This window comes from Schistocerca cancellata, chromosome 10, assembly GCF_023864275.1.
Source record: "Schistocerca cancellata isolate TAMUIC-IGC-003103 chromosome 10, iqSchCanc2.1, whole genome shotgun sequence".
In the NCBI taxonomy this organism is placed as follows: Eukaryota; Metazoa; Arthropoda; class Insecta; order Orthoptera; family Acrididae; genus Schistocerca; species Schistocerca cancellata.
Genome location: NC_064635.1, coordinates 65,572,324 through 65,716,502, shown reverse-complemented (window position 1 = coordinate 65,716,502; position 144,179 = coordinate 65,572,324). Strand labels below are relative to the sequence as shown.

The 144,179-nt window shown below is 43.2% G+C and overlaps 1 protein-coding gene across 1 annotated transcript; it reads left to right on the top strand.

Annotated features, from left to right (window-relative positions):
• Positions 1–31,432: 31,432 nt before the first annotated feature.
• On the top strand, positions 31,433–138,569 carry LOC126106114 (homeobox protein H2.0-like). The gene is made up of 4 exons (XM_049912360.1): positions 31,433–31,628; positions 128,397–128,467; positions 128,516–128,677; positions 138,378–138,569. The coding sequence occupies exons 1-4, from the start codon at positions 31,433–31,435 to the stop codon at positions 138,567–138,569; spliced, it is 621 nt and encodes a 206-aa protein (XP_049768317.1).
• The last annotated feature ends 5,610 nt before the right edge of the window (positions 138,570–144,179 follow it).

The window sequence follows — 144,179 nt, the reverse complement described above, 5'->3', positions numbered from 1 at the left end:
AACCGCAATAGCGATAGGCTACAATCCGACCTTCATCAAAGTCGGAAACGTGATGGTACGCATTTCTCCTCCTTACATGAGGCATCACAACAACGTTTCACCAGGCAACGTCGGTCAACTTCTGTTTGTGTATGAGAAATCGGTTGGAAACGTTCCTCGTGTCAGTACGTTGTAGGTGTCGCCACCGGCGCCAACCTTGTGTGAATGCTCTGAAAAGCTAATCATCTGCATATCACAGCATCTTCTTCCTGTCGGTTAAATTTCGCGTCTGTAGCACGTCATCTTCGTGGTGTAGCAATTTTAATGGCCAGTAGTGTATCTCTTTATGTTCGAATACAGAATTAGTTTCGTGCTGCTTGACACAGTCAGGTCCATTAAATGTGTTCCCGCAATGTTGCAAAGCGATGTGATATGGAACAAGTATGTAAGGCATGTTGTAGGGAAGGCGAATGGTCCAGAATTTCAGGAAAGTGTAGCTCATCTACGAAGGACTCAACATTTACAGCACCACAGTGACCCATTCTTGAGTACTGCTAAAGTGTTTTGGACACCCACCAGGTCGGATTATATGGAGATACCGACGCAATTCAGAGGCGGGCTGTTAGAAAAATGTAAGTTAAATAGGATCAGCATAGTAGTATTGCGGAGATGCTTCGTAAACTCGAATTGGAAGTCATGGGGACAGGACGATATTCTTTTCGCGAAAAACTTTTAAGAAAATTTAGAGAACCCCCATTTTAGGCTGACTTCGGAACGATTCTACTGCCACCAACATGTACCTCGTGTAAGGACCACATATGTGAGAGACAGCAGGGTTCGTGGGGAGGCATATAGACAGCCATTTTGACTCGCTCCGCTTGGAATATTTTACAATTTAAAGAGACATTGTAAGGTTTCTAGCCTTACTTTTGGCTTTCAATAAAAATTCTGTGAGCTCTATTTGAACCGTAAAATTACTACTGGTTCACCAAAGGTTATTAATCTCAATCAGTACACAAAATGTAAAGTGGAAGTAGGTGCCAAGGAATAACTGGTGAAATTACACACAATTTTCAGTAACACTTTTTGTTCAATTTTGGTGCAAGACTTTACGATATTTAAAAAAAAAACAATTATTTAACAAATAAGTCACAATTTACGAAAGGAAAGGACTTTTAAATTATGAAATTATTATAAGAAAAATTCACGCCAATAAAAAGCAAGTACAGGCAAGCAATTTAATGTATACAACGCGACGCTGCATAATATTTCAAGATCAGCTAAATTACTGGTGAATTTCACTCCATTCATTAAATGGCGCAGAATCTAACTTGTCTGCAGCATATAAAGACAATCTTGTTTACAAAAGTTCTCAAAAAGGAAAAGCCAAAACGCGTGAGTCATGCACTCCGGGTGACACTGAAAGGTGGCTACACTGAGCCACAGCGCCAGAGATCGCGCCAGAGAGTTTTGTTCCGCCGCCTCCACTGGCAGTGCTTATTGAGAGTTAGCGGCAGGCAGTTCTTACCGAGAAGTTGTGGTGGACACTGCTTGTCGTGAAGTCAGGGTGAATATGTGGTAGTAGGGAGTGTTTGTTCCATGTTTTATGCAGTTATTTGATGGGAGAGATAGCAGATGTTATTCTAATGGAGATATTGTAATGATCAGAGTGCATTTCGTCAATATATATGGAGGTATTTTCTTTTATTCTTTTATTCTTTCAGTGACCTGAATAATGTGTCATTACAGGTTCAGTCAACAAAGCATCTAGCGTGTGTTCTTGTATTAGAGTGTAATTCTGATTTTCTTGCGCAATCATAGTATTTCTAATTTTCTTTTATCACGTCAGGATAATTGGTATTTAAAAATTCTTGTCTTGTTGAAGAAGAACCGTGCCAGATGTGCGTTGAGTCATACTACCACATACAGAACAGCGACACTTGTGCTATGTTGGCTTCGTAGGTTTATAGTTGCTGGGGACTTAATTAATTAATTGTGCTAACAGAAATTTTCTTACATTCTTTGTTGTCATTCTAAGCAGTCAGATTGCGTACTAATACTAGTCAGGGCCAGCCGTTTACGAGAGACTGCGTAACCGGACAGACAGAAAAAAAATTATTTGCATAATTATAAAAAATTATTTAATAAAAGCCCCCATGCACGTGGCGACCGCTGCTTCGGATCGTCCCTTGGAATCTTCTGATTGTAAAAATAGTAGACCGTAGCATTGTTGTAGTAATTTGTAGTTTAGTAATTGTAGTCTATTTTGCATGTGTAGATTTGGTAATTGTCATTCTTCTAATGGTATTTTCTTTTTTTAGAATTTGATTTGTTGTCTTGTATACGCGTTTGACGATTTAGTGCAATTATTTCAATAGTTCGTCAATCGCGTTTGAGGGAAACATTTCGAGTGAATGGTATTGTTGGACATAAGGAGGCATTGTGTGTAATTTTCGTACAGTGACGAGTTTTGTATGTTTTGTAAATGATTACGCGTTCAATGAAAAAGGCAAAAATGATGAATAGTGAGAATGACGAAATTGTTAACATGGCGAACTCGCTAACACAGGAGAACAGTGTGATGAAAAATGAAGTGGAAAACAATGTAATAAGTCGGGAAAATAGTCCGGAACCATTTCAAAATTTTTCTCAATCAGAAAATTCACAGAATACGAGATTAACGATAGAAGATTCTGAAATAGTATCGAACACAGATAGCTTTATGGCTATGCAGAAGGAAGTTAGTTTTGCGGTAAATGTTAGGGGCGAAAAGAATTTCGAACCGGCTAACATGGAGCAGTTGATGGATGCTATATTACATTTGGGATCACAGATGGGAACTTTGCGATCTGAATTAAAAACAGAGATTGGAACTTTGGAAACACGGTTAGACTCACGAATAGGGACATGTTTCAAAAACATGAAAGATGAATTAAAGAAAGAAATTCGAGAAGTACAACCGATTTTGAATGCTCACAATAATAGATTAGTTGCAGTAGAGATTAGACAAAGGGAACAGGATAGAGAACAGGAAGAAAGAGATCGCGTGATAGTACAGAAATTTTCAGAGTTAAATTTACAACGTTCAAAAGATAAGGAAGAAATATTTTAGAGAATCGAGGAATCCGTACCAAATGACAGATTAAATAACCTAACACAACAGTATGAACAGTTAACTACTAAATGCGTTAATACTGAAACCCGAGTCGTGACACTTACGGAAGACGTAAATAAACAGAAAGAGCAAATAGGTGATTTATCGGAAAGAGTTGAGGAAATTTCAGACAAATTGACAAATCTTAGTTTAAATGGGGACAGAGATTCAGATGATACAGCACCATTGCCATTTGCAGAAACCGAAGAGTACCAGAACATAAATAAGCATGTTGAAAATCAGGGAAAATTTAATGAACGCGTTAAAAGGGAAGTTGAGGCATTACGAAAGCAAGTCAAGCGAATTGAAGGCGAAATCGTAGGAAAAGATAGCAGAAGAAATTTAGAATCACAGGTAGCAGAGGGGTTTGAAGAAAGTAATTTATTTCATGTACGGGATGCAACAAGAGAGCGCCAGGCGCGCGAACTTTACAATAATCGACATTCGGACTGGGACAGACAGGGTAGGTCTTTGTCGCCACGAGGCGAAAACTTTGACTATAACCACTTTTTGACTGTTCGGAAATTTAAGATCTTCCGCAATTCTAAGAATGACATACATCCACGTGCATGGTTAGATCAATTTATGTACGCACTCCCACCAAATTGCCCACTAAGTCACAAACTGGAATTTATGTGTGGATATTTAGAAAACGAACCGGCGACGCGGATGCGCGCACTCATCAGAGATTGTAATAATCTGAATGATTTTTATCATGCATTTCTATCGGCATATTGGTCCGAAAACACGCAAGATAGAGTCAAACATAGTCTGATTATGCAGCGTAATTTCAAACAGTCTGAGTTCCGGACGCCGGCAGAATATTTTGAAGACATGATTCGGAAGAATCAGTTCCTTTCCAACCCTTATAGCCCGACTGAATTAATTCGCATTTGTTTAACTAAGCTGCCACAATCCATAAGACAAATTGCTTTAGCCGGAAGATGTAAAGACGACATTGAGACTTTTAAGACTTTGTTGCAAGAACTTGAGTATGACAACGACGACGGGACTTCTTGTAACTTTTTCAGTAACAGTAATTACAATAGATTTTCAGAGAAAATTTGAACAACTTCGTGATGCTTTAGTTGCTACTCCACTTCTTACACATCCAGATTTATCTAAAGATTTTTGCTTGGCGACGGATTCATCATACAAAGGCCTAGGTGCACATTTATTTCAAGAGATAGAAGAAAACAGCATTGTAGTACAAAAGACTATTGCATTTGGAAGTCGTGTTCTTTCTAAATCAGAAAAGAATTATTCGATTACGGAACTTGAAGCTTTGGCTGTTGTTTGGGCTTTTACAAAATTTCGGACATTTTTGTTTGGCAGACATACTAAGGTTTACACCGATCATCGAGCTCTGGAATTTCTTATGTCGACAAAATTAACTCATGGCAGATTGTCACGATGGGCGTTGTACCTACAGGAATTTGATTTTAGTATTGTTTACATACAGGGTTCTTCAAATATTGTTGCTGATGCTTTATCACGTGCGCCTATGGGTTTGAAACAAAGTGCGGAAGAGGACTGCAAGGAAAACAATTATTGTTTGATGTATATTCAAGGTGTTGCGTTTGAGAACTTTATTTCGTCTTCGCTCCAGGACATCGCTAAGGAGCAAAATAAGGATCCAATCTGGAAGGACATTAAGGAGAAGTGGAGGAGAAAGGAAAGCGTAGCGATTAGACAGCATTATTTAGTTCACAACGGCATTCTTTTTAAACGAAAATCGGTCGACAACTCTGTTTGGTTAGTTTGTATTCCTGATGAGTGGGTTAATAAGCTGATTTGGTATACGCATTTCAGTTATGCACACTTTGGTCCCAGAAAATTCTTTCATAAATTACGAGAAAATTGCTACTTCAATAATATGGAAAAACGTATTCGATTTGTTCTTGCCAAATGCAAATTATGTCAAAAGGCTAAGCCGCCAACAATTTCTCATAGAGCACCGTTGTTTCCTATCATTCCAGCAAAATTAAAGGACATGGCTGCAGTTGATTTGTTCGGTCCAGTGGTTCGTTCTACTAATGGTTTTGCGTACATTTTCGTAGCAGTGGAGTTGACATCAAAATATGTGTGTTTTACACCTTTACGCAAAGCAACAGCTCGTTCAGTATCTAACGCTTTCATCAAACATTTTCTTAAAGAAGTGGGTCATGTAGATAAGGTTATATCAGATAATGGATCACAGTTTCGTTCTAAAATTTAGCCTCGTACTCTACGGCGTCGTAAAATTAAACCAATTTTCATTTCACTTTTTCACCCCCAATCTAACGCTTCAGAGAGATGGATGAAGGAAATCAATAAATTGTGTCGTCTTTATTGTCATCAGAATCACAGAACGTGGGATCAGTATCTTCATATTTTTCAAAACATTCTGAATGAACTCCCTAATGATTCAACTTCTTTACCGCCTTTACTGATATTAAAAAACAAAGCACCGACAAATCGCATTTCTGAAATCGTTCCTTTTCCGCCTACACGGAAACTGCGGCAATCTGAAATTGTCAACCTGGCTCTACGAAATATTACATCTGCGGCTGCTAGAAGAGAGAAATCAGCTAAGCGTCCTGGTCGTTTAAAAATCTTGTCAGTTGGTCAGAAAGTGTTAATTAAGTCCCATCGTTTGTCTCACAAAGGAAAAGGCTTGTGTCGCAAATTTTTTCTGCTTTATAACGGTCCATATAGAATTCGCAAAATTATTCATGATAACACTGTTGAAGTAGAAACTCTTAAATCACGACGCTCTAAGGGAATACATCACATATCAAACGTTAAAATTTTTGTGGAATGACATACTTTCGAGAAACCAACAGTTTACGTAAACATGCAGAGAGTACAAGGATACCGCGCTGTGTTTTGGCGGCGGCACATACTCAAAGCAACAGTCAAGTCTGCGCGCCGCACAAGGCAGTCGTTGACCGCAAACAATCACTTCCTACGTCACGCGCCTACAGCTGATCGAGCGCTCAGTGCGAATGCACTGACAGCCGTAAACAAATACACAGTCTTTCTCCGAATAAAATCAGTATAAAGCTATAATGACTTGATGAATTATGTATTAACATTCAGTATTTTTCAGGATACGGTTCTATAAGATATTTAAGAACTTCAGGTAAATTCTGTGTGTCTCCGACGTTAAGACGACTTGCTATCGAGAAATTTTCAGGAAGAATGTAATTTCCAAGAAGAAACTAATAAACTAAAAAAAGGTAACTATTAATTGAGTTTATTTTTCAGGTAACATATTTCCACTTAGGTACGAACTTTAGACATAATTGCTGCTCGTGATTACGTGATTCATACTTTGTACTAATTTCATGTTCTATGAATTTACTTGTGAAGCGACGTGCTTGCATACGTTAACTGATTTTGACAATGATTATTAATGAACTGGGTTGTAACTTGTGTATATTATGCATCGCTTGACTGCACTGCTTTTTCACTGATGTCATTTTTTTTTCATTATGTGCCTGCTGTGCTTATTTATTTAAATTATAATTGTCACCTGATTAATTGTGCTGATGTGGTTAGGTATGTAAGTTATACTTTGTGATTTATCTGCTTGCGCCTTCATGTTTATTTATTAAGATTACGTATGAACATTTATTTGCTTACGCTGATACGATGCTAATTACCTGTTTGCTGCTATGTGCATGGATTGTATACTTATACATCTCTGTTTGTCGTCACAACTACTCTTTAATTTGGTATATAGAAATGCTGATATACTGTGTACAAACATAGAGTTTAGGTCACACTATTGTATTAATTATAGATTGTTTGTTGGCAGAGCCTCGTTGTAAGAATTGTGCTGCATCCACTTGTTGACATTCTGTTCACTACTGGCATATTTACTCGCTATTGCTAGCTTTGCTTACGCTCAGTGCCTTATATTTTTAAGATAAGAAAATGAACTGCTATAATTCGATGAACGACATTAGTACAAGAAACTTCATAGAAGTCACATGAGCTGGAGGTTTTATGAAAGCTGTATAAATGTATGCCAATAGGAAGGAAGCTAACGACATGACATACCAACACAGTTATTACACTGCATTTTTCGTGAGCAATTGAAATAGGAAGTGACACTTGACACAAGAAATACTCCACATGTTTGCTTCTGTTTGCCATAATTCTTGAAGTGGTGTACACACTGTGAAATATTAGGATCATTCACACTCCGTAATCGTACTTAATTACTGAGAGTTATTCGAACTAAGTCTGTTAGAGGTCATGTATGCATTCTTTGTTTATAATTCATAATGAGTAGAAGATTTTGGTCAGATGGATTACACAGAGGTTGTGTGTTGACAGTGTGTCTTCGGATTGTATGGGATGAGGAGGTTTGCATTAGGATTTTATCTGTACTTGTTCGAGGAGACTGACTAGAGGAAAGAGTTGTTATGAAAGTGAAATGATACTGGCAATAAGGTTTATATGTATCGACGTATTGAAGAGGTATTATTGAGGTATTGAGATTATATGAAGTTGATTGGAGTTTTGGTGGATAAGAGGTAAAGTAAATGAGGTGCATATTTTTTTTTGTTGGTCTATATGGAACAAGGAGGATGAAGATAGTAGACTAGAACACTAAAGTGGAAGGAAGATTATCTACACACACTTTGTTAAATCACTAAGCAGTATGTTTTTTTTTTTTTTGGGAGAGAGGAAGTATTTGCATATCTTGGCTCACTGACAATTGTTCAGCAACCGTACATTTTGATTTAGCTTGGCAAACATTGGTCTTGACATGATGACTATGACGTTGACTTAACTATTATTGACTGTTATACATTGCTGACACTACCACTTGATACACAAGATGAACATCAAATTTTGACAGAATTGCATTTACACAGTAACACTATTCAATTACACAGTAGTACTTAATGTGGATGAAAGATGAGTGAGTGTGTTTTGTGTGTTTTCCTTTCCTAATCCTACCCACCTATCTCCTAAATATTATTTTATTTGTTTGTAGTGGCTTGCACTGACACCCATAAATATTATAGGTTTACTGACGTTTGTGTATTTGTAATAGCAATATGACAATTATCTGATATCATTTGTTTGTTTGTTATGATTTGTATGTTTAGTGTAAGAGCATTGTAAAAGCATTTGTATGTGCATTCAAACTATTGTTCATGCTTGAACTGTCTGATTAGTGATGGTGAATATTATGAACTGTTACCTGCACTTTTCAACATGATGTGTGACACTTAGAAATGTTTAATTTCTGCTGATGAACTGTGTGAGCAGTGATAGTAAATATTATGGACTGTTACTTGTACTTTTTCTACATGATTGGTGCCAATAGGACATGTTTACTTTCTGCTTATAAACTGATGAACAGTGTGATTAGTGATAGTGAATATTATGGACTGCTGTCTGCACCTACTCAACATTGCTGGGTGCCACTGATGAACTGCTTCTACTGAAATGATGTCACCTGTTGGAGTCTGCACCTGTTCCACATTCCTGGGTGCCACTGATGGACTGCTTCTACTGAAATGATGTCACCTGATGGTGTCTGCACCTACTCAACATTGCTGGGTGCCACTGATGAACTGCTTCTACTGAAATGATGTCACCTGTTGTAGTCTGCACCTGTTCCACAATGCTGGGTGCTACTGCTGGAACTGTCAACTACTTGTTATGAAAGCATTTTATGTGAATATTTGTATAAACTGATTTTTTGTGTATTACTGTTTGTGAAAAGTTATAAGACTCTTACCTGCTCATATTCGTTATTGCTGATGCTATAGATTGAATTGTTTAACCACATGATATTTGTGTAAACTATTATGTAAAGTCATATGTATGAAAGAATTTGTATTCCTTACTGTATTTTATATATTAGGCTATTGTAAGGTCAGTGCAAAGCCAAAATTTTATCTAGTTATATGATATTTACGTATTAATATTATCTTTTATTTTTGTCTGTATTTTTTTACGAATTTGGTGGTATTTTCACCACCAATGCTGGCAAAAATACCATCAAATTCTAGCCCGTGGAGGAAGGGCATATGAAAGGTGGTTACACTGAGCCACAGCGCCAGAGATCGCGCCAGAGAGTTTTGTTCCGCCGCCTCCACTGGCAGTGATTATTGAGAGTTAGTGGCAGGCAGTTCTTACCGAGAAGTTGTGGTGGACACTGCTTGTCGTGAAGTCAGAGTGAATATGTGGTAGTAGGGAGTGTTTGTTCCATGTTTTATGCAGTTATTTGATGGGAGAGATAGCAGATGTTATTCTAATGGAGATATTGTAATGATCAGAGTGCATTTCGTCAATATATATGGAGGTATTTTCTTTTATTCTTTCAGTGACCTGAATAATGTGTCATTACAGGTTCAGTCAACAAAGCATCTGGCGTGTGTTCTTGTATTAGAGTGTAATTCTGATTTTCTTGCGCAATCATAGTATTTCTAATTTTCTTTTATCACGTCAGTATAATTGGTATTTAAAAATTCTTGTCTTGTTGAAGAAGAACCGTGCCAGATGTGCGTTGAGTCATACTACCACATACAGAACAGCGACACTTGTGCTATGTTGGCTTCGTAGGTTTATAGTTGCTGGGGACTTAATTAATTAATTGTGCTAACAGAAATTTTCTTACATTCTTTGTTGTCATTCTATGCAGTCAGATTGCGTACTAATACTAGTCAGGGCCAGCCGTTTACGAGAGACTGCGTAACCGGACAGACAGTAAAAAAATTATTTGCATAATTATAAAATTTATTTAATAAAGCCCCCATGCAACACTCACAGTGAATAACATTAACATTTCCAAAATATATAAAAAAACAAATTTTACAAATTTCTGCCAGTTAACTTACGGCAAACAGACACGCTCGCCAGGTAGGACTTGCGAACTTTTACAACATTCTCCTTTCAAGGCAACAATTTCTACCCGTAATGAAACGGCGAACTTTTGCGTGGCAAGTAAACACACTAATAGCCAACTATCTGTATAAAACACATAAGAATGTTGAGTTGAGTAAAGACCTTCAAAGGTATTGAATTGGAAAAACACGCAACAGTTTTCGCTGACCAGAAACAATATAAAAATTCCACTGCGGCGTGCATTAACTACCTTGCTTGATTATAGCCAAATATACATAAACACAAATTTACGTAAGTTACAGCTTCCAGATGAGCAGGAATTCGTTAGGCAATTGACTAGTTCTTATCACGAGACGAAAGGAATTTTTCTTCTTTCTTAGAGAACCTTTTACACATGAGTCTAGTAATACTAGATATGGCAGGCGAGAGAATGGATCAGGTCTTAGTGCCTTGCATTTTAAACAGTACAGTCACTGGTGCCTTAGACTTTCACAGACATGGCAGAGGCTAACAGTCGAATAAACCCCTTAGGTAAGCTGGGAGGGGAAAGAAGCAATCCGAACCACAGATTTACTCTGACTCCCCCTCTTTCGTCCTCAAAAGGGGACAAACGGACCATGCTTTCTAATATTACCACCTTCCCGCGGGTGGGCAGAGGAGAATGAATGGCGGGAAACCCACAAAAAATACGACTGGTATAATTAAAAAGAAAAAGTAAATTGAATTCAATTAAACTCCATAAAATCTGTTAACAAACAATACTCAACTTCTGGTGCATTACGATTCCCAGCACTGAACCAACACAGCACCTCCAAATGCTCTGCCGAGCCGCCCGCTGCCAGCCGTTTCAACGGACGCAGGAAGGCGCGCCGACATTCAGAACCTCCAGCATACGGCCCAACTGCAGATTAGGCCCCTCGCGGAACCACGCTCAGGAAGATTCGTTTCGCGACGAGCAGTTAACGCCCCATACCACGGAGCCGCAGCTCGCGTCGCTTTAGGCTGGTGCCGCGGTCTGCGCTCTGTCCCTGCAGCACCGGCAGAGAAGTCGCTTCTTGATGCCCCGACTGCCAACTCTCCACGAGAGCTTTTTTTTTCCTTTATTGTGATTTCATTCCCCTGCCCCATATGGGCAGGGGAGGGCTGTCAGCAGCACAATCCGCCGCTCTTCAGCCGAGTGACATGACAACTAAAACAAGAATAAAATAATACATACATAAGGAGATAAAAAAGGGGAACATAAAACAGAGTAAGGGGAGAAAATGGAGGTAAAAATACACTGACATGTAGACGTTCATTGGGGACAGTTAAAAAAGTCACCAGAAAGTTAAAAAACACAGTTGGCGCTTCTTAAAACACAGAGAAGACACTGGATGCGCATGCACAGGTTAAAAGTTGGCCACAGTATTAAAAACACTCCGAAACAACACACTTAAAACCCACTTGGAGCACACACGACGAAGAATAAAACTACCAGGTGGGACCTGCCGACGGAAGGGTCAGAGAGGATGGAAAAGGAGGGGAGAGCATGGGGCGGCTGGGGAAGCGGCGGGATGTAGAGAGGAGGGGCAACCGTGGGATCACGAAGAGGCAGGATACACATGGGGCGGGAGAGGAAAAGGGAAGACAGGGCAGGAGGGAGCTCCATGAGAGCCCGTACAGCCACTTCTTAAACCCACGCGAACAGCCCACTGTTCCCCTTCCCCGCTAGAGGCAGACACCGAAGCCTTCAATTGCGACAGCGGCGCCACTACCAGAAAACGGAGGGCGACTGCTTCACGCTAAGCGCTGCGGCGCGCTTTTCGAAGCTAACTTTACTACGGCTCACAATTTTCATTCGATATGTCATACTTCATATGCGGACACTGGACATTTATTCAAAGTCCTCAATGATCGATATGTTACGCCACAGAGCTTCTTAGTACAAGCAATGTGATCTTCGATTGTCAGTAACACTATTGTTGCGGTCAACATTCAGAACTAGAGAAGTCAGAAAATCGTGTGTTGGTGACGTTCCTGAAGGGGTCTGGAAATAACTAGCGGAACACGGAGATACCAATGCAGAGGATGTTGAATTCTGGAATTATGATTTGGTAAGGATTGTTTTAAGAATTGTGCAGATTTTCAGGTAATGTTGTCACCGCATAGCTTGCTGGTGCGCAATTTTTAATGAGTTTATGAAATATTAATTTTCGGTGACTTTTTCTTTATTGGTTTGCCGATGGCTGTCGAGACGTGAGTTCTCTGACCACATAGTGTTAAAAATTTACCACTGCTTTACCATTTCAGCAACTAGTTTTTGGCAAAGTCATATTTTTATTCAGAAGTTATATACACTACTGGCCATTAAAATTGCTACACTACGAAGATGACGTGCTACAGACGCGAAATTTAACCGACGGGAAGACGATGCTGTGATATGCAAATGATTAGCTTTTCAGAGCATTCACACAAGGCTGGCGCCGGTGGCGACACCTACAACGTGCTGATATGAGGAAAGTTTCCAAACGATTTCTCATACACAAACAGTAGTTGACCGGCGTTGCCTGGTGAAATGTTGTTGTGATGCCTCGTGTAAGACGGAGAAATGCGTACCATCACGTTTCACACTTTGATAAAGGTCAGATTGTAGCCTATCGCGATTGCGGTTTATCGTAACGCGACATTGCTGCTCGCGTTGGTCGAGATCCAGTGACTGTTAGCAGAATATGGAATCGGTGGGTTCAGGAGAGTAATACGGAACTAGCAATCTAAATGACAGGCATCTTATTCGCATGGCTGTAACGGATCGTGCAGCCACGTCTCGATCCCTGAGTCAACAGATGGGTCCGTTTGCAAGACAACTACCATCTGCATGAACGGTTCGACGACGTTTGCAGCAGCACGGACTATCAGCTCTGAGACCGTGACTGCGGTTACCCTTGACGCTGCATCACAGACAGGAGCTCCTGCGATTGTGTGCTCAACGACGAACTTGGGTGCACGAATGGCAAAACGTCATTTTTACGGATGAATCCAGGTTCTGTTTACAGCATTATGATGGTCGCATCCGTGTTTGGCGACATCGCAGAGAACGCACATAGGAAACGTGTATTCGTCATCGCCATACTGGCGTATCACCCGGTGTGATTGTATGGGGTGCCATTGGTTACACGTCTCGGTCACCTCTTGTTCACACTGACGGTACTTTGAACAGTGGACGTTACATTTCAGATGTGTTACGTCCCGTGGCTCTACCCTTCATTCGATCCCTGCGAAACCTTACATTTCAGCAGGATAATGCGCGACCGCATGTTGCAGGTCCTGTACGGGCCTTTCTGAATATAGAAAATGTCGACTGCTGCCCTGGCCAGCACATTCTCCAGATCTCTCACCAATTGAAAACGTCTGGTCAATGGTGGCCGAGCAACTGGCTCGTCACAATACGCCAGTCACTACTCTTGATGAACTGTGGTATCGTGTTGAAGCTGCATGGGCAGCTGTACCTGTACACGCCATCCAAGCTCTGTTTGACTCAATGCCCAGGAGTATCATGGCCGTTATTACGGTCTGAGGTGGTTGTTCTGGGTACTGATTTCTCAGGAATCTATGCACCCTAATTGCATTGAAATGTAATCACATGTCAGTTCTAGTATAATATATTTGCCCAATGAATACCCGTTTATCATCTGCAATTCTCTTTGGTGTAGCAATTTTAATGGCCAGTAGTGTACGTAAAGATAGTTATGGTTTTCAAGGAATAACTTTCAGTGTTCACAATATAGTTCTTGAATACTAGTGTCTTTTGAGTCGCTCAGTAAATACATCACCTTCGACTGTCTCTTCACGAAAGTTTTGTTTTTACAATCGTGCCGTCGCACTTCGCTGAGCGGGACACAGCAACTGAAAATAAAGCGTGATCTGCTTAGATAGCATCGCTGACGCCCTTGCATTGCACCGCGCAAGTCTTTTGTTTCTTTAGCTGATTTACTGCTGTTCCGTACGCTTTATCTTCTATACTTTCGCGGAGTACAGTGTTTCCGTTGCCACAGATAAGTCACAAAATTCGTTATGACCAGTTCAATCACAGTCAGAAAATAGTAAGATCACTCACAGTTAAGCTTTGCATTTCAGAATTATTGCCGTTGTGGTCTTCAGTGCGAAGACTGGTTTGATGCAGCTCTCCATGCTACTCTATCCTATGCAGGCCCCTTCATCTCCGAATAACTACTGAACCTACAGCCTTCTGAATCTGCTTACTGTATTCATCTCTTGGTCTCCCTCTACGAGTTTTACCTCCCACACTTTCCTCCATTTCTAAATTGGTGACCCCTTGATGTCGCAGAACGTGTCCTATCAACTGATCGCTTCTTCTAATCATGTTGTGCAACAGATTTGTTTTCTACCCATTCCTTTCAGTACCTCCTCATAAGTTATATGATTTACCCATCTAATCTTTATCAGTCTTCTGTAACACTACACTTCGAAAGCTTCTCTTGTTGTGTAAACTGTTGTATGGGTTCGTGGGAAAAGGATTTTGAAATTATAAGAAAAATACAATTTAAAGGGCTAAATGATTATTTAAGATTATTCTGGAATATATTATCGGATAACGGATAGATTTCGGCTATCCGAACAATCACCGTAGCTTATGAAGGAAAAAACTGAAAAATAAGATTTGGTTGTGAATACACACATATAAAAATTAAAAATCTTTTAATATCCCTTCTTGAAATAATTTCGTATACCTCTTCAACGCTGCGGTGACGCATTGGTGTTTCCGTCCATTATTACTGATATCCATACAGGTTCTCTCGATCGTCCAACATTTGTTACGATATACTTTCATTGACTAATAAATAAGCCGGCCGCAGTGGCCGAGTGGTTCTAGGCGCTACAGTCTGGAACCGCGCGACCGCTACGGTCGCAGGTTCGAATCCTGCCTCGGGCATGAATGTATGTGATGTCCTTAGGTTAGTTAGGTTTAATTAGTTCTACGTTCTAGGCGACTGATGACCTCAGAAGTTAAGTCGCATAGCACTCAGAGCCAATATTGTGACGTTTACTTCCTCGTTATAATATTTGTGCGTAGTCCACACAAGCTAGACACGATTTCAATTTGCCGTCAGTTTGAAGTCTTGATAAAACCTTTCCAGTAGTCTCGTCAGTCTTAATTGCTGACTTCTTTCTTCATTTCCCATCGGAATTTAAAATTAATCATTCAAACTGGTGGCCGTGGTACTGTGCGTCTTCTCAAAGAACTTTTGCTAATGATAAATATGAACTTCTGATATTGATGTATTTATCGTTCGCTCCCGTCTTTCCGAGACGTTGTTAGTGTAATGGTGCTTTCTGTGGTGTCACAGCCAGACACCACACTTGCTAAGTGGTAGCTTTAAATCGGCCGCGGTCCATTAGTACATGCCGGACCCGCGTGTCGCCACTGTCAGTACTTGCAGACCTAGCGCCACCACATGGCAGGTCTAGAAAGACGGACTAGCACTCGCCCCAGTTGTACGACGACTTTGCTAGCGACTACACGTACGAAGCCTTTCTCTCATTTGCCGAGAGACAGTTAGAATAGCCTTCAGCTAAGTCCATGACTACGACCTAGCAAGGCGCCATTTGCCTTACAGTGATTGTAATTAACCGTATCTGGAGATAGTCTCACTTGTATCGTCAATAGCGATGTACCACAATGATGGAATAAAGTTAAGTATCCGAGGAGCTGCATACTTTTCTTTAGTGTATTCATAACTATTCCTGTTGCAGACTTCACGCCAGTCGGCGTGTGTGTACGCGTGCCTTTCGGCTACTTTCCGAGTGGCGTGGCTGTCTTGCTACGCCACAACACTTTCCACTGCAACTTCACTTATCTCTCGGCTGGTGCCCGTTATCTCGCCACTGGTCGACAAAATAGTCGTAGAAATCCTGAAGCTTTCCTTTTCAGGCGTGCTTTCCTGAATACACAGCCAAGCACCATCCAGCATTTCCAGGAGAAGATCTGCAACAGCTGAACAAGTTTTCTTGCGAAAGTGTATTTCTTCCTTTTCCTTATAGGGAAGAACAAGGTAGCAACAAAAAAATGGCTCTGAGCACTATGGGACTTAACATCTATGGTCATGTCCCCTAGAACTTGGAACTACTTAAACCTAACTAACCTAAGGACAGCACGCAACACCCAGCCATCACGAGGCAGAGAAAATCCCTGACCCCGCCGGGAATCGAATCCGGGCGTGGGAAGCGAGAACGCTACCGCACGACCACGAGATGCGGGCTGGTAGCAACACTGAACTTGTTTCCACAAAGGTAGATTAAAATGATAATTGCACCTCATAACCTCTGTTTCACGAACAAACTTCTACATGATTGGACGATAACAGTTTCGAAGTCTATCGAGACACAGGGTTTCTTCCAGACGCATTAGTTTTAATAGCTCAGAAAGAAACCGATCATACGTTTCTCGCTTGTTGTTTTCTAGCAAAGCGTAGACAGCTGGAGTAGTGTTTGTTTCCTCCGAAGCACTTGTAAGATCAGCGTGGAGTATAAACAATTCTCCAAACTGCTTGGTGGAACTCTGAACGTTCCCTCCACAAAGAATGATTCACAGCTTGACAAACACGATTGTTCCCTATTCATTGGCAAACACCAGTGTTCTCTCATCCTGTCCCTGTCGCCATTAGCAAGTAAAAAACTGCTGCCATCCTTCACCAGAAAATATTTTCTTGAAAGAATATGCCTCCAGAACCGGTCAGTTCTTGTCTTAATTCGTTTGTGCGTATGTTTCGCACTTCTATGTGGCGGTAACAATGTTTCTAGGGCGTAGCCTCTATGGAAGAGCTGCCGTACATCAACATAAACTGATGAAATTGTGCTGCCTTTTACACGGTTTTTTGCGCTTACAAAGTATTTTCGCACTTCATTTGCTGCTTCACGTGAACTACAAACATGGCTACTTTCACTTAAAACTGTACTGTTTTAATTGGATGGTCTTCCTCTTGCTTTGTTCTCTACTAGCTCCGCTCCTACACCAGCAAAACGAAGTGAAATATGTGTATGGCTTTATTGGCTTGAGCAAGTGTTTTTATTTGACACCACTTCGACCACCTGCACGAGCGGAAAAAATTCGACCGAACCAGGAGTCGAACCCGGGACCCCACGGACGATGGTCAAAAACGCTAATCACAAGACCACCAACAATGGATGCGACTGCCAAGAAATAAGAGACATGTGACGCTCAGTGGCTAAAATCCAGTTGGTTTGTAACTGATACTGTTATGGATGTAGAATTAAACATATAGATAATTGTATAAGCATTGTATTCATTATGTTGAATCATATTTTGTAGACCACATTAAACAACAGCATCATTTTCACAAATATAATAAAGTTCAAAAGTCAAACAGATCTAGTTTTCTCGAAGAGTAGTTATTGTTCCATATTTCGCATTATATTCTTCAGATCAATAAATGCATTCTACTACATACTTTTAAAGTAGCCTATGTTCTTCCTCGGTGTTCAAGGTCTCTCTATATCCGATTTTTTCAAAATCGGTCGAGCGTTTTAATCGTGAAAGCATAACAGATATTCACTTTCGCATTCGTAGTATTAGTATGGAAAAAGTTTACACAATGCCTCGTAAGTTACGTCTTTTTTGTTGCTGTAGTCCACTATATGCTGATACCCATTGTAAAACAGTAACCGTTTCCAGCTGCTGGCCTCGACAACATGTAAAATACAAAACACTATCTGCCAGTCAGAGATCAGATCAGTACTGAACTCCGGGAGAAAGCCACGCATCACAGCTCTCACGGACAGGGTAGAGTCCGCACAGAATACCACGACTGGTGAGCAGATGCGAAATCGACAGGACACGCGTTGCGAGAGCGGCGGTGGTGGGGGTTGCGGGCAGGCGCTGTAGGGGTAATGCCGAGCGCTAGAGGGGAAACGTCACTCTAAACAGAAGCCTACACTCACATGTTCAAATGCATGTGAAGTCCTAAGGGACCAAACTGCTTAGCTCATCGGTCCCTAGACTTACGCACTACTTAAACTAACTTAAGCAAAATTATTCTAAGAACAACACACACACACCCATACCTGAGGGAGGACTCGAAACTCCGGCGGGAGGGGCCGCGCAGTCCGTGACACGACGCCTCAAACCGCGCGGCCACTCAGCGCGGCCCTACACTCCCATTTTTTGTAAAAATTAAGTGTAGCCCACCCACATCTACAACCATACAAAAAGATCACCGTAATCTCTGCCTTGGTTAGTATCTAAAATAAATCCCAATGAAAATGCAACAATTTATTTTCGTTGAGCTTGTTAACCATTTGTAACCTTCAGCGAAGTATTGTGAGTGCCGAATTTTGAATGAAACCTGTACATTTCTCTGTTTGCCATGTTAAAATTTGCTTCTTTTGCCAAAACACAGTGGACTTTACACAGCCTCACCTCTGTAACATGTTGTGGAGAAGCAATTGCAAGAGACCTCTGAAGCTGTTATTCATTAAGTTTATTACATGAGGAACAGAGGAGAAGTAAGGTCAGTAGCTTATCAAAAAACCACATCCTTGGTATAAAATAAACGTGTAATGTCTTCACTTTTTGTTCTAATGCCGATAGCGTTTCTCGTTTCACCTGCAATCGATGACTCCTAAAAATTACATTCTTTCATCGAAAAAGTCTGTAGTTAGTGGAATAATATGGTAGATAATGAAGTTTTGCGTAATAACAACATGGTGAACTACTCTCCTCTTTGTGTGCTATCATATGCTTAAATCTCATTTCAATATCCCAACCGTTTATGAAATTTCATAAATTTCGTGGATATTTCACTCTGGCTTTATTGGTGGCGCAGCGCGATCGTAAATGAGTGTGCTACATCAGATCAATTTTCTCAAAACGTGACAAATAGAGATCTCCACCCAAGTATAAAGAAAAACTCGATATTTTAGGTAATATTCATACATAGCAAAATATTATTAATTTGCACGAGACATAAAAACACTTTTTGAATGTGTTTTAATTTTAGTAACTCAGTGGTACATTGAGAAAGACTATCCTGTAAATCTGCATTCCTTTGTTATGGTCTTATATTTCTGTTTCGATAATTTTTAATTGTTGGAGTAAATATGCACTGTCATATTCACAACAGCGTTTGTTTCCACATTAACGTTCTGTCTGCTAGTAATTTCTTCATTAGTTGGTATTGTATTCACCTGTATAATATCTTCTCCTTCTTTGTGGTAGCTTTGTATTGTATCCGACTATTTCTGTCATTATTACACTCATTATTACGCCCTAAATCAGCACTGGAGGATAGAGTTTGAACAACATCAGTTTTCAACTTGTGTTTCGAAGTAATATTGAACAGCTCACTTCTTACCATATCGCTTTCACTAGCCAAATCAGTAAAATTTATTTAGCAGCCAGAAGCACTTTCAATGGAAAAGGAGTCTGCACATTTACAAGCATTTATCTATTTTCTTTGGGTCTCATTAAGGAAAATATATGAAACTTAATCCCTAACTTACTTATTTGTCCGATGTCGTTAGCACAACTGACGATCGCGCAGCAAACCATTACTTTTCACTGAAAAACGTACTCAAAAAATGCCTCAATACATTGATAATTACTGCATAACTCTGTACTCAATCGCAAATCACTAATAAACATTCACACTAACGTTAACAACCTTGTTTTCGCTCGTAATCGCAGTTACAACACAATACGTTGTGGCAATTGCTGGCTACTGAGCGCTGGTTGGGTTCACTCTGACGTCAGCGGGGCGACTTGTCACTGCATATACACCTCGTGATCCCTACTGTGTATTCTAGTATCCATGGTTTAACTCTTCACTGTAGTCGTGCGTCCATTGGACCCATGTTCAACAAGTTAACGTCTGAAAAACGTGTCGGAAGCTACAGTAGCCCCTGCTTCTAGGTACCAGTTAGCAATCAAGTGATGACATGACCCACTGCGTAATGGGCGTGTTTCACTAGCTGCTGCTAAGGTCCCCATCGTCGTACACATGGGTCTGCTGGACCAACCACTCTAGATATGCCATTTGTTTATTTTTGTTATTTGTTCAGTTTCATTGTTTTATTTGAGGTATCTGAAAAGATAAATTTAGCTAGTGCATCTAGAAATCGATATGAAATATTAGAGCAATAGTTCTCTGAACTCGAAGATATTCAATATGGTGAAGTGAATGATAGGATTAATACCACTAAATATTTTACGGAAAAAATTGAGACGCGTTGGGTGAAACACATCCTGCAACAAATGCTCATGTCAGGAGACATAACATTATAAGATTGCCTTGCATCGCTTCCCAAGAAGTGTCGAGACATTTGATCCAGATAACCAAAGACTCGAGATACAATTTAGAACGAGCAATGCCTCAGATCTAAAATTTCAACTGGCAGCACCAGAAAATGATCGAAGAACCCTATGACTGGAGAGAAATAAGAGAAAGAGATTCTCTTTCCGTCTGCTCAATAAAAAAAGCAAAGACTGTACACACTATGCGTTAAGTGCAAGCTGCCTATCTGCATATATTGTTCTAAACTACGGTGCATTTCGTGCATGTAACTTGGCTCAATTTGTAGAATGACATTTTAAGTTTTTGCATTGATGCTTTTAAGGAGGACGTTTCAAAATTTATGAAAAAAGCTAAGTTTGTTTCTTTTTTCCTTGGTTAGTAGCTTCTACCTACTTTTTTACGATGGCATGTTCCTAGTTTAGATCTGTTTATGTAAGCTCAAAGTACAATAAGAAATGAAAGTTCCTATCGTTGAATTTCCCAAACGCTTCGTCTGCTAATGTTTTAGTTCAAAGAGAAATAAAATAATGTTAGAAATAAAATATACTTTCATTTTTATTATTTCAAAGTAGCTAGGTCCAGGGGCCCACGACTATAGAAGTACGTTCTACACCTTCAGTTGAGGGTCAGCAGAACTTATTTCGTTTATTACGAATTTAATTCTTAATTAATTTTCTTATTTATTCCATCTGAATGTTACAATCATAATAGCAGGTAGATTTCGTACCCGTAATTCTAGTATATGAACAGGGATCGAAATGCTCGACTGCAACACACTTGGCTGAAGATTATACTGTCAAATAACCTTCCATTAGGAAAGTGGAATGGCACCACGACTGTGACATAATTTTCAAAATGGTAAAGAGCAGCACTCAGTCGTCCTTTCCGTTCTAGCTTCGTTAGAGCAGTTCCAGATCTTGGCTAGTAACTAGCCATTATAATTGCTAAGAATACAAGAAGTACACACAAAGAGCGTGTTTTGTTGTTGTCTTCAGTCCGAAGACTGGTTTAATGCGGATCTCCATCTACTCTATCCTGTGCAAGCCCCTTCATATCCTACGTAAATCTCGCGAAAAGACCGCGAATGTACAAGTTAGAATCGAACCACAGCAGCAGTCATTCTTAACTGCGAAACATTCGCGATTGGTACAGGAAAACAGGGAAATAGTAGTGATACATCATGTACACTCCAACACACACCAGAAAACAAAAGCGGTTTAATACTGCAGCGTCATCTAATTCTAAGCTGCATTGAAAGTTTCAAGCCTCTAACTTATTGGGAAGTTTGTTCAGAATCCACTGCAAAATTTTTACCGAACAAATAGACAAGAAAGCAACCTAATAAAGACATGTGAAAAAGTGATTGTTCATTTGCATATACATAAATGTACAGTACATTAGCAGATATTATGTAACGTGCGCGCGTAGCACACGATACTCTTTAAAGCCTGTACTGTGGTTAAGTTAACGGGCTTCACCTTATGAGAAAGGATATTTGTATAGATGTTGACCGCGTGTACCTGTATGGAGGCAAATCAGACTTACACCCACTCTGTAATAACAATGATACGTCAAGCAAGTTCGAAATGCAACTACACGTCAGTACGGACAAAAAGCAACACAGAAGGTGCTATCAATTTGTTAATAATACGGTCGCCAGCCTAATTAGGCATTAACTGAGTTCCTTTCCTGTACAAGTTGATGTACATTCATGCAAAACACTTTCTGTACTGATATGGAAAAACCATAAACACATAACACTACACTATAATGTATACTACAAAACTTCGTACTGTCTATTAATCTGATTAAAATCGGGCATGGGTTACCCTAGAAACAGCACTTTCGAGTCACACACACAATGTCAATTTTGTTAAAGATTAAAACACTGATAAATTTTGGATTTTATATTGACTTTAACTTTTGCTGATCAAATCAATTTAGAACACTTCAGAATTCAAATAAATAAAAAAGAAGGGGGGGGACCCTGAAACTGTTATGATTACTGCCTAAAAAAATTGATTACTGAAATCATTATGCGCTCAAGATTTCCAATATATGAGTTACTACTCTTTTTATCATATTTCCTGCTTATTTAAATAACTTTATATCTGTCTCAAAATAATTGAACTTCATTACTATATCAATATAAAAGTTATCTTCCAAGTTTGTCAGACCTTCGTTATTCATTTACTGGTTCATTAACAAAACAGTTCTTTAAACATCATTCTAACATAGCTAGGTCTGCAGGTAATTATTATTAACACAAAATTTAATTTTTCATTTTGGGACACTCGGATTGCACAACATTTGGAAAGGACCCTATCTAGGTTAGTTGTGAGGATAATTAAATGATAGGAAAGTTCTGGTAAAATTTAAGTTGTTATTGAACAGTATGGAACAAAATTAACACTGGTCCATACGAATACAGTACTAAAAGTTTCAACCTGTTTGTATCGATGCGGCGGTTGGCGGGCGGCGAGATGGCGAGGCACAGAGCACACATACAACCACAGCTATGGCTCTTGATGTGTCGGCACTTTAATTCTTCTTGGCGTCGCAATACTTTTCCATTTAGTGCCTATGGAATTTTGCCATGCTGTATGGGTGTTGGAACGGCATTCCCGAGGCTCAATGAAACTACGTCTTCCAGGAGAGCCTCCTCGCTCCAGAAGGTGTTGCTCAGCCCAATGCCAAACTCCAACTACTACTGCTGAGCCCGTTATGCCGTGCAGCGCCCGTGTGCATTTTCCCGCGCTCGCTTGCCATCCACCTTTTACCGCTCCCTTACAGACAGGGTATTCACCCGAGGTTTTACATTCTACATATTCTAACACATTGCCTACGTATGGACCAGACGCACAATTACAATTTGAAACATCTTACAACAGTTTCAACATTTATTACACTTCAATTCTATTACAATATTGCTTGACATTTGACATAAACATTAATATTCACATTGAAAATTGTTTACAGTTTTCTTAACACAATGACATGAAACAAAAAAGAAATGAAATCAGAACATCGAGTACACTAATTTAACGAAAAATCAGAAAAAATATACTTATTTGTACAATAGTACAGCGTTGTTGTTGTTACAATTACATTTCTTAAAACCAACTAATTGATATTCAATACCACAAGTACGAAAATTCGTATTTAAGTAAGTTTACATTTTGAAAATATTTTATTTTTTTATTCATATCCCTTTGAAATGAGCTACTTCATTTGTACCTAGAAAAAATTGTCAGCCGTAGACATGGTTCATGTATAACGAAAAAGGCTGGAAAAGAATATAAATAAAATCCTTCAAACACAGTGAGTGAGCGAAAACATTCATAAAACGGCCAAACCCGACAGAGACTTACGTCAGTCGCTTGTCTCGCTTTCAGTGGAACCACTCAAACCCGGTGAGTGAGTGAAGACATTCAGAAAGCTGACATGGCCCCAGAGACTAGTTTCATTCGACTGAAAGAAACGAGTGAACAAGAAAAACAATAGACTGACCAACTGGTTGTTAAAAGTAGTCAGCTGTCACGTCACTAGCGCAGGTGGGCTACAGGAGGAGAGTTCGGAGTGGAGGTGCTGGTGGCGAAAACCTGTAATGGGGATCAGCACAGTTGTTCTTTCGGTGTGAAAAGTTCAGAAAGGATTCGGAAGTGCGTTCCCATGTGTGCGTTGTGGGAACCGCCTTAGTCAACGGCGGATCGTAAAATACGGAGACGTACTTGTTCTACACTGAAGAGCCAAAGAAACTGGTACACCAGCCTAATATCGTGTAGGGCCCCCGCGAGCACGCAGAAGTGCCGCAACACGACGTAGCATGGACTCGAATAATGTCTGAAGTAGTGCTGGAGAGAACTGACACCATGAAACATGCAGAGCTGTCCATAAATGCGTAAAAGGACGAGGGGGTGGAGATTTCTTCTAACTTCACGTTGCAAGGCATCGCATAGATGCTCAGTAATGTTCATATCTGGGGAGTTTAGTGGCCAGCGGAAGCGTGTAAACTCAGAAGAGTGTCCCTGGAGTCACTATGTAGCAATTCTGGACGTGTGGGGTATCACATTGTTGTGCTGGCATTTCCCAAGTCCATTGGATTGTGCAATGGACATGAATGGATGCAGGTTTTAGCCGTTCGAGCTGTCATCGGTTCGATTAAAATACTCTTTCATGTTGCATTCACCCCTACAGCACGGTTTCGGCTGTGTATAAAAGAACCTTTACTTGTTTCGTCGACAGACCACCGACGCTGCATTCGCTTTTTGCGAATTCATTGTCTGCCATTGCGAATCGCTGTGTGTTCACTGGGCATACAGTAGAATGCGGCGAATAACAGTTTTACCTGCTGGTGATTCATTTTTCGGTTCCAATATTAAAAAATCATGGTGGAGGATCTTATTAACGATGACAGCACCTATCGCGTGGCATCGCATTATCACTTCGATTCGATCTCAGCGAAGGCGGGGAGGAGGCAACCCGCCGGACACCTGAGTTTTGCACTCGCCCGTCTGCGGATAAAGTAGGGGGTGGGCTAATTTCTAAAAATAGCTATACATATATCGATATTTGTAAGAGACATCGATCTTATCGATATCGATGTAACGATATATCTGTCGATATTTTCAATACTTATAGGAATTTTAAAAAACTGATCGAAGTTATAGAAATGATTGACAGATGTAAGACAAAATGCATTCTTGTACTTAAACATATATATCTCCAAATATATAAGCTAAAATAGTAAAACTTGAAACTATTATGTACAACATAATGCTTGATATTCGGTGCAGTTTTTGTTTATAATCCGCAGCGATGTACATTTTTATAAGGATTTGAATTTTTAATTACCGTTGTTTCTACACTGTATATTTTTCTCGTAAACTAAACAAGAAATAAAACTGGAATTCCACAGTTTACATCTGCATAAGAGGCCAATAAAACGATGGAACAGATTTTTGTTTAAGGTGACAGTAGCTTTGAAATTAATTTTACAGTTTTGTGTGGCCTGCGACCGCGTTATTGTCTTAAATTTTAAAGGAGCTCTTTTCGCAGAGAAGAGATAACGGAAAAGTGCTGCACAGGATTATTCAGTAAGTAATTCTTAGGAAGTATGCCAGATTTCAGGATGTTAGCTTTTATAGTTCCTGAAAAAAGATACATTACAGATCAAAAAAGTCAGTTTACAGCAAAATGCATATTTAAAGTTTTCATTTCCATTTTTGACAATAACGGTTACCTCTAGTAACTAATGCTGTCCATATCCACAATCTTCATTCTCTTCCTCGTCTTTTTTGCGTAATCTCTTCTCCTGCCTCCTTTGCCTAGCCAGCTTTTTGCATTTTTTCTTCTGCTGCCTCATCTTTGTCCAGTCGCGCTTCATCGATACTGCTGAGTATGTTCAGTGTGAATGCACCTGGATGGGTGCCCGGTCTCTGGAGGCACTTAATCCTAACTACATTTCCACTGTTGAACACTAGACAGGCATTACATGCAGCTACCTTCACAACAGTTGAGGACACAAATACTGGTTTTGGAGGTGATTGTAGGTCTCCTTTGTATTCTGTGCTTTCCCATGTACACATTTTTTAAGCAGTTCGTGATTGGCTAGAAACCTGAAAGCTGGTTTTTACCTAAAGCCACTGGAAAACTCAGCATCACCAATTCCTTAACTAATTTTCTTCTTCGATGAACTCAGTGACTTTGTCGAAAACCGTTCCTCACACTTGCAGTAGATTCTGATGCAGTTTGGAATTCCTGTGTGATGGTCTGGATAGATGTCTGCCTATTACACATTACGACTCTCTTCAACTGTCGGCGGACTCTGTCAGTCAACAGACGAGGTCGACCTGTACGCTTTTGTGCTGCAAGTGTCCCTTCACGTTTCTATTTCACTATCACATGGGAAACAGTGGACCTAGGGATGTTTAGCAGTGTGGAAATCTCGCGTACAGACGTATGACACAAGTGACACCCAATTAGTTGACCACGTTCAAAAGTCCGCGAGTTCCGCGGAGCACTCCATTCTGCTCTTTCACGATGTACGAGGTGTATTCAAGTTCTAAGGCCTCCGATTTTTTTTCTCCGGACTGGAAAGAGATAGAAACATGCGCATTGTTTTAAAATGAGGCCGCGTTCATTGTCAATACGTCCCAGAGATGGCAGCACCGTACGGCAGATGGAATTTTACCGCCAGCGGCGACAATGAGAACTGTTTTAAATCCTTAAAATGTCGACGTTTTCCTTACTTGAACAGCGTGCAATCATTCGTTTTCTGAATTTGCGTGGTGTGAAACCAATTGAAATTCATCGACAGTTGAAGGAGACATATGGTGATGGAGTTATGGATGTGTCGAAAGCGCGTTCGTGGGTGCGACAGTTTAATGAAGGCAGAACATCGTGTGACAACAAACCGAAACAACCTCGGGCTCGCACAAGCCGGTCTGACGACATGATCGAGAAAGTGGAGGGAATTGTTTTGGGGGATCTCCGAATGACTGTTGAACAGATCGCCTCCAGAGTTGGCATTTCTGTGGGTTCTGTGCACACAATCCTGCATGACGGCCTGAAAATGCGAAAAGTGTCATCCAAGTGGGTGCCACGAATGCTGACGGACGACCACATGGCTGCCCGTGTGGCATGTTGCCGAGCAATGTTGACGCGCAACGACAGCACGAATGGGACTTTCTTTTCGTCGGTTGTGACAATGGATGAGACGTGGATGCCATTTTTCAGTCCAGAAACAAAGCGCCAGTCAGCTCAATGGAAGCACACAGATTCACCGCCATCAAAAACATTTCGGGTAACCGCCAGTGCTGAAAAAATGATGGTGTCCATGTTCTGGGACAGCGAGGGCGTAATCCTTACCCATTGCGTTCCAAAGGGCACTTCGGTAACAGGTGCATCCTAAGAAAATGTTTTGAAGAACAAATTCCTTCCTGCACTGCAACAAAAACGTCCGGGAAGGGCTGCGCGTGTGCTGTTTCACCAAGACAACGCACCCGCACATCGAGCTAACGTTACGCAACAGTTTCTTCGTGATAACAACTTTGAAGTGATTCCTCATGCTCCCTACTCACCTGACCTGGCTCCTAGTGACTTTTGGCTTTTTCCAACAATGAAAGACACTCTCCGTGGCCGCACATTCACCAGCCGTGCTGCTATTGCCTCAGCGATTTTCCAGTGGTCAAAACAGACTCCTAAAAAAGCCTTCGCCGCTGCCATGGAATCATGGCGTCAGCGTTGTGAAAAATGTGTACGTCTGCAGGGTGATTACGTCGCTAAGTAACGCCAGTTTCATCGAGCAGTTAATGAGAAAAAAAATCGGAGGCCTTAGAACTTGAATGCACCTCGTACAATAACTACTGAGGTCGCTGATACGGAGTACCTGGCAGTAGGTGGCAGCACAATGCACATATTACGAAAAAAGTATGTCTTTGGAGGTGTCCGGATACTTTTGATCACCTAGTGTATATTTGTATCTTTTGCAAGAGGGATATTAATGAGGTTGTTACCACAAGGAAGAAACAAAGTTACGTGATTAATATTTTGTTTGATCCCAGTGCATGCCTGGAGTCCTGGGGCGCAATGAAATCTCCGCTGCCGCAGTACGGCAGCTTGCCGAAGGGAAACCTAAATAAACACCGCAACCCGTCTGCACTGCAGCAAAGGGCTGTACGGCCAGCTACCGCACTGTGGCAGCAGACGCTTCAGTGCGCACAACGACTGCAGATGTTCACTTGGAAACAAACAAAAAAGAATTCTTTACGGAAGAACGAAAAAACTGGTGCAAGCCGACATGGGGAAAGATCATTTTGGATTTGGGAAAAGTGTAGGAACATGCGAGGCAATAATGACACTACGATTTATGTGAGAACGTAGGTTAAGGGAAGTCAGACGTACGTTTATAGCATTTTCAGGCTACAGATAGCTTCTGACAATGTTGACTCGAATACTCTTTGAAACTCTGAACGTAGCGAGACTACAGGGAGGGAAAGGGTATTTACGACTTACGTAGAAACCATAACGGCAATTATAAGAATCCATGGTCATGCAAGGGAAGCAGTGATTGAGAAGGGGTGGGACAAAGTTGCTGCCTATTCCATATGTTATTCAGTCTGTACATTGAGCAAGCAGTAAGGGAAACCAAAGAAAAACTTGGAGAAGGAATTAAAGTGCAGGGATAAGAAGTGAAACGGTTGTTGATGATGATGATGATGATGATGATGATGGTTGGTTTGTGGGGTGCTCAACTGCGCGCTCATCAACGCCCGTACAAAGTCCCAATTTTGACACAGTCCACATTTTACACAATCCAAATTTTAACTGGAACAAATGTTGATGAAATGATGAGGACAACACAAACACCCAGTCCCTGGGCAGAGAAAATCTCCAACCCGGCCGGTATTCGAGAAAAACGGTTGAGGTTTGCCAGTGACACTGCATGTCTGTCAGAGACATAAAGGGACTTGCAAGAGCAGTTGCACGGAATGGACAGTGTCTTGAAAGGGGGATATAAGACGAACATCAACAAAAGCAAGACAAGGATAATGGAATGTAGTCCAATGAAATCAGATTATGCCGAGGGAATTAGATTAGGAAACGAAACACTTGATTTTACTATTTGGGCGGCAGTATAACTGATGATGGCCAAAGTAGAGAGGATATAAAATGTAGACTGACAATGACAAGGAAAGAGTTTTTGAAGAAAATTAATTTGTTAACATCGAATATAGACGTAAGTGTCAGGCTACTTTCACAAAAGATTTCCTATCTGTATGGAGTGCAGTTTCCATGAAAAGGCTGTGAGACGTTGCGGCCATTTGGATGCGCTTTCAATAACTTTTCTTATATCTTAATCACACTTTTATTTTTCCAACAACACCTTACGCGTTTCGATTTTCCGTCATTTTCAAAGGCAGTGTTATATCAGTAGTATAAAATTGTTCATTAGGTACAGTGTGTCACGTCAGCATTCTCAGTCACGAGTTTGCGCTTGTCTCGTGATTGAGAATGTTGACGTGACACACTGTACCTAATGAACAATTTTATACTACTGATATAGCACTGCCTTTGAAAAAATCGGAAAGTCGACACGGGTAAGGTGTTGTTGGAAAAATAAAAGTGTGGTCAAGACGTAAGAAAATGTATTAAAAATGTTTCTGTGTGGAGTGTACCACGTATGGAAGTGAAACATGGTCGATAAACAGGTTAGACAAGACGAGAATAGAAGCTTTCGAGATGTGGAGCTACACAAGAATGTTGAAGATAGATGGGTAGATCATGTAACTAATGAGGTGGTACCTAATAGAATTGGAGAGAAGAGGAATTTGTGGCACAATGTGGCTAGAAGAAGGGATCGGTTGATAAGACAAATTCTCAGACATAAAGCTATCACCATGTAATGTATTACTATCTTTATGGCGTTTCTCATCGAGCCATGTACGTTATCTCGCATTTATAGCTGCTTCTCTCTCACACAAGTAGTGATAAAAATTCAAAAATTTAGAGTCGGCAACAGCACAAGCCATTCCTAACCATTTAAAAAACAACGGAGCTGGAAAACTATTAGTTTAATTTTCTTTAATAATTTAATTACAAGTATGCAAATTTCTTTAAGTAGCCAGATAAATAGCACTCCATGTCGTGCATGAAGCAACTTGATTAATTCAGGATTGGAAATCGGAGTAAGGGGGTAAGATCGACACCAAAGAATTTATCTTTCACGTTGATTATTTACTGTAACTAAATATTTGGTTGCACACCCTAACTACACATAACTGGTGCCTGACTCGAAATATTTAAGTAAGAATTACGGGAGAATGAAACAGAGCACAATTTAACTACAGCAAGAAGAAACACAGAAGACGGGGGTGGAGGACAATTATACTATCATCTCCTTTGCATTAATACCATAAACATACCTCAGTGATATTTGCATTACGATTCTACGCATGGACTATTCTGGACAGAGGTTTAACCAATACACAAGGCTGTGTGATAATTATTTCACGTACTAACTGCGTCTGCTGCTTGCAAACGGCCGAGCTAGAGCACGTGGTGCATTCTGACTCAAACTGTCGTGCTGCTTTGTAGAAAACGCACGACAGATATTCTTGCAGAAATTTTAGCTCATTAAACAAGCAAACTGTTAAAATAAAGCGTATTGCGGTGCCGTGGTGGACCAGAAGGGTCATTGATTACCAAACACGTGGCACAAAATCGACACACAAAGACAAAAGCAATTTCCACAAAATGTAAGATTAAAAATCATTAAAAAAGAACTCGCTTCACACGCTTCAGTTAAGCTGAAGTTCTTAAGTATTTCACCAGTTAAACAAAACGAAGTCCTAACTCAACCTGCTTCCTATCACGTGAAACCCACCTTACGAGCTACGGTCCGTACTCACCAAGCGTTCACCGAAGAGTGCCCCTTTCTCTGTAGAGATTACCTAGCTCCCCGTGCAGTGGAAGCTACCAGAGGGGTAGCCCTCCGTCACCAACCTCACACACAAAAACAACCTTCGACTAAGATGGGTAAACCTCTCTGTTCAGGTGTTGTAAACCTAAATTAGTCATCCTGTGCTCTCCTTAGAACGAGAAGCAACATCGTCTGCTCCCAGCAGACGATGACCAACTCAGCGATTCCCACAAAACAAAACCGAAACCCACATTAAAACACACATATAATATTTAATATCAATAGGCCTTATTTGAGTGGAGCTAAAATCAGGTAGTAAAGTGAATAAGTTGTACAGAATTCGACAAGCGTCTTATGAAACGACTTCACAGAGACCTTTAAACCATTATAGTACTGGAGGGAAATGGGGGAGGGCTTAAAATTGTAGAGGGAGACCAAGAGATGAATACAGTAAGCGAATTCAGAAGGATGTAATTATTCGGAGACGAAGAGGCTAGCACAGGATAGAGTAGCTTGGAGAGCTGCATCTCTGTACTGAAGACCATAAAAACAATAGCAACAATTTCATTTCTTTGATGTGATAACATCAACCTTATTACTACCCCTGGTAAACCAGAGTTGAAATGACAGTAGTGGAAAAACATACGATTTGCCTTGTAGGAGGTACGTTATTGTAGTATGGGTGGTGGGCGACAATCGGATACAACTAAATGAATGCCCGCAGGTTTCCCCGTGCCGTGCGCGGAGTGCGTCAGCTCGCTGCTGAGGTGCTGCCGCCTCAGCGACGCCGCGCACCAGCATCAACATCAACACCGCCACCAGCATCAGCATCAGCGTCAGCACCAACATCAGCATCAGCAGCAGACGTACACGGTGCACAGCCCGCGCCCCATACGGCCCTACACCAACAGTGAGTACTGACTGACGCGTTCGCATACCATTGTTTGAGAACAGGTTTCTCATAAGAATACTATAATTTTACCATGTATTTTCGTTCTCACATGTAAATGATTATTTACGAAACGTGAAGCAATGTACTTACTCTAAAGATTTATAATGCCATAATCGTTCACACATACACTACTGGCCATAAAAATTGCTACACCAAGAAGAAATGCAGATGATAAGAGCATTCATTGGACAAGTATATTATACTACAACTAATATGTGATTACATTTTCACGCAATTTGGGTGCATAGATCCTGAGAAATCGGTACCCAGAACAACCACCTCTGGCCGTAATAACGGCCTTCATACGCCTGGCCATTGAGTCCAACAGAGCTTGGATGGCGTGTAAAGGTACAGCTGCCCATGCAACTTCAACACGATACCACAGTTAATCAAGAGTAGTGTCTGGCATATTGCGACGAGCCAGTTGCTCGGCCACTATTGACCAGACGTTTTCAATTGGTGAGAGATCTGGAGAATGTGCTGGACAGGGCAACAGTCGAACATTTTATGTATCCAAAACGGCCCGTACAGGAACATGCGGTCGTGCATTATCCTGCTGAAATGTAAGGTTTTGCATGGATCGAATGAAGGGTAGAGCCACGGGACGTAACACATCTGAAATGTAGCGTCCACTGTTCAAACTGCCGTCAACGCGAACATGAGGTGACCGAGACGTGTAACTAATGGCACCCCACACCATCACGCTAGGTGATACGCCAGTATGGCGAAGACGAATACAAGCTTCCAATGTGCGTTCACCGCGATGTCGCCAAACACGGTTGCGGATATCATGATGCTGTAAAGAGAACCTGGATTCATCCGAAAAAATTACGTTTTGCCATTCGTGCACCCAGGTTCGTCGTCGAGTACACCATCGCAGGCGCTCCTGTCTGTGATGCAGCGTCAAGGGTAACCGCAGCCATGGTCTCCGAGCTGATAGTCCGTGCTGCTGCAAACGTCGTCGAACTATTCGTGCAGATGGTTGTTTTGCAAACGTCCCCATCTGTTGACACAGGAATCGAGACGTGGCTGCACGATCCGTTACAGCCGTGCGGATAAGATGCCTGTCATCTCGACTGCTAGTGATACGAGGCCGTTGGGATCCAGCACGGCATTCCGTATTACCCTCCTAAACCCACTGATTCCACATTCTGCTTACAGTCATTGGATCTCGACCAACGCAAGCAGCAATGTCGCGATACGATAAACCGCAATCGCGATAGGCTACAATCCGACCTTTATCAAAGTGGGAAACGTGATGGTACGCATTTCTCCTCCTTACACGAGGCATCACAACAACGTTTCATCAGGCAACGCCGGTCAACTACTGTTTGTGTATGAGAAATCGTTTGGAAACTTTCCTGATATCAGCTGCGAAACGGTACATTTCAGCAGGATAATGCACGATCGCATATTGCAGGTCCTGTACGGGCCTTTCTGGATACAGAAAATGTTCGACTACTGCCCTGGCTAGCACATTCTCCAAATCTCTCACCAATTGAAAACGTCTGGTCAATGGTGGCCGAGCAACTGGCTCGTCACAATACGCCAGTCACTACTCTTGATGAACTGTGGTATCGTGTTGAAGCTGCATGGGCAGCTGTACCTGTACACGCCATCCAAGCTCTGTTTGACTCAATGCCCAGGCGTATCATGACCGTCATTACGGCCAGAGGTGGTTGTTCTGGGTACTGATTTCTTAGGATCTATGCACCATATTGCGTGAAAATGTAATCACGTGTCAGTTCTAGTATAATATATTTGTCCAATGAATACCCGTTTATCATCTGCATTTCTTCCTGGTGGCCAGTAGTGTAATATAAAATACTAATTCATCTGAGTTGCCAGTTAATAGTAGATCTGTTGGGGAAGGAGTGGTAAAGTGGCCAGGACGAGAAAAGTGACATTCAGTTATCTTTTTCCCTGAACGGCGCTGCTCTCTGCCGAGAAATGTTCGCACTACATCTAATAAAGGTACACCACCATTGTGTCAGTAAGACTGACGGAGGAAGCTTGTTCCGTTATTTGTTAGTAAAAACTGATGTAAGATAAGTCATTTGTAATATTCTTGTTGCCTCACTTGCATGGATGGTAATAATTTTTTACAATACAAATGTGTAAACAACTTCTTTTCGAGTACAAAATGTAGTTCCTTCTTATTTATTTCAATTTGATAGTATCTTCTGTGAACCACTAACGCCGACTTTACGTCCAGTCGCGAAAAGTGGCCTAGGTGTTCTCCTCAATAAGAGTCAGTTATTTCCTGGCACATTAAAACTGTGTGCCGGACCGAGACTCGAACTCGGGACCTTTTGCCTTTCGCGGGCAAGTGCTCTACAACTGAGCAACCCAAGCACGACTCACGCCCCGTCCCCACATCTTCAGTTCTGCCAGCACCTCGTCCCCTGCCTTCCAAACTTCACAGAAGCTCTTCTGTGAACCTTGCAGAACTAGCACTCCTGAAGCTGTGAGGGCAGGTCGTGAGTCGTGCTTGGGTAGCTCAGTTGGTAGAGCACTTGCCCGCGAAAGGCATAGGTCTCGAGTTCGAGTCTCGGTCCGGCACACAGTTTTAATCTGCCAGAAAGTTTCATATCAGCGCACACTCCGCTGCAGAATGAAAATCTCATTCTGGAAGAGTCAGTTACTTCCAAAAACACGCTTAACACAACACATAACACTGACTTCTATCATTCGCGATTCAGTCCCTTTGTAACAGTTATAAATTACTTGAATTACATCACTTAAAACTGTCTCTGTTTTGTTGTATCTGGCCTAATACAAAATTCTGATTGAAAACGGTCTGCTGCAGCCGCTTGGTATTGTTTCAGATACTGGGGCATCAAGACGGTTAGAAAATATGTCCGCGAATCAGAAAAACTGAATGGAATCCATTTGCAATGGCACTGGCCAAAGTATCCGCTTCGATACGGAAAATTGGTCTCTGTGTAATACATCAGAAAAATTCTTGTAGGTTCAATTTTTTTTTCGTTTCACTAATAAATATTAGATTCAAATATGTAAGTTTTAGTCTTCTAGCAATAACCATCGTTTACTGAAAACCAAATTTCTCTTTCAGTGGTCGCTTTACTCCCCGCGCCCCCCCCCCCCCTCCCTCCTTCCTATGTGGCCTTAGGTATCGCCCTACAATGGCAATTTCTGCTCTTAGGCCGGTATTCGTCAAATCTCTGTGACAAATATCTTTGACGTGACGCTAAAAAGGGGTTTTACAGTGTCATCAAATTTTTCTTCTAAGTTCAAAATGGGCTACAAAAACAATTTGTTACTATGCGCTGGAGTTGTTTGTACCACAGTTGCATTGTGTGTGCATTTGGAAGAGAAGCGGAGCAAAAAGGGAAACATACTTGGCTGTAGCCGTGGGTTTTAGGTCCAGGTAATAAAAACATGCAGCAGTGTCTGTTACGAGAGCTGCAAGTGGAGGATGTCAAATCATATATAAATTACTTATCGAAATGCACTCTCATCCATTCGTATTGGCTCCGTAAGTGGCTTCTCATATTACAAAACACAATACTCACTTGATAAATGCTATATGTTCAAAAGACAGGCTCGCCATAACACTGCATTTCTTGAGACAGGAGAGAGCTACTCTAGTTTATAACACATCACTCGAATAACACAGACCATATTAACCAAAATAATTCCAGAAATGTGTGGAGTGATTTATAAAGCACTGAAGGAGGAATATCTGAAAGTAAATAAATGTTTTATACACTATTCGGGCAATAAGAACAATTTCTATTTTTGAATAATTTAATTAACAGAATTAGTGTTCCAACAACTACAAAATTAATAAAAAGTACTGTTTAACTTGTGGCATGCAGAGTTCAATTCGGGCAATAAGAACAATTTCTATTTTTGAATAATTTAATTAACAGAATTAGTGTTCCAACAAGTACAAAATTGAAACTTCCTGGCAGATTAAAACTGTGTGCCCGACCGAGACTCGAACTCGGGATCTTTGCCTTTCGCAGACAAGTGCTCTACCAACTTTTTTTTTTTTTTTATTGTTCGTTGAATTTGTTCGTGGCGAACGTCCGATGACACTGGTTCAGGTGATCGTTAATTCGTTCACTCAGTTTTTTTATTACAGAGGGTAAGTAACCCTCTGACCGAACACGCTGAGCTACCGTGCCGGCAACCAACTGAGCTACCGAAGCACGACTCACGCCCGGTACTCACAGCTTTACTTCTGCCAGTACCTCGTCTCCTACCTTCCAAACTTTACAGAAGCTCTCCTGTGAGTACGGGGCGTGAGTCGTGCTTCGGTAGCTCAGTTGGTAGAGCACTTGCCCGCGAAAGGCAAAGGTTCCGAGTTCGAGTCTCGGTCGGGCACACAGTTTTAATCTGCCAGGAAGTTTCATATCAGCGCACACTCCGCTGCAGAGTGAAAATCTCATTCTGGAAAGTACAAAATTAATAAGAAGTACTTTTTAACTTCTGGCATGCAGAGTTCAAAAATAAACAAAGTAGAATGGAAAACTAAAAAAATTGTTTTCGAGTGTTACCAACTCTCTCTACTCCGGCTTGGTGACGATCTGCTTGGATGCTCCCAGATGCAGAGGTGGATGGCTGCAGCTGTAATTGTGGACACAAAGTCGCCTGCAGCATACTCCACCTCCCCATCAGCACACGATTAATAGCACGCATTGAGCCCCTTGCTCAACACCACCCCAGTCGAAACAAGGTCATTAAAAAAAGTCAAAGACACACACCAATTTTGAAGCCATGTTTACAAACACACTACAGACACGCCAAATAGATGTAGCGATAGCAGCGCTCCATGCGGTTACATTTCACATTGCAGTTAACAGGAAGTCGAGCAACTGTTATGACCAAATTTACGGCGAGGCTCTGGATTTGATCATATCTCTTTGACGAAAGACGAGATTTGTCAATGTTCCCTATTACACTGTCAATAAATATACATGATTGTAAGTTGTAATAATATTGAGACAAATGTCACTAGGTAAATGAAACAGCGCCAGATGTAATCGGCATGGTCTAGAGTTTCAGAAAAAATCCGCTAGACGTTGCTACGAGCGCTGACCTGTAGCGTGCAGCCAGTCTCGCGCAATATGGCGTCCACGCAACAGAAGGCGTCTTGTGTTACTGAGTTTAGTCGAACTCAATCAGTGATCGCAGTTCAACGGGCGTTTCATATTCGATTTCGTGCTAAACCACCATCACCAGAGATCATTCGGTGGTAGTATAAACAGTTTGAAGAAACAAGGTGCCTCTGTAAAGGCAAAAGTCCTGGCCAGCCAAGCGTTCCTCAACAAACAGTGGAACAAATGCGACGAGCATTTGAGCGGAGGCCCCGCAAGTCTACGCGTCGTGCTAGCCCAGAACTTGCGTTATCAAAAAAATGGCTCTGAGCACTATGGGACTTAACATCTATGGTCATCAGTCCCCTAGAACTTAGAACTACTTAAACCTATCTAAACTAAGGACAGCACACAACACCCAGTCATCACGAGGCAGAGAAAATCCCTGACCCCGCCGGGAATCGAACCCGGGATCCCGTGCGTGGGAAGCGAGAACGCTACCGCACGACTACGAGCTGCGGACAACTTGCGTTATCGCGCCTGACAGTATGGCGTGTGTTACAGCGTCGTTTAGCCCTCAAACAATACTAATTACAACTGGTACAAGCTCTTCGAGATACTGACAAAGTGAAGCGAGTGGACATCAGCAATGCTACTCTAGAGGACATGGAAGATAACACTATGTCACGGTTGATATTCCATATTAGCGGTAAGGTTCACCATCATATGTGCGTATATGCGGGCGCGAAAATCCTCATGAAACGAGCACGAATGTGATTCACCAAAAGTGAATGTTTTTTCTGCTGTTTCCCAAACCAAGGTTTATGGACCCAACTTTTTTGAGAAAGAAACCGTAACAGAACAATCATATCTTGCAATGCCACAGAACTGGTTCTACATCTACATTTATACTCCGCAAGCCACCCAACGGTGTGTGGCGGAGGGCACTTTACGTGCCACTGTCATTACCTCCCTTTCCTGTTCCAGTCGCGTATGGTTCGCGGGAAGAACGACTGTCTGAAAGCCTCCGTGCGCGCTCGAATCTCTCTAATTTTACATTCTTGATCTCCTCGGGAGGTATAAACGGGGAAGCAAATATTCGATACCTCATCCAGAAACGCACCTTCTCGAAACCTGGCGAGCAAGCTACACCGCGATGCAGAGCGCCTCTCTTGCAGAGTCTGCCACTTGAGTTTGCTAAACATCTCCGTAACGCTATCACGGTTACCAAATAACCCTGTGACGAAACGCGCCGCTCTTCTTTGGATCTTCTCTATCTCCTCCGTCAACCCGATCTGGTACGGATCCCACACTGATGAGCAATACTCAAGTATAGGTCGAACGAGTGTTTTGTAAGCCACCTCCTTTGTTGATGGACTACATTTTCTAAGGACTCTCCCAATGAATCTCAACCTGGTACCCGCCTTACCAACAGTTACTTTTATATGATCATTCCACTTCAAATCGTTCTGCACGCATACTCCCAGATATTTTACAGAAGTAACTGCTACCAGTGTTTGTTCCGTTATCATGTAATCATACAATAAAGGATCCTTCTTTCTATGTATTCGCAATACATTACATTTGTCTATGTTAAGGGTCAGTTGCCACTCCCTGCACCAAGTGCCTATCCGCTGCAGATCTTCCTGCATTTCGCTACACTTTTCTAATGCTGCAACTTCTCTGTATACTACAGCATCATCCGCGAAAAGCCGCATGGAACTTCCGACACTATCTACTAGGTCAAAAATGGTTCAAATGGTTCTGAGCACTATGGGACTCAACTGCTGAGGTCATTAGTCCCCTAGAACTTAGAACTAGTTAAACCTAACTAACCTAATGACATCACAAACATCCATGCCCGAGGCAGGATTCGAACCTGCGACCGTAGCGGTCTCGCGGTTCCAGGCTGCAGCGCCTTTAACCGCATGGAACTTCGGACACTATCTACTAGGTCATTTATATATATTGTGAAAAGCAATGGTCCCATAACACTCCCCTGTGGCACGCCAGAGGTTACTTTAACGTCTGTAGACGTCTGTTCATTGATAACAACATGCTGTGTTCTGTTTGCTAAAAACTCTTCAATCCAGCCACACAGCTGGTTATTCCACAACTTTCACAATTTGATCTATCAGCAAGATGGAGCACCACCGCACTGGCACAACAACGTGTTCAGTTTCCTCAATGCCAGCGTGCCTCAACGTTGGGTAGGGCGTACAGGACCGCGAGACCAGGCTTTACACTCTTGGCCGCCTAGGTCCTCTGACTTAACACCATGTGATTTCTTCCTGTGGGGACATGTTAAACAATGTCTTTACGTTCCTCCTTTACCTCGTGACATTGATGAACTAAAAACCAGAATAACAGCTGCTGTAGCTTCAGTGACGGAAGACACCTTACGCTCAGTTTGGGATGAATTCGGCTATCGGCTAGATCTCGTCCGTGCAGCAAGTGGAGGACATATTGGACGTTTATGATGGATTTTTATAAACTTCAGTCTTTTTCTGATTAATTTAGTATGCAATTTGTTGGTATTAAGCCCTTCTTCCTAATAAATAATTCTGTTTAAAATCGGGTCATTCTTTTTGGCACACCCTGTATTATAGTGTAATACCACCATTAAGGTAAAAAAATTTGGCGACGACTTGCCTAGAGGGAGCAGTTTTCTTTTCAGTCAGCGTTCATTTCCGCTGGAAAAGGCTCGTTTCTAGCATTTGTAGACTTAGAGAAAGCTTTTGACAATGTTAACTGGAATACTCTCTTTCAAATTCTAAAGGTGGCAGGGGTAAAATACAGGGAGCGAAACGCTATTTACAATTTGTATAGAAACCAGATGGCAGTTATAAGAGTCGAGGGACATGAAAGGGAAGCAGCGGTTGGGAAGGGAGTAAGACAGGGTTGTAGCCTCTCCCCGATGTTATTCAATCTGTATATTGAGGAAGCAGTAAAGGAAACAAAAGAAAAATTCGGAGTAGGTATTAAAATCCATGGAGAAGAAATAAAAACTTTGAGTTTCGCCGATGACATTGTAATTCTGTCAGAGACAGCAAAGGACTTGGAAGAGCAGTTGAACGGAATGGATGGTACCTTGAAGGGAGAATATAAGATGAACATCAACAAAAGCAAAACGAGGATAATGGAATGTAGTCGAATTAACTCGGGTGATGCTGAGGGAATTAGATTAGGAAATGAGACACTTAAAGTAGTAAAGGAGTTTTCCTATTTGGGGAGCAAAATAACTGATGATGGTCGAAGTAGAGAGGATATAAAATGTAGACTGGCAATGGCAAGGAAAGCGTTTCTGAAGAAGAGAAATTTGTTAACATCGAGTATAGATTTAAGTTTCAGGAAGTCGTTTCTGAAAGTATTAGTATGGAGTGTAGCCATGTATGGAAGTGAAACATGGACGATAAATAGTTTGGACAAGAAGAGAATAGAAGCTTTCGAAATGTGGTGCTACAGAAGAATGCTGAAGATTAGATGGGTAGATCACATAACTAATGAGGAAGTATTGAATAGGATTGGGAAGAAGAGAAGTTTGTGGCACAGCTTGACCAAAAGAAGGGATCGGTTGGTAGGACATGTTCTGAGGCATCAAGGGATCACCAATTTAGTATTGGAGGGCAGCGTGGAGGGTAAAAATCGTAGGGGGAGACCAAGAGATGAATACACTAAGCAGATTCAGAAGGATGTAGGTTGCAGTAGGTACTGGGAGATGAAGAAGCTTGCACAGGATAGGTAGCATGGAGAGCTGCATCAAACCAGTCTCAGGACTGAAGACCACAACAACAACAACAAGCCCTTCTTCCTAATAAATAATTCTTTTTAAAATTGGGTCATTCTTTTTGGCACACCCTGTATTATAGTGTAATACCACCATTAAGCTAAAAAAATTTGGCGACGACTGACCTAGAGGGAGCAGTTTTCTTTTCAGTCGGCGTTCATTTCCGCTGGAAAAGGTTCCGACTTCCTTAGATTCTGGCCTGAAGCCTCTGTGGATTTTCTGCTTTGCTTGGTCCTCCCTCGCAAGCACAGACAGTGAGCGCTACATTCCTTAAGAACTGTTCTGACACTCTGAGCTCGAATGACGAAGTCTCAGTTATTATTTCTTTCTGGCCAATTGTCTTGTATGGAATGGTTTCGTGTGAGTTACGTTAGGACGCAGAAACCACAGGGCACCTTCAGTTCATTACCTGTTACATAAAACCAGCATCTGTTCTCAGCGTCTGAATCGGTAGCCACTGATCTTGGTAAATAAGACTTTGGTTTTCTAAGGAACTGACACAAAAACTGCTTTGTTAATAATTCATTTACGACTTGAAGTTCTGTAGGATTTTGCCTCAGAGCTTTACAACCGTTGCTTGTGTTTCAGACGTCACAGTGCTAATACTAGTTTTAGAATGATTTGCTATATCGGTTCCTCAGTTAGACCTTGGATGAACCCCCCTGTTGGCAACCGTATTTCAGAACATCCACCAAGTGGTACTGAGTTAAACTAAAAGTCATAAAAAATGGTAAGCCGTATTAGCACTGCTGTAGCTACTCTAAAAATTAAACTCATAAAGTGGAGCCTATTAGAACATGATGACAGGAAGAAATAGAAAACATGGAACATCTTCTAACATGCCGAAATTGATCCCTATACGAGCTCTGGCTGATCAAGCCTGAAGCTTTTGACGGCTCGAGACACAAAAAAGTATTATCGAAGTCTCACTAAGTGGGCTTTGAACTACGACTGTTGATCTTTTTAAAAATATCGGGAATCCGATATAACAATATTTAAAAAATCATTATCGATATATCGACGGAAAAAACATTGGCGTAGTGGCCTATAAAAATATCTGCTGCACATTGTAAATATTAAGGTGACCATCCGTCCCGTTTTTTTCGGGACAGTCCAGAATTTTTTCAAACACTTTGTAACACTACGCTCGGGCGTACGATACTCTTAAAGCCTGTACTATGGTAAGTTGACGGGCTTCACCTTATAAGAAAGGATTTTGGTACATATGTTGACCGCGTGTACCTGAATGGAGACTAATCGGACGTACACCCACTCAGTAAAAACAATGATACGTCAAGCAATTTCGGAGTGTAACCACTCGTTAGGACGAACAAGAAACAACACAGCAGATGTTACCAAATTGTTAATAATACGGTCGCCAGCCTAATTAGGCATTAACTAAGTTTCTTTCCTGTACAAGTTGATGTACAAAACAACACGTAATAACACTGCATAATATGGTAAATTTTTTGAACCAGAAAATCTACTGAACTTATAATTTCACTTTCTGTAATAATGTGGACAAGCCATAAATACACAACAATACACTATAATGTTTACTACAAACTTCGTACTGTCTATTGATCTGATTAAGATCGGGCATAGCTTACCCTAGAAATAGTACTTTCGAAACACACATACAATGTCAATTTTGAAACAGGTAAAACACTGATAAATTTTGGTTTTATATTGACTTTATCTATGCGGGTCAAATCAGTTCAATGCATTTCGGAATTCAACTGAATAGAAAAGAAAAAGGGGGCGGACCCTAAAACTGTTATGATCACTGTATTGAAATTTTGATTATTGAAGTCGTTAAGCACTCAAGATTTCCAATATATGAGTTACTACTCTTTTCGTCTTATTTCCTGCTCATTTAACTACCATTATTTTTGTCTCAAATAATTAAACTTCATTACAAAAACAATTTCAAAATTATCTTCCAATTTAGTCAGACCTTTGTTATTTACCGATATATTCATTAACAAAAAGGTTCTTTAAACATCATTCTAACATAGATAGGTCTGCAGGTAATTATTATTAACATAAACTTTAAATCTTCATCTCGGGACACTCGGATTGCACAACATGTGGAAAGGACCCTGTCTAGGTTAGTTGTGAGGATAATTAAATGATAGAACAGTTCTGGTAAAATTTAAGTTGTTATTGAACAGTATGGAACAAAAGTAACACTGGTCCACACGAATACAGTACTAAAAGTTTCAACCTGTTTGTATCGATGTGGCGGTGGCGGGCGGCAAGATGGCGAGGCACAGAGCACACATACAATCACAGCAATGGCTCTTGATGTATCGGCACTTTGCTTCTTCTTGCCGTCGCAATACTTTTCCGTTTAGTGCCTATGGAATATTGCCATGCTGTATAGGCGTCGGTAACGGCTCATCCGAGGCTCAACGAAATCACGTTTTCCAGGAGAGCCTCCTCGATCCAGAACGTGTTTCTCAGACCGATGCCCAACTCCGACTACTACTGCTGAGCCCGTTATGCCGTACAGCGCCCGTGTGCATTTTCCCGCGCTCGCCTACCTCCACCTTTTACCGCTCCCCTACAGACCGGGTATTCACCAAAGGTTTTGCGTTCTACATATTCTAATACATTGCCTACGTATGGACCTGGCGCACAATTACAACTTTAACATCTTACAATAGTTCCAACATTAGTTACACCTTACTTTGATTACAACATTGCTTGAAATTTGACATAAACATTAACATTCATATCGAAAATTGTTTACAGTTTCTTTAACATAATGGCTTGAAACAAAAAAGAAATGAAATCGGAACACCGATTATACTAATTTATCGAAATTCAGAAGAAAAAATTTATTATATGTACAATAGTGTTGTTACAACTTGTTTGTTCCGAAATTAACAATCATGACCCAATTTCTCCCGAATTAGACATTCATTTCACCTGTATCGGTATATTTTATTATTAGTTTTAGTTATGGTGGGAAATTGTTTGACAAGAGGGTACGACGAATTGTCGAAACCGTCATCAAAGTGTTTCTACTGTGCAAACACGTGTTGGCCGCAGCTCGAACAGCTAATGGGCAGTCAGAGACCAACGCAACTGCGAAAAAGTCGCACTCGAACGCATTCGCGCGCTTGAAACGGTTCTAACCGTAACTCGAACAGAAGAAAGGAGAAATCTGCATATTTTCTGATAGCCATGAAAGAGGCAGAGGAGGTTTTATGGCAAACATGCAGACGAAATACAAAGTAACTCGAACAGACGAACAGTAATATACGCTCTCGTTGACTTTGGCGTCGCCAACGCAGTTTGCAGAGAATGTAATGTATGATGAGTATGTCAGTGTCAAACAGTTCGTAACCACTGAGAAAATCATTGAATGGACTGCTAACAACAGTTCCAGTTCAAAGATGGGTTGAGATGATTTCTCATTTCAGTCAGAATCATGTGCCATTCTCATATGTACTCAATCTAGTGGGGTTTCTTTTCTGCCTTCCTGGCACTAATGCTGCTACTGAAAGGGTATTTTCCCACATGAACAACATATGGACAAGTAATAAAACACAGTTGGCTGTAGAAACCATGAAAGCAATGTTAGTAAGTAGAATAAATTATGATGAAACTTGTGTCGAGTTTTTTCATATGTTGTTGAAAAATGCAGACTTGATAAAGAAAATTCGCAGCACTGATAAATACAGTTGCCCTGACCACACTCATTCATCTTAGAAGGTATTAATAAAATGTAAATTTGCTTTTCTTTGTAACAAATTTAATTGATATTTTGTATTTATTACATTTAATTGAAACCTTCTTCTCATATAATAAATAAATAAATGTAGCCTATTTTGCAAAATTTTTAATGTGTCCCGGATTTGGGCCTAGGAAATATGTTAATGTCCCGAATTTGAGTCCAGAAAATATGGTCACCTTAGATTACGTCGGCATTTCACCTCACACCTCTCTCCCCCCCCCCCCCCCATCGCACAGACCAATCTTGTCAATTAGATTTTTGTTCATCATTTTCAGCAGCTGTTTTTTAACGGAACTGTTGCTGCATATCAAAAATTGCGCAAGCGCTAGTCTCCCCACTACTTAAGGTACAGCGGAATCTAAAACATAATAACTCCTTGCCGGACCCTGTATTAAAGCCTGCATTTAAGAACTTACACACAGAGCAGTAGAGATGGGGGATCCGCTCTTGAACTGATTCATAGAGTTGAATCTTTCAAAGGAGTGAACAATCAGTGATTCAGAAAAAAAGAACGGTAGCTCCAAACGTTTCCCACGGCAGAGAGAGAGAGAGAGAGAGAGAGAGAGACGGAGCATATCAGCAGCGCCTCTGCTGGTCACAGCACAGTGCACGCCACACAACACAGCCAGCGCCGGCCTCTGCCCTGCTTCTACCTTGGCTGCCTGCATTGTGCAGTGCCCCATTGGATTTTGTGTTTCACATATGCCGTGCCGTCTCTGTGCGTCGTCTGATGCGTGCAGTGTCTGGCGCAGCTTAACTTCGCATCGCACTCTGTCGGCGATCGTTTCAGTTGCACGTCCTGCCCTCTGGGCAGTTGATGCGAGCAACAGGACAGAGCCACCTAGCGGATAACATAGGAACTACTTGCAACAACCTGCTCGCAAGGGAACGGACGTTTTGTCTCGGAGCGGGTGAGTTCACCGCTCCCCCCACCCTCGGAACTCGCCCGCTCAACGCTCACCCCACCGTTCTCGACTCTAGCCAGGCCCCCACAACCGCACGAGTGGTCGACTGTGAAGAGCGGACAAATTGAATAGCTGGCCGGCGGCCATTAGAGTGGTAAACTGACGCGCGGATTTCGAATGTTTATACATCGCTTTTGGTTATAAAATGCCTTCCCTAGAGTTAGGTCACAAACATAATGCCTCATTTAAATACGTTACTACAATATAGTTTTTAATTTATGAACAAACAGCAACTAGTCACTGTTTATGACTTTATGTTACGTAGTACATGGAATCTGCCGTAGCTAAAAGTTATGCACTGGACCCCTAGCATTTTTCGTAGTTCATTTACGATAGATGTACGCAAAATGCATCAAAATACTCGAAGATTTGCCCACTATGTTAATAGATATTTTCTGACTCTACCTTGCTTTAGAAAGTGCGTTATATATGGCGTAGTGCTTTGGCAACTCACGACCAAATTATCAAGTTTCTACCTAACCTAGACCATGAAAACACTACCGATCAGCCAGCTACAACAAACAAGACTTCAGGCAGGCATCCAGTATCGCATTAGTCACAATATTTACTTTCGAAGATGTACACTTTAGTTTATATGTGTGGTTTTTTCATATAATAAATAAAACTCAACAACTGTTCCATCGAGAGAAGTTGTGAAATCAGATTACAATTACACACATTCAGTTGCATTTTATAACGATAAAAAGCCTGCTAACTCAAATTTCGTGTTGCTTGCAACTCAACTTTTATAGTTGAAATAAAATGTGGTTCACAAAGAAAAATTTATCTTCTGCTGTATATGGTCTGGAAAACGAAAGATGGATGGAACAGCATCATCTTTCAGCTTTCTGCGATTTACGTAATTTTCAAGGAAACAACTTTCTTCAAAATGATCGGAACATATAAAATGGTATTCTGTCGGTCGGAAATCTTGCCTCCTGACAGCGTGTAACCATTTTTGTAACAGCTGTGGTTTTGAGAAAGGAAACCTGCAAATATATGCACAGACATTATGCTAATACCGTGTTACAAAAACATTTACTAAGCAAGTGCACTGACATACAAAACAACTTAAAATATCCACATACCTGTGATATGTAATATTCGTTCCTTTCTCGAATTTATTTGTACAATTAATCGCTGCACAACTCTTCACCATTGTACTTCTTTTGATTGGAACGCACAGACAGTAGAATTACGAGTAACAAATACTGTATGTACGCCCCAACAAATATACAACGATGAATCAGGGTCTTCATAAACAACAGTACTACACAACACTTCAGACTACAACCACCATAATGGCGTCCAGCCGAAGGTTCAAATTGTCCCGCGACTGCAGCGCCATCAGTGAGTCTAGTTATTATTTACAAGGTCTTTGACTCTAGCCAGAGCGTTGAGCAAAGCAACTCACGTGTCACTCTGGTCTCTGCGGTCTCAGCTCATGCAGTAATACAGCTCGCGGCTCTACCTGCTCGACTCAGTGCTTCTGCATCGGAGTTCGTCTCTACTGGATATTGTTCTTCGTAGTAATACCGCTATGTATATTACATTATTATGTTATGTATACATCATTTGTTTTTATTTTATTTGTTTAGACTGATCAGATTAGGTTCCTGACGACTCCTCTTACTATAGGATTTTTATTATGGACACTCGAATTTACGCTTTAATTACGAGCGAACCGATAAACGTATCGCAAAATGTGATACACCAATATTTTCCTTGTTTTATTCTGCATAAGGCTATATGCAACACTTCCGTTTTACAGTCAAATTTATATTTTTTTTCTTATTCTGGTACGGATTTTGCGATTTTAGGCATCTTCGGAAGGAAACATTCACTTTAAAAATATATGGCTTGCAATGTATTTGTATGAGGTTAATGAAATTTTAATACATTATAGCCAAATATATTGTTAATGTAAATCTCAAGTTACAACATTTTCCGATCACCCAAAAAACCACGATAGTGCAAAATAAATCAATAATCAAAAACTTTGTCATATCGTGGAAATTTCAATAAACAATACAAAATTCTTACTCATTATCTGTGTTACTTCAAAATAGGATCAAATAAGATCAAAATACAGGTATAGTACTGGAATAAACCAAGTTTAAAGGGCAATGTGCCTTCTATTTATTTTCTATTGTAAATGAGTGGTGAGTCATGAAAAAGAGCTAATTCATTTCAGGGAGTGAACAGTTCTGATTCGATCTCTGAAAAGAACAGTTTTGCCCATCTCTACAGAGCAGTAGAGGAGACCAAGAGATGAAAACAGTAAGAGGTCTCTTTAAAAAATTCGGGAAATCGGCAATTGCGCGCCAGTGGTGTGTTGGAGCGCAATGCTGTTAGGATTCCTGCACACGCCTGCGTTTAATGTGCAACTGCTGGAAGTTTCATTGTTGCCTGTCTGTTAGTAATTGTTCAGTGCTGTATTGAGCAGAACGTTGTGTCACACAGTTTGCGAATTTCGAAATGGCAGAGTTAGGGGAGCAACGCGTTTGGATTAAAGTGTTTGCCTGAAACTCAAGAAAACCATTACAGATACACAGTGGCGGATTTACATATTGGCCCACTAGACACGGGCTAGGGGCGGCACCTTAAGGGAGGCGGCATTTTTTGCTCTGTACTCATTTTAATCTTTTACGTTTGAAATTAACTGCGCTTACAAACAACAAAAAATTTTAATATTGTTAAAGAACTTGCTAGTTTAAATAAGCCTTAAGAACGAAATTCGACAATACAAGATGGGAAATATGCATAGTTCACTACGTGACTGAATGGGAATTTAACATTGGGTTTCTGTCTGGTATCATCTACATAATTGTTCAAAATATTTTGAAGTAAGCTGTCAGGATAACAATCTACAATACAATGTTTGAAACGTTATTATTTCGAGAATGTTGTCACCTTCTACTTAACCCTACCGTATTTTCCGCTTGAAAATACCGGAACCCCTGAAAAGCTGTGATAAACTAATCAGCAGTTTCTTAAATACTGTAACATACCTGGGCCTCAGTATGTAAAACCCGCCTCTACTTAAATTTCTTGTAGAAATTACGGGGAAGTATCAAGTCAAGCCTCCATTACTGTAATTTATGTAAAAGCTCTGTGGTCTTCAATATCTGAGCTCCCGTTTAACAAAACATGTTGATACTGGGAATGTCCTACATTTTTAAACACATGTTTATACGAAAATAACATAAGAAGTATATCTGATAATGTGTGAAATACACTTCACAACAATTAAAAAAATTTATTTACTTAGTTACTTTTTTTAGCGAAAAAGGAAGGAGAAACCCACTTTCGTTTGTCTCATTTATTGATCTGCAGCCTGCACGATATTAAAGTTCCCACTCTGAGCAATCGAATAGTACGTGGCATTGCAAATCTTATATTAAACTTCTTTATTTTATGTTGGGACAAAACGTGCATTTGCGTGTAGACATAACAGCAGCATTCACACAAATGACAACACACTACATCAACTGCCAACATGACTACTTAAATTTTGTAGTCTGACCACAAAAACCGCTAAAATGTTATAAGAATAAGTGGGATAAGAGTCGATCCGGCACACTTCACTGCAAGAAAATCCAAAAATTATTTGCTTTTTAAATTACAAAGACATTTTAAGAATATTCAGAACATATTAGCATCCCAGCTAAAATTCTGGCGACGTGGGAAACAAGCCAAAAAAAGGGACTGTCCCGTTTTCTTTACGAGACGAAATCCAGCCGGCAAGTGTGCTTCTACTGTTCCCTGACAACAGAGAAACGGGCAACAATGAAATTGATTTATTCTGCAGTGTCGTTCTTTCTTAGCACTAGAGATGGGCAAACTGAAACACGTAACTGTTTCGAAACAAATGAAACAATACAATGTAATGTTTCCATACCCTGTTTCGAAACAGTGAAACAGTTTGTGTTTTGTAATCTAATAAACCTAGACTTTTATCATCTTGAATGTCTACTGTATAGGTATGTCCATATAAACACAAATGAGGTGCGAGAGCGCTAATCATATCGCAGAAATTATGAAACTATCACTTAGGCGTCTTGGCAGTTTCGTATTTCATGCAGCAAATGCGCTGCTTTCGTGTCGTGTGACTTTCATACTTTTCAATTGGCTGAGGACAGCCATAGCTGAAGACAGAAGAACCACCACGAACGGAACTGGAGGTGGGAGCGAACTGCAGAAACAACGGATATGGTACTGGGATTCCCATATTCCGCTAGTATGGGAATATACCCATCCTGCTAATTCCCATGCACACAAAGGGAATCATTGTGAATAATAGGCACAGTGACTATAGACTCACAAATAATGCCAAATAATTCGAATAAATAACAAAATATAACAGAAAATTTTTTGTCTTTCAAGGTGTTTCGAACCGTCACTATAAATTCACCATGCTTCCCAGCCCTTCCCGTTCACCATTACACTATCAGTGATATGTCAAACAGATTGCTTGCAATTATACCTACATTAAATTTATGTATATGTATAATAACTGTCACTCTACGCCTTTTTTTTATTCAAAATGTTCTAGGCTTACTTGCGGTTCTTAATATGATTACTGTACTTGAACAGAGAAACGTATGTTATAAAAAAAGTGTAATTTAACTGAATGATTTTCACATATTTATTATTTTGAATGTGAATAGTATGTGTTGTTTTATTGTTCGGTTAGTGTTTATAAAGCAAATGTTACGCCATTTCGGAATAGAACAGTCATCTAGAAACGAAGCTTTATTTTCGGATATCTTAAGCTTCATGCTATTGCTTGTCAAAACGATTACGACACTCTTGAAAGTGTTTCACGAAGAGGTATGTTGTGTTTCAGTACCTGTGCCGAGCCCGAATCTCGTACGACACAGAGCGGAATGAAACATCACTGTTTCGATACAATCAGTCCGTTCCAAGCACAGGTGGACTGAAACAGCCTTATTTTGAAACAACGATACAGTTTCTGTGTCTGGCTCGAGATCGAATCTGGTCCGGATATCCGAGACAGGGGCGGAATGAAACACCACTGTTTCGAAACAGTGAACCACAGCCATTCCGAAACACTGAAACAGTTCCACGTATCGATACACTGTATCGAAACATAGAAACAGTGACCAAGTCTACTTAGCACAGTTACGTCGAGTAATCCGAGTTGGTCAGTACATCACCCCATGTTTAAAGAAAAAATCTTTGTGCTCGTGTGCCGTGTTTAAAGTAAAAAGCGTTGTGCCCATGTGCGATGTAGTACAATTGGAACTGGATACAGGCTTTCTGTCTTTCCTTTTACAATTTTTTTCTTTTGTTTTGACTGTTGGTTGACAATTTTGTAAGCGCCTTAACATGAGTAACAGTGAAAAAAGCAAACGTACAAAATTAAGTGGGGGGGGGGGGGGGCGGCATTTAGGAAATTATCGAAAGAAAGCCTAGAACGAGAAGCCAATGTTCTAAAAACGCCTGGCAGAGTAGACAAATTTTTCGCAAAAAAATGTGGCTGGTTCGACTTCGAATTAAAGTAGTACGGATGATATTTCTGGCGCTGCAGCTGTTGTATAAGAAGCAAGTACAGACGAAACAAAAGTTAAAAATGAAGAAAAACAAATTGTTCCTGATTTCCAGTTTCACGAAAAACTAAGTGTCGAGTCAGACATTGCAAAAAGATATAACCTCGTTAGTGATGATCCTGCGGAACGGTGTGTCAATCAATCAACAATCGACATTCTCTTAGACTCGCATTCGGGAGGACGACGGTTCAATCCCGCGTCCGGCCATCCTGATTTAGGTTTTCCGTGAGTTCCCTAAATCGCTCCAGGCAAATGCCAGGATGGTTCCTTCCAAAGGGCACGGCCGACTTCCTTCCCCGTCCTTCCCTAATCCGATGCGACCGATGACCTCGCTGTCTGGTCTCCTTCCCCGAAACAACCAACCAACCGACATTCTCTTACAACGTGGCAATAATCAAATTTGTAACGGTGATTTCTCTAATTCAAGAAGATCAATAGGCGATAAAACCACATATTTGAACAAAAACGTATTTTACCGTAAACTTTTAAATGGTGAATCAACTGTGCGTGATTTTCTAGTTTACTCGTGTAGCCCCGGTGCTGTTTTTTGTGTACCATGTAAATTGTTCGGAGGTAAGGCCGCGATTGCTACTAATGATATTGCAGATTGGAAAAATATTTCTAATATTTTATCTCATCATAAGAATTCACTTGGACACAAAAATTCTGAGTTATCACTATTAACAAGAAAAACGTCAATTGGAACAATAGATAACCATTTCGAGTCATATGTTGAGACACAAGAAAAGTTCTGGCGCAGTGTGTGGAAAAGGGTGTTTGCAGTAGTGAAGAAGCTAACAAATCGTGGACTTCCCCAGTCAATTTATGATGTCTCTTGAACCTATAGCCGAGTTTGATCATTTTGTCGCAGAGCACATTGAACGATATGGAAATCCAGGGCCAAGGACATAAAAGTTATATTTCTTCAACAATCTGTGATGAAATAATAGAGCTTCTTTCTGAACGAATAAAAAGAATTATCATAAGTAAAATGAAACAGGCTAAATACTATTCCATAATAGTAGATTCTACTGCGGACATTTCACATATTGATCAATTATCTTTCATATTAAGATATGTGAACGAGAATGGTGAACCTGTTGAACGTTTTCTTCTGCTTTTACCAAACCCGGGACACAAGTACGAAAACTTAGCTGAGGCCGTACCAAAAGTCCTGTATACAAATTCTCTTGATATTACTGACCGTAGAGGCCAGTCATATAACAAAGCAAGAAATACACTCCTGGAAATTGAAATAAGAACACCGTCAATTCATTGTCCCAGGAAGGGGAAACTTTATTGACACATTCCTGGGGTCAGATACATCACATGATCACACTGACAGAACCACAGGCACATAGACACAGGCAACAGAGCATGCACAATGTCGGCACTAGTACAGTGTATATCCACCTTTCGCAGCAATGCAGGCTGCTATTCTCCCATGGAGACGATCGTAGAGATGCTGGATGTAGTCCTGTGGAACGGCTTGCCATGCCATTTCCACCTGGCGCCTCAGTTGGACCAGCGTTCGTGTTGGACGTGCAGACCGCGTGAGACGACGCTTCATCCAGTCCCAAACATGCTCAATGGGGGACAGATCCGGAGATCTTGCTGGCCAGGGTAGTTGACTTACACCTTCTAGAGCACGTTGGGTGGGACGGGATACATGCGGACGTGCATTGTCCTGTTGGAACAGCAAGTTCCCTTGCCGGTCTAGGAATGGTAGAACGATGGGTTCGATGACGGTTTGGATGTACCGTGCACTATTCAGTGTCCCCTCGACGATCACCAGTGGTGTACGGCCAGTGTAGGAGATCGCTCCCCACACCATGATGCCGGGTGTTGGCCCTGTGTGCCTCGGTCGTATGCAGTCCTGATTGTGGCGCTCACCTGCACGGCGCCAAACACGCATACGACCATCATTGGCACCAAGGCAGAAGCGACTCTCATCGCTGAATACGACACGTCTCCATTCGTCCCTCCATTCACGCCTGTTGCGACACCACTGGAGGCGGGATACACGATGTTGGGGCGTGAGCGGAAGACGGCCTAACGGTGTGCGGGACCGTAGCCCAGCTTCGTGGAGACGGTTGCGAATGGTCCTCGCCGATACCCCAGGAGCAACAGTGTCCCTAATTTGCTGGGAAGTGGCGGTGCGGTCGCCTACGGCACTGCGTAGGATCCTACGGTCATGGCGTGCATCCGTGCGTCGCTGCGGTCCGGTCCCAGGTCGACGGGCACGTGCACCTTCCGCCGACCACTGGCGACAACATCGATGTACTGTGGAGACCTCACGCCCCACGTGTTGAGCAATTCGGCGGTACGTCCACCCGGCCTCCCGCATGCCCACTATACGCCCTCGCTCAAAGTCCGTCAGCTGCACATACGGTTCACGTCCACGCTGTCGCGGCATGCTACCAGTGTTAAAGACTGCGATGGAGCTCCGTATGCCACGGCAAACTGGCTGACACTGACGGCGGCGGTGCACAAATGCTGCGCAGCTAGCGCCATTCGACGGCCAACACCGCGGTTCCTGGTGTGTCCGTTGTGCCGTGCGTGTGATCATTGCTTGTACAGCCCTCTCGCAGTGTCCGGAGCAAGTATGGTGTCTCTGACACACCGGTGTCAATGTGTTCTTTTTTCCATTTCCAGGAGTGTATGTCAGGAACCTACATTGGTTCGCAGGCACACATTAAAGAACGAAATCCGAAAGCGCATTATGTGCCTTGCGCAGCAAATTCTTTGAATTTAATCGGCACTAGTGCTGCAAGGTGCTGTCGGGAAGCATGTTCATTTTTCAATGTAGTGCAAAACCTTTATTACTTTTTCTCTGTTTCTACACAGCGCTGGTATAAATTTCTTTCCTTTCATGAAACCAGGAAGCAAAACGGTAAAAAGTTTATCAAAAAAATCGTTTATCAGCAGGTGAGGAAGCGCGTGTAAGTCTGTATGAAAACTGGGAGGACGTTATCAATGCCCTTACACATATTGCCAATAATACTTTTGAAAAACCACTTGTGCGAAATGTAGCTTCAGCTTTATTAAATCAACTCAGCAGACTAGAAACAGTATTCATGCTGACAGGTTGGAAGGACATGCTCCGGAGATTTAATAGTGTAAAACTGAAATTGCAAAGTGTAAATATTGATACTAAAATAGTGCATGAATTATATGAATCACTTGTAGGATTTATTGTGTCTATCCGTGGCATGTTCGACTATTATGAAAATAAATCCATGGAGATTGTGACTGGATATAGACTATCAATGCACCTATAAAAGATGACGAAACCGCAAACTTCATGATGACGAAGAAGTGGACTTTGAAGAAGTTTTTCTGACTGGAAGGGAGAAATTTAGTGTCGAAACATTTTTCCCAGTACTCGACAACTTGTACGCCGAATTAGTGAGGAGAAAGGAAAGCTATAGAACATTGTTGGACTCCCTCACAGTTGTCAGTGACCTTAAGAACAGTTCACATGACGATATTGCTGAACGTGCAGCAAACTCCAAGCGTCATATGACACAGATTTAGATACTTCCTTCCCAAGTGAATGTGTACATTTCGCGGAACTTTTGATACCTTCTGAGACTAGTGATATACCAGTCGAAATGAGTAAACTTTTACGAAAAGAGAGATTACAGTCCGTGTCTCCGAATGCTGACATTGCACTTAGAATATGTCTATGCATGGCACTTACAAATTGTTCAGCAGAACGCTCGTTTTCGGCACTTAAAAGACTGAAATCATACCTACGTTCTACGTTGTCTGAGGAGAGATTGAACTCCTTGTCGATTCTTCACATCGAAGCCGACTTCCTAACTGATATAGCCGGCTGAACTATGAAGGTATGATCAATGAATTTTCCGCCGTCAAAGCCAGACGCAAACTTTGCTGACTGGTGAGTTTGTTTATTTATTCATATTAAGTTTTAAAAATTCAAGATTATAATGTGATTTTTGTTATAACTTAAGAGCACATTCATTGGATTAACAAACTACGTATTATCTGTTTATTTTACAATTGCCGATGGCAGAACGTGAAACTAAACCTCGTTTACGTGCAGACGTGACCGAAGGCGCCCGACAGTAGTGAAAAAAAAAATGGTTCAAATGGCTCTGAGCACTATGGGACTTAACAGCTGTGGTCATCAGTCCCCTAGAACTTAGAACTATTTAAACCTAACTAACCTAAGGACATCACACACATCCATGCCCGAGGCTGGATTCGAACCTGCGACCGTAGCGGTCGCGCGGTTCCAGACTGAAGCGCCTAGAACCCGACAGTACTAAACAATGCCCGAATGACCCAGGCCGCTCGGCGCTATACATTCAAGTCATACTGATAACTGTAGTATATTACAACTGATGCGTATTCTTGGCGTCTGCTGAAAAGTATAGTTATCGCGGAAATATACGTTATCGGAGAGTACGCTCAGATGAAAAAGTGTTAATAAACAACGTAGTTCAGTTCTGTCGATAAATACGTGAAAGCTTTATTAGTACCGTTAGAAAGAGCTATGGTGAGGGCAATAGATGCAGTGCAAAACTGTTCAGCCCTTACATGGATTAAAGGTATTGTTTACACTTATTACGCTGCATCTAGCTACACAGACCCTAATGCTTTACACGTTAACTACTAGATTATAAAACAAATCAGATTTTCCCACACTAGTCTGTACACTTATGTAACAGCAAATCCAGTTCTGTTTTAGTTCGTGCACCGAAATCTCTGTTTCATTTCTTATGTTTTCCTATAGATTCGCGTATTAATACCGAACGTGTTTTTCTATCTGCAAGACATCGAAGTTGTTAGATCATAAAACGACAGTTTAATTATCATTTTGAACGCATCTCTGTAAGAGCACATATTAATTTCTAATGTATCACACATTCGCTTCAATTTTTAGATCGTAACACAACTTTTTTATTTTAATTTTCAACGGTTTCGTGTAAAAGAACATGTTAAAAGGTAATGTATAACAAAAATTTGTTGTCTCCTACATGCTCTGCTGAATTTTTAGGCCATAAAAGAAAAGTTACTTTCCTTGTGTTCGTTTCTGTTGTCTTTCGACAGAAGAGTGTGTTAACACAACGCAGTTTTAAGTTTGTTTTATCCGCTGCCGTACACCAAGTACAGTTCAGGAACCATATTGCATTTTGACTGAGCGCGACTGGACCCCTGACGCGTCCTTCAGAACAACGAATAGCAGAGTACGGAAACAGCTCACAGCGCTCCCACCCAAAACGGCAATTGTGAAGTGATCGGGTAATAGTTATTATTTTAAAACGTTTTTTTGGAGGTGGGGCATATAATATGGTGTGCCTAGGGGCCAAAATTTTTAAATCCGCCACTGCAGAGACACACCTAATGATGCAGGAAGCCTACGGCAATGAGTGTTTAAGCCATACTCGGTGTTACGAATGGTTCACACGGTTTAAAAATGGCCGCACGGAGGTTAAGGATAACCCTCGTTCAGGATGTTCAAATGGTTCAAATGGCTGTGAGCACTATGGGACTTAACATCTGAGGTCATCAGTGTCCTATACTTAGAACTAGTTAAACCTAACTAACCTAAGGACATCACACACATCCATGCCCGAGGCAGGATTCGAACCTGCGACCGTAGTGGTCCCCTGGTTCCGGACTGAACCACCTAGAACCGCTCGGCCACAACGGCCGGCGCGTTCAGGACGTCCTTCGACGTCTACTGACGACGCCCATGTCATACCGTTGGGACAAACTATTAATCGATGATACTATCGCGACGTGTTGCGACGCCTGCGATAAAATATGAGAAGGAAACTGCCAAAAACGTGGCGGGACAATTCATGGATCTTGCATCACACACATTCATCCCTGTTGGTGCGGGACTGTTGCTCAAGAAGCGAAATCGCTGCGCTGCCGCATCCTCGGTACTCCCCAGACCTGGGCCCGTGCAGGCTTTTTGTTTCCAAAGTTGAAAACCCGTCCAGAGGATGAAGATTTGCAACGATAGATAAAAGAAAATTCTCATACGGCGCTTCGCTCGATCCAGCAACAGGCGTACCAAGACTGCTTCCGGAAGTGGAAATGGTGTTGGGAGCTGTGTATGAACTCAATCTACATCGTACTCCGCAAGTCACCTAATGGTGTGTCGCGCAGGGTACTTCCGGTAGCACTATGTGATCCTCCAACCCTGTTCCCCTCGCGAATAGTGCGTAGGAACAATTATTTTCGGTAAGCCTCTGTATTGGCTATAATTTCTCGAATTTTCTCCTCGTGGTCAATACGCGAGAAGTTGGGGGACGTAATAAGTTGTTCGACTCCTCCCGAAAAGTGCTGTCCCGAACTTTCAGTAGTAAATCTCTCCGTGATGCACAACGCCTCTCTTGTAACGTCCGCCAGTGGAGTTTGTTTAGCATCTCCGTAGCGCTCTCTCGCCAGCTAAACGATCCCGTGACGCAACGCGCCGCTCTTCGTTGGATCTTCTCTATCTCCTCTATCACTCCTACCTGATAGGGAGCACAGATACACTCCTGGAAATGGAAAAAAGAACACATTGACACCGGTGTGTCAGACCCACCATACTTGCTCCGGACACTGCGAGAGGGCTGTACAAGCAATGATCACACGCACGGCACAGCGGACACACCAGGAACCGCGGTGTTGGCCGTCGAATGGCGCTAGCTGCGCAGCATTTGTGCACCGCCGCCGTCAGTGTCAGCCAGTTTGCCGTGGCATACGGAGCTCCATCGCAGTCTTTAACACTGGTAGCATGCCGCGACAGCGTGGACGTGAACCGTATGTGCAGTTGACGGACTTTGAGCGAGGGCGTATAGTGGGCATGCGGGAGGCCGGGTGGACGTACCGCCGAATTGCTCAACACGTGGGGCGTGAGGTCTCCACAGTACATCGATGTTGTCGCCAGTGGTCGGCGGAAGGTGCACGTGCCCGTCGACCTGGGACCGGACCGCAGCGACGCACGGATGCACGCCAAGACCGTAGGATCCTACGCAGTGACGTAGGGGACCGCACCGCCACTTCCCAGAAAATTAGGGACACTGTTGCTCCTGGGGTATCGGCGAGGACCATTCGCAACCGTCTCCATGAAGCTGGGCTACGGTCCCGCACACCGTTAGGCCGTCTTCCGCTCACGCCCCAACATCGTGCAGCCCGCCTCCAGTGGTGTCGCGACAGGCGTGAATGGAGGGACGAATGGAGACGTGTCGTCTTCAGCGATGAGAGTCGCTTCTGCCTTGGTGCCAATGATGGTCGTATGCGTGTTTGGCGCCGTGCAGGTGAGCGCCACAATCAGGACTGCATACGACCGAGGCACACAGGGCCAACACCCGGCATCATGGTGTGGGGAGCGATCTCCTACACTGGCCGTACACCACTGGTGATCGTCGAGGGGACACTGAATAGTGCACGGTACATCCAAACCGTCATCGAACCCATCGTTCTACCATTCCTAGACCGGCAAGGGAACTTGCTGTTCCAACAGGACAATGCACGTCCGCATGTATCCCGTGCCACCCAACGTGCTCTAGAAGGTGTAAGTCAACTACCCTGGCCAGCAAGATCTCCGGATCTGTCCCCCATTGAGCATGTTTGGGACTGGATGAAGCGTCGTCTCACGCGGTCTGCACGTCCAGCACGAACGCTGGTCCAACTGAGGCGCCAGGTGGAAATGGCATGGCAAGCCGTTCCACAGGACTACATCCAGCATCTCTACGATCGTCTCCATGGGAGAATAGCAGCCTGCATTGCTGCGAAAGGTGGATATACACTGTACTAGTGCCGACATTGTGCATGCTCTGTTGCCTGTGTCTATGTGCCTGTGGTACTGTCAGTGTGATCATGTGATGTATCTGACCCCAGGAATGTGTCAATAAAGTTTCCCCTTCCTGGGACAATGAATTCGCGGTGTTCTTATTTCAATTTCCAGGAGTGTAGATGAGCAGTACTCAAGAATCGGGCGAACAAGCGCTTTATAGGCCACTTCTTTCGTGGATGAGTTACATTTCCTTAAGATTCTTCCGATGAATCTGAGACTGGTGTCAGCTTTTGCCACTACCTGTTTTATACGGTCATTGCTCTTAAGGTCGCTCTGGATAGTTACGCCTAGATATTTTACGGCAGACGCTGTCTCCAGCTGTTTGTCATCAAGAGTGTAGCTGTAGAGTAGTGGATTTCTTTTCCTATACATGTGGAATATGTTAAATTTATTTACATTCAGGGTCAACTGCCAAGTTCTGCACCATTCATCTATTCTCTGCAGGTCGTTCTGTAAGTTCTTACTTTGTTATAAACAACTGCATCATCTGCGAATAGCCGTAAAGAGCGTCCGGCGCTTTCTACTAGATTATATATGTATATAACCGTAGCGCTCGCGCGATTCCGGACTGAAGCACCTAGAACCGCTCGGCCACCGCGGCCGGTTCGACGGAGGACATTGAAAAAGTTCTATCGCGAAATAGGGGAGAGAGAGACATGGATATGATACATGGATTGGGGTGGTGGCAATCATTAAAACAAAAGGGAGGATCTTGTGAAATTTCGATTACCAAATCTCTATTCAGTGTATCAAAATAATTTATTGGCGCCCGCTTACACAGGAGGGAATGATCACCATAACAAAATATGAGTAATTAGAGCTCGCACAGAAAAATTTAAATGTTCGTTGTTCCCAAGCATTGCTCGAGAGTGGAATGGTAGACAAATAGCTTGAAGGTGGTTAGATGAGCCCTCTACCAAGCACTTAATTGTAAATTGCAGAGTAATCATGTGGCTGTAGATGTACCACAACCCTGTCTGTATAACTCCTACAGGGATGGTTAGGACAACAGTAGACTACTCGCACCGCGTAGAGAAGCGTTTAAGCAAGTCATTCTCCGCCGCTCCACACATGAATGGAAGAGGAAAAATATGCCCTGCTATACACTTTGGAGTGCTATACAGAATGTGTGTGCGTATCTGACTGCCCGGGGGCGAGCCGCGCGACATGGAAAGTCGCAGGCTGCCGGAGGAGACTTTGGTATTAGCTGAGGATTTGTTTGCTAATTTGCCGTTTCGTTGCACGCAGTAGTTGGTTGCTTGTGCACTGCAGCGATTTTGTCAGATGTGTGCATGGATACACTCAGAGTAATATTCGTATCTTTGTTGTGGCCAGAAACGTGACCGAGCGAGGTGGCGCAGTGGTTAGACACTGGACTCGCATTCGGAAGGACGACGGTTCAATCCCGCGTCCGGCCATCCTGATTTAGGTTTTCCGTGATTTCCCTAAATCACTCCAGGCAAATGCCGGGATGGTTCCTCTGAAAGGGCACGGCCGACTTCCTTCCCCATCCTTCCCTACTCCGATGAGACCGATGACCACGCTGTCTGGTCTCCTTCCCCAAACCAACCAACCAACCAGAAACGTGTTTATTGAGTATAGAGATTGTGGAATGATTGAAAGTCTGTGTAAAGTTTGTCAGCATTTGAATCATCAATTTTCTGAATATAGTATATATAAAATGGATGTGTGTGATGTCCTTAGATTAGTTAAGTTTAAGTAGTTCTAGGGGACTGATGACCTCAGATGTTAAATCCCATAGTGCTCAGAGCCAATTGAACCATCCTCCGTCAATACTATCTGATGCAGATCCCACACGGCACAGCAGTACTGCAGAAAAGATTGTACAAGCGTAGTGTAGACAGTCTCTTTTTAGCAGACCTGCTTTGTTTTCTCAGTGTTCTGCCAACAGATCGTAGTCTTTGGTTTGCTTTACCCACAACATTATCTATGTGATCGTTGCAATTCGCATTGTAATCCGTAAGTAGTTAACTGAATTTATAGCCTTTACATTTGTGTGTTTATCCTGTAACAGAAATTTAGAGGATTCCTTTTGGTACTCATGTACTCATGTGCATAACTTCACACTTTGCATTACATTTAGATTCAGTTGGCACATTTCGCACCATACAGACATCCTGCCTAAATCGTTTAGCAGTCTGCTTTGATCATTTGATCAAGACGGTAAATGACAGCATCATCTACGAACAATCTAAGTGGGCAACTCACTTTGTCTCCTAAATCGTTTATGCGTATCAGGAACAACAAAAACCATATAAAACTTCTTTGGGGACCGCCGGATATTATTTCTCTTTTACTCGATGACATTCCTAGGTTCCTTGCTTAAGCTTCATTCCTAAAAATTTCTCTAAATATGGTTTCGCGAGATACTTCGCGTCTGTCTTCAACAAACCTGTGACACCACGCGCCTCTCCCCGTTGCATACGTACAATATCCATTGTTATTTCTATTCGATATACACTCACGCTCATAAATTAAGGATAACTGCATAGGCACATAGGGAACACACACGCCACAGATCTGTAAGTCCACGGTATTGGTGATAAGTTGAGAAAACCGTCCCGATACACATGTGCCACAAAACGCCACTGTTTCCGGCCCATGTACCCCGACATCAGTATGGGAAATGATCACCATGCACACGTACACAGGCCGCACAACGGGTTGGCATACTCTGGATCAGGTGGTCGAGCAGCTGCTGGGGTATAGCCTCCCATTCTTGCACCGGTGCCTGTCGGAGTTCCTGAAGTGTCGTAGGGGTTTGAAGACGTGCAGCGATACGTCGACCGAGAGCATCCCAAACGTGCTCGATGGAGGTTAGGTCTGGAGAACAGGCAGGCCACTCCATTCGCCTAATATCTTCTGTTTCGAGGTACTCTTCCACGATGGCAGCTCCGTGGGGCTGTTCGTTATCATGCATCAGGAGGAAGGTGAGACCCATTGCACTCCTGAAAAGGCGGACATACTGGTGCAACATGACGTCCCCATACACCTGACTTGTCACATTTCTTCTGTCAAAGACATGCAGGGGTGTACGTGCACCAATCACAATCCCACCCCACACCATCAAACCACGACCTCCATACAGGTCGCTTTCAAGGACATTAAGGGGTTAGTATCTGGTTCCTGGTTCACGCCAGATAAAAACCCGGCGAGAATCAGTCTTCAGACTATACCTGAACTCGTCTGTGAACATAACCTGGAACCACTGTTCCAATGACCATGTACTGTGTTCTTGACACCAGGCTCTCCTGTGACCAGGAGTCAGTGGAATGCACCTTACAGGTCTCCAGGCGAATAAACCATGTCTGTTCAGTCGTCTGTAGACTGTATGTCTGGAGACAACTGTTCCAGTGGCTGCAGAAAGGTCCCGACCAAGGCTACCTGCAGTACTCCGTGGCCGTCTGCGGGCACTGACGGTGAGATATCGGTCTTCTTGTGGTGTTCTACACTGTGGACGTCCCGTACTGTAGCGCCTGGACACGTTCATCTCTGCTGTTGTCGTTGCCATAATCTTGAGATCACACTTTGTGGGACACACAAGGCCCGTGCTACGACCTGCTGTGTTTGACCAGCCTACAGTCGTCCTAGTATTCTACTCCTCCTAACGTTATCAATATGTGTCCTTTGAGCTATTTTAAACACACAGTCGCCATTAGCACGTCTGAAAACGTTTGCACACTTACTCGCTGCCGCCCGTGGTGGCCGAGCGGTTCTAGGCGCTACAGTCTGGAACCGCGCGACCGCTACCGTCGCAGGTTCGAATCCTGCCTCGGGCATGGGTGTGTGTGATGTCCTTAGGTTAGTTAAGTTTAAGTACTGATAACCTAAGCAGTTACGTCCCATAGTGCTTAGAGCCATTTGAACCATTTTTGAACTTACTCGCTGCACCGTACTCTGACATGCACCCATACACCTCTGCGTATGTGGACTGCTGCCAGCGCCACCGTGCGACGACCGCAGGTGATTTAAACCCGCAAACCGCCCACCACAGCGTTGTTTCACCATGTATCAGCATAATCCTATATTTATGAGCATGAGTCTAGATCCCACAGACTTGAGCAATATCCTACTATGTGTCGCACAGTTGTTTATTACACAATGTCCGTTCTAGACCATCTGCGTTTCTGCAGTATTGTGATACTCCCTTATCTATTCCGCCGCCTGCTTCGGCTAGGACTCTGACTACTTGTGGTCGTTCCACTTCATACGTCAACTAATTGTGCAGGTTTTACAGAGAGTACAACATTATAGGTAAGTACATCTTCAGTGGAAAGACTATTAGGTTGGTACATAAGTTCATCGAGTTTTTGTCTTGCATGTTGGTATTCCGGTTGCTATGGGTTTCTTTATCGATTGTCATTTTTTATTTATAGTTCACTGTTGCTTTTTGAGTTTACATTTTGTCATTTGGAGATAGTGAGTCGATCTATGAACGCTAGACACTAGAAAATAGAATGCCAGGTGGAGAAGTTGGAACATTTCCGACATATTGTCTTATTTTAGTTCAGTTGAGCGGTGACATAGGCGGAGGCAGCGAAAAGCATTTGCGCCGTGTATGGGGATAATGACACCGGACAGAGCACGGCAGTAAAACGGTTATCTCGTTTCAAAGTGAATCGTTTTGACATCAGTCACTCTCCACGTTCAGGAAGGAAAAATTTGGAAATCTGTGGTAAGGTCTTATGGGACCAAACTGCTGAGGTCATCGGTCCCTAAGCTTACGCACTACGTAATCTAACTTTAACTTACGCTAAGGACAACAGACAGCCGGCCGCGGTGGTCTCGCGGTTCTAGGCGCCCAGTCCGGAACCGGGGGACTGCTACGGTCGCAGGTTCGAATCCTGCCTCGGGCATGGATGTGTGTGATGTCCTTAGGTTGGTTAGGTTTAAGTAGTTCTAAGTTCTAGGGGACTGATGACCACAGATGTTAAGTCCCATAGTGCTCAGAGCCATTTGAACCATTTGACAACAGACACATCCATGCCCGAGGGAGAACTCGAACCTCCGACGGGGGAAGACGCGCGAACCGTGACAAGACGCCTAGACCACGCGGCTACCTGGTCGCGGATTTCAGGAAGGCTTTCGGGGTGTGATGAAGACTGTTTAAATACATTAATCCATAATGATCAACGTCACGGTACTCGAGAAATGGCAAATGTGATGAACTGTGATTGTTCCACCGTCCTGCGACATTTTCTTTCAAGGGGGGAGGTTCAAAAATCGAACGTACGGCTACCGCGTGCTCTAAGTCAAAATCTCAAAAATCATTGGGTGACCATATGTGCATCTCTGCTTCCTCGTCATCAACTGGCTCGTGAACAACACCGGCAATTCCTGTCCTGTACCGTTACTAGCGGCGAGAAATGGAGTCTTTGTGCTAACATAAGGAAAAGAAAGGAATGGTTGAGCCCAAATAAAGTAGGAACCCTCCGTACAAAGACCTGCGCACATCCACAAAGGATAATGCTACGCATCTGGTGGAACGGCGACGGAGTGGTGTATTCAAATTGCTTCCCCTGGGCCTAACCATCACTGCTGATATTTATTGTTAAAAACTGCGACGTCTCGCAGACACAGTCCTAGAACAACGACCGTGAGGGACAGCGTGAAGTTATGCTACTACTCCTTAATAACGCACGCCCGCATTCTGGTAGTTGTAGTAGACTTCAGTCCAGGGACTGGTTTGACGCAGCTCTCCATGCTACTCTATCCTGTGCAAGCTTCTTCATCTCCGAGTAACTACTGCAAGTTACATCCTTCTGAATCTGCTTAGCATGTTCATCTCTTGGACTCCCTCTACGATTTTTACCCTCCCCGATTCCCTCCAGTATTAAATTGATGCCTCAGAACGTGTCCTATCAACCAATCCCTTCTTCTAGTCAAGTTGTGACACAAATTCTTCTTCTCCCCAATTCTGTTCAGTAGCTCCTCATTAGTTACGTCATCCACCCACCTAATCTTCAGCTTTCTTCTGTAGCACCACATTTCGAAAGCTTATATTCTCTTTTTGTCCAAACTATTTATCATCCGTGTTTCACCTCCATACATGGCTACACTCCACAGAAATACTTTCACAAACGATTTCCTGACACTTAAATCTATACTCGATGTTAAATTTCTCTTCTTCAGAAACGCTTTCCTTGCCATCGCCAGTCTACATTTTATATCCTCTCCGACGATCATCAGTTATTTTGCTCCCCAAATAGCAAAACTCATCTACTACTTTAAGTGTCTCATTTCCTAATCTAATTTCCTCAGCATCACTTGATTTAATTCGACTACATTCCATTATCCTCGTTTTACTCTTGCTGATGTATGGATTCGAAACGTGGACGATAAATAGTTAAACAAGAAGAGAATAGAAGCTTTCGAAATGTGGTGCTACAGAAGAATGCTGAAGATTAAATGGGTAGATCACATGACTAATGAGGAGGTATTGAACAGAATTGCAGAGAAGAGAAATTTGTGACACAACTTGACTAGAAGAAGGGATCAGTTGGTAGGACATGTTCTGAGGCATGGAGACCAATCGTATATGGAGACCAAGGCATGAATACACTAAACAGATTCAGAAGGATGTAGGTTGTAGTAGGTAGAAGGAGATGAAGAAGCTTGCACAGGATAGAGTAGCATGGAGAGCTGCATCAAACCAGACTCTGAACTGAAGACCACAACAACTCTTGTTGATGTTCATCTTATATCCTCCTTTCAAGACACTGTCCACTCCGTTCAACTGCTCTTTGTAGCAAATTCGACTCTCCGCAAATAATGGAATGCTATTGATTATGAAATGTCGTTAAAGAAATATTAAATTTTATCTTTTGCTTTTAACTTAATTTACTGTCGTGCGAACTTTGTTGTAGAACCACTCTCTTAATTTATTGTGGTGAAACAAAATGTCTTAAGGATTACGTACATTTAAAGAAAAATATTACGTGCACTCATATTAACCGGATAGTAATATTTTGTTGAGAACTGAGTCCTTTAAATCATTCGGCCTTGGCATACACTTTCCAGATGCAGTGGGGTTTTTTTTTTGTTAAATATTTTTTACTGAAGTTTATCCCGGCACTAGCCATAGAACACAAGATTATCTCTATCAGCAGAAAATGTTTTAATTACAGCCAAGCCGACATTTATCACTGATCAAACCTATTTCACCACTCATTTGATTTATAGATGACGTGGGCAAGCCAATTTACATAATAATTCACACTTTTGATAAATACTGATATATTTCGCACAAACAACAAGTCAACTCACATTAATTCGTAACTCTTCATCTAATGGCGGCTAAGTCCAGACAGAGACAAGAGAAGTCTATAAATTCGTTAAAAGCTCCTCCACAGCGTCCTACCTCGATAACGTCTTAACTCTGCTGAACAACCACGATGGATACACGACTCGCCCAGATCGGCGCACATGTCACAAATAAACTGAAAATGCCAGAGAACGTTACAGTGCCCACAATACGGGTTAACGAATCAGGCGCGTCTAATGGGCGCGAGCATAGCTGCACATCGCGTCTGCTAGAGCGGCCAACTGACACTTCCTCCCTCTTTCCTCACTCAAGCTACTCTGTTCTCCACGCGACAGAGAGTCTCCACACGCAAAGATAAACAGCGGCGCGACTATTAACATTTCTTTGTAAATTGATTTCTGGCAAATTTTTATATCGCTGATACCGCAAATACTGACACGTTTTACATTCACATAAATAATACAGAAAAATTCCTATCCTAAATACAGAGAAATATTACAATAAAAACATAATGAAAATAACATATTTTATACCACATTCAGTAATATCTTTGGTTGAATAATGACGATGTATATACGACTTGCCCAGATCGGCGTATATGTTACAAATAAATTGTGAGAATGCCAGGGAACGTTACATTGCCCCCTGGCAGCATTTGGCAAAGAAGTTTTACACTTTGACACAATGGTGCCAGTAACGTTCTTTACACTTCTGTATGTTTTATGGAATGGCTCTTTCATTTAGTCCCAGGGTTATATAAGTTCATGGCTCCCCCATTTGGGCGTAGGCAATCAGGAAACCTGGGCAAAACTGTGCCGGAGCCCAGCCATCCCAGTTGGTTTATAGTCAGTATTGTCCTTTTACCAGTTATTCATTTGAATTAAATTTGCAGTTTGTCACAAACGGGGTTACACAATTACACAATATCACAGTCACATACACATGTTCAATGTTTATCAAAATGAAGTCATTAACATGTTATTCAATTTATGTGAACATTTCACAAAGTCAATAATGTATTTGGTGAGCGGTGCGGAGTGATTGTTGGGCGGCGCTCGGCGCGGCGCGCTGACTCCGTGTAGGCCACTGCCCCCATCGTTGACAGCTACGGCGCGGAGGGGCGTGGCTGTCTGGTCTGCTACGGGCTGCTGTGGCCGCTGCATAGCTGATGTAGCCGGATGCGCGTTGGATATCAGCTCGCCCGTGCGACGTCCTCTCGCGGTGCTCCAGGAAACATGCAACAAGTTCACAAACAGTATACTATCCTTATTTCCTGCTGTGGGAAAGAACGCACACAGTTAGTGGTAGTTATTACTCAGTAGACCTTCACTAGTCTGGTTTGCACAATGTTTCGTTGTCACAGTAACACTTTTATGGGCACACAATATTCTTCACCATGTCATGACTTGTCATTAGTCACACACAAGTTTTCACCTTAGGACAAAATCAAAATGTATTTTTGTAGTCAATGCGCTTTCCTAGCGTCCCTTGACACACAAAGAGTTAAAATTTGACACTAAGTTCATCCACCGTCCGTTATCGGTTCACTGTTCGTGTTGTGCTAGTTCCTTATCCACTTGCACACACGGCAATGATACAGTTATTACTTATACACCACTACTCCGTGACGTATTGCTGCAGGTTTAACAGTCACTGTCTGTCTCTGCCGCACAATACTGCACTTTTGTTAAAGTTCCTTTATTTCTATTTACAATGTCCGCTGCTCAATTTTGTTTGTAACAGCACATTCGTAACTCTTTACCAGGGTGTGAGATTTGCGTACATGGTAACAAATATCCAAAATTCGTATTAGTTTGCCCAAAGTCATCTATATTCGTGTTCGATTAGATTATATTTGTGCATTCCAGCCGGATTCAGGCATATTGTTCAATAACTCCTTTGTTCACATGTCACACTTTACTATCAACGTCCTACGTAACTACAGTGTAGTCTCTGTAGGCAAAAATTTACTTGGACTGTATCTAGCTAGCTCTTTCTTACTGACTGAATCTGCACATGCTTCAATTGAAGCTTTTTTTTGTGAGTAACTTCACATTACATAACTTTACAACAAGGTTGCCTCCCGTGGTGCCCTCGGGTCACTACTGGGTGCAATATTTTTTATAATACTGGTGAGATAATAAAGTTCTCAGGGCCTTATATTACTGATATTGTTCTGGGTTCGGATCTGTCAATCTGACAGCTACACATACATACATACATACACATAATAGAAAGGAATGTGCCATGAAATATTTCAAATTTGACACACATATTGGAAATTATGTAGTACACTAACTAATCTTTATTTAAATGTTCTTCTTGACTGATTTTTGTCACAGCTTAACACTACAAATAATTGCACTAATCAGATTATCAGATTTAGATTTAGAGCATGATTTAGATAACACAAATTAAAAGAGTACATAACACAAATATCCATACACATGAGAAAGTCAATCATATCCTTATAACTAAACACTTCTACATTAGTACACTTTATTAATGTTCATTATTTACAAAAGAACGGTGTCCGCATAGGACTATTAGTCTTTTACTGTAGGAATGCTTTTACATCCTTACGCGGATACAGTCCCCGTACTCTCCCTGAGTGGGGATCTGCTAAGAGATAGCTACACTCATGTGGCACACTTACTACTCTAAAAGGTCCATTATACACCAATTGCCACTTGCTATTCTGTTTCAAGGATGCCGAGGACTTAGGATGATTGCGTAAGAGTACCAAGTCCCCAACACTAAATTTTAGGTTATTCGTCACATGTCGATTATATTTTTCTTTCCTTTTCTGGGCGCACCTGGTAAGGTTGTACCCTGCTTTTTCTTATCTTCTCTTCCTTAGGCTCAGGAATGACTGGGACCTTAGGTAAAGGTGCCAGCCACTCGTTCAGAACTCTATTATTATTCATTAATATCTCATTTGGTGGATACCCCGTAGAAGCATGCGGGGTTGCGTTGTGAATTTCTACAAACTTATGTATCAGATCTGGCCACCTTGTGTGTTTATATGCAATGTATAACCTGAAAAATTTATTTAACTCTCCAAATATTCTCTCTACTAAACTTGCTTGTGGGTGAAAGCGGGAAATTAGTATATGCTTTATAGCTTGTTCATGTAAATAGTTTTTCCAGGTATGGCCTGTAAAATAGGAAGCATTATCCGATATTATGGCTTCAGGCTTACCTACTTATGTAAAATATTCGTTGGCTACCCATTTCACTATTCCACGAGCAGTGGCTGATTTAAGGCAGTATATTTTTAAATATTTTGAGAAAAGGTCATATACCGCTAAAATGTACTTCAATCCACCCCTGGCTCTGGGGTAGGGTCCTGCTATGTCTATAGACACTAACTGAAGTGGTCGATGAGGCACAATAGGATGCAGTTCAAACCTTGTGGATTTATTTTGAAACTTAGCTTTTTGGCACAGAGGACAAGTCCTGATAATGGTGCGAGTCTGCTGGCTTATCCCCTTAAAATAACAGAATTTGGATAAAATCCTTATTGTTTTGCCTATCCCAGCGTGACCCCATGCTAAATGCGTGTGCCACACTACAGCTGGGATAGCCTGTTGTGGTATACACACGACTCCATAGTCATTTGACACACCTGTTTTGTGATACAGAATATTATCTACTATTTTGAAATTCTGAACACTTAAGATTTGTTCCTTCTTTAATTTTACCTATGATATCTCCCCAGATCGGATCAGTTTCCTGCAATATAGACATATTCTTACACATGTGTAAAAAATCCCTCCTATGTACCTTATCTTGTACTAAGAGAATTCGATATTCCTCCGATTGTTCTAAAATATTTGTCATTGAGGATTGCCCTAGTGGAAGCCTCGACAAAGCGTCTGCCACAACATTATCTTGTCCTTTTAGGTACATGATTTTAATTTTATATTCCTGTAATGCTAACCTCCATCTTAGCAAGCGGGTATGGTATAATTTGCAAGTCATTAAATAGCTCAGAGCCTGGTGGTCACTGAATACTTTGACTTCCTTACCATAGATGTAATAGTTAAATTTCTTTACCGCCCAAACCACTGCAAGAGCCTCTAATTCGGTAGCAGAATATGCTCTCTCGCAGCTGTTTAGTGTGCGGCTGGCAAACCCGATTACATTGATTGTTGTGGGGTCGTTGCTCCTGTCCCACTGAAATAAACAAGCACCCAGACCGTATGAACACGAATCTGTCGCTATACAAAAACCTTTTGTCATGTCTGGGTGTCGCAATATGTTTGCATTCACCAAGGCGTTTTTGATCGCGTCAAATGCGCGTTGACATTCTTCTGTCCACACCCAGTGCGCATTTTTACGCAACAGGCTCAATAACGATTCGTTATTCATTAATTGGTTTGGGACAAACCGTCTAAAAAAAGATGCTAGACCTATAAATGCTTTGAGCTGTTTCTTAGTTCTCGGACTAGGAAACCCACGAATTGCATCAAGTTTTTTACTGTCAGGTTTGATGCCTTGTGGGGTTATTATGTGACCTAGAAATTTAATCTGATTACGTCCAAATTTGGATTTATCAAGATTCGCTGTTACCCCCGCTTGCTTAAACCTTTCTAAGACTTTACTCAGTAGTTCTACGTGCTCCTCCCAGGTGGCAGTGGCAATCACCAGATCGTCTACATACACTGTTACCCTTTGCAGCAAATCCGGACCCAAAACCGCGTCGAGGGCTGTTATGAAAACTCCTGCACTTACATTTAGGCCGAAAGGTAGTACCCTAAATTGGTAGCTTCTTCCCCCAAATATAAATGCAGTATACTTCCTCGACTCGGGTGTAAGCAGGATTTGCCAGAAAGAACTTCTCATATCAATAGATGTCAAATATTGCACTCCATGAAATTTTTGAATTTGCTCATCAAGGTTTTCCGGATGAGTCCTGACAGGTACAATAATTTCATTTATGTCTCTTGCATCTAGTACTAACCGTACCTGTCCGTCAGCTTTTGTTACCGCCACCAATGGACTACTATAAGGGGACAAAGACGGTTCTATTATTCCCCACTCGATTAGTTTTCTTATTTCTTTAACTACTATTTCCTTCTTGGACCAAGGAATGGAGTATGAGGCTCGACAGTAAGTTTTGTGAGGCTTTACCTCGATCTTGTATTGATATCCCTTAACAACTCCTGGTCGTTCAGAAAATACATCTGCATAATTAGATAATAACTGTACTAATTCCTGCTGTTGCACTGAATTTAAATTTTCGGACTGTGACACTTTGTTCACTAATACGTCCATATTCGCTTTTAATTGATCACCTTGTACGTCAGGATAATAGAGATTCTGTCCTGGACAATGATTGTCTAATTGTAGTATCGACTGATTCCTACATTTGATATTAATAGCGTTACAATTAGGTACAGGTACCTCTTCTGATCTGAGCATCGACAATTCTATTCTCCTACCAGCATTCATCAAACTTAATTTTCCCCGAGAAAGGTCGATTATTGCGTCCCTTTCTCTCAAAAAATCTACCCCCAAAATGCAGGCTACCTTTAAACCCTTTACTACCAGGAATGAGCTCGCTATGGCTTCTTCCCCTATATACATCTCTACCCGCACTTGGAGTTTAATTATTTGTCGCTGTGCACTTATGGCTCCAGTGACTCTACAATTATTCACGGGAAAAGTCAGCATACGCCTTTCCTTCCCCAGTACCTTGAATAAGTCCATACTCATGACACTAACAGTAGCACCTGTATCTACGACCGCTTGCACATCAATATTGTTAATTTTAATTTCTATTATCACCTGTACTTTGTCTTTGTGTTCCTTTATGCACGTGGATGGTTCAGTTATTAATTCATCTCCCATCTGTACCCCGTCATTATACCTAAGGATATAGATTTTGTTCGGTGTTTTGTTTTGTGTCGGGCTGCTCTCACTCCAAACCTCAGCCGACGATGGAGAGCGTATCTCGGCTGCATCTAGTTTGTTGAATTATTGCTAGTGGATGGGCGTGGCTGCTCTGTGTCACTGACCTCCACTATGTGCACGTTGTGTTGCGTCGGCCGCCACGGCTGCGCAATTGGCGCATTTTGTGGTGGCGGTCGGTTATCACTGTTTTGCCGGTCCGGACTGGGCCTCTGGTTCTGTGGCCAAGTTCGGTTTGCATCATTATAAGTATTAGTGTTGTACGGCCCCCTGGCATTTTTCCATCTATGATTGCTTGGTGGGCCTGTTTCATACCGGTCATCGAACCTCCTCTTCCGGTCATTGTTCACCGGCTGACTATTGCCGTTCCGGTCTCTACCTCTATTTCCGTTTTGTGCATACTCTTGTCTCCTATTATTACCTCCGCCGTTTCCATTACTGGTTGGAGGCGTGTTATTTCTACCATTTCTATAACCGTTTCCGTTACTTCTAGCCTGTTCAGAGGCTGCCTTAACGTCCTCCTGAATCAGGTCAATTGAGTCCAGAACAGACAAGAAATGTTCCATATCATTTTCGGGCACGTGTATAAGCTTTTCCTTTACATGTATCGGCAAGTGTGATTTCAAAAGTCTGATCAAATCCCGAGATGAAATCTGTTCGTCCCAGTAACGGGTCTTATTAATGTACTTCTCAAAATATTTTCGCAAATTGCCTAGTCGTGGAGAATACGGCTCTGGATTATATACTTCCTTCCGTAATCTCTCCTGAATACATGTTGACCAATATTTGGCCAAGAATGCCTTTTCGAATTGCTCATATGTATCACAACTGTCAGCTGCTTCGGTTGCCCATAATGCAGCATCTCCTTGTATGTAAGACATAACAAACTGTATTTTCTGGGTATGACTCCAAACGCTAGGCAAAATGTTTCTAAATCCCTTGATAAACACTACAGGGTGAACAGATTTTTTCTCCGTTGTAAAGATCTGAAACTGTCGATTCCTAATCAGACTTTCTTCAATTACTACTTTAGAATGACATTTATTTGTTCCGCTTACATTGGTTGCCTGTTCTGTCTCGCAGTCGCAATTTTTTACTGCAGTATTTATATGCCTATCATTGTTGGACTTGGCTGGCGTGACATACGCCTGCGCATCGTCTTGCCGCAGGCTTAGCTCCATTTCGGCAAGACGGCGGTCCACACTCCGCTGCCACAGCGGAATGTCCTTTTGCACTATCTTTTTAAGATTTTGCACATCCGTAGTTGAGTCCACCTCTCTGGCCTCAATTGCGGCGTGCACTTTCTCATCTAATTCCTTTGTGAAGTTACGTTCTACTTTGTGCACATGTTCGATCACTTTGTTCTCAATTACGTGAGTTGTGTTAAGTTCTAGTTGTTCGACCCTATTAGTCAGGACACTGACTTCCTCTGCGATATTGGCATTAGCCACCTGAATACTATCTAGTCTTTCGCTTAATTCTTGCATCGTTTGGGGCATGGTTTCATATTTTTGTTTCAAGCTAACAATGTCACCTTGCATAACTTCTAAAGTTTGCATCAACTGCAAGTCCCTCTTTCGCAGGCGTCGGTCACGCTCTGCTTGTTTAGCATCACGTTCTTTATCGCGTTCTGCTTGCATACAGGCAAATTCAGCTACCAATCTCTGGTCCCGTTCTGCTTGCATTTGTACAAATTCAGCTTGGAAATTGAGCATGCGCTCGAACATAACTCTTAATGATTGCACTTCTGACATCACACCACTCTCTGGTCCGTGTCCAGTGCTTGCGGTGGGCACAGTATTCTCACTATCAACTGAATTACTGGGTGGCAGTGGCAACATTTCTTGCCCTTCTGCCCCCAGATTCTCACATTGTACTTCCTGAACTACGTCACTAATATTACTTTGTGTCCCACTTTCCAACTCGGTATCACTACTGACTGACTGTTGCTCTTTATCCATGTTGATATCTTTCTGACTACGCAATTTAACCATAGTAAGCAAAGGAAATAAAATCTGAACTAAATATCCTAACACTCAGGTTTCACTGACATAATCACACAAGAAATGGACATTAACTAATACACACTTACTATATACTACAATGACTAACTACTTAAGTGTCCTGTTATTTTAAAACAAAATACTAACAACAAGCACACCACTAATGATCCGAGAACACTGCACTGAGGCTACTTTACTACCCACAGGACAACTACACTGTAGCTTTACCTTTTGGTGATCTATCTTGGGTGCAGCTGCCCCCTGATATTGTGGAAGGTTATTAATTTTTCAAAATAATGAGCTCTCTTCTTCAGCTTGCTCCGGATACATAGTGTTCTCATGCAAAAAATCATACACAGGTATTACTACACGCAATACATACAATACATGAAAAAATTATTAAATGTTCTCCAACAAAGTTCGACTATATTAATTCCCTAGTTATCTCACGGGTATTTAGTGGCCACTGCATATTCGGGCCCCACGCTGGGCGCCATATGTAGCAAATTCGACTCTCCGCAAATAATGGAATGCTATTGATTATGAAATGTCGTTAAAGAAATATTAAATTTTATCTTTTGCTTTTAACTTAATTTACTGTCGTGCGAACTTTGTTGTAGAACCACTCTCTTAATTTATTGTGGTAAAACAAAATGTCTTAAGGATTACGTACGTGTACTCATATTAACCGGATAGTAATATTTTGTTGAGAACTGAGTCCTTTAAATCATTCGGCCTTGGCATACACTTTCCAGATGCAGTGGGGTTTTTTTTTTTGTTAAATATTTTTTACTGAAGTTTATCCCGGCACTAGCCATAGAACACAAGATTATCTCTATCAGCAGAAAATGTTTTAATTACAGCCAAGCCGACATTTATCACTGATCAAACCTATTTCACCACTCATTTGATTTATAGATGACGTGGGCAAGCCAATTTACATAATAATTCACACTTTTGATAAATACTGATATATTTCGCACAAACAACAAGTCAACTCACATTAATTCGTAACTCTTCATCTAATGGCGGCTAAGTCCAGACAGAGACAAGAGAAGTCTATAAATTCGTTAAAAGCTCCTCCACAGCGTCCTACCTCGATAACGTCTTAACTCTGCTGAACAACCACGATGGATACACGACTCGCCCAGATCGGCGCACATGTCACAAATAAACTGTGAAAATGCCAGAGAACGTTACAGTGCCCACAATACGGGTTAACGAATCAGGCGCGTCTAATGGGCGCGAGCATAGCTGCACATCGCGTCTGCTAGAGCGGCCAACTGACACTTCCTCCCTCTTTCCTCACTCAAGCTACTCTGTTCTCCACGCGACAGAGAGTCTCCACACGCAAAGATAAACAGCGGCGCGACTATTAACATTTCTTTGTAAATTGATTTCTGGCAAATTTTTATATCGCTGATACCGCAAATACTGACACGTTTTACATTCACATAAATAATACAGAAAAATTCCTATCCTAAATACAGAGAAATATTACAATAAAAACATAATGAAAATAACAAACATATTTTATACCACATTCAGTAATATCTTTGGTTGAATAATTACGATGTATATACGACTTGCCCAGATCGGCGTATATGTTACAAATAAATTGTGAGAATGCCAGGGAACGTTACATCTTCCAAGTTGTTTACTGTCTTTGACAGAATTACAATGTCATCGGCAAACCTCAAAGTTTTTATTTCTTCCCCATGGATTTTAAGTCCTACTCCAAATTTTTCTTTTGTTTCCTTCACTGCTTGCTCAATATACAGATTGAATAACATCGGGGATAGGCTACAACCCTGTCTCACTCCCTTCTCAACCACTGTTTCCCTTTCATGTCTCTCGACTCATATAACTGCCATCTGGTTTTTGTACAAACTGTAAATAGCCTTTCGCTCCCTGTATTTTACCCCTGCCACCTTCAGAATTTGAAAGAGAGTATTCCAGTCAACATTGTCAAAAGCTTTCTCTAAGTCTATACATCCTAGAAACGTAAGTGTGCCTTTCCTTAATCTATCTTCTAAGATAAGCCGGCGGGTCAGTATTGCCTCGCGTGTTCCAACATTTCTACGGAATCCGAACTGTTCTTCCCCGAGGTCGGCTTCTACCAGTTTTTCCATCCGTCTGTAAGGAATTCGTGTTAGTATTTTGCAGCTGTGACTCATAGTTGGGAAATTTTCACACCTGTCAACATCTACTTTTCTTGGGATTGGAATTATTATATTCTTCTTCAAGTCTGAGGATATTTCACTTTGAGGATATTTCATCTGGCTCACCAGATGGTAGAGTTTTGTCATGACTAGCTCTCCCGAGGCTATCAGTAGTTCCAATGGGATATTGTCTACTTATCTATTCCTGGGGCCTTGTTTCGACGTAGGTCTTTCAGCGCTCTGTCAAATTCTTCATGCAGTATCATATCCCCCATTTCATCTCCATCTACGTCCTCTTCCATTTTCATAATATTGCTCTCAAGTACGTCGCCCTTGTATAGACCCTTTATACTCTTTCCACCTCTCTGTTTTCTCTTCTTTGCTTAGAACTCGTTCTCAATCAGAGCTCTTGATATTTATACAGGTGGTTCTCTTTTTTCCAAAGGTCTCTTTAATTTTCCTGTAGGCAGTATCTATCCTACCCCTAGTGATATATGCCTCTACATTCTTGCATTTGTCCTCTAGGCATCCCTGCATAGCCATTTTGCACTTCCTGTCGATCTCATTTTTCAGACGTTAATATTCCTTTTCGCCTGCTTCATTTACTGTATTTTTATATTTTCTCCTGCATCAATTAAATTGCTGCTAGCCCTCGCCTTTTTATCTATTTGATCCTCTGCTGCCTTCACTATTTCATCTCTCAAAGCCACCCACTCTTCATCTACTGTGTTTCTTTCCGTTGTTCTTGTCAATCATTCCCTAATGACCTTCCTGAAACTCTCTACAACTTCTCGTTTTTTCAGTTTATCCAGTTCCAACCTCCTTAAATTCCGACCTTTTTGCAGTTTTTTCAGTTTTAATCTACAATTCATAACCTATAAATTGTGGTCAGTGTCCACACCTGTCCCAGGAAGTGTCTTACAATTTAAAACCTGGTTCCTAAATCTCTGTCGTACCATTATATAAATCTATCTGAAACCTTCCAGTGTCTTTAGGCTTCTTCCACGTATACAACCTTCTTTCACGATTCTTAAACCGAATGTTAGCTATAATTAGGTTATGCGCCGTGCAAAATTCTACCAGATGGTTTCCTCTTTCATTCCTTACCCCCATTCCATGTCCACCTACTCCTTTTTCCTCTCTTCCTTTTCCTAATATCGAAATCCAATCCCCCCATGACTATTAAATCTTCGTCTCCCTTTACTATCTGAATACTTTCTTACATCGTATCATACATTTCTTCCATTTCTTCATCATCTGCGGAGCTAGTTGGCATATAAACTTATACTACTGTGGCAGTCGTGGGCTTCGTGTTTATCTTGGCCACAATGATGCGTTCACTATGCTGTTTGTAGTAGCTTACCCGCACTCCTATTTTTTTAATTCATATTAGACCTACTCCTGCATTACCCCTATTTTATTTTGTATTTATGACCCTGTATTCACCTGACCTGAAGTCTTGTTCCTCCTGCCACCGAACTTCACTAATTCCCACTATATCTAACTTTAACCTATCCATTTCTCTTTTTAAATTTTCTAACCTACCTGCCCGATTAAGGGATCTGACATTCCACGCTCCAGTTCGTAGAACACCAGTTTTCTTTCTCCTGATAATGAAGTCCTCCTGAGTAGCCTCCAACCGGAGACCCGAATGGGGGACTATTTTTACCTCTGGAATATTTTACCCAAGAGGACGCCATCATCATTTAACCATACAGTAAAGCTGCATGCCCTCGGGAAAAATTACGGCTGTAGTTTCCCCGTTGCTTTCTGCCGTTCGCGGTACCAGCACAGCAAGGCCATTTTGGTTAGTGTTACAAGGCCAGATCAGTCAATCATCCAGACTGTTGTCCCTGCAAGTATTGAAAAGGCTGCTGCCCCTCTTCAGGAACCACACTTTTGTCTGGCCTCTCAACGTAGCCGTAATATTTACGAGGATGGACCTTGCTCTTTAATGCACGGCATACAACATTACTGAAATTCTATTGCGTGATGCTACGGAAATAAGAGGTAGTCGTTATCAATAACATAACAATAACAATAATAATGACAACAGTACTGTTACTTGGATAATCGCAAACAATGATACCGATATAACAATAATAACAATGGCAGTAATAATAATTGAATCAACAACACTGTCACTTTTAAGAATTTTTAAAGAGTGATTGCAGTCAACGAATATCTGACGCCTCGCCGCTGGTGTATACCGTAAGAATAAACTGCAACGTGCCCTAACTTTAGCTCACGGAGCACGCTGTTTGCTGTTGCCGATGTCTGTGCCTCGTTCGTCAGTAGCTGGGCAGCTTCATCTGACGCCGCAGTCGTATCTCCGGCCAGTGCCAGTCGAAGAGCTAGCGAGCATCGTGTGTGTTATCTCAGCTTGTGGCTTCGTGCGATACCTCTCTCACAGCACACACTTCTTGTAACCACCTCCCGGCTTTCGTAAGCATTCGCCGTTTAGCTCATTTACTGTATACACTTTTCGGTAGACATTAATAAGGTTTCGGACCACAGGACCACGTACTTCTGAGCTGTAGTTATCAAAGATGTTACACAGGCTAGAGGTACCGGAAGTCCCGGAGAGTTGGACCACTGGGTGAGATGGACCACTGCCGTATTTCACAAATGCGCCCACCACTTGCGAGGAAGCTCTTGTGTGAACATTTTCGCGATAGTTCTGAAAAATATCACGTTCTCTGTACTGTTAAGCCGAAAAGTATTATCGTGTAGTCACATAATTTAAGTATTAAGGCGTATTTTGCACAATATTGATGCAGTTTTTTTTAATTGCGAACTTGACAAATGCTTGGACATTAATCTAACCTAAAATAGACACGGAGTTCGCTAGCTGCAGACTGAAGTCGGCGTGGTCCAACTCTCCCAGACAGTCGCGAGAGATGAACCACTTGTTTCAATCGAGCACAGTCAAATTTAGTTTCAAGGCATGTCCAATAACCGCTTTGTCACGGTTCGTGCGGCTACCCCCGTCGGGGGTTCGAGTCCTCCCTCGATTATTGTTGTTCTTAGCGCAAGTTAGTTTAAGTTAGATTAAGTAGTGTGTAAGCCTAGGGACCGATGACCTCAGCAGTTTGGTCCCAAAGGAACTTACCATAAATTTCATTTTCATGTCCAGTAATCCGACTGAATATGGCGGCCGTCTCAGACTGTACTTATTTGTCGGGAGATATGACTGTGTCAACAAATGGAAGAGCAGAATCTCACACAGTAGCCAACCAACAACTTCAAAGCTCATCAAAGACCCTACTCATCCCAAGCCCACCAAAAGAGCAGAGTTATGTACACAAATCAAATTCCATCACGGACACAGCTTTGGACTCCACTCCTACTAAACCTAAAACTTCGGAAGTTACTTACTTCTAAACCAACTCAGACAAATCTTTTGGAAAAAATGTCATCTGTTCCTTCCATCGATGAAACCAAGAATTTTAAGTGCAAAGCGGCAATTGTATCCAAAGTGCCGAATTCTGCTAAAAATATTGAAACTGTAACCTATTACAAAACTAACTAAAATCACGATTGGGTTCACTGTGTTGCTTGTTCGCGATAATAAGTTAATAAGTGTAAGTGCTATGGTGAGAGAAAGACAGGCTAACGCTTGAATGAAGCTAATAACTCCCTAGGAAAGCCAATATTCAGTCAAGATTTTTAATGAATTGATAGAACTGTTTTGGGTTAAAATATTTAGTAGTGTATTGTGCATATTCATTACAACATATTCCAATACACTGCTCCATCTCACCTATACACCTATGGCTGAGATGGGCCACCCATATATATTTCTATTTTATTGTTTCTCGTGTTTTTTAAGTGACAGTGCCTTAGTAATATATTGTACTTAAGTTGGTAGAAAGCAATTCAGAGGTGGGCTGCTAGATTTGTTACCGGTAGGTTTGAAGAATACGTAACTGTTACAGAGATGCTTCAAGAACTAAAATGGGAATCCCTAGATGAAAGGCGACGGTCTTTTCTAGAAAGACTGTTGAGAAAATTTTGAAAACCGGAATTTGAAGCTGACTGCCTAACGATTCTACTGCCATAAACATACATTGCGCGTAAGAACTACGAAGATAAGATACGAGAAATTAGAGTTTGTATGGAGGCATATAGACAGTCGTTTTCCCCTCGCTCTGTTTGCGAGTGGAACAGGAAAGGAAATGACAAGTTGTCGTACAGTGTGCCCTCCGTCACGCACCGTACCGTGGCTTACAGAGTATCGATGCAGATGTAGACCACTAGCAAAAGATGTACGAGGTGCATTCAAGTTCTAAGGCCTCCGATTTTTTTTCTCCGGACTGGAAAGAGATAGAAACATGGGCATTGTTTTAGAACGAGGCTGCGTTCATTGTCAATATGTCCCAGAGATGGCAGCACCGTATGGCAGATGGAATTTTACCGCCAGCGGCGAGAATGAGAACCGTTTTAAATACTTAAAATTGCGACGTTTTCCTTACTTGAACAGCGTGCAATAATTCGTTTTCTGAATTTGCGTGGTGTGAAACCAATTGAAATTCATCGACAGTTGAAGGAGACATGTGGTGATGGAGTTATGGATGTGTCGAAAGTGCGTTCATGGGTGCAACAGTTTAATGAAGGCAGAACATCGTGTGACAACAAACCGAAACAACCTCGGGCTCGCACAGGCCGGTATGACGACATGATCGAGAAAGTGGAGAGAATTGTTTTGGGGGATCACCGAATGACTGTTGAACAGATCGCCTCCGGATTTGGCATTTCTGTGGGTTCTGTGCACACAATCCTGCATGACGACCTGAAAATGCGAAAAGTGTCATCCAGGTGGGTGCCACGAATGCTGACAGACGACCACTTGGCTGCCCGTGTGGCATGTAGCCAAGCAATGTTGACGCGCAACGACAGCATGAATGGGACTTTCTTTTCGTCGGTTGTGACAATGGATGAGACGTGGATGCCATTTTTCAATCAAGAAACAAAGCGCCAGTCAGCTCAATGGAAGCACACAGATTCACCGCCACCAAAAAAATTTCGGGTAGCCGCCAGTGCTGAAAAAATGATGGTGTCCATGTTCTGGGACAGCGATGGCGTAATCCTTACCCATTGCGTTCCAAAGGGCATTACGGTAACAGGTGCATCCTACGAAAATGTTTTGAAGAACAAATTCCTTCCTGCACTGCAACAAAAACGTCCGGGAAGGGCTGCGCATGTGCTGTTTCACCAAGACAATGCACCTGCACATCGAGCTAACGTTACGCAACAGTTTCTTCGTGATAACAACTTTGAAGTGATTCCTCATGCTCCCTACTCACCTGACCTGGCTCCTAGTGACTTTTGGCTTTTTCCAACAACGAAAGACACTCTCCGTGGCCACACATTCACCAGCCGTGCTGCTATTGCCTCAGCGATTTTCCAGTGGTCAAAGCAGACTCCTAAAGAAGCCTTCGCCGCAGCCATGGAATCATGGCGTCAGCGTTGTGAAAAATGTGTACGTCTGCAGGGCGATTACGTCGAGAAGTAACGCCAGTTTCATCGATTTCGGGTGAGTAGTTAATGAGAAAAAAAATCGGAGGCCTTAGAACTTGAATGCACCTCGTAGATGTAGACCGCTAGCAGAAGCCTGTAAATCATCAACGTGAATATTTCTCCGGAGTAGCGCATATAAAACCGGCCCCTGCGGTGAGAGGAATATGAATGAAGAAAATCAACGTACATCATCGCTTTCTTACATTTTTATTGTACAGTTTCATTATTAACTATGTAATTAACAGTTGAAGTAACAGATTTACTTTTATTACCTTAATAAGCCTATTTTAGAAAAGACTTTGAAGTCTGTGTTCAAAATTTTCTCCGCCAACATCCAATCAAAGTTGTGCACGTCGAAGCGTGTTACGGAAAACACTTTTCAGTACTCTTTAAGGAATGTTCGAAATTTCTTCAGATATGTTGCTTTTTAATGTGTGAAGTGTTCTGGGATTGTTGCGGTGGACTCGAGCTTTAAGAGTCACCTGGTGACAAGTTGGGAGAGCGGGGTGGCCACAAGCCCTTATTAATGGTCCTCTCTTCTGCAAAATCAGTATGTATACGAGCTAAGGACAAATCCGACGTATGAGAAGTTGCCCCATCTTGCTGGAAATATGCACAACATTTTTCTTTTGGGGTTAACAGAGCCGAAAATTCATAGTAGAGTTGCAAGTAAACATGTGTGCTGACTGTTTCGTTGAAGAACAGTGGCCCGATAATTCTGCTACCAGGTACAGCACACCATACACCAATTTTTTAATCGTGTAACGGCTTTTGCAGTATGCCATGGGGCTTCTCTGTGTCTTGTGTTTTGTGATTTAACGTAACCCGTCGAAAAAAGGAGGAACGGATCACGATGTCCCCCAGCGACATTTTCCGGCAGCCATTTACAGTAATGTGTACGCTTACCCTTGTCCGTTTCTTTTATTTGCTGAACAATAGTCACACGGTAAGGTTTCATTTTGAAGCCATAAAGGATACATTGACATGACCTGCGAGGTATTCCACACTACCGTGATAATCGTCGTGTTGACTTGTAGGGACTTCATTCAATGTGTGCCGACACTTTTGCCACAACTTCAGATGCACGTACAGTCGGTGCCTTACTTCTCTTTGAAGTAACAACACTGCCTGTCGAACGCCATTTTCTCACTAGATCCTGAATGGTTGATTGTGCAGGAATATTACTTTCAGGAAATTTGTCATGAAAAGTGTCACAAACAACTTTAATGGATTCGGACCGCACATATTCTTCAACAATGAACACACGTTCGTCAATGGAGTAAGGCGTGACAATGAAGTACACGGTTTATAACGACTACTTTACGTATGAACTACCCACACGCTACTGCTGTTGGAAGGTGGCAAAGAAACTGACAAGCTAGTAACGCTACTCAACGCGCGTTCGCAGCCCGGTTCGGGCCGGTCTTATGTGCGCCACTCCGCATAATCAGTAAAACGTTTTCTTCCAAACAACTCATTTGCGTTCATTGCTTTTCTTAAAACTTAAAAGGGTTCTTGTACGCTCGTATGATTAATACATGAATTACGTTCAGGTGACAGAAGTCACGGAATACCTCCTAATTTCGTGTCGGACCTTTTTTTTGCCCAGAGAAGTGCAGCAGCGAGACGTGGCGTGGACTCAACGAGTCGTTGGAAGTCCCACGCATAAATATTTGAGCCATGCCGCCTTTGTGGCCGTCCGTAACTGCGAAAGTGGTGACCTCTCGATTTTGTCCCATACATGTTCGATGGGATTCATGCCGGGCGATCTGTGTGGCCAAATCATTCGCTCTAACTGTGCAGAAAGTTCTCAAACAAATCGCGGTTGTGGAGCGGTGACCTGGAGAACTGTCATCCATAAAATTTCCATCGTTATTTGGGAACATGAAGTCCATGAATTGAAATGGTCTCCAAGTAGCCTAACACAACCATTTCCAGTCAATGTTCGGTTCAGTTGGGTCAGAGGATCAAGTACATTCCATGTAAACACAGTCCACACCATTATGGAGCTACCACCAGCTTGCACAGTGCTTTGATGACAACTGGAGTCCGCCGACCGGAGTGGCCGAGCGGTTCTAAGCGCTACAGTCTGGAACCGCGTGACCGCTACGGTCGCAGGTTCGAATCCTGTCTCGGGCATGGATGACTGTGATGTCCTTAGGTTAGTTATGTTTAAGTAGTTCTAAGTTCTTGGGGATTGATGACCTCCGAAATTAAGTCCCGTAGTGCTCAGAGCCACTTTTTTGAACAACTTGAGTCCATTACTTTATGGGATCTGCGCCACACCCGAACCCTATCATCAGCTCTTACCGACTGAAATTGGGAGTCATCTGACCAGGCCACGGTCTTCCAGTCGTCTAGGATCCAAACGATACGGTCACGAGTCCAGGAGAGTCGCTGCAGGCGATGTCGTGTTGTTAGCAAAGGCACTTGTGCCTGTTGTCTGCTGCCATAGCCTATTAACGCCAAATGTCAACCCACTTCCCTAACGGAGACGTACGTCGTACGTCTCACATTGATTTTTGCGTTTATTTCACACGCAGTTTTACTTGTCTGTTAGCACTGACAATCCTAGACAAACGCTGCTGCTCTGGGTCGTGAAGTGAAGGCAGTCAGCCGAGGCATTGTCCGAGGTGAGAGGAAATGCCTGAAATTTGGTATTCTTGTCACACACTTGAGACTGTGGGTCTCAGAATATTAACACAAACTCAGTAAAGAAGGAACAATAAACAGCCAACATCCATTTACTCCCGCTCGCACTCGATAGTTTACATCAATCGGGCGCACCCCAGTGTAGCCACACACCTACATGACGCCAACTTGTGAACACACGTCATTTTTGTCATAGATAGTAGCTACCTAATTAACGATTAACGGACTCTAAGAAAGTTAACGAAAGTTAAGGAGTCCGCTAACGTTCGCTAAAATTAAATTAAAAGTTAATCCGTTACTGAAAACTTCGTTAATTAACGATTTACGGCCCTGTGCCCAGCTATGGTAATTTCACTCCTTTCCAAGCTCATATCTGTAGAGAATCCCTTGCACAGCGAATGGTCACATGCGGCTGGAAGAGAGCGCAGGTGCCTGCTTATTAGAAAAAGGCTACAAGACCGGATGCAAAGGATCGCTCACGCCCCTGTGTTTTTGGGTCCTGGAGCACATTGTGAGCTGGAACACTGCAATATTCCTGGAGCATGTTGTGAGCTGGAACACTGCAACATTCCTGGAGCATATTGTGAGCTGGAACACTGCAGCGTTGCAGGAGCACATTGTGAGCTGGAACTCTGCGATGTTCCTGGAGCGTGAGTGGAACAATGAGACGATCCTGGAGCACATTGTGAGCTGGAAATCTCTGACGTCCCCAGAGGCAGATTGACTGCTTTCAGGGCCAGCACTACCCAACTGAACAACCTCGCACTCTTCATTCACAAAAATTGTTCAAATGGCTCTGAGCACTATGGAACTTAACATCTGAGGTCATAAGTCCCCTAGAACTTAGAACTACTTAAACCTAACTAACCTAAGGACATCACACACATCCATGCCCGAGGCAGGATTCGAACCTGCGACCGTAGCGGTCGCGCGCTGCCAGACTGAAGCGCCTAGAACCGCTCGGTCACTGCGGCGCTCTTCATTCACATGTGACTTGTTTTGGACAGTGGAAAAGGATGAGGATACCATCTTCCCAGATTTCCGAAAGGCGTTCCACACTGCACCCTAATTTCAGCACTGACCGAGGCACAGTCAAACAGAGTGCCTTGGCCTGCATACTATTGGCTCGTTATATACGGGGTGTTCAAAAAGTCTATCCGCAGTGCCGTATGATTGTTAGCCGCGCCTGCCGTATGATTGTTCGCCTGCCTGGGTTACTCCCCTTCAAGTTGACTCTCCCAACATTCCACTGTTTCATTTATCTCAGTAAAAATGAATATTCAATAAATTAAGAACTTGTATTTCACCGAGTTTCATTTCGGTATATTCACTGCGGCATACGGCAGGCGCGGCTAACAATCATACGGCACTGCGGAGAGAGACGTTTTTGAACACCCGGTATTTGACTAATAGAACCCAGTGCGTCATACAGGATGGTGAGTTTTCTACACAAACGAGAGTAACATCGGGTGTCACCCATACGAAGTGTAACAGGACTGCTAATGTTTTCAGTATTAGTAGGCGTTTTACCAGAGACGATGAGCAGCGCTACAATAGCATTCCCTGACGGTGTTGCCAGGAAGATGGCATTGCTGGGCGATCTTACGGAATTGCAGAAAGAGTTGCACAAAATCTACCCTTGATGGAACCAGTGGCAGCTGTCTCAAAATCTGGATAGAAGTAAAATAATGGGTGTAACAAAGAGAAAGACCCGAACAGTGCGTGATTTTCAAGATTGATGGTAACATCTTGAATTCGCGACATAGCATAAGTATTTCGAGTTAATGCTAGTTTGTCGAAAACAGACATTTTGAGACCGTGGCTGTGTACAAAACATAGAGTGAGTCTCGCTATGACGAAAACAGTAAACAGACACTGTTGATAACGCTATTCATTTAACCAAACAGCACCATTACCTGTTTCGAACCGACAGCTCCATCTTCAGGCTGCCGTTCACATTACTATTACATCTGTTGCTCTTTATATTACTTGTTGAATGTCTTTTACCCTTGTGGAGAAACTTCATTCCTGTCCTTGCTTCACTCGATATCGTAAACCTCTGTATTATTCCTATAGCGGATACCATGAATAAAATCTGGACTAACCTACGCAATATCCTCAAAGACTGTAGTGTTAGTCTTCCATTCTGTCACGGTCATCGGCGATTAGATGGCACATAGGAGGCCTGTCTCTCTGCCCTCTATTTTTTCTCTGTGCATGGTAACTGTGCCGGATTCAGAGGTGAACAATAATTGCAACAGTCATTCTAGGGTACAATTCTACCCCACTAAGGAGTATGTATTCCTGTAGAACAACTACAGCCATTTGAATGATGTCAAATTGTGCGTCCTCGGGGCATTGGACGGATGTGTCGACAGACTGCTGTAATTGTTGGGCACTGTGTATTGGTGCTGTGTCGTTAGTTCCAACAGTGGTCTGTGCAACATTCCCAGGCCTGTAGACCAGGTTCTGGGAGTCCGAGTAGCTTAGACGCACGTAAAGATCCACGCTTGGTGCATGCAGCGGTGGTTGGTTCGTTCGTTGGTTGGTTGGGGGAGGGGACCAAACAGCGACGTCATGGGTCCCATCGGATCAGAAAAGGATGGGTCTGCAACTCGTGGTCTCGCGGTCGCGTTCTCGCTTCCCGAGCACGAGGTCCCTAGTTCATTTCCGGCGGGGTCGGGGATTTTCACCTGCCTCGAGATGACTGGGTGTTTGTGATGACCCCATCATTTCATCATCATTCATCAAAGTGGCGGGATTGGACCGATCCAAGGTTGGGAATTCGTACGGGCGCTGATAACCGCGCAGTTGCGCGCCTCGCAAACCAAACGTCATCATCATCATCATCATCATAGAAAAGGATGGAGGAAGGAAGTCGGTCGTGCCCTTTCAAAGGAACCATCCCGGCGTTTGCCTGAAGCGTTTCAGGGAAATCACGGAAAACCTTAACACGATGGCCGGACGGGGGTTTGAACTGCCATCCTTCCGAATGCGAGTCCAGTATGCTAACCACTGCGCCACCTCGCTCGGTGCAGCGGTGGCCGTCCGGACCAAGGTACGGGTATATAGAAAAGGAGGTGGGCCATTCCGGTTCCTGGCGAGCAAAAAATTCCAAGACCCGCTTGCGCGCCGTGACATCACTTTTGAGAACTCTCGTGGCTGCGCACTCTGCAGAACACGAAAGTTATGGTGTGCATCCAAAGAAAATAACTCGTTTCGCGCCAGAGTCACTGTGTTTACGCTTTGGCACATTACATTAATACTGCTCGACATACGACAAACGTTATTTATCATGGTTTTCCCAAAGATGAGTACTTGCAACGTGAATGTGTAATTTGATGCAAATGCGCGGACAAACTAAATATGATAACTGCACGTCTTTGTTTAGTTCATTTTTGGTCTGAAGATTATCAACGAGATTTGAGAAACGAACTTTCAAGGGTACCTTCAATTGCGCCTCAGGGAAATGTGTTGGGAACCTTCTTGTTCATGTTGCATAGTAAAGACCTAACATACAATATTAATAGTAACATCAGAATTTTTGCAGATGATGCAGATGTCTGTGATGAAGTACTGTCTGAAAGAAGTCAGACAGATCCTGATAAGATGTCAAAAGTTATGCAAAGATTGGCAACTTGCTTTAAATGTTCATAAATGTAAAGTTGTACTAGTCACAAAATGAAAAAACGTAGTATCCTGTGCCTATAAACTCAACAGTTGGAATCGGACAAGTCAAATACCTGGCTGTGAAATTTTTTAGGGATATGAAAGATAACATGACCAAGCGAGGTGGCGCAGTGGCACACTGGACTCGCATTCGGGAGGACGACGGTTCAAACCCGCGTCCGTTCGTCCTGATTTAGGTTTTCCGTGATTTCCCTAAACCGTTTCAGGCAACTGCCGGGATGGTTACCTTGAAAGGGCACGGCCGACTTTTTTCCCTAATCCGATGGGACCGATGACCTCGCTGTTTGGTCCCCTCCCCCAAATCAACCAACCAGCCAACCCATAAATTCCTTATCCAGCCCATCATCTACTATGAAGATATGGCGAATCCAATCATTTTTGACATGAGCGCTAAAAAGAATGCGCTAAATTGCTGCTACACTATGAAACACACAAATCCAACAGTTCTAAACTCAGTTACGTACTTAGGGGTCACAATTAGTAATAATTTAAATTGGAACGATTACATAGATAATGTAGGGGGGAAAGCAAACCAAAGACGGCGATTTATTAGTTAGATAGTGCAACAGGTTTGCTAAAGAGACTGCCTACACTAGGCTTGTACGCCTTTTCTCGAGTACTGCTGCACGGTGTGGGATCCGCATCACATAGGACTGACAGACGACAAGCGATTTACCGTTTGAAGACTATATTTTTATACACTGCATGTTTCTCTGGACTGAGTTATCCTGAGATTGTTAACTTAGATACGTTTTTTCCAATAAAACACGCTATTGGCTTGCTATCTTATCGTCAACTCATTTTATTGTATTTAAGCGTAGGATTTTTTGATGAGGTAATGTTTCAACACAGTAGTTACAAGAGCACCAGAAACACCCAGTGGACAAGTATGTTCAGTTACTATCTTTGCATTTTATTGTCTTGTTAATAGTCTACACGCTGATGAAAGTGCGTGTTCTTATGAAACACATTACATCAGATAACGCAAAATAGGCAACATAAAGTCGCAGCGTTTGCAATATCTTCAGATGACCGTTTAGTACACTGTACTGTCATAGACACTTGCCGTTGACAGAAACAGATCCCTGAATCATATTTTGAACGTGTTTTAATTCCAGTGACTCAGCACTGCATCAATAGAGAGACTATCCTGTAAGTCTGCATTCTTTCCCACTGTATTTTGCTTCTGTTTCACAGCAATATACGCTTAGTCGCATTCACAGCAATGTTTGTTTTCTTTAGTAGTAATTTCTTCATTAGTTAGTAATGTATTTACCTGTAAAATATCTTCTGCTTCTTTATGGTAGCTTCGTTTTTGTACCCAAATATTTCTCTCATTGCACCGAAGGATGGCACATTTAGAGCTGAAACAGTGTCAGTCTTAAGCATGCGTTTTGAATGAATATTAAACAGTTCACTTTTCAGATCCTCTTCATAATCTGAATCAGCGAAATGTGTTGAGCAGACACGAGCATTTTTCAACTGGACACGAGCATTTTTCAACTGGACACGAGCATTTTTCAACTGGACACGAGCATTTTCAACTGGACACGAGCATTTTTCAACCGGATACGAGCATTTTTCAACCGGACACGAGCGTTTTCAACTAGACACGAGCGTTTTCAACTAGAGATGAGCATTTTCGACTGAAAACGGGTCTGCGTGTTTACAAGCATTTATTCATTTTTCTTTGTCTCATTGTTTTTAGGAAACGTATGAAACTATTGATAAAATTTTCTCGGGGTTCCAGCCGCGTCCAGTGGTTTAAAATCCCTCAGGCACCTTGTCCACCTACTTTGAATGGCCTCCTCAAGGTTCATAAGGAACACACTCCTCTACGCCCCATCGTAAGCACCATTCGATCACCAATGTGCAGACTAGCTAAACATCTGACGAGCCTCCTTACTCTGGACGTTGGTCATTGTGAGCACGACATCAGGAATACGACCGACTTCATCACTCAGGTTGAATTCTTGCGCCTCAGAAGAGATGATATGATGGTTAGCTTTGATGTGGTGTCACTGTCACGCGTGTTCCCATCAAAGGCTCTTTAGATTGACTCTCCCAGTTATTTGACGACACTGTTGTGGATTCATTTAAGCACACTCTGACATCATCGTATCGTATTTTATTTTAACCAGAAGGACGGCGTCGCGGTGGGAAGCCCATTAGCTCCAGTTATAGCCAACCCCTTCATGGAGTATTTTGAGAACATCGCCCTGGACACGGCTCCTGCCAAGCCTACTTGCTTTCATCGTTACGTCGGCGACACATTCGTTGTCTGGCCTCATGGGCGTGAAAAACTGGGAAAGGTTTTCAACAGCATCCATGATAACATCGAATTGACACTAGAAGTAGAGACAGATGGTGCCTTTTCTACACATCCTCGTGCGCTGGAAAGAAACTGCGTGTGTCAACCTCAGTGTTTGTCGGAATCCACCCACACAGACCAGCTATCACCACTCGCTAACTTTTGGGACAGTGTTATAAAAGAAGCGATCGAGTTAAAAATTTCTCACAGCTCCCTTAATAAAGAGGGCAGCCTGCAGCTAAGCACAGCTTGGAACCCGGCTATCGGAAAGTTGAGGCGGGCATGGCAAGCGCACAATGGAAACATTACCATATATGGCGCAGGAGCGAGCACCAGTGACATCACCGAAGGCAATGCGATTGTATAAGACAGCAGCAAAAATCATTTGACAGTTACCACATGACAATGCCTGAGGAGAACTCGGCCAATAGCTATAAAAAGAAAAAAAATCAGTATATATCGCCACAAAACCATGCATTCGTTTGTGTATTAAACTATATTCGTAACTTATTTATTTGTCTGCTGTGATTACTACAACTGGCCATCATACAGCAAACCATTAATTTTCACTTAAAAATTTACTCTAAAAAGTCCCTCAATATACTGGCAATTACGGCGTCTGTCTGTACTCAATCGCCAGTCATTAATGAAAATTCACACTGCAGTAAACAACCTTGTTTTCACTTGTAAACGCAACAACCACGCAACACGTTACGGCAATTGCAGGCTACTGAGCGCTGGTTGGGTTCACTCTGACGTCAGTAGTGGCGCGGCCTGCTACTGCGCACACGGTTCGTGATCCCTACCGTGTATTCTAGTACCTGTGCGTGGAACGACGTACCTCCAGCGATGATTGCGGAGTGTTCGCGTAGACGTGCAGTTGGACCGCTCGCGGTGAAACTTGATCTGCAGAGCAGGGAACTGTATGGCGTTGCCCTGGCCCAGACTGTGCCACTTACAGGCGGTGAGCGCCTATAATCTCTTCTCCCCGTGAAATAACTGTGACACACACGCCCATTTTCGACCGTCGGGGATGTCAATCGAGTTTAGAGGGCGTATCCAGTGCTGAGAAGTGGGAGAAGCCATATTGGAAGTCGTCACTTACAAGGGGAGGCCACGACGATGGTATCACAGATTTGCTTCAAACTTTGTACACCTTTAGTAGGCCATTAAAACAACGTAATGTGCAAGTAGTAAGGTGCACTACTCTGGCAATCCTGAGAAAATTGCAAGAGAAGTTTTAGGGGTCTATTTTGTATCTGATGTATCTGTGTGTAGGGGCCTAACATTATACAGTTCATGGTGGTCATGTGGTTATCTTTCGAGCTTCGTAAGGCGAACGCGATGAGGCGGTGCTTCGACTCCTGCTTGAACCTTAGTTTTTCTAGCACAGGGGTAAATTATGTGATATTCAAAAAAATTGTACCTGTACTATTCGTTCTTGCTGCGTTAGCAACGTCTCACCGCTACACAGGTTAACTGCGAAATGGTGCCTGCCTCTGTGTCTGCAGCTCGAAGCGTCGATGTGCAAAGTAGCTTAGCAGATTGCATGTATAAAGGATTTCGCAAATCACGAGAGGCGTACATTTTCGGAAAAACTACGCGTTTCTTCGTTTACTTGCAGGTAGTTATAAATATGTTTGTTCTAATAATTAAATTTAATTAAAAACAGTAATTATTCAAATAACATGAAATTCACTAAAAATTCATGCAAATACACGTGGCTTTTTAAAATTATATTACCTCTCAAATGTTATATAAATTAAATAATATGGGCAGTGATGAAAATGATACAGATTAAAAATGAAGTTTGAGCTGGAGTCGACCAATCGCCTCATACACGTTCGTCTTTCGGACCTCGGATGCTAACTAACTGACCACCATGAACTCCAATGTCCGCCACCTACACGAGTTAACATAGTAGACGCCTGAAACTTCTCTTGGGATGTTCTCGGAACTGCGAGGGTAGTGTGTCTTACTACTTGCACGTTATGTTGTTTTAATGGCCTGCTGAAGGGTAAATCTGTGATCCAGACGTCGTGGTCTCCTCTTGTTAGTTGAATGTCGTATTTGATAGGTTTTTAATTACGACGTATGTCCTATGAATCTATGCTGGTTCAAATATTAACGCTCTCTCGGAAACGCATCATTATTGGTACGATTTCTTCTTCTTCTTTCGAATAACCCATTTGGAGGGTACGATGACTCAACTTTGGCTACTCTTCATTGTATTAGATTTCCTTAGTTTCCAAATTTCCTTAATCCTTTTAGAGTGTTGTACCCTTTCCTCTTGAATCCACTTTCGTCTTCTTTCTCTCCTGAAATTCTGCCTTTGTGAAATGTGTTCTGTTTTCCATTATGTCTACTGTAATTCCAGCGCTTTCCATGTCCTTTTCAGTCTCTGTGAAACATGCGGGCTTGGATTTTTAGCTATTGAGTAATGTGTGTACCCGCTTGGTTAGCCTGTTATTATCCATTCTGAATGTATGTCCAAAAAACTGTAGTGTTCTCTTCCTCATTACATCAGTTAATTTTTCAGTTTTCAAGTATAGGTCTCTATTTGGTCTTAACCAGTATTCAGCATTGTCGTTTCTTATAGCTCCCAGTATTTTCCTTAAAATTCTTCTTCCGACTTTCTCTAGTTTCTCAAGATCTCCATTTCTTGTCTGTTTAGGTGTTTCTGCCGCATACGGAGCTTCAGGTCTGGCCACTGTTTGGTAGTGTCTTAATTTCGTGCTCCTGGACAAGGATTTTTTGTTATAAACGTTTTTGGTCATATGAAATACTCTTTCCATTCTGTGCACTCTAATTTCTATAGCTGTCTTTTCTTTTGCATTGTATGTTATCCACTCTCCTAGGTATTGAAAGGAATCTGTTTTGTGTAGTGCATTGTTGTCAACTGCAACATTTTTTAGGAGCATCACAGATGTTTGTCATGAACTTCGTTATTTCAAAGAATATTTGTAGTCCTACTTTGGCTGCTTGTTTCTGCAGTTCTCTTATTTGTTCTTGGGCATTATCTAGCGAATCTTTAATCAATGCCATGTCATCTTCGGAGGCTAAACAGTCGACAGTGATCTTGTTTGGATTTCTTCCTAGTTAAATTCCTTTAGTATCAATGGCCTTCCTCCATTCTCGAACTACTTTCTCTAACACACAATTGAAAAGCAGAGGTGACAAACCATCTCCCTGTCGAACACCTGACTTTATTTCAAACGATTTTGAGAGCTATCCCCTAAATTTTACTTTCGATTTTGTATTTGTCAAATTTTCTTTAATTATTTCAGTTGTTTTAGTGTCGAGTCCCAATTCTTTTAAGATATCAAGCAGTGTATTTCTGTCATTTGAATCATAGACTTTTTTTAAATCCACAAAAGTAATTACTTATTATAAGTTCCTGATTTTCCTCATTTCTATTATGTTTTTTAAGTTTAATATTTGTCCTGCACATGACCTTCCATTCCTAAATCTGGCCTGATACTCTCCTAGCTATTTGTCAAGTATTTCTTCTGCTCTTTTTAAAAGCGCCTTAGTCAAGATCTTATAGGTCACTGGTAAGAGGGATATTGCCCTATAATCGCTAGGGTTTGTTTTCTTCCCTTTTTTTATGTAGTGGGTAAGCTGTGTGTTGTCCAGATTTCTTTGAGTATTTCTGATAGACATTGTATCATGTTGTCACTGGAGTACTTCCATAGTTCAGCGACTATATTATCCTCTCCAGACGCTTTATTATTATTTTTAAGGTCTTTTATGATTTCTTTTATTTCTTCTGTGGTTGACGGCTTTAAGTCCGGTGGTGTTGGATTTACAATACCGTAATTAAATTTTTCTTTCGGTGGATCACAGTAATGTGGTTCTTTGATGTTTTTAAGGCCTTTTGATGCTGGCTTCTGGGCTTCTTTTAGGGAGTTCCTATTTTTATCATTTTTATTTGCATTCCATATGTTCCAAGATCGTTGTCTTGTTAGGATTAGTTCGTCACACTCATCATTCCACCAGGCATTTTTTGGTAAGGAGAATGGTTTCTTCTGCTACCTGTACTATGTCTTTTTGAAGTTGTTCCCATCATTTAGGTGTTCTCTTTTCCAAAAGTGTCCTGAAATTATCTTCTGTAGTTAATTTCTGAGTGTTAAACTTTTTAGGTTGATATTGGGTCTTTGTGTTATATATTGGCCTAATTTTGAATTTAACGATAGATATGTAGTGATCTGAATCTAAACCTGCACTCTTAGCAACTTTTACATTGAGTATCTCTCATGTAGACTGTCTGCTTATAGCAACATGGTCAAGTTGTTTCTCCCCACAGACTGGATTCGGAGATACCCATGTAGTTTGTTTCCTAGGGAGTTTTTTGAAGAATGTAGACTTTAGAACCACGTCATGTTCTCTGCATAAACTAATAACTCTTTCTCCATTTGCATTGGTTCTTTTATGTGCAGGGAATTTGCCTACTATGGATTGGTGATGACGTCTTTGAGAATTTGAACATTAAAGTCTCCCAGCAATATTATTGTGTTTTTGGATGTAATCTGGCCTAAGATGTTAGACAGTTCCTGCCAAAAAAATTCTGTTTGTTCTTTTTATGTTCTCTTTGTCTCATTTGTTGGTGCATGTGCATTTACAATGGTATACAATTTGTTTACTGATTTGAAGGTAAATGTTGAAAGTCTTTCATTGATAGATTTAAATTCTACTGTCCAGTTTAATATATTTTGGTTTACAATGAATCCTGTTCCAAATTGGGGTACATTCTTCATAACTCTTTTTCTCGGCTTCCCTTTGAAGATTCTGAATCCCTCTGAATCAAATGAATGTTCATCAGTATACCTTGTTTCTTGGAGAGCTGTTATCATTATATTTTTCTGTTTTGGTACAATTTTTTTAAATTAAATGTGCGATAAAAACATATTAGCATTTAAAACAGATGTAGTGTGGTTGCAGGACTCCCCAATAGCGAAAAAAATGTTAGTGGTGAAAGATGCCCAATTAGTTTGTAGAATATGGACTGAATAGTAGTTCCAGTCCTCTTCCTGCTATAATTTTTTTTCGCTTTTCTAAGAGATTGTGGAACTTCATATTAATAGAAGAAAACTGTGTTCTGTAATCTCCGATGTTTTATACGCATAAGAGCGCTTTCTTCTAGGAGTGAGTTGTCATTGTCAATCGTTTACAAATTAATCTTTAAACTCGCAAATGCCAGTAGACATTCAAAAGCGTTCATCATCTGGTAAAACGAACCAGGTACCGCTCTGAACAAAAAATATGGAAGAGACTGATACATTTCGAAAAGAGTTAAAATATAAATTAGTCTCCGTTGTCTGTAAAGTATAAAAGAAAATTTACAAGCTAGTTACTTTAGGAGACTACTTTTACAAACAAAAACATCTGCAATTAAAGTAGATAATCAGACAAAATGTATTTTGGTACTCGTACTGGCACGGAAATGTTCCTGCAGCTGTTTCTTCTCGTTATTTCAGTTACTTTCAAATGCTAAGGAAGAACTTCATTTTTCTCACAGTGAATTATAATTTTTCGCATAAATCAGAACACGCTTCACACAACCGGCACTCTTTTAGCTTTGGGGGAGCTTATTGCTGAGTACTTTTCGTAATAATATGAAAATGACGAGCATGAAAGGGGTAGGTTTTCTCTTTCAAGGAAAGAAAAGGCAGCAACAGTTTCCAAAATTGCAGCGACTGCAGAAATTGGAGACGGTGAGTTGCTGCTTTACAGGAATGGCTACCACAATCACGACGATACTGCGTACTTCGAATTTCTGTACGGTTTCAGATCAGTGATCTGGTAATACTACATTTATCATTCTGGTGTGCAAAGCGTGTATTATGGACCTAGACGACATAACGTTATGTGTATGGTTCTCAAATGAACAACAGATGAATTAAAACGAAGTCTAAAACAAGTCAAATCGAATAAGATGAGACATGATGTGATTTATCCCCTGGTGCGCGACGTATGAATACTTTTCCATTTAGTAATACTTGCGAGACGCACACAACGATTTTGCATTTGCAGACAGCATTTTCAAGTGAACATATCCCAAGCACTATCATTTTTTGAAGTAACTAGGTACTGGAAACAGCAACCAATCATATTATTTTTAAGAATTATTAAGTTACGGCAGCAAGTGTACCACACTTGAGCTTCGTGCTACGGGAGGCTCACCACGCTGACACGCTCATACTCGATATGACTGCGAAAGTCGGTCAAATCCCTAACGATCGAAACTGGGCATGTAAACGTCAGTGAGGTCAAGGAGAAGTTTTTTTTAAGTCGTAAGTATTCTGACTGGTTTGATACGGCCCGCCGCGAATTCCTCTCCAGTGCCAACCTCTTTATCTCAGAGCAACACTTGCAACCTACGTCCTCAATTACACTCCTGGAAATGGAAAAAAGAACACATTGACACCGGTGTGTCAGACCCACCATACTTGCTCCGGACACTGCGAGAGGGCTGTACAAGCAATGATCACACGCACGGCACAGCGGACACACCAGGAACCGCGGTGTTGGCCGTCGAATGGCGCTAGCTGCGCAGCATTTGTGCACCGCCGCCGTCACTGTCAGCCAGTTTGCCGTGGCATACGGAGCTCCATCGCAATCTTTAACACTGGTAGCATGCCGCGACAGCGTGGACGTGAACCGTATGTGCAGTTGACGGACTATGAGCGAGGGCGTATAGTGGGCATGCGGGAGGCCGGGTGGACGTACCGCCGAATTGCTCAACACGTGTTGCGTGAGGTCTCCACAGTACATCGATGTTGTCGCCAGTGGTCGGCGGAAGGTGCACGTGCCCGTCGACCTGGGACCGGACCGCAGCGACGCACGGATGCACGCCAAGACCGTAGGATCCTACGCTGTGCCGTAGGGGACCGCACCGCCACTTCCCAGCAAATTAGGGACACTGTTGCTCCTGGGGTATCGGCGAGGACCATTCGCAACCGTCTCCATGAAGCTGGGCTACGTTCCCGCACACCGTTAGGCCGTCTTCCGCTCACGCCCCAACATCGTGCAGCCCGCCTCCAGTGGTGTCGCGACAGGCGTGAATGGAGGGACGAATGGAGACGTGTCGTCTTCAGCGATGAGAGTCGCTTCTGCCTTGGTGCCAATGATGGTCGTATGCGTGTTTGGCGCCGTGCACGTGAGCGCCACAATCAGGACTGCATACGACCGAGGCACACAGGGCCAACACCCGGCATCATGGTGTGGGGAGCGATCTCCTACACTGGCCGTACACCACTGGTGATCGTCGAGGGGACACTGAATAGTGCACGGTACATCCAAACCGTCATCGAACCCATCGTTCTACCATTCCTAGACCGGCAAGGGAACTTGCTGTTCCAACAGGACAATGCACGTCCGCATGTATCCCGTGCCACCCAACGTGCTCTAGAAGGTGTAAGTCAACTACCCTGGCCAGCAAGGTCTCCGGATCTGTCCCCCATTGAGCATGTTTGGGACTGGATGAAGCGTCGTCTCACGCGGTCTGCACGTCCAGCACGAACGCTGGTCCAACCGAGGCGCCAGGTGGAAATGGCATGGCAAGCCGTTCCACAGGACTACATCCAGCATCTCTACGATCGTCTCCATGGGAGAATAGCAGCCTGCATTGCTGCGAAAGGTGGATATACACTGTACTAGTGCCGACATTGTGCATGCTCTGTTGCCTGTGTCTATGTGCCTGTGGTTCTGTCAGTGTGATCATGTGATGTATCTGACCCCAGGAATGTGTCAATAAAGTTTCCCCTTCCTGGGACAATGAATTCACGGTGTTCGTATTTCAATTTCCAGGAGTGTATTTACTGGATATATTACAGTCTCTGTCTTCCTCTACAGTTTTTACCCTCTACAGTTCCCTCCAGTACCATGAAATTTTTTGATATCCTAACAGTTGTCACTCTGTCTATTCTCCCCGTCAGTGTTTTCCGCATATTCCCTTCCTCTCCGATTCTGCGTAGCGTTACGAATCCACCTAAGCTTCAGCATTCTTCTGTAGACCACATCTCAAGGGCTTCGATTCTCTTCTGTTCCGGTTTTCCCTTCTCTTCGCCAGGAATGTCCTTTTTGCCATTGCTAGTCTGGTTTTGATGTCCTCCTTGTTCCGTCCGTCATTGGTTATTTTGCTCCCTAGGTAGCAGAATTCGTTAGCTTCATCCATTTCGTGATCACCAGTCCAGATGTTAATTTTCACGCTGTTCTCATTTCTGATACTTCTCATTCTTTCCGTCTCTCTTCGGTTTCGTCTCAATCTATATTCTGTACCCATCAGTGTGTTTATTCCATTCAGCAGGTCCTGTAATTCTTCTGCACATTCATTGAGGAGAGCCATGCCATCAGCGATTCTTGTCATTTATATCCTTTCACCTAGAATTTTAATTCTACTCCTGAACCTTCGTATTATTTCCGTCATTGCTTTTTCGATGTGTACACTGGGGCGAAAGACTACATCCCTATATGTTACACCCATTTTAATCCGAACAACTCGTTCTTGGTCGTCCACTCTTTATTATCACCAATTCCGGACATATTCTAAATCACCTATGACACTGTTGCTCGTGTAGCACCACCCAGGGATCACGTGTAGGGTAATTCTGTACTCTGCTGCCGAGTACTGTGCACCTGTCTGGTTGGAAAGTGTACATGTGAAGAAGGTAGACACAAAACTGAACGACACAATGCGCTGCATTACTGGTTCCATCGAATCAAGCCCATGCCAGTGGTTACCTGTACTGAGTCACATCCCTCCACCTCACTTAAGGCGAAAACCTCTACTGAGGGAGACCAAGAAAATCTCTGCATCACCCTCTGTACCACTGCACCAGTGATTCTGTCATCCGCCACAGCAACGATTGCGATCAAGAAGACCAGCAAGTGTTACTGCAGGACAACTCATCGCGGATGGTTTTGATCTAAATGAAAGCTGGAGGCATCAGTGGTCAACAAAAACATTGGGAACAAGAGCCCATCACCTTGATCCCACAAAAAAGCCAAAAGGTTTCGACCTACCGAGGAACCTCTGGAGCCGCTTCAACAGGTTAAGAACTGGACTTGGTTGTTGTAGCTACTTCAGGTACAACTGGGGCTCGATCAGTTCACTAATGTGTGAATGTAATCAAGAAGAGCAGACAATTGAACATCTAGTCCAACGCTGTCCACTTCATTCATACTCTCGAATTCCCGACGACTTGTTCACCCTCGCACCCAGCTTAATTAATTGGTTGAAAAACACGGACTTTAAAGGTTTAATCTTGTCTTATATCATATGTATATTGTATAAAATCACTTGTCTTATATCAACTATACAGGGTGGTCCACTGATAGTGACCGGGCGAAATATCTCACGAAATAAGCATCAAACGGAAAAACTACAAAGAACTAAACTCGTCTAGCTTGAAGGGGGAAACCAGATGGCGCTATGGTTGGCCCGCTAGATGGCGCTGCCATAGGTCAAACGGATATCAACTGCATATTTTTAAATAGGAACCCACATTTTTTATTACATATTCGTGTAGTGCGTCAAGAAATATGAATGTTTTAGTTGGACCACTTTTTTCGCTTTGTGATAGATGGCGCTGTAATAGTCACAAACGTATAAGTACGTGGTATCACGTAACATTCCGCTAGTGCGGACGGTATTTGCTTCGTGATACATTACCCGTGTTCAAATGGCTCTGAGCACTATCGGACTTAACTTCTGAGGTCATCAATCCCCTAAAACTTAGAACTACTTAAACCTAACTAACCTAAGGACATCACACACCTCCATGCCCGAGGCAGGTTTCGAACCTGCGACCGTAGCGCCCGCGTGGTTCCAGACTGTAGCGCCTAGAACCGCTCGGCCACTTCGGCCGGTGATTACCCGTGTTAAAATGGACCGTTTACCAATTGCGGAAAAGGTCGATATCGTGTTGATGTATGGCTATTGTGATCAAAATGCCCAACGGGCGTTTGCTATGTACGCTGCTCGGTATCCTGGACGACATCATCCAAGTGTCCGGCCCGTGCGCCGGATAGTTACGTTATTTAAGGAAACTGGAAGTGTTCAGCCACATGTGAAACGTCAACCACGACCTGCGACAAATGATGATGCCCAAGTAGGTGTTTTAGCTGCTGTCGCGGCTAATCCGCACATCAGTAGCAGACAAATTGCGCGAGAATCGGGAATCTCAAAAACGTCGGTGTTGAGAGTGCTACATCAACATCGATTGCACCCGTACCATATTTCTATGCACCAGGAATTGCATGGCGACGACTTTGAACCTCGTGCACAGTTCTGCCACTGGGCACAAGAGAAATTACGGGACGATGACAGATTTTTTGCACGCGTTCTATTTAGCGACGAAGCGTCATTTACCAACAGTGGTAACGTAAACGGCATAATATGCACTATTGGCCAACGGAAAATTCACGATGGCTACGACAAGTGGGACATCAGCGACCTTGGCGGGTTAATGTATCGTGCGGCATTATGGCAGGAAGGATAATTGGCCCCCATTTTATCGATGGCAATCTAAATGGTGCAATTTATGATGATTTCCTACGTAATGTTCTACCGATGTTACTACACGATGTTTCACTGCATGAGAGAATGGCGATGTACTTCCAACATGATGGATGTCCGGCACATAGCTCGCGTGCGGTTGAAGCGGTATTGAATAGCATATTTCATGACAGGTGGATTGGTCGCCAAAGCACCATACCGTGGCCCGGACGTTCACCGGATCTGACGTCCCCGGATTTCTTTCTGTGGGGAAAGTTGAAGGATATTTGCTATCGTGATCCACCGACAATGCGTGACAACATGCGTCAGCGCATTGTCAATGCATGTGCGAACATTTCGGAAGGCGAACTACTCGCTGTTGAGAGGAATGTCGTTACATGTATTGCCAAATGCATTGAGGTTGAGGGACATCATTTTGAGCATTTATTGAGTTAATGTTGTATTTACAGATAATCACGCTGTAACAGCATGCGTTCTCAGAAATGATAAGTTCACAAAGATACATGTATCACATTGGAACAACCGAAATAAAATGTTCAAACGTACCTACGTTCTGTATTTTAATTTAAAAAACCTACCTGTTACCAATTGTTCGTCTAAAATTGTGAGCCGTATGTTTGTGACTATTACAGCGCCATCTATCACAAGGCGAAAAAAGTGGTCCAACTAAAACATTCATATTTCTTTACGTACTACACGAATATGTAATAAAAAATGGGGGTTCCTATTAAAACAAAACGCAGTTGATATCCGTTTGACCTATGGGAGCGTGATCTAGCGGGCCAACCGTAGCGCCATCTGGTTCCCCTCTTCAAGCTAGACGTGTTTCATTGTTTGTAGTTTTTTCGTTTGACGCTTATTTCGTGAGATATTTGGCCCGGTCACGATCAATGGACCAGCCTGTATTTGTAAAAAATCACCATAGGATTAAATACATAATTAAATCCCCAATTGGCTCTTGTACATGTTGCATATTACCCGTCTCTCACTCAATATCCTACACAATTTTCTTCAGAATTTCGAACATCTTGCACCATTTGACATTGTAGAACGTTTTTCCTAGATCGAAAAATCCTATGAACGTGTCTTGATATTTCTTTAGTTTTGCTTCCATTATCAACCGCAGCGTCAGAATTGCCTCGCTGGTGCCCTTACCTTTTGTAAAGCCAAACTGATCATCTGCCGTATCCTCGGTATATAAGGAGAGGTGGATCTGACTTGCCGGCCGGTGTGGCCGAGCGGTTCTAGGCGCTACAGTCTGGAACCACGCGACCGCTACGGTCGCAGGTTCGAATCCTGCCTCGGGCATCGATGTGTGTGATGTCCTTATGTTAGTTAGGATTAAGTAGTTCTAAGTTTTAGGGGACTGATGACCTCAGAAGTTAACTCCCATAGTGCTCAGAGCCATTTGAACCATTTTTTGGATCTGACTTCTCTCCGCCTCCCCTTTTATGGGTCCTCGTCCTGCATCGGCTCCTTTCCCCCATTCCGCCCCCCCCCCCCTTGGTTTTTCCTCTCCTTCCCCCCTTTTTATTTTCCCATCATCTGTCCAGGTTCCCCACCTGACCTCGGCTGTGGTGTGTCATCTTTGCCAACGTTTTAGTGCAGTGTTTCAAGCGAATGTTCAGTGTTGTTCGTCTTTCCAAAGTGTTGCGAATAGAAATCATGCTGTCGCTGGGTGTGAATTTTATGTCTCTTGCGAACAGAAACGCGACTGTCGCCGTGTTTTGTAATTGTCTGTCTATTATTTTACCTGTCTGCTTCATATGTATTTTACTAGCATCATCCCTCTGTTCTATGTTTTTAAGTTCCACGATTTTTCCGCCACGTTACCATTTAAGTCTCATATTTTATCGCCTGTTTTTATTATTTATTATCTTCATCTTTTTAAAGCAAATTCTGTAGGCTGAAGAGCGGCATACTAAGCTGCTGTCAGCCCGCTCCCTTCGGGGGGGAATCGAAACTCAATAAAGAAGAAGAAAAAGACTTTTCCCCGTGAGGCGAGGCGGACACGGCGGCTGCCCTCTGCCCACTGGCCAGCAGACCAGCCAGCGGTGCGGGTTGCTGCGTCCGTCACGCTAACGGCCGACGTCAACGGCTGTGACGGCGCGGCGCGCCTCTCCATTAGCCAGCACTCCGGGGCCCGTGCTTTGTGGGACGGCTGCGTGGGACACGGCTTTATCGGTCGAGCAACCGGCGACTAATCGGGGGATCATCATAACGAGCTCCCAGCTCCCAGCCGTCGGTAAAAAATAACACGTCAGAATGCGGGGGCTGCCGGAGGGCGTTAATAAACTGTCCAGTGCGTGTCGCTACGAGAGGAGCCAAAAAAAAAAAACAGCCTTTACAGCCCGCCACGCGCGATGACTGAAGGCTAAACAGTTTTCAAAGACGAAGGAAGATAAAACTTGCAGGAGGAAAGATGGGAATAAAAATTGCCGAGATTAAGAGGGTGGAAAGGCGGATTCGTACTGACGTACTGCCACCGGTCGGGATGGACGACCGCGATTGTCCAAACAAATGGAGATGAGTGTTTTAAGAAGCGGTGGAGATCGTAACGTATTAATGGGCCCCGTGTCGTGAGGCGGAGTAAGTAAGCATAGCAGCTGCGCTGCTTCTGGCGCAGGCCGGTCTGCGAGGCAGAAACAGGCTGCGCCCCCTAATCACACACACACACACACACACGTAAACAGGCAGGCAGTGTGGATGAGCGCTTCAGCCTGTCTGCTCAGCCCACCTCCTGCTCCATTGCTTCCTCCGTGTATTACACACCCTTACGTGATTAGTGTCACGCTTCGGCGCTCCCTCCTCATGTCGCAACCGACATGCAATTACAGCCACAACACAGATGCAGTCCGCGCAAAATACCGTGGCCGGTAGACGCTCAGACAGCTTTGCACCCGTGGGGAGAGCCGTAGTGGTGGGGGTTGAGGACAGGCGCTGTAGGGGAAATGCCGAGCGCTGGAGGGGAAGCACCATTCTCAACTGAAGCTCACATATTAAATGCTGTCCCTCTATGGGCGCTCTTGCATCATGACAATTCAAAAACATCTGCCATCTCTTCTTTGGTTAGTACTGGAAAAGAATTCCACTGAAAATGCACCGATTTATTTTTGCTTGGCTTGTTAACCATTTGTAACTTTCAGAGAAGCGTCACAAGTGGCGACTTTTTGAGTAAATCCTATATGTTTCTCTTGTTCCCATGTGGTTCTAAGCGCTTCAGTCTGGAACTACACTGCTGCTACAGTCGCAGGTTCGAATCCTGCCTCGGGCATGGGTATGTGTGATGTCCTTAAGTTAGTTAGGTTTAAGTAGTTATAAGTGTCGGAGACTGATGACCTCTGATGTTAAGTCCGATAGTGCTGAGAGCCATTTGAAACATTCCGTCTTCCCATGTTAAAATTTGCAACTTTTCCCAAAATTTAGCATACTCAGTCTCAACTCACTGACATATTTCGCAGAAGCAATTGTGAGAGAATTCTGAAACTGGTTTATTAAGTTGGGAACTGAGGAAAAGTAATGTCAGTAGCTTATGAGAAGACACATTCTCAGTACAAAATAAACGTGTAATGTCTTCACTTGGCTGGCCAGAGTGGCCGAGTGGTTCTAGGCGCTACAGTCTGAAACCGCGCGACCGCTACGGTCGCAGGTTCGAATCCTGCCTCGAGCATGGATGTGTGTGATGTCCTCAGGTTAGTTAGGTTTAAGTAGTTCTAAGTTCTAGGGGACTGATGACCACAGCAGTTAAGTCCCATAGTGCTCAGAGCCATTTGAACCATTTTTGTCCTCACTTGTTTGTTCCAAAATCCATAGCACTTCTCGTTTCACCAGCTATCGATGGCCCTCAACAACTACATCCTTTGATAGAGAAAGACCATAGTTAGTGCACTAACGTGGGAGATTATGAAGTTCAGCATAATAACCATATAGCAAAAACGACAATCCTACTTGAATTTAATCATTTCTACAAGCGGCATTTCGTATTTGGAACTGTTGTTTATAAGCGCAAGATGTTGTGTGGGTGCAACATAATAATCTCTGATTTTCAGCCTGGAATTTAATTCGTCAACTAATACATGTATTAGTGATCTTATAATTTTGTCCAAAAAAATAAAAAAGCACGAAAATTACCACTTATACAAAAATGCGAAACAGACAGCAGTGAAAGCTTAAATATTATTTCGTTCTTTCTTGAAACTGTACTTATGTGCAAAATAAGAAAAGTCCACAAAAACAAATCTTTTCTTTTTCAGACAATACAGCAGATCCTATTAATTTCACACTCTCATATTTATCTTATTGTGAACACCCAGAATGTGTACACACGAGCAGTCACTGGCAACACATCTACTAAGGAGGCGGCCTACACAATGCTTTTCCATCCTCTGCTAGACTATTGTTCGGCTGTGTGGGATCCTTACCAGATAGCACTGACAGAGAGTATGGGGAAAGTGCAATAAAGGTCAGCTCGTTTGTAGTATCACAAAACTGAGCAGAGAATGCCACGGATGTGATAGATGAGCTGCAGTGGCAACCGCTATAAGAAAGGCGTTTTTGTGACCAGATCTTTTCACGAAATTTCAGTCACCAACTTTCTCCTCCGAATGCGAAAATATTTTGTCAACACCAGCCTACAAGGGGAGAAACAACCATCATAACAAGATAAGAGAAATCAGACCTCGTACGGAAAGAATGAAGTGTTCGTTTTTTCTTGCGCGCCGTTAGAGACTCGAACGGCTGCGAAATAGACTGACTGTGGTTTGGTGAACCCTCTGCCAGGCACTTAAATGTGAGCTAGAAAGGAGTTGTATAAATATAAAAGTAGATGAAACCTTTGCTCAAAATACTGCTATTAAGATAAACATAAATTGACAAGGAGAAGTCCCCAGTTGTGCGATAGACTTTTTGAAACTATCTGTACGGTCATGTAAGTTAAAACAGGCCGTTTATAATGTGTTCAAGATGCCAAGACACCAATTGCTTCCCTGAATATCACGCCATCACGTGTAAAACATCGACTGTACAATAATAAAAGTATGTTTTACTACAAAGTTCTGATGTACACCTAACAATCCCTTCCTGGAAATTTATTTTTAATCCCATATACTGGATACACTTCGTCCTCCCCTCCTCTGCATCCACCTCTTCCTCCTCCTGCCTCTCTCTCTCTCTCTCTCTCTCTCTCTCTCTCTATCTATCTATCTATCTATTATCTATCTATCTCTCTATCTGTCTATATCTCCTCCCCACTTTCTTTGTCCATTGCCTCCACCCTCCCTTTGACCATATCCTCCTCCCCTATATCTTTTTCATCTCCACCTCTCTATCTTCTTTTTCTGCTTGTCCGCTACCCCTCTATACCTTCCACCTGCCTCATGCATCGCCTCCTCCCCTCTCTGTCCATTTCCACTCTGACCTCGCTCTATCCAACTCCTCCTGTATTCATCTCAACCTGTCCCAAACCATATTCATCACCATGTGTAGCCGCCGCAATACAGTTCAGTAAAGTAAGCTGATACTACTCCCACAACATGCCTATCACGCAGGACAGGCAACATGTCAGGAACTTGAAAAATCATTTATTTGCCCCTGATGTACAGGCCACCACGCAAAGCAGGTTGATATGGCAGGCCAATACTGTCCCCAGACAACATATCTGCTGTGTAGGGCTGCATATACGCCAGGGGCTGAAAAAACACGTTTTAGCCTCTATCTCCGGTCCTATTGGGCTAAGAGGCTATAAACTAACAGAGCTGATATTTGTGAGGCCTGCTGTTTCTGCACCAATTTTGGTTGAAATCGATCCAGGAGTTTGGGAGGAGATCCTAGATGTAGACATATACATACATTCTGTTTCATGCACATAACAGAAGATTAATAAAAAACAGAAAAGCTTCTGTATAGGGACTTGACTTCATGATCCTCATATTACCATTCTGTACTCTTTCTGCTGCGTCTTCCATTACCTGGTAACAACACTAATACGAGTGGATCCATTTCCTGCCAAGCCTTGCATATACCACAAATCTCTACGAAATCAATGAGGATGAGTAGGTGTGGTCCCCCCATTAGCTGACCAAGAAGTTGGTTTCAGTATTGCATACAGTCCATATACTCTACAGTTCTGATTTGCATTAGTAACTATCTAATGTTTCAAGTCCAAAGTTACGATGCTGTCATGGAAAATATACACACACTCATCAGTACAGAAAACCACTCTGAAGTCTACATCTCCTACAGAAGACAGAGACCTTTGCTATATTTGGCAGGGACAACATCAAAAACTCAGCTGTAATAGAATCTGCTCCACTAGATTTATTGCTTTTGAGGGTTTTAATTACTTCAGTTTCTTCTATAGTTGGTGGTAAACCATCTTTCATTAATATCTGAGAATTCCAATTTATGACTTGGTTCAGGACAGTTCAGAAGCTGATGAAAATATCTTGCTAGTATTTCACAATTTTCAGCATTGCTTAACACAATTTTGCTGTTTTCATTTTTAAAACAGACATTTGAAGTTTGGTACCACTTCAATTTGTCATTAAAAGTTTAATAAAAGTTACAGGTATTATTTTTTACAAAGTTTTGTCTGTTTCAAAAAGTTTCTCCTTTTCATAAGCTAGTTTGGTATTTCTGATTAACCAGGCTGTTTCCTTGCTTTGTAGTTTAAATTGATCATAATCTTCAATTTTCTTTGAGCGTTTCCATTTTCCCATTTTTTAGCCTTCTCTGCTATGGAGTCTTCACATATTTCATTCGACCATATCTTCCTTTTATTTTTTATCGACCCAAATGTGTTCTGTGCAGTATTATTAATTGCTTTGGATATTTCTTCCCAGTTGCCATGTTTAGCCACTTTAATTTCGTCTTGACAGTTTTTAAATGGTTCTTTTGTTATAGTAAGTTTGTCTGTATTATATTTTATTAACCTTTGTCACTTTGTTTGTTCTTTATTAGGTAGGACTTTGACTTTAATTTTAGAGAGATAATGATCAAAATCAAATTCACTCTTCCTTACTACTTGTACATTCATAATTTCTGTTGTACTTTTTTGCGAAATAGCCACGTGATCTAATTGAAATTCTCCTAACATTGAGTTGGGAGATATCCACGTTTCTGCTTTTCTTGGGAGTTTCCTAAATAAGGTTGACGTTAATTTCAGATGAGAGCTTTAACACCAACTGATTAGCCTCATACCATTTGCGTTGGTTCTTCTATGAGCTGGGTATTGTGCTACTACATTTCTATATTTTTTTTTCTCTGCCTATTTCTGCATTGAAGTTGCCTAATTCTAATATGGTGTTCATCTTTGAAATTTTAGAAATCTCAGTTTCTAAAATATCCCAGAATTCCTCTTTTTGTGGATTCTTTCCTGTTGCCTTCATTTATTGGTGCATGGCAATTAACAAGTGTGTATATCTTGTTTTTGCATGTAACTGATAGGAAAGATATTCTTTTTGAGGCGGATTTAAATTCTGTTATATTTCCTACTGTACTTTTATGAACATAGAAAGCTATGCCCTGTAACGACATCTGATTCATAATTGGTTTGCTGGTTTACCTTTGAATGTCCAGTAGTTACAATCATCTCCCCCCCATCAACCATGGACCTTGCCGTTGGTGGGGAGGCTTGCGTGCCTCAGCGATACAGATAGCCGTACCGTAGGTACAACCACAACGGAGGGGTATCTGTTGATAGGCCAGACAAACGTGTGGTTCCTGAAGAGGGGCAGCAGCCTTTTCAGTAGTTGCAAGGGCAACAGTCTGGATGATTGACTGATCTGGCCTTGTAACAATAACCAAAACGGCCTTGCTGTGCTGGTACCGCGAACGGCTGAAAGCAAGGGGAAACTACGGCCGTAATTTTTCCCGAGGGCATGCAGTTTTACTGTATGATTAAATGATGATGGCGTCCTCTTGGGTAAAATATTCCGGAGGTAAAATAGTCCCCCATTCGGATCTCCGGGCGGGGACTACTCAAGAGGATGTCGTTATCAGGAGAAAGAAAACTGGCGTTCTGCGGATCGGAGCGTGGAATGTCAGATCCCTTAATCGGGCAGGTAGGTTAGAAAATCTAAAAAGGGAAATGGATAGGTTAAAGTTAGATATAGTGGGAATTAGTGAAGTTCGGTGGCAGGAGGAACAAGACTTCTGGTCAGGTGACTACAGGGTTATAAACACAAAGTCAAATAGGGGTAATGCAGGAGTAGGTTTAATAATGAATAGGAAAATAGGAATGCGGGTAAGCTACTACAAACAGCATAGTGAACGCATTATTGTGGCCAAGATACATACGAAGCCCACACCTACTACAGTAGTACAAGTTTATATGCCAACTAGCTCTGCAGACGACGAAGAAATTGAAGAAATGTATGATGAAATAAAAGAAATTATTCATATAGTGAAGGGAGACGAAAATTTAATAGTCATGGGTGACTGGAATTCGAGTGTAGGAAAAGGGAGAGAAGGAAACGTAGTAGGTGAATATGGATTGGGGCTAAGAAATGAAAGAGGAAGCCGCCTGGTAGAATTTTGCACAGAGCACAACTTAATCATAGCTAACACTTGGTTTAAGAATCATGATAGAAGGTTGTATACATGGAAGCACCCTGGAGATATTAAAAGGTATCAGATAGATTATATAATGGTAAGACAGAGATTTAGGAACCAGGTTTAAATTGTAAGACATTTCCAGGGGCAGATGTGGACTCTGACCACAATCTATTGATTATGACCTGTAGATTAAAACTGAAGAAACTGCAAAAAGGTGGTAATTTAAGGAGATGAGACCTGGATAAACTGAAAGAACCAGAGGTTGTACAGAGTTTCAGGGAGAGCATAAGGGAACAATTGACAGGAATGGGGGAAAGAAATACAGTAGAACAAGAATGGGTAGCTTTGAGAGATGAAGTAGTGAAGGCAGCAGAGGATCAAGTAGGTAAAAAGACGCGGGCTAGTAGAAATCCTTGGGTAACAGAAGAAATATTGAATTTAATTGATGAAAGGAGAAAATATAAAAATGCAGTAAATGAAGCAGGCAAAAATGAATACAAACGTCTCAAAAATGAGATCGACAGGAAGTGCAAAATGGCTAAGCAGGGATGGCTAGAGGACAAATGTAAGGATGTAGAGGCTTTTCTCACTAGGGGTAAGATAGATACTGCATACAGGAAAATTAAAGAGATCTTTGGAGATAGGAGAACCACTTGTATGAACATCAAGAGCTCAGATGGAAACCCAGTTCTAAGCAAAGAAGGGAAAGGTGGAAGGAGTATATAGAGGGTCTATATAAGGGCGATGTACTTGAGGACAATATTATGGAAATGGAAAAGGATGTAGATGAAGATGAAATGGGAAATACGATACTGCGTGAAGTTTGACAGAGCACTGAAAGACCTGAGTCGAAACAAGGCCCCCGGAGTAGACAACATTCCATTGGAACTACTGACGGCCTTGGGAGAGCCAGTCCTGACAAAACTCTACCATCTGGTGAGCAAGATGTATGAAACAGGCGAAATACCCTCAGACTTCAAGAAGAATATAATAATTCCAATCCCAAAGAAAGCAGGTGTTGACAGATGTGAAAATTACCGAACAATCAGTTTAATAAGCCACAGCTGTAAAATACTAACACGAATTCTTTACAGACGAATGGAAAAACTAGTAGAAGCCGACCTCGGGGAAGATCAGTTTGGATTCCGTAGAAATACTGGAACACGTGAGGCAATACTGACCTTACGACTTATCTTAGAAGGAAGATTAAGGAAAGGCAAACCTACGTTTCTAGCATTTGTAGACTTAGAGAAAGCTTTTGACAATGTTGACTGGAATACTCTCTTTCAAATTCTAAAGGTGGCAGGGGTAAAATATAGGGAGCGTAAGGCTATTTACAATTTGTACAGAAACCAGATGGCAGTTATAAGAGTCAAGGGACATGAAAGGGAAGCAGTGGTTGGGAAGGGAGTGAGACAGGGTTGTAGCCTCTCCCCGATGTTATTCAATCTGTATATTGAGCAAGCAGTAAAGGAAACAAAAGAAAAATTCGGAGTAGGTATTAAAATCCATGGAGAAGAAATAAAAACTTTGAGGTTCGCCGATGACACTGTAATTCTGTCAGAGACAGCAAAGGACTTGGAAGAGCAGTTGAACGGAATGGATGGTGTCTTGAAGGGAGGATATAAGATGAACATCAACAAAAGCAAAACGAGGATAATGGAATGTAGTCGAATTAAGTCGGGTGATGTTGAGGGTATTAGATTAGGAAATGAGACACTTAAAGTAGTAAAGGAGTTTTGCTATTTGGGGAGCAAAATAACTGATGATGGTCGAAGTAGAGAGGATATAAAATGTAGACTGGCAATGGCAAGGAAAGCGTTTATGAAGAAGAGAAATTTGTCAACATCGAGTATAGATTTAAGTGTTAGGAAGTTATTTCAGAAAGTATTTGTATGGAGTGTAGCCATGTATGGAAGTGAAACATGGACGGTAAATAGTTTGGACAAGAAGAGAATAGAAGCTTTTGAAATGTGGTGCTACAGAAGAATGCTGAAGATTAGATGGGTGGATCACATAACTAATGAGGAAGTATTGAATAGGATTGGGGAGAAGAGAAGTTTGTGGCACAACTTGACCAGAAGAAGGGATCGGTTGGTAGGACATGTTCTGAGGCATCAAGGGATCACCAATTTAGTATTGGAGGGCAGTGTGGAGGGTAAAAATCGTAGGGGGAGACCAAGAGATGAATATACTAAGCAGATTCAGAAGGATGTAGGTTGCAGTAGGTACTGGGAGATGAAGAAGCTGGCACAGGATAGAGTAGCATGGAGAGCTGCATCAAACCAGTCTCAGGACTGAAGACCACAACAACAACAACAATCATCTACTACATTTTCATCTAGGAACTGTGTTTTTTGAACTGCTAAAATTTGAATTTTGTTTTTCTCTAAAAGTATTTCTACTTCTTTTTGTTTACCGCTCTTGATCAGAGATTCACATTTAAAGCGCTTAGAAATAATTTCTTTTTGAATTTCATTTAAGGAGGATTCCAAGGTTGCCCCGATTTAACCTTCTGTTTGCAGTTGTTGGGACTCCCCTGAACCCCTGGTCCCAATGCATTGCGTGACGCTATGGTGGATTTCTCTCTCGAGTTACCACCTGGGGTAATGCATTCATTTTGCGGACTTCCCATACTGCAACTCAAACTGTATTACATACAAAGTAAGGAATTGAATTCCAAATTATGATAGGATTGTTAGTTCGAAATTACTGGTGACAGAAAACGGAAGAGCATAGTGGAGACTAGGCTCATCCGTTCTCTCCACCTTTGGGAATTGAATCGGATTTCCTCTTCCGCCTTCGGTACCGTTGGCCGGGTTTATTTTATTTCTTTGCAGTTTATTTTATTTTTTTTCCACAACGAAGTTAGAGTTGAATTGATATTCATGCACGTCGGTACAATAGCACAAAATATCAGGTCCAGAAAATAGTAAGTTTAATAAAGAAAAATTACAATACGTCTTAGAGTTTAATATTTAACCACACTCACCATTCGTTTAACACAGTGGTGTGATTTTGTTGTTCGTCGTTTTTCCGCGTCAAAAGCATCAAGGGCTTGGAGTAGGAATATCTATGGGGTCAGCATAGAGCCAACCCCAAACAGAAATACGTGATTGCTAGTACTCAGCTGTTCTTTATGTTTTGCGCTAAGGCCGAACTTGAATATTTGACTATACATATATGCTCTTACTTCACACGACAGCAAAGGTGGTGAATTGTTATTGTTACGAAGGCAAAAATCGAAATTTGACAAAGGAGAAAAAGTTAGTTATCGCAGGGAGTACCACAAAGATCTAATTACAGTCATCACAGTAGTAATAAGCTGCTTAAGTCCTGGTTAACACTGAGACAGAGTATAAAATAAATACACTGAAGCGCCAAAGAAACTGCATGCGTATTGAAATATAGAAATATGTATCCAGGCAGAATACGGCGCTGCGGTAGGCAACGCATATAAAAGCCAACATGCGTCTGGCTCAGTTATTCAATCTGTTGCTGCTGCAACAGTGGCAGGTTATCAAGATTTAAATCAGTTTGAACGTGGTGTAATAGTCGGCGCACGAGCGATGGGACAGCATCTTCGAGGTAGCGATGAAGTTGGGATTTTCCAATACGACCATTTCACGAGTGTACCGTTAATATCAGGAATCCAGTAAAACATCAAATCTCCAACATCGCTGCGGCCTGAAAAAGATCCTGCAAGAACGGGGCTAACGACGACTGAAGAGAAACGTTCAACGTGACAGAAATGCAACCCTTCCGCAAATTGCTGCGGATTTCAATGCTGGGCCATCAGCAAGTGTCAGCATGTGAACCATTCAACGAAACGTCATCGATATGGGTTTTCGGATCAGGAGGTACTCGTGTATCCTTGATGACTGCACGTCACAAAGCTTTATGCCTCGCCTGGGTCCGTGGTCTAGGGGGATGATGATGATGTTTGGTTTGTGGGGCGCTCAACAGCGAGGTTATCAGCGCCCATACAATAACCCAATCTTTGCTCAGTCCGATTGCGCCACTTTCCTGGATGATGATGAAATGATGAGGACAACACAAACACCCAGTCATCTCGAGGCAGGTGAAAATCCCTGACCCCGCCGGGAATCGAACCCGGGACGCCGTGCTCGGGAAGCGAGAACGCTACCGCGAGACCACGAGCGGCGGACATGGTCTAGGGGTGCCGGCACGGTTGCTCAGCGTGTTCGGTCATAGGGTTAGCTGCCCTCTGTAATAAAAAAAACTGAGTTAATGGATCAACGACGAACTGAAACGGGTGTCTTCCGACGTCCGCCCCAAGCAGGTGCAACGAACAAAATGAGATTGGAAAAAAAGGGTAGCGTCTTTGATTTCATAATCAAAACGTCTTCGGTCCCGAGTCCCGCTGCTGCTTAAATTTTGATTGATAATCAGCATTGGCGGCCGAAGACTTTCGGCATAAGAAGTCAGCCTCATTCTGCCAGCGGCCTTGTCAAAGAGGGCGGAGGAGCGGATAGAGGTTCAGGGCACTCTCTTGTCCTAGGGGTGGGAAATTGCCCCTAAAGGCGGAAGAATCAGCAATGATCAACGACATGAGGATGCAGAAGGCAATGGAAACCACTGCATTAAAGACGGTGTAATGTATCCACAGGACATGAGGCCTGTAATTGAAGAAGTGTCATAATGATCTCTCCATTGGCAAAAGATCCCGGAATAGTCACCCATTCGGATCTCCTGGAGGGGACTGCCAAGGGAAGGTTACCATGAGAAAAAGATTGAATAATCTACGAAAGGATAACGTTCTACGATTCGGGGCGTGGAATGTCAGAATGTGGTAGGGAAACTAGGTAATCTGAAAAGGGAAATGCAAAGGCTCAATCTAGATATAGTAGGGATCAGTGAAGTGAAGTGGAAAGAAGACAAGGATTTCTGGTCAGATGTGTATAGGGTAATGTCAACAGCAGCAGAAAATGGGAGTAGGATAAGTTATGAATAGGAAGATAGGACAAAGTGTGTGTTACTGTGAACTGTTCAGTAATAGGGTTGTTCTTATCAGAATCGACAGGAAACCAACACCGACAACGATAGTTCAGAAAAAAATGGCTCTGAGCACTATGGGACTTAACATCTGTGGTCATCAGTCCCCAAGAACTTAGAACTACTTAAACCTAACTAACCTAAGGACATCACACACATCCATGCCCGAGGCAGGATTCGAACCTGCGACCGTAGCAGTCGCGCGGTTCCGGACTGCGCGCCTAGAACCGCTAGACCACCGCAGCCGGCCGATAGTTCAGGTATACATGCCGACGTCGCTAGCTAAAGATGAAGAGATACAGAAACCGTATGAAGATATTGAAAGGATAATACAGTATTTAAAGGGATATGAAGATCTAATAGTCATGGGAGACTGGAATGCAGTTGTAGGGGAAGGAGTAGAAGAAGTGGTTACAGGAGAATATAGGCTTGGGACAAGGAATGAGAGAGGAGAAAGACTAATTGAGTTCTGTGACAAGTTTCAGCTAGTAATAGCGAATACTCTGTTCAAGAATCACAAGAGGAGAAGGTATACTTGGAAAAGGCCGGGAGATACGGGAAGATTTCAATTAGATTACATCATGGTCAGACAGAGATTCCGAAATCAGATACTGGATTGTAAAGCGTACCCAGGAGCAGATATAGACTCAGTTCACAATATAGTAGTGATGAAGAGTAGGCTGAAGTTCAAGACATTAGTCAGGAAGAATCAATACGCAAAGAAGTGGGATACGGAAGTACTAAGGAATGACAAGATACAGTTGAAGTTCTCTAAGGCTGTATACACAGCAATAAGAATTAGCTGAGTAGTACATTTGAAGAGGAATGGACATCTCTAAAAAGGGTCATCACAGAAGTTCGGAAGGGAAACGCAGGAACAAAGAAGGTAACTGCGAAGAAACCATGGGTAACAGAAGAAATACTTAAATTGATCGATGAAAGAAGGAAGTACAAAAATATTCCGGGAAACTCAGGAATAGAGAAATACGAGTCGCTGAGGAATGAAATAAATCAGAAGTGCAGGGAAGCTAAGATGAAATGTCTGCAGGAAAAATTTGAAGCCATCGAAAAAGAAATGATTGTCGGAAGGACAGACTCAGCATACAGGAAAGTCGAAACAACCTTCGATGACATTAAAAACAAGGGTGATAATATTAAGAGCTCATCGGGAATTCCACTATTAAATGCAGAGGAGAGAGCGGATAGGTGGAAAAAATACACTGGAAGCTTCTAGGAGGGGGAGATTTGTCTGATGTGATAGAAGAAGAAACAGGAGTCGATTTAGAAGAGATAGGGGATCCAGTATTAGAATCAGAATTTAAAAGAGCTTTGGAGGACTTGGGATCAAATAAGGCAGAAGAGATAGATAACATTCCATCAGAAACTCTAAAATCATTGGGAAAAATGGCAACAAAACGACTATTCACGTTGGTGTGTGGAAAGTATCAGTGTGGCGTCGTACCAACTGAGTTTCGGAAAAGCATCACCCGCAAAATTCCGAAGACGGCAAGAGCTGACAAGTGCGAGAAAGAACTGCCGCACAATCAGCTTAACAGCTCATGCAAACAAGCTGCTTACAAGAATAATATACAGAAGAATGGAGAAGAAAATTGAGGATGCGCTAGATGACGATCAGTTTGGCTTTAGGAAAGGTAAAGGCATGAGAGAGGCAATTCTGACGTTGCGGTTAATAATGGAAGCAAGACTAAACAAAAATCAAGAAAGGTTCGTAGGATTTGTCGACCTGGAAAAAGCGCTCGACAATGTAAAATGGTGCAACATATTCGAAATTCAGAAAAAAGTGGGGGTAAGCTATAGGGAGAGACGGGCCATATACAATATGTACAAAAGCTGACTCTGAAGATGATGGAGAACCGGAAGGAGTAACTGAGAGATGGCTGATAGTAACTGAAGGCGCGCACCGGCAGTCAATGTTTTCAGTTAAGCGCGGACACGCTTCTGCCGAGCTCCCTCATTACTTGACGCTCGGATCTAGGGAAAGGGGGGGGGGCAATTTCAAGGAGCACCAGATTCATATTCTTTATGGGGGGGGGGGGGGGTAGGACGTCAATTTTCCAAATCTATTAAAAACTGTGGAAAAAATTGAGGTAATTAACTATATAATTTGTGTTTTTTCTAAACATGAAGTTTAAAATATAACAGCTCATTCGTTTTTTCATAAATTAAATAAATTCTGGAAGTTCTTACACCTGTGAGTATGGTATGTATGCTGTGCAAAATTCGTCGAAGAATCTCTCTAACTTATGAAGAAAAGTGTACCTATAGCAACAAATGCAGTATAAAAAAAGTATAAAAATGATGAAATTTCGCACGTAAAAAAAATTATTTTGTTATGTTTGCGAACGTCCACTACAATGGGTGTGAATCCTGAATCCTTCCTGGTGGTGCTGACAAAGTTTTATGACTTTTGTTTGTAAAAGTATAGACACTGGAAATTAAAATGTCCTGAGATGCCTCTCCTGCTCCAAGTCGGCCTGTTTGACCCCCTTAAGAAAAGAACCTTATTTCACACAGCGCCTATCATTCGGCACAAGTTCGTCTATTGATTATTCATATGATTTTGAAACGCACCCGAGTTTCTTTTTGGACATTTTTAAACACATTCTAAGTCGATTTCTGGACGAATCATAAGTTGATTTTTTTGAATGCGTGCATAGTTTACGTGATTTCTCTGCCAAGTGAATCCCCGGCGCTTCAAGAAATAAACTTATCCGTAAACAGAAAGGGAAGGGACTATACGAGCCGGGCCGCATAAAACCGAACGGATGAATGCCAATCGCTGTTTATGTGGTTGATTAGGTGTACGCATGATCAGCGTTATTATACTTATTAGCAAAATCACTTGATCCAGAGTACCAGTGTGGAAATAAATCACTAACAGAAATAAGGGGTAAGAAAGATCTTCTCAGCATATCCAAGAAAATGAAATTTGACAGAAAGTTTTTGCCAGATCGCTACACTACTAAGGACCAGTTGTACAGTCCCCGGTTGGCACCTGCCTGAGCTCTATTCTCGGAATAGCGTGAAAAACGCGTTGTTCGAGCGCATAATAACGCCTAATAGGAGAATAAATATCTGATAACTGAACCGGTGATCCTGGCAGTGTTAGCGAAGTTAACAAGAAAATAAGCTCTGGCAATGGCAGGCATAGTTACAGAATTAGTGATGAAAAGATTGTTTGTTAGAACTAGGAAGGAGAAGAAACGGGGACATCACACAATTATATGTTGGAATATGATGATTCCAAATGTATATAAAAATTTCATACTACTACTTTTCGGTATCATGCTTGAGAACCTGGAGCGTAAGAATTAACTGTGAAACTATATCCTAACATAAGACTTTTTGCTTGTTGTAGGCCTAACAGACATTTGATATTGTTACGTCCTGAAAAATATTCTCTCGTGTTATTTATGTAAATGAGGTAGATAAAATTGACCATTTGTACCAAAACAGTCTCGTTTATTTGGCTTGTGTTATAATTGCTGCAATATTACAAGGACCTATTTCGTTTTATCTATCAGGGAGTAACAAAATAGACGAAATCAAATCGAGAAACCGCACCAGGGTTGGGTACTATTCGTATTAACAGCTTTTTCACTATTAGGCAACGAACGTTCGTGCTGTAAAATATTCTTTCGCAGAAAGGAAAGCACGCCGTGTAAAGCTGTAGCAAGATTAGAGAGAAAAAATTGCTGGGACCTAAGCACTGAAGAAATGTATACTGTCATGCTTCTCTCTTGTCTTTGCTATTTTTTTCTTTCCTATATTTAATTTTACGTCACACAAAAGAGAAAGTTATTAGCTAATAGGCAATAAAGAGCGCAGATTTTCTGAGGAGTTCTTATTCTCCCGGTCACAAATAATCCACGCAGTATTAACTGCGAGTTATTTTTTTAAGGGGGATAGTATGTCAAACCGGCCGACTTGGAGCAGGAGAGGCACCACAGGACAATTTAATTTCCACTGTCCTGAATATAGGTTTGATAGCTTCCATTGCAAAATATACATATTTGAATTCCACAGATCGAAGTACAGTGACGTGCGATAGAAGAATGCTGTGTGAAGAGGCTCGGAACTACACTTTGGCACCCTTAAGACCAAATAATATGTCTTACATTTCCTCCAACATACGTTTTATACACTGAAGCGCGAAAGAAACTGGCACAGACATGCATATTCAAATACAAAGATATGCATGCAGGCAGAATACGGCGCTGCGGTCGGCAACCCCTATATAAGACAACAAGCGTCTGGCGCAGTTGTTACGTCGGTTGCTGCTGCTACAATGGCAGGTTATCAAGACTTAAGCGAGTTTGAACGTGGCGTTATAGTCGGCGCCCGAGCGGTAGGACACAGCATCTCCAAGGTAGCGATCAAGTGGGGATTTTCCCCTCCGACCATTTCACGAGTGTACCGTGAATATCAACTCGGTGAAACATCAGATCTCCGATATCGCTGCGGCCGGAAATAAATCCTACAAGAATTGGACCAAAGATTACTGAAGAGAACCGTTCAACGTGGCGGAAGTGCAGTCCTTTCGTAAACTGCTGCAGATTTCTATGCTGGGCCATCAACAAGTGTCAGCGTGCGAACCATTCACCGGAACATCATCATTACGGGCTTTCGGAGCCCTGAATGATTGCACGAGACGAAGCTTTACGTCTCGCCTGGGCCCGTCAACACCGACATTGGACTGTCGTTGACTAGAAACATGTTGCCTTGACGGACGAGTCTCGTTTCAAACTGTATCGAGCGGATGGACGTGTATCGGTGTGGAGACAACCTCATTAATCCACGGACCCTGCCTCTGTGGCCAAACGGTTCTAGGCGCTTCAGTCTGGAACCGCACGACTGCTACGGTCGCAGGTTCGAATCCTGCCTCAGGCATGGATGTGTCTGATGTCCTTAGGTTAGTTAGGTTAAGTAGTTCTAAGTTCTAGGGGACTAATGACCTCAGATGTGAAGTCCCATAGTGCTCAGAGCCACTTGAATCACTTTTTTTTGCCAAGCTGGTTGAGGCCCTGTAACGCTGTGGGGCGTGTGCAGTTGGAGTGATATGGGACCCATGATACGTCTGGATACGACTCTGACAGGTGACACGTACGTAAGGATTCTCTCTGATGGCCTGCATCCATTCACGTCCATTTTGCATTCCGTCAGACTTGGGGCAATTCCAGCAGGAAAATGCGACACCCCAAACGTCCAGAATTGCTACAGAGTGGCTCCAGGAACACGCTACAAGGTATTAGGCAGGTGTACTAGTTTCTTTGGCTCTTCGTTGTATGTTTTATATATCAAACTTTTTAGAGATATGTGCGCTACAAAATGAACATATTTTTGAAAAATCGAAAAAAAATGGTTCCAATGGCTCTGAGCACTGTGGGACTTAACTTCTGTGGTCATCAGTCCCCTAGAACTTGGAACTACTTAAACCTAACTAGTCTAAGGACATCACACACACATTCACGCCCGAGGCAGGATTCGAACATTCGACCGTAGCGGTCGCGCGGTTCCAGACTGTAGCGCCTAGAACCGCTCGGCCACCCTGGCCGGCTGAAAAATCGATTTCTTTACATTTTTTACGCGCTATCTCAAACGCTCAAGGGGGAGGAGGGGGGGGGTCACTAACAAATTTTTGCCCCGGTTCGGTCCGGAAATATTGTAGAGCCGAGGCTGCGTGACGTCACCCACGGTTTAAGTTGTCTGGCGCGGGATGTACGGTTGCACAGTGGATGTGACCGGGTCGCTAGAGTCGTGGAGGAGGAGGAGGTGGAGGTGCGGAGCCGCGTGGCCAAACAGGCCTGCCCGGTTGCGTTGTTCCGGCCGGCGGTTCCCCAGGCTGTGGCGCCTCAGCACGTCCTGACTTTTACGCGCGGCGCTGTTTAGAGTACCCTCCGCCTTCCCGGAACACGAGAGGACAGGCGGCCCACACGCGCGCGACCGCAGCCGGCGCGTAAACACGGCCGAGTGGGGCCGGAGTGAGTCGGCAGGCGCCTACAGTGAGGCGGTCGCTCCGTTGGACCGGGCCAGCGGCAGCTCTCGCGAAACCCCGCAGCCTAAATTTAAACTCAGACGCTGGCGCTCTCCACACGGGGTACGGGTCGAGGCAGCGACGTCACTGCCCGGTTTTTCAGGGGGGGGCAGGTTATGTGTGCTTGGTGCCGGTCGGTATTACTTTACCGTATAGGAAAATGGAAATGAGCATTTGGCGACATTTCGCGATAATACAAAACGTGCTGCCTTTCCTTGAACTTTTTCGATGTACTCCGTCGATGTACTCCCTTTCGGGGCAGGTCCGGCCGCCATGGTGCAGGTCTTATTACATTCGAGTCCACATTGGCCGACCTGCTACCCGGATGGGAATGAAATGATGATGAAGACAACACAACACCCAGTCCCTGAGCGGAGAAAATCCCCGACCCAGCCGGGAATCAAACCCGGGCCCCTGAGGACGGCAGTCCGTCAGGCTGATCATTCTTTTCCCCTCATTTTGTTCGCTTTTTGTTCGTTGCATCTGCTCGGGGCGGACGTCGTAAGACATCCGTTTAAGTTCGTTGTTGATCGATTATCTAAGTTTTGTTTTTTTACAGAGGGCAGCAAACCCTCTGACCGAACACGCTGAGCTACCGTGCCGGCAAAAATCTCTTGCCCCGCTGGGAATCGAACCCGGTACCCCGTGCTCGGGAAGCGAGACCGCGACCTCGAGTTCACGAACTGTGGACATAAAAATCGCTCAGATGGCTCTGAGCACTGTGGGACTTAACTGCTCAGGTCATCAGTCCCATAGACTTCGAACTACTTAAACCTAACTAACCTAAGGACAACACACACATCCATGCCCGATTCAGGATTCGAACCTACGACTGTAGCGGTCTGCGGCTCCAGACTGTAGCGCCTACAACCGCTCGGTCACTCCACCCGGCAATCATTCAGCTATCGGGACGGACTCTGCCGTAATACTACAGTCTAACAAGGGACCACTTGAGTGCGAGGTCACAAGTTCAGTCTTTAGTAGGGGTCATTTGAAAGTGTTCGGTTAGCAATTATGACCGGAAAAATGCACTCACGTTCAGAAAAAAAACACTTTCAACGACTAGAGATTCGTATTCAGAGGACATGTACATTAGTATGTTCTGCAGAAATGATTAGCATTTCAACCATGTCTGCTGCCGGGTTCATGTTCAAAATCTACGAGGGTGAGTCAAACCAAAACCTTAAATTTTTTTTTAATATTATTTATTGTGCTGAAGTGGTACAAAGCTGTATCACTTTTCAACATAATCTCCCCCACGCTCAACGCAGGTCCTCCAGTACTTACAAAGTGCATAAATTCCTTTAGAAAAAAAATTCTTTTGTTAGTCCGCGCAACCACTCATGCACCGCGTGGCGTACCTCTTCATCAGAACGGAACTTCTTTCCTCCCATTGCGTCTTTGAGTGATCCAAACATATGGAAATCACTTGGGGCACGGTCTGGTGAGTGTGGTGGATGAGGAAGACACTCAAAATGCAGGTCTGTGATTGTTGCAACTGTTGTACGGGCGGTGTGGGGCCTTGCACCGTCATGTTACAAAAGGACATCTGCTGACAGCAATCCACGTCGCTTTGATTTGATTGCAGGCCGCAGATGATATTTTAGGAGATCTGTGTCTGCTGCACTGGTGACAGTGGTCCCTCTAGGCATGTAATGCTCCAAAATGACGCCTTTTTCGTCCCAAAAGAGAGTCAGCATAACCTTCCCTACTGATGGTTCTGTTCGAAACTTCTTAAGTTTTGGTGATGAGAAATGGCGCCATTCCTTGCTCGCTCTCTTCGTTTACGGTTGGTGGAAGTGAACCCAGGTTTCGTCCCCAGTAACGATTCTTGCAACAATGCCATCACCTTCTCGTTCAAAGCACCGGAGAAGTTCTTCATAAGCATCAACACGTCGTTCTCTCATTTCAGGAGTCAGCTGCCGTGGTACCCATCTTGCAGATACTGTGAAACTGGAGCACATCATGCACAATGTCGTGTGGTGACCCATGACTAATCTGTAAACATGCTGCAATGTCATTCAGTGTCACTCTGCGGTTTTCCTTCACTATGGCTTCAACTGCTGCAATGTTCTGTGGAGTCACAACTCGTTGTGCCTGACCTGGACGAGGAGGATCTTCCACTAAAGTCACACCATTTGCAAACTTCCCACTCCATTCGTAGACTTACTGCTGTCAAACATGCATCACCGTACCGGACCTTCATTCGTCGATGAATTTCAATAGGTTTCACACCTTTACTACGCGAAAACCTAATAACAGAACGTTGTTCTTCCCTGGTGCAAGTCGCAAGTGGGGCGGCCGTCTTTATACTGATACTGCGACGGTATGTGTGCATCTGCACTATGCTGCCACCTACAGGCCATTCTGCATGCTATTTGTAGCATGCTTACCAACTTACAGGATAACGGCGCGAAATATCGGTTTGTTATTACAAATTTTTCATTTGACTCACCGTCGTATATCGTGGCGCAGCGCGACCTAGCGGTAAAACGTGCCTGCGACTCTCTTTGTCGCTATAAACCAAAGGAAATGTATCCATGTGGCTTGAGCAGGATGCCTCGCAGATGTATGCGCGAACCGTACCGTCAAATCACTGAGTTTGAAATGGGGCGCTTTATTGGCATGAGATAACGTCACGCATCTATCCGGAAAATTGCTGCTCGTGTGGAACGAACTGTTTCGGCAGTGCAACGGGTGAGTGCAGAATTCTTCAGGGAAGGTTGTAGAACACTACGAGGTGGGTCCGGTCGCACCACCAAGACCACCACGCTAGAAGATCGACACCTCATCCGGATGGCATTGAAGGACATATCTGCGTCCTCCTCGGCTCTGGCGCAACAGTGGAACACATCGTAGTATACTATCACCACCACCGTCTCCGTTTATTACGGCAAGGGTTATGTGGGCATCGTCTACTTCTCTGCCCGCCTTTGACGAACGTGCAGAAACATGCCAGAAGGCAATGGCGTGTGGAAGGACGTCACCGAGAACAGGAATGGGATCAGTTAGTGTTTTCGGACGACTCCACATTCTCTTTGTTTGTAAGTGATTGCCGCATTTTGATTCGCTGCAGCCAGGAAAGTGGGGGGGAGGGGGGGGGGGAGCGGCATCACAGTGACTGCAGCTGCATAAGACATACAGCGCCAACTCAAGGCCTTACGGTGTCAGGTGCTATTGGCTACAACCACAAATCACAGTTGGTTCATCTCCAGGGCACTGTGATCAGTGTGGCCTACGTGAATGACATCCTGCGAGCCGCAAACAAACCCTTTCTGCACAACACCCCAGACGCCACTTTTCAGCAAGATAATGCACAACCACATGTTGCTGCACGAACACATGCCTGTCACAGGATGTCAGCCTTTCGCCCTGGCCCGCCAGATCACAAGACGTGCCGCCAATCGAAAATGTGTGGGATGTGATGAAATGACAGGTGCAGCACTGTGGCCCAATGCCAACCACCACAGATTAATTTTGGAACGCGTCGATGCCATCACGCATGGACAAATTATCAGGACCCATGCTAGACCCTGTGTAGCAGGACATCTCTGAACTGAGGTGATTGAAATGCTAATCATTTAAGCACAACATATAATCTACAGGTCTTGCGCACATGAACATCCTATCTCTAGACGTTCAACGTGTGCTGTTTTTTTTTCTGAGAATTAGTGCAGTAGCTGTTAATGACTCGCCACGAGCACCAGGAGGGCGAAAGTTAATGAGCATCTAGGAGGTGCAGAGATCAATCCACTATGAATTACACTTCTCATCGTCCACATTCAAGAAATTTTCAGAACAAATCATTAACTTGGACCATGAATACTGAAATAAAAAAGCGCGCAACAGTGGTCACAAAGGTTCGCACCATCAAGATGGAAGGCGAACTCACTGGGAGTTACAAACTGCGCAGGACGTCCAGCTAGCTATCCACTCTTAAAGAATGCATGTACAGTCATTTTGGTGCAACGGGGTGATGAGAACTGATAGGATGTAATGGCATGCAAGCGAATGCGAAACAGTTTGCAACGGATTGTCGTGAAACTGGCTATCCTTTGAGGCAAGGCTGCAGATAGTGTGATGGTACGTTTTATAAGCACATGAAACAACATCCAGAGGATGAATTTGTCCAATGGTTGTGCTCCAGTACTGGTGTTGCTGAGTTTCGTCTGCAGGGCGCCATCCATAAGGCGCAGTCATGGGCTCTAGCTCGCGGCTTCCAGGTTTCAGCCGCAAAGTCGTGTGTTATGCATTTCTGTCGGCGTCGTACCGTTCATCCGGACCCAGAACTTTACCTTCATGACGATCGACTCACTGTAGTGGAGACATATCGATTCTCAGGACTGGTTTTGGACGCTCGATTGACTTGGTTTCCTCATCTTCATCAGCTTAAGCAGAAGTGCTGGCAGCGCCTCAATGCTCTCCATTTGTAAGTAGGCTGTTTATGTTTTCTTATTGGCAACGTTACGTAGCGCTCTGTATGAAAATCACTGGCTGTGCTGTGTGCAGTCTGTGGCTAGTTTGCATTGTTGTCTGCCATTGTAGTGTTGGGCAGCTGGATGTGAACGGCGCGTAGCGTTGCGCAGTTGAAGGCGAGCCGCCAGCAGTGGTGGATGTGGGGAAGTGAGATGGCGGATTTTTGAGAATGGATAATCTGGAGGTGTGTCCATCAGAAACAGTACATTTGTACGAATGGATGTCATGAACTGCTATATATATTATGACTATTAAGGTAAATACATTGTTTGTTCTCTATTAAAATCTTTCATTTGTTAACTATGCCTATCAGTAGTTAGTGCCTTTCCTAGTTTGAATCTTTTATTTAGCTGGCAGTAGTGGCGCTCGCTGTATTGCAGTAGTTCGAGTAACGAAGATTTTTGTGAGGTAAGTGATTTGTGAAACGTATAGGTTAATGTTAGTCAGGGCCATTCTTTTGTAGGGATTTTTGAAAGTCAGATTGCGTTGCGCCAAAAATATTGTGTCAGTTTAAGCACAGTCATGTATAATTTTTCTAAGGGGACTTTGCATATGGCGACCCTGCCAGGATCCATATGCAACGTCCCCTTAGAAAAATTATACATGACTGTGCTTAAACTGACACACAATATTTTTGGCGCAACGCAATCTGACTTTCAAAAATCCCTACAAAAGAATGGCCCTGACTAACATTAACCTATACCTTTCACAAATCACTTACCTCACAAAAATCTTCGTTACTCGAACTACTGCAATACAGCGAGCGCCACTACTGCCAGCTAAATAAATATTCAAACTATGGAAGGCACTAACTACTGATAGGCATAGTTAGCAAATGAAAGATTTTAATAGAGAACAAACAATGTATTTACCTTAATAATTATAATATATATAGCAGTTCATGACATCCATTCGTACAAATGTACTGTTTCTGATGGACACACCTCCAGATTATCCATTCTCAAAAATCCGCCATCTCACTTCCCCACATCCACCACTGCTGGTGGCTCGCCTTTAACTGCGAAACGCTACGTGCTGTTCACATCCAGCTGCCTAACGCTACAATGGCAGACAACAATGCAAACTAGCCACAGACTGCACACAGCACAGCCAGTGATTTTCATACAGAGCGCTACGTAACGTTGCCAATAAGAAAACATAAACAACCTACTTACACATTGCCTGAGCAACACCAGTTGGGATGCAGATCGCTCTACGCTGCTGCAGCTCTACAGAGCCCTCGTCCAACCACAATTGGAGTGTGGTTAATGGCTCGGCAGCGCTCTCAGCGTTGCATTTACTCGACCCTGTGTACCATTGTGGGGTTCGACTAGCGACAGGAGCTTTTAGGACGAGTCCAATGACCAGATTACTGGTGGAGGCTGGTGGTCCTCTACTGCAGACGAGACATGCACAACTGCTCCCCTGAGCATCCGAATTTCCGCCTCCTTTTCCCGCCCGTGGCAGTCCATTTCCCGCATTGGCGGTCCAGGTCGTGGCTAACGATTGCGGTTCGTGTGCGGTCCCTTCTCTCCGAACTGCAGTCCTTCTTCCCTTTACCACCTCTACTTGCGATCCGACCACGTACGCCTCCATGGTGTACGCCTCAGCCGTAGCTTCTTCTGGACCTTTCACGTGGCCCTAAGGACTCCATCAACGCTGCGGTTCTCCACTGTCACTTCCTCTCGATTCTTGACGTGTTCCGGGGCTCTGAAGTGGTTTACACCTATGGTTCGATGGCTGATGGTCACGTAGGCTTTGCGTATGTTCATGGAGGACGTATTGAACAGCACTCCTTGCCAGATGGCTGCAATGTTTTCACTGTAAAGCTGGCGGCCATATCTCGTGCCCTTGAGCACATCCGCTCGTGCCCTGGCGTGTCATTTATGCTGTGTATACTGAGTCATTGAGCAGCCTACAAGCTATCGACCAGTGCTACCCTCGCCATCCTCTGGTAACGTCCATCCAGGAGTCCATCGATGCCCTCGAACAGTCCCATCGTTCATTGGTATTTGTGTGGATCCATGGACACGTCGGAATTCCAGGCAACGAACTTGCCGACAGGCTGAACAAACAGGCGACGCGGAACCGCTTCTGGAGGTGGGCATCTCCAAAGCTGACCTGCATTCTGTCTTACGCCGCAGGGTTTTTAGGCTTTGGGACAGAGAATGGCATAACAGTACGCACAACAACCTGCGTGTCATTAGGGAGATGACGACTGTTTGGAAGTCTTCCATGCGGTCCTCTCGCAGGGAATCAGTTGTCCTCTGCCGGCTGCGCATTGGCCATACATGCCTAACGCATGGTCGCCTACTCCGTCGCGAGGGCCCACCTCTGTGTCGCTGTGACTCACAAATGACAGTCATCCACTTCTTGCTGGACTGCCCACTTTTAGCCGTTCTTCGGCGGACTTTTAACTTTCCCAGCTCCCTACCTTCGGTGTTGGACGACGATGCCTCAGCAGCAGCTTTAGCTTCAAGTTTTATCTGTGAGAGTGGGTTCTGTACTTCTATGTAGGTTTTAGCACATGTCGTTTGTCCCTCTGCGTCCTCCACCCTAGTGCTTTTAGGGTGGAAGTTTTAATGTGTTGCAGAGTGACTGGCTCCTCCTTTTTATTCTCGTGGTCGGCCAGCCACTGTAATCTGCTTTCTTGTTTTACTCTCTTTTGTTTCTAGCGTCTCTGTTGTTTTCTTGTCCTATTTTTCCTTTTAGTGTTCGCTGCCTTTCCTTCGTTCTTGTGGTTTTTCCTTTTTTTCCGTTTTGTGTTATATGTCTCGTCCGTTTCTCATACTTGTGGCATTGTTTTATTAGGAACAAGGGACCGATGACCTCGTAGTTTGGTCCCTTCCCCCCTCTTTTTGTTTTAATTGTATTAAGTTTGAATACTATGTCCCAATATAACTGCAGCCACTAGTAGTGAATCTCCGCCCCTAGCTTACACAGCAACATGAGTGTGCTACCCACCTTACACGTCCCGGAAGGAGAGACACGTGAAGTTTGCCGCTGCGAAGAGACTTTGCGTATGCACTGTATATTATTACTGAGCGTAATAAAACATATATTTACAACTGACAAGTTAATTTTGTTGTGAAATATATATACTATAGTTACTAAAAATGACAGCCATGAATAAACAATTTATCTTTTACTTACTTGCTGATGGTTTGTGTGTGTGTGTGTGTGTGTGTGTGTGTGTGTGTTGTACAAATCTGCCGGCCGCTGTGGCCTTAGCAGTTAAGTCCCATAAGATTTCACACACATTTTACAGTTTATTGTGCGTAGTGCTATTACAACAATGACATTAACATTTAGAGGTATAATTAAAATTTTGCCTTATGATGGCTCTAGTGTTCCTCCAGCCTCGCCACTTTGGAACACCTCATTCTTAACCAACCATTGTCGCAGCCTCCTTTATTCCCCCATCTTCTTCGTGTAGTTCTTAGTTATGACAGCATGATAATTATGTTTAGCTAATTGCGAAATAATTATGCATAGTTCTTATAGAATCTTATTATTTGATGTTCCAGTTGTATGTATCAGAAATAATCGTTGAAATGGCTGGTCGAGTGTTAGTGTGGGTTTGGAGTGTGACAGTGTGGTGTGCCGGTAGTCCTGCAGCTGTCCGAGGGCCACGGCTCGCCGCCCGCAGTCTCCGGCGCCCTGCACGTGCACGCGGGGGCGGTAGGCGGGGGCGGCGGCGGCGGGGGCGGTGCGGGGACGGCAGGCGGCGGTGGCGCGGCCGGGGGCGGCAAGCGCAAGCGGTCGTGGTCGCGCGCTGTCTTCTCCAACCTGCAGCGCAAGGGCCTGGAGAAGCGCTTCCAGCTGCAGAAGTACATCACCAAGCCGGACCGGCGGCAGCTCGCCGCCACGCTCGGCCTCACCGATGCGCAGGTAAGGCACGGTACAATTCACTACAACAAGCACACTCCAAAGCACAATATGGTACAGCACGCTACAGTACACTACAGCACGCTATAGTTCACTACAGCATGCTGCGGTTCACTACAGCATGCTACAGTTCACTACAGCACACTACAGTTCACTACAGCACGCTACGGTTCACTACAGCACGCTACGGTTCACTACAGCACGCTACGGTTCGCTACAGCACGCTACGGTTCACCACAGCACGCTAAAGTTCACCACAGCACGCTACGGCTCACCACAGCACGCTACGGTTCACCACAGCACGCTACGGCTCGCTACAGCACGCTACGGTTCACCACAGCACGCTACGGTTCACCACAGCACGCTACGGTTCACCACAGCACGCTACGGTTCGCTACAGCACACTACAGTTCACCACAGCAAGCTACGGTTCACCACAGTACGCTACAGTTCACTACAGCACGCTACGGTTCACTACAACACGCTACAGTTCACTACAACACGCTACGGTTCACTACAGCACGCTAAAGTTCACCACAGCACGCTACGGCTCACCACAGCACACTACGGTTCACCACAGCACGCTACGGTTCACCACAGCACGCTACGGTTCACCACAGCACGCTACGGTTCGCTACAGCACGCTACGGTTCACCACAGCACGCTACAGTTCACCACAGCACGCTACGGTTCGCCACAGCACGCTACGGTTCACCACAGCACGTTACAGTTTACCACAACACACTACAGTTCACTGCAGCATAGTGCAGCACGATACAGCACGCTGCAGCTCACTGTAACACAGTACAGTGCACTACAGTAATGCTCACTATTGCACAGTGCAGCATGGTACAGCACACCACAGCCAACAACAGCCCACTACAGTTCACTGCAGCAGAGCACAGGTCACTGCAGCATGCTACAGCTCACTACACCACAGTGCAACTCACTAAACCACATTACAGCTCACTACAGCATGATAGAGCTCCCTACAGCACGGTACAGCATGGTACAGCAACCGCAGTAAAGCTCATGTCAGATCTGTAGAGTGTGTTGCAACACACTACAGCGCTGTACAGCACTGGCAAGCTGACTATAGCGTGGTACAGAACACTAATGCCTCGTACAGCTCTTTAGACCACAGTACAGTCTAATAGAAATGCAAACAGGTACCAGCCACTGCCAGTGTGCAGTGTGGCAGCCAACCGCTGACAATTGGCTGTGTTCTCGCCATGTCAGGCTTGCAGAAGGGGCCACGTTCCCCATTATCTGTGCATACTTCATTGATTTCCCAAAGACTAAAAACGAAGCCTGAATCGTTCAGTCATAATTAGGACAAATGTTTTCGTTTAGAGTAGAATATTATTTTATCATGAAGGTATTGCAGATGGTAGCAAAAAATCCGTTTGACTCTACCAGTGTTTTCAACCTCGGCAAAATGAGAAATCTTGTGAGGAAAAACCTGAATGAAAAACAGAAAAAGTACTTAAAGTGAGCTGTACGAAATGCAATGTGTCTGAAGTGTAATTTCGTAAGTTACTATTAGTTTCTGGCGAGCTCTTCATAAGTAACACAGAAAGCTTTCAGATGTGACGTGTAGTGTCTCTTGTAAGAACAGTAAACAGCAGTTTCCAGTTACAACATATGTATTTTAGATTATCCATGTCTTTTGGCTATACATGCTGTTTCAGGACTTCTGTGTATGCTAACTTTTAGCATACCACAAGGGCCTTAACAAACTGTTTGAAACCAGCTGTTACCTGCGGTTGTGCCTGCATATCGTTAGGTTGTGATGAGTGATGATGAAAAGTAAACTGTTGATATGCAATGACTTCCCTTGCCCTGGCGTGTCTGACCGTTCGGGTAGTCCTAGTTCTGATATGTGCCTCCCACTCCAATGCTCTAATACACGACACGGTTGCATGCACAACGTCGCTGCCGAACAGTACATGCTGAGAGGTGTTGGCAGGAGCGTGCAGCTAAGCATTGTGCTGCTGAAGTAGCAATACACTGAGGTGTCAAAAGTCATGGCATACCTGCTAGTGACGTGTTGGGTCTCCTTTTACCCGGTGTAGTGCAGTAATTCGACGTGGCATGGACTCAACACGATGCCGGCAGCCCCTGCAGAAATACTGGGCCATGCTGCCCCTATAGCTGTCGGTACTTATTGCGAAAGTGTTTTTATTCACGAACGACCTCCGAATTACTTCCCATAAATGTCTGATGGTTGGCCAGTTCATTCACTCGAATTATCCAGTATGTTCCTCAAACCAACTGCGAACAATTGTGGCCTGGCGACATGGCACATTGTTATCCACAAAAATTCCATCATTGTTTGGGAACATGAAGTCCGTGAATGACTGTTAATGGCCTCCAAGTGGACGAACATAAACATTTCCAGTCAACGATCGGCTCAGTTGGATCACAGGACTCAGTTCATTCCATGTAAACACAACCTGCACTATTACAGAACCTACACCAGCTTGCACAGTGTCTTGTTGACATTTTGAGTCCATGGCTTCGTGAGGCCTGCGCCACTCTCGAATTCTATCATGAGGTCTTACCAACCGAAATCGGGATGCATCTGACAATGCCACTGTTTTCCAGTCTGGGGTCCAACTGTAATACAGGGTGATTCAAAAAGAATACCACAACTTTAAAAATGTGTATTTAATGAAAGAAACATAATATAACCTTCTGTTATACATCATTACAAAGAGTATTTAAAAAGGTTTTTTTCACTCAAAAACAAATTCAGAGATGTTCAATTTGGCCCCCTCCAGACACTCGAGCAATATCAACCCGATACTCCAACTCGTTCCACACTCTCTGTAGCATATCAGGCGTAACACTTTGGATGGCTGCTGTTGTTTCTCGTTTCAAATCATCAATGGTGGCTGGGAGAGGTGGCCAAAACACCATATCCTTAACATACCACCATAAGAAAAAATCGCAGGGGGTAAGATCAGGGCTTCTTGGAGGCCAGTGATGAAGTGCTCTGTCACGGGCTGCCTGGCGGCCGATCCATCACCTCGGGTAGTTGACGTTCAGGTTTCATAACTAACCTTTTTCGTAGGACTCTCCATACAGTTGATTGTGGAATTTGCAGCTCTCTGCTAGCTCTGCGAGTCGATTTTCCTGGGCTGCGAACAAATGCTTGCTGGATGCGTGCTACATTTTCATCACTCGTTCTCGGCCGTCCAGAACTTTTCCCTTTGCACAAACACCCATTCTCTGTAAACTGTTTATACCAACGTTTAATACACCACCTATCAGGAGGTTTAACACCATACTTCGTTCGAAATGCACGCTGAACAACTGTCGTCGATTCACTTCTGCCGTACTCAATAACACAAAAAGCTTTCTGTTGAGCGGTCGCCATCTTAGCATTAACTGACGCTGACGCCTAGTCAACAGCGCCTCAAGCGAACAAATGTACAACTAAATGAAACTTTATAGCTCCCTTAATTCGCCGACAGATAGTGCTTACCTCTGCCTTTTGTCGTTTCAGAGTTTTAAATTCCTAAAGTTGTGGTATTCTTTTTGAAACACCCTGTATATTGATTATTCCTTGCTACTGTAGTGTTATGAAGCTGTGAGGAAGGACGACAGGCGTTCCAAGACGCGGAAGCAGAGACGATGCTGAGGGCAGACGAAACTAGGAGAGATATTGTTACATGAAGTAAACCGTAAGGGGAGAGCCTTGCGAAAATGCAGACGCCCACAGACCCGGTCCCAGGGCGTTAGTCACTCTTCAAGGAATTAACATGTAACTTCATATGTCGTCTAGACGATGTGGTAGGATGCCACCGTAGAACTTTGTAACCAACAGGCACGTAGTAGCGTATAAAGCCAGCTTGGTACCAGCCGTGAGAACAGCAACGTCAGCAGGCTCACAGTGGTTAGAGAGAAAACGCCAAAAACTGTTGACCCAGCAATCCCTACTCCGGGGAGACCGAGGGGCGGGGCTAAATGAAGTGTAACAATAATGTTGCAAGCCTTATTTGGCAGAGCAGTTACTTTTAGCTTTCAGCTGAACAATGTTGATACCAAATACGCACTTAGTTACATCCCTGCCTTAGGAGCAGTAGAGGGGACCTAACTAAACCGTTATTGGCAGGCGCCTGCAAGAGACCTGCGCGATTGGCTGGGTGGCTTAAAGTGGGAAAACGGGCGCGTAATTTGTCCCAGATTTCTTTAGCATTCTTGCACGTTAAGACGAGTTCTGCAACAGGTTTACTTAGCGCACTTGCTATAAGACTTGCTGCATTTGCGTCGTCCTTGAGCCATTCCACATACGCTTCTTTTTGTTCACTTGTCGCATCTTGTGGCAACTCTACACGTTCACGTGTACCTTTAATAATATCTTCTAGTCCATATGAACGTAGCACCATAGAAATATGCCATTTCCATTTGGCCCAGTCGTCAGGTCCTTCAAGCTTATCAATACTGACCTTATAATCGCCGCTAGCAGTCATGTTTCTTTACAGACATACGCTCATTTCAAATATTGTTTTAATTAAACTATGTTGTTTGCCTTTACACGTGTACTGGGCCCATAACCTGATGAAAAATATTATTTAAAGGCAAGAAAACATTTTATTAGCTTTGTAATTACACCCTGGATACGGAAAAACAACACATTTACTGTAAGAAAAACACAGAAGTTACACACAAGCCAAGAATAAAGATATTGACAGCAGAGTCATGGAGCAGCACATAAATATAGACGTCAAGGAATTTTTTCTTTTCTTTTAACAAAGAGAACAAGGACCCTGCTTGGTAACAATGTCTGGGGGCAATGAGGACACAATCGCCCTGAATTTAACTGATTATTATTTGAATAAAGTTCATTAATCAAATCACATTCCGTTGTGCTGCTGGGTTAGCCGTTAATACTCTCTACCAATGAACAGTCTGACTTTAGTGCTGTGCGTGCGACGAAACTCGGAGACGACGACGAATCTGTGTTGCTGGAACTGCTGCTGTTGTTGAAAACGGTACCATCTTGTGGGGCCACAGCTAATTACAGGAATGGGCAATCGTAATTAATACAGCCTCTTCCGCCCGTCCACTGTCCTTCCTCCTGCTACTAGCCATCTGGCTGGCGCGCGTACACGATGCCGCCGAAATGGTACTCTCTACTACGAGAGCGTTAACACCACACTTCCGCACACTACAAGCGCTGGAAATCGTCTCCCGCTCTCTCCGCGCGCTCTGTGCAACAACCCCTTACCCAAAGATCTTACAACGCACAATCACTGCTATTATCGTTGCTAGGTTGCTACTCAATGCAAATAACATTTCCTCTGGCTTTTTCCCAGAGCTTATAAGTTTCACAGTAAAACACAGATAAATACAATAAAACGTCAACAGACTTCTACCTAAATGTACACATACAGTGAAGCAATGTCCTTACTTATTAAAAAGAAAGCATTTAAATTAAAACTTTTACATACAGTTAAAAAAATTATACATCGGTAGCAGGTGTCATGCATCCTGCATTTTCTATGTTACAAAGTAACTGAATGTTCGCCCCTATTTTGACTGTATAAGAGGTGGTATTCTTCCTACATGTCGGTCAGGGGGCGTGAAGATTGCATAATGTTACTGTGAATCTGGTTGCAGCAGTAAAATAAAAGTGGAAATTTAGACGGCTGAAGGTGTTTTGATTTGACAGTTACACTGAACAGCCGAGGTCACTGAACCATCTTGTACACTACTGGACATTAAAATTGCTACACCACGAAGACGACGTGCTAGAGACACGAAATTTAACCGACAGGAAGAAGATGCTGTGACATGCAAATGATTAGCTTTTCAGAGCATTCACACAAGGTTGGCGCCGGTGGCGACACCTACAACGTGCTGACATGAGGACAGTTTCCAACCGATTTCTCATACACGAACAGCAGTTGACCGGCGTTGCCTGGTGAAACGTTGTTGTGATGCCTCGTGAAAGGAGGAGAATTGCGTACCATCACGTTTCCGACTTTGATAAAGGTCGGATTGTAGCCTATCGCGATTGCGGTTTATCGTATCGCGACATTGCTGCTCGCGTTGGTCGAGATCCAATGATTGCTAGCATAATATGGAATCGATGGCTTCAGGAGGGTAATACGGAACGCCGTGATGGATCCCAACGGCCTCGTATCACTAGCAGTCGAGATGACAGGCATCTTATCCGCATGGCTGTAACGGATCGTGCAGCCACGTCTCGATCCCTGAGTCAACAGATGGGGACATTTGCAAGACAATAATCATCTGCTCGAACACTTCGACGACGTTTGCAGCAGCATGGACTACCAGCTCGAAGACCGTGACTGAGGTTACCCTTGACGCTGCATCACAGACAGGAGCGCCTGCGATGGTGTACTCAACGACGAACCTGGGTGCACGAATGGCAAAACGTCATTTTTTCGGATGAATCCAGGTTCTGTTTACAGCATCATGATGGTCGCACCCGTGTTTGGCGACATCGCGGTGAACGCACATTGGAAGCGTGTATTCGTCATCGCTATACTGGCGTATCACCCGGCGTGATGGTATGGGGTGCCATTGGTTACACGTCTCGGTCACCTCTTGTTCGCATTTACGCCACTTTGAACAGTGGACATTACATTTCAGATGATTTACGACTCGTGGCTCTACCCTTCTTTCGATGCCTGCGAAAACCTACATTTCAGCATGATAATGCACGACCGCATGTTGCAGGTCCTGTATGGGCCTTTCTGGATACAGAAAATGTTCGACTGCTGCCCTGGCCAGCACATTCTCCAGATCTCTCACGAACTGAAAAGGTCTGGTCAGTGGTGACCGAGAAACTGGCTCGTCACAATACGCCAGTCACTATTCTTGATGAACTGTGGTATCGTGTTGAAGCTGCATGGGCAGCTGCACCTGTACACGCCATCCAAACTCTGTCTGACTCAATGCCCAGGCGCATCAAGGCCGTTATTACGGCCAGAGGTGGTTGTTGTGGGTACTGATTTCTCAGGATGTATGCACCCAAATTGCTTGAAAATGTTGTGATGTACAGACGGTAGCAGAGCCAGGATGGGGAATGTGTAGGCACATTTATTTGGTCCAAGCCTTGTTGACACAAATTTATTATTTAACAATAATTGGTTTACATCCAAGTTAATACAATTAACAGTTTAAAAGGAAATTTTATCAATTATTTTTTTAAACATTCTCTAGAAGAACATGCAGCCCCACTCTGAAAGATTACATAAAGGTACTGTTAGTGAAGGGTATATTATGTCGTACAATAGTGCAACATGTACAAATATTAACAATTACACCAGTGAAATATTGAACATGTGATTTGTACTACATGTCAATCTAACCTTAAAAAAATCCAATTTGGCAAAAGTGGAACAAATTCCCTACTGCCTGCTTAAAAAAAATGTGGCAATGATAATCAGTTTTTTTTTTTTACCTCCTGATTTCACTTAAGCTTACGTAAACCCTACACAAATGTCACTTATTTTTCTCTCACGTGACATCAGTTCACCTTTCGTGACAAATACACAAAATTCCTAAATTATTTTATATCAGTTAAGTAAGCTACAAGACAGAAATAACATTAACGATTGGTGACATGAGTAAACACCGTCAAATTTTCAATTTCACGACGGTTGTGTTATCTACCAAATTTTCATTTAAATACTCTCCCCACGTGTTCCAAAATCAGTTCAGTCAGTCTCGATGAGAAACACAACTGAATACACAAATATCAAGAAATGGATGCGTTTATTCCAAGCAATATTAGTAGAATTAAGAGATTTGCAATTTAAACGCACCAATTTTAACAAAGTCTAATGTAATAATAATTTGGACAGAACTTTCATAAAATGATCGATGATAGTGGACATCGTGCCATACACTATGAAACAAATTAAGAATTATTCACAGTAGACACCTGGCACATGATGATATTCTCTGAAGTATTTCAAATCACAAACTGATGGCTACAAGTACCAACCACATAATAAGTAATGATCATAAATATAATAAAAGTACAAGAAAATTTCGGCCTTAGCCAGATGACGAGCACCACACCAATGCAGTTTCCTGTTACACTCGAGTGCTAGGCCCAACAAACAACAGCTGGTCATGGAGAACCACGCTAAGCGAGCGAGCATTCCATCCTCCCCACATGCTCGCAAACAGCCACACTCGTCGCAGTCCTTACTCGGCAGGCACCAGTTGACTGCCCGCCGCTTCCGTCCTGTCGCCATATACCCTCCGAGCCGTCCTCCCAAAACTGTTGCTTCGCGCACCAGCGCCCACAGCGCTCAGCGATCACGCCATCGCTGCGGCGAAAACAAGTGAAATAATCTCGCAGGTAAATCAAATGAGCTGAGCCGTGACACGGCTCAAATGTAATCACATGTCAGTTCTAGTATAATATATTTGTCCAGTGAATACCCATTTATCATCTGCATTTCTTCTTGATGTAGCAATTTTAATGGGCAGTAGTGTATAAAGGTGGACGAACAAACAACACATTTGTAAAGCAAGCTGGTGTCACGTCTCGCTGGGCAAACTGCTCTGGCCGACTTCAGTCAACTGAGTGCAGTTGATGTGGTTCTTGTGACGCAAGAAGCGCCTGTACTGACAAGGGAACCTCCCCATCGCACCCCCTTCAGATTTAGTTATAAGTTGGCACAGTGGATAGGCCTTGAAAAACTGAACACAGATCAATCGAGAAAACAGAAAGAAGTTGTGTGGAACTGTGAAAAAAGAAGCAAAATATACAAACTGAGTAGTCCATGCGCAAGATAAGCAACAACAAGGAACCAATAAGCTCACGGTTGCCGTGGCCCCGTGGTTAGCGTGCGCAGTTGCGGATATAGAGGTCATTGGTTCAAGCCTTCCCTCCGGTGAAAATTTTACCATTTTATTTTCAGTTTATGTGACATACGCTTATGTTTTCATCACTTTTTTAGGAGTGATTATTACATCCACAAGAAAACCTAAATCGGGCAAGGTAGAAGAATCTTTTGACCCATTCGCCAAGTGTACAAGTCAGGTGGGTCGACAACATATTCCTCTCATGTGACGGACATGCCGTCACCAGTGTCGTATGGAATATATCAGACGTGTTTTCCTGTGGAGAAATCGGTTGACCTATGACCTTGCGATCAAATGTTTTCGGATCTCATTGGAGAGGCACGTCCTTTCGTCTACTAATCACACGGTTTTGCGGTGCGGTCGCAAAACACAGACACTAAACTTATTACAATAAACAGAGACGTCAATGAACGAACGGACAGATCATAACTTTGCGAAAATAAAGAAAGTAAAATTTTTACCCAAGGGAGGACTTGAACCATGGACCTCTCATTTCGCAGCTGCTCACGCTAACCACGAGACCACGATGCTCCTAGCCCTACACTGTCCTTGATGTTGCATATGTTCCACATAGTCTACTCAGTTTGTATATTTTGCTTATTTTTTCATAGTTCCACACAATTTCTTCCTGCTTTCTCGATTGATCTGTGTATAGTTTTTCAAGGCCTATCGAATGTGCCAACTTATAACTAAATCTGAGGGGGGGTGCGATGGGGAAGTTCCCTTGTTAGCACCTCTGATACGAGTTACGTCCCCGGAGAGACGGCGCGGACGGAGTCCAGTGCGCTGCGCAGTGCCCGGAGCCCGCTCTCGGCTGAGACGGCGGCGCGTGTTGTGGGTGCAGGTGAAGGTGTGGTTCCAGAACCGGCGCATGAAGTGGCGCCACAGCAGGGAGGCGAAGGCGGCGTCCGCGCCGGCGCCCGCCCCCGCCGCCCCCGCCACCGGAGACGCCGCCGTCGACTCCACGCAGCGCGACCCGCCCGACGGCGACGGCGACGCGGCGCTGGTGGACGTGCAGGCCATCGACAGCGGCTGACGCCGGCGCTCGCGGCGTGGCAGGTGGGTGCCGCCAGCATCTGGACAGTCTAGCGGGGAAGCGGGGGCCAGCGCCGAGCTCCTCCGCTGCCGGCACTGAGACTCCCCTTTTGCCTTTCGCGCTCAACTGCTCTACCGACTGACGTTCCAGGAGCGCTAGTCTTGCAAGTGTCGCAGGAGAGCTTCTGGGAAGTTGAAATGTAAAAGACGAGTTACTGGCGAAACTAAAGCAGTGAGGATGGTCCTGAGCCATACTTGGGTAGTTCAGTCAGTAGAGCTTTTGCCTATGAAAAGCAAAGGTCCCGACTTCGAGTCTCGATACAGCACACAGTTTTAATCTGCCAGGAAATATCGTATCAGTGCGCACTCCGCTGAAGAGTGAAAATTTCATTCTGGAAACCTATCCGCTGTCACACAAACTGTTAAACAAGTTTCCAGAATGAAATTTTCACTCTGCAGCGGAGTGTGCACTGATACGAAATTTCAAAATATAGGACACAAGAGCCGGCCGCAGTGGCTGTGTGGTTCTAGGCGCTCCAGTCCGGAGCCGCGCTGCTGCTACGGTCGCAGGTTCGAATCCTGCCTCGGGCATGGGTGTGTGTGATGTCCTTAGGATAGTTAGGTTTAAATAGTTCTAAGTTCTAGGGGACTGATGACTACAGCAGTTGAGTCCCATAGTGCTCAGAGCCATTTGAACCATTTTGTAGGACACAAGGTACTGGCGGAAGTAAAGCAGTGAGGACGAGTTATGCATCGTACTCGGGTAGCTCAGTCACTAGATCATTTGTCTGCGAAAGGCAAAGGTCCCGAATTCGAGTCTCGGTACGGCACACAGTTTTAATCTGCCAGGAAGTTTCGTATCGATGCACAGTCCGCTGCAGAGTGAAAATTTCATTCTGGAAACTTGTTTAACAGTTTGTGAGACAGTAGGCAGGTTTCCAGAATGAAAATTTCACTCTGCAGCAGACTGTGCACTGATACGATATTTCCCAGCAGATTAAAACTGTGTACCGGACCGAGACTCGAATTCGGGACCTTCGCCATTCGCAGGCAAATGCTCTAGCGACTGAGCTACCCAACTACGATGCACAACTCGTCCTCACTGCTAGTACCTTGTGCCCTAAATTTTAAAGTTTCCAGAAGCACTCCTGCAGAGCTTGCAAGTATAGCACTCCTGGAGGCTCAGTCAGTAGAGCACTTGTCCACAAAAGGCAGAATGTCCGCAGCTCGTGGTCTAGTGGCGAGCGTTGCTGCCTCTGGATCACGGGGTCCACGTTCCGATTCCCGGCCGGGTTCGGGATTTTTTCTGCCCTGGGACTAGGTGTTCGTATTGTCATCATCATCATCATCATCATCATCACCACCACCATCATCACCATCATCATCATTGGTGGCTGATTGGATTGGATAAAAAATTGGACTGTGTGAAAATTGGGACTGTGTGAAAATTGGGACTGTGTGAAAACTGGGACTGTGTGAAAACTGGGACTGTGTCGAAACTGGGACTGTGTGGAAACTGGGACTGTAAACTGGGACTGTGTGAAAACTGGGACTGTGTGAAAACTGGGACTGTGTCAGAATTGGGACTGTGTCAGAATTGGGACTGTGCCAGAATTGGGACTGTGTGAAAATTGGGACTGTGTGAAAATTGGGACTGTGTGAAAATTGGGACTGTGTGAAAATTGGGACTGTGTGAAAATTGGGACTGTGTGAAAATTGGGACTGTGTGAAAATTGGGACTTGGTAAAAATTTGGACTTTGTGCGAGCGCTGATGACCGCACAGTTGAGCGCCCCTCAAACCAATCATCATCATCTTCATCACAAAAGGCAAAGGTCCTGCGTTCCCATCTCGGTCGGGCTCACAGTATTAACCTACCAAGAAGTTGTGTATCAATTTGCACTCTGCTGCAAAGTGAAAAGTCCATTCTGGATTGTGGCTAAGCCTTGTCTACGCAATGTCCTTTCTTCCAGGAGTGCTAGTCTTGCAAACTTCACAGGAGAGCTTCTGTGGAGTATATAAGATAGAAACCAAGGTACTGGCGGAAGTAAAGTAGTGTGCGCGGGTCGTGAGATGGGCTTGGGTAGCTCAGCTACCAGAGTACTTGCCCACGAAAGGCGAAGATCCTGAGTTCGAGCTTCAGTCTGGCACTCAATTTCAACTGGCCAGGGAGTTTTGTTAAACAAATTTTTGTAGCTGTCTCAGTCCTGAGATTCGTTAGGTACAGGTCTCCACGCTGGTGTAAACCGAGCAAGGCCCTTTATATGTACACAACTGCTGCAACCGACACCCATTTAAAGTTGCTTACTGTCTCCATGCGTGCTCTCCCTTTACTGTTCACCCTCCCCTATTACCAAGGTAACCCCTTCATGCCTCAGTATGTGGCATATCAACCGATCCTTTCTTTTAGACAATTTGTGTCATATGTACAGGGTGTTTCACAATTTATGTTACATACTTCTAAAGGTTGTAAAAGGGACTTAGTAGATTAGGTTTTGCGTAGGAACCAATATCCGTCAACCTCATCCAACAGCGCTACATAACGTCGAAGTTACAGGCGCCAGCGCCGCAAATGTATCTATATACAGGATGATTCCATGACAATCTTACAAACTTTCTAGGATGATGGATAACGATAAGTGTCTCAGTTTCAGGTAAGGGTCCCTTTACCGGAAACGAACGAATCGAAAGTTATAAGCGAAAACTGTTCTGTTACCTCTGAGACTGGAATACATGAACGGGTAATGTTGTTGCTAAGATTGTAGGGTAGGCAACTTTCAGAAGGGGTGGTATGAACCAAAACAAGGAAAAAATGACTAGCAAACATGGACTCTGAAAAACTATGGGTACCTGTTCGTCTTCGCTACTGTGAAACACATCTCCCGTATTGAACAAGTACTTATAGCTCTTGAGGTATGCATTTTAGAGCCCATGTTTACTGCAGTTTTCTTGGTTTGGCCCATACCACCACTGTTGAAAGTTGTCTACCTCACATTCTTAGCGACAACAGCATCAATACATGTATTCCAATGTCAGAGCTATCAGAACGGTTTTCGCTTCTAACTTTCGACTAGTTTCTTTCCAGTGCAGGGACACTTACCTCAAATTGATATATTTATCCTTCCCATTGTCCTAGAAAATTTGTAACATCATCACGGAATCACCCTGTATACACACACATTTACAGATGCCAGTGCTTGTAACTTGGTCGGTCTGTAGCTTCATTGGGTGACGTTTCCAGACATAAGTTCCCATCTAAAACTAGATCTACTAATTCCCCTCTACAACCTCTAGAAGCGTGTAACTTGAACTGTGAAACACCCTATAGACTGCTACACTCATGCTAATACGGATAATTGCAGAATGTGGTGCCACACAACGTGGCACTACACAAAACTGGCGCTAATAGCATAGGCACATGGGGAACAGACACGACACAGATCTGTAAGTCCACGGTATTGGTGATAAGTTGAGAAAACCGTCCCGAAACACATGTGCTAAAAAACGCCACTGATTCCTGCACTTGTACCCCGACATCAATATGGGATATGATTACCATGCAGTCCGTCCCCAGTAGCTGAGTGGTCAGCGTGACAGACTGTCAATCCTAAGGGCCCAGGTTCGATTCCTGGCTGGGTCGGAGATTTTCTCCGCTCAGCGACTGGGTGTTGTGTTGTCCTAATCATCATCATTTCATCCCCATCGACGTGCAAGTCGCCGAAGTGGTGTCAAATCGAAAGACTTGCACCAGGCGAGCGGTCTACCCGACGGGAGGCCCTCGTCACACGACATTATTATATTATTTATATTACCATGCACACGTACACAGGCCGCACAACGGGTTGGCATACTCTGGATCAGGTGGTCGAGCAGCTGCTGGGGTATAGCCTCCCATTCTTGCACCAGTGCCGGCCGGAGCTCCTGAAGTGTCGTAGGGGTTTGAAGACGTGCAGCGATAGGTCGACCGAGAGCATACCAGATGGGGTTTAGGTCTGGAGAACAGGCAGGGCACTCCATTCTCCTGATATCTTCTGTTTCAAGGTACTCCTCCACGATGCAGCTCGGTGGGGCCGTGCGTTATCATCCATCAGGAGGAAAGTGGGACCCTCTGCATCCCTGAAAAGGCGGACATACTGGTGCAAAACGACGTCCCGATACACCTGATCTGTTACAGTTCCTCTGTCAAAGACATGCAGGGATGGACGTGCACCAATCATAATCCCACCCACCATCAAACAACAATCTCCATACAGGTCCCTTTCAAGGACATGAAGGAGTTGGTATCTGGTTCCTGGTGCACACCAGATGAAAACTCGGCGAGAATCACTGTTCAGACTATACCTGGACTCGCCCGTGAACATAACTTGGGACCACTGTTCCAATGATCATGTACTGTGTTGTTGGCACCAGGCTTTACGGGCTCTCCTGTGACCAGGGGTCAGTTGAATGCACCTCGCAGGTCTCTGGGCGAATAAACCATGTCTGTTCAGTCGTCTGTAGACTGTGTGTCTGGAGACAACTGTTCCAGTGGCTGCGGTTAGGTCCCGAGCAAGGCTACCTGCAGTACTCCGTGGCCGTCTGCGGGCACTTATGGTGAGATATCGATCTTCTTGTGGTGTTGTACACTGTGGACGTCCCGTACTGTAGCGCCTGGACACGTTTCCTGTCTTCTGGAATCGCTGCCGTAATCTTGAGATCACACTTTGTGGCACACAGAGGGCCCGTGCTGTGACCTGCTGTGTATGACCAGCCTCCAGTCGCCCTAATATTCTACCCTTCATAACGTCATCAATATGAGTTCTTTGAGCCATTTTCAACACACAGTCACTATTAGCACGTTTGAAAACGTCTGCACATTTACTCGCTGCACCGTACTCTGACATGCACCAACACACCTCTGCGTATGTGGACTGCTGCCAGCGTCACCGTGCGACGACCGCAGGTCAAATGCACCGCATGGTCATACCCCAAGGTGATTTAAACCCGCTAAACGCCCACCAGAGCGTTGTTTCACCATGTATCAGTATTATCCTTAATTTATGAGCATGAGTGTAGATAAACATAAGGCTCAGCTCCATTAACCCCGACACTTGCCCTCGACAGGGTGGCTTGGGTGCCTCAGCGATGGAGATAGCCATACCGTAGGTGCGGCCGCATGGAGATCTATCTGTTGAGTGATCAGACAAATGTGTCGCTACTCAAGTGGGGCAGCAGCCTTTTCAGTATCTGCGGGGGCAACAGTCTGGATGATTGAATGTTCTGGCCTCCTAACGTCTACCGAAACGGCCTCGCCGTGCTGGTGCTCAAATGGCTGAAAGCGAGAGCAGACTACGGCCGTAATTGTTCCCCAGGCCAACAGCTCTGCTGTACGGTTAAATGCCGGTAGCATTCTCTCAGGTTAAACATTCTAAAGGTAAAGTAGTTCCCCAATCGCATCTCCAGGCAGGGGCTGCTCGAGGATATGTACTCATCGAGAGAAACAAAACTGGCGTTCTGTGGATTGGAGCATGGAATGTTAGATCACTTAACGGGGCAGGATATAGTGGGAATTAGTGAAGTTCGGTGACGAGAGGAACAGGACTTCTGGTCGGGTGAATACAGGGTTATAAATA

Bases quoted from the DNA above. Each gene is read 5' to 3' on its own strand.
- LOC126106114 (XM_049912360.1), top strand. From the start codon at position 31,433: ATGCCCGCAGGTTTCCCCGTGCCGTGCGCGGAGTGCGTCAGCTCGCTG. The intron at 31,629-128,396 runs GTGAGTACTGAC...GTGTGCCGGTAG, and splicing joins CATACGGCCCTACACCAACA to TCCTGCAGCTGTCCGAGGGC. The intron at 128,678-138,377 runs GTAAGGCACGGT...TTGTGGGTGCAG, and splicing joins TCGGCCTCACCGATGCGCAG to GTGAAGGTGTGGTTCCAGAA.